This window comes from Microcaecilia unicolor, chromosome 3 (assembly GCF_901765095.1).
Source record: "Microcaecilia unicolor chromosome 3, aMicUni1.1, whole genome shotgun sequence".
NCBI lineage: Eukaryota > Metazoa > Chordata > Amphibia > Gymnophiona > Siphonopidae > Microcaecilia > Microcaecilia unicolor.
The window spans coordinates 361,950,313-362,094,491 of NC_044033.1; the positions used below are offsets into that span (position 1 = coordinate 361,950,313).

Genomic DNA, 144,179 nt, shown 5'->3' on the forward strand with positions numbered 1-144,179 from the left:
CCTTTTTGGAACTTCTGTGACATCAGTGTCCCTCTTTGGGGTTGTCATCGCTCTTTTGTCTGATCAGCAATGCACTTAACATGCAGTAAACGTCTGTACTGTGCAGTAGTTGCAAGGGAAGATACTGGAAACACTTAAGACTCTTAAGACAGCTACTGAGCAGGCTTTGCAGTTATCACATGTTAATTTTGACAAGTAACATGTTAAATGTAAAACTTTACAATACTTTAGAAAACAGGCCTGATTTTGATGCCATGAAACAATGAAATTCTCAGTCTACTAGTCTCATGGACTGACATTTAGTGCTATAGTTTCATTATTTTCACATTTCGAACAGGCTTTTAAAACAATGAGGGCAGAGAGAGGAGAGCAAGGTAAAGATCCAGGGATCCATTTTGAAAGAAAAGGTTAGGAACTCTCTTTTGAGTTCCGTCTGTGCCCATACAAATTTTCCATGTATTTTTTTTTTAGTTCAAGCAGTAACAAGTCATCTACTGATACTGCTTTAGGAAACTTTGTAGGGCCGCGATGTGGTGATGTGCATCTCTGTTTTCTACTCAGCTGTGCTAGCCAGCCACCCCGGTCTAAAGTTACAGGACAGTTTCTAACTTTGTGCCTGTCCTAAGGCATTAGAACATAGGCACATGATTTGTAATTTATGAGGACTTAGAGCTGTCACTTTCAAGGCAGGTGTTGAGAAACTGGCAAAGAGCCTGAGTAAAGAAAAAGACTCTGACCTCACCCTTAAGTACTGTAAAATGGAGGCTAACATGGTCACAGAACAGAAGGCATTGATATAAGGAGACTTTTAAAAATGAGATCATACATCATCCTACTGGAGCTCTGTATCATATTTTATTGTTCTAATCATCTAGAACCATTTTTTTGAGCAAGATAACCTAAAAATATAAGGGTTAATGTTCAGTCTGAATTAAGTGGGCGGGGGGGGGGGGGGGGCTTTTAATTAGTTAAATCATACTGACTGGGTCTAGCACTGATATTCTGAGGCACTTAACTGGAGAGTCAGGGCTGGCTTTACCTGTGGACCAGGTAAGGAACTGGCACAGAGTGCTAGTGAAAAAAGGCAGCAAAATCCCAGTCCAGTCTACCTTCAACTGGGATAGGTGCTGGACTGGGATTTTGGCACCCTAGGAGGAGAGGGAGACTTGAGAGAGAGGGGGAGATACTGGATCACAGGTGAAAAGGGGAGGGTCAAAGGGGATGGGATGTGATATGCCACCTTTCTATGGTTTTTGCAACTACATTCAAAGCAGTTTACATAGTATATACAGGTACTTATTTATACCTGGGATAATGGAGAGTTAAGTGACTTACCCAGTGTCACAAGGAGCTTGCAGTGGGAATTGAACCCAGTTCCTCCTAGTTCAAAGTCTGCTGCACTAACCACTAGGCTACTCCTCCTCTCCAAAGGAGAGAGAGTAACCAGATTTGGGGGGGGGGGGCACCAATGGAAAAGTTGGCTCAGGGTGCCACAGTTCTTTGAGCTGGCCTTGCGGAGAGTGCCACTGAATATCAGTAGTGACTGCCACAGCACTATCTAGTTAATGCAGGGGTGGATAACCTTTACACACAGAGGGCCATATAAATATCAGTACTAACCCTAGCAAGCCACACACAGAACATTAACAAATGTGCCATATAATTCACTGCCAACAAAATGTATTGAGATGAAAAAATGAACATAAATTATTACAAGATTAATGAAAGAACGCAGAACTGCTGTTTTAGAGTATAAGCACAAATCCGTAGGTTCGTGCCTAGCTTTCGGTGTGTGAGCACTTACAGTATATCAAAGGCTGCTGTAAATGCTCATGCCTAATTGTTGGCAGGAGCGTAATGGAGAGTTGCACAGGAATGGGGATCACAGGAATCCCGCAGGGATGGAGGAAGTTGCTACAGGATTTCAGTAGAAGTGTAGTCAAAATCTCTGGCGATACCAGGATAAGGCTTAGAATGCGCTGAGTGAGGCAATTGGAGCACCAGAATGAGGCTTGGAATGCACCGAGAGAGGCAACTGGAATGCCAGAATGAGGCTTGGAATGCCCAGAGATGCAGCCCGATCACCAGACTGAGGTTTGGAACACTATTTGGATGAACAGTGAATACTGCCCAAAATACTGCAGAAGGCTGTTGGCGTTGGGAGGAAACAGAGAGCTGCAATCAAGTAATAGCATTGACACCTGCAGATACAGATGGGGATGGAGGAGATTTGTTGTGGGGATGGCTTGGATCTTAGCAGATACAGGTGGGTGTGGGTTAGATTCCAATGATTAGGGGCAGGGATGGGTGAAATGTTGTCCCTGTGCAACTCTCTAGCATGTAACTTCTAGTATTCTATAACCTGTGCACCTAACTCCTAGATTCACCTCTGACCCATCCATGCTCCTCCCATGTCCACACCCCCTACAAGTTGCACACGATAGAATCGATGTGCAAAACTTCTAGAATAGCGACTAAGGGCATTTTGTGTGAAAATGCTAATTTGTGCCAATGAGCACCAATTAACACCAATTTTAGCCAATAATTATCTCCAATAAACAGTCAATTATTAAATTAAATTGTGCCCCTTTCTATAACTTCCATGTATACATTTGTGAATTAGGCATAAATTTCAGCATGTAAATTTATAGAATCTGGTGGCTACTGTAAACTTCTGTCTTTCCAAACAGTTTTTAACACTTGTCTCATTGTATCCTTTAACAATTCCACTGAAACAAAACTCTGGTTAATGAAGTTTGTGAGGGCCATTTTCCATGTATACTTCTCATGGTCTTGCAGGTCACATAAAATTTTCTTCAATTTGTTTTAAATTTACTACTTTGTAGCTTCATCGCATGCCCCGTAGTCCTAGTATTTTTGGAAAGAGTAAACAAATGATTCAGGTCTACCCGTTCCACTCCATTATTTTATAGACCTCTATCATACCTTCCCTTAGCCGTCTTTTCTCCGAGCTGAAGAGCCCTAGCCGCTTCAGCCTTTCCTTATAGGGAAATCATCCCATCCCCTTTATCATTTTCGTCGCCCTTCTCTGTACCTTTTCTAATTCTACTACATCTTTTTTGAGATGCGACAACCAGAATGGAACACAATATTCGAGGTGCGGTCGCACCATGGACCCATACAAAAGCATTATAATGTCCCCATTTTTGTTTTCCATTCCTTTCCTAATAATACCTAACATTCTATTTGCTTTCTTAGCCACCGCAGCACACTGAGCAGAGGGTTTCAACGTACCATCAACGACAACGCCTAGATCCCTTTCTTGGTCAGTGACCCCTAATGTGGAACCACATTCTCTGGCAACAAATTCCAGAGTTTAATTACATGTTGAGTGAATAAATATTTTCTCCGGTTTTAAATTTAGTACTTAGTAGCTTCATTGTGTGCCCCCTAGTCCTAGTATTTTTGGAAAGAATAAACAAGTGATTTACATGTACCCGTTCCACTCCACTCAGTATTTTATAGACTAGTGGCAACCTCTTCTAGCATTCTTAAACTACTTCATCAGTCTCTCCAGCATGTAACATAGTAACATAGTAGATGACGGCAGAAAAAGACCTGCATGGTCCATCCAGTCTGCCCATGACAAACTCATATGTGTATACCTTACCTTGAATTTGTACCTGTCCTTTTCAGGGCACAGACCATATAAGTCTGCCCAGCAGTATTTCCCGCCTCCCAACCACCAGTCCCACCTCCCATCACCGGCTCTGTTACAGACCGTATAAGTCTGCCCTCCCCTATCCTCGCCTCCCAACCACCACCCCCTCTTCCCCCCAACTGCTCCGCAACCCAATTTCAGCTAAGCTTCTGAGGATCCATTCCTTCTGCACAGGATTCCTCTATGCATATCCCACGCATGTTTGAACTCCGTTACCGTTTTCATCTCCACCACCTCCCGCGGGAGGGTATTCCAAGCGTCCACCACCCTCTCCGTGAAAAAATACTTCCTGACATCTTTCATGAGTCTGCCCCCCTTCAATCTCATTTCATGTCCTCTCGTTCTACCGCCTTCCCATCTCCGGAAAAGATTCGTTTGCAGATTAATACCTTTCAAATATTTGAACGTCTGTATCATATCACCCCTATTCCTCCTTTCCTCCAGGGTGTACATGTTCAGGTCAGCAAGCCTCTCTTCATACGTCTTGGAACGTAAATCCCATACCATCCTCGTAGCTTTTCTTTGCACCGCTTCCATTTTTTTAACATCCTTCGCAAGATACGGCCTCCAAAACTGAACACAATACTCCAGGTGGGGCCTCACCAACGTCTTATACAGGGGCATTAAAACCTCCTTTCTTCTGCTGGTCACTCCTCTCTCTATACAGCCTAGCAATCTTCTAGCTACTGCCACCGCCTTGTCGCACTGTTTCGTCGCCTTCAGGTCCTCAGATACTATCACCCCAAGATCCCTCTCCCCGTCCGTGCCTATCAGACTCTCCCCGCCTAACACATACGTCTCCCTTGGATTTCTACTCCCTAAGTGCATCACTTTGCATTTCTTCGCATTGAATTTTAATTGCCAAACGTTAGACCATTCTTCTAGCTTCTTCAGATCTTTTTTCATGTTTCCCACACCCTCCGGGGTGTCCACTCTGTTGGAAATCTTGGTGTCATCCGCAAAAAGGCAAACTTTACCTTGTAACCCTTCGGCAATGTCACTCACAAATATATTGAACAGAATCGGCCCCAGCACCGATCCCTGAGGCACTCCACTACTCATCTTTCCTTCCTCCGAGCGAACTCCATTCACCACCACCCTCTGGCGTCTGTCCGTCAACCAGTTCCTAATTCAGTTCACCACTTCGGGTCCTATTTTCAGGCCGTCTAGTTTATTTAAGAGCCTCCTGTGGGGAACCGTGTTGAACGCCTTGCTGAAATCTAAGTAGATGACGTCCATAGCACGTCCTTGATTTAATTCTCCCGTCACCCAGTCAAAGAATTCAATGAGATTCGTTTGGCACGATTTACCTTTGGTGAAACCATGTTGTCTCGGATCTTGCAACTTATTGGCTTCCAGGAAATTCACTATCCTTTCCTTCAGCATGGCTTCCATTACTTTTCCAATAACCGAAGTGAGGCTTACCGGCCTGTAGTTTCCAGCTTCTTCCCTATCCCCACTTTTGTGAAGAGGGACCACCTCCGCCGTTCTCCGATCCCTCGGAACCTCTCCCGTCTCCAAGGATTTATTAAACAAGTCTTTAAGAGGACCCGCCAGAACCTCTCTGAGCTCCCTCAGTATTCTGGGGTGGATCCCGTCCGGCCCCATGGCTTTGTCCACCTTTAGCTTTCCAAGTTGTTGATACACACTCTCTTCCGTGAACGGCGCTCTATCCACCTCATTTTCAGGTGTACTTTTGCCAGTCTCTCTCGGTCCTTCCCCAGGGTTTTCTTCAGTGAAAACAGAACAAAAGTATCTATTTAGCAAATTGGCTTTTTCTTCATCATTTTCTACATAGCGTTTTGTTGTATCTTTTAGTCTCACAATTCCCTTTATAGTCTTTCTCCTTTCACTAATATACCTGAAGAAGTTTTTGTCTCCCCTCCTTACATTTCTAGCCATGGCCATGTAGTCTCTCTGTGTTATAAAAATTTACAAGATTTGACCTATGTTAGTCTTCTAGGGTCTTAACATATTTGGGCCGAGGAGATAGATTGAAAGCACTGCTGGAGAATAGTTAATAGACTAATTTATTGGCCAGTCTCATGCAAATCCCAAGTAAAGGTACTGATGCACAGAACAACGTGGACTCCCTACAAATTGTATAGAGCAGTCCTGCAACCAACAGCTGCTTGTTGGCACTGCGGATTAGATAGGGGCTCACAGATCCATATGTTATTTGATGGCCCTAAAATCCATCCTTTTTGGCAGGCTGTTTGTAATACTATTAAAAATCTTTTTCCATATCTCCCCAGCGCTCTTTACTGGTTATTCTTTTCAGGTCCTCTGCATCTCTTCCCGAAAGGGCATCTGCTAGATATATTAATTGCAGCTGCACTGCAGTCTCTTATGAACAACTGGAACTCAGAAGGCAATAACAATGTGTGTGTGTGTGTGTGTGTGTGTGTGTGTGTGTGTGTGTGTTGGTGGGGGGGGGGGGGGGGTTGATGGAATAATTTTACACTTGATATATTGTTCTGAATGTGCCACAGGCAGCTTGTAAATTTCCCAGTCTGCTTACAATAGAAACCCTGTGGCAACCTTTTGTTTTGTTGGTGAACCGTAATGTGGCTTACTGCACTGATACTGCTGTGGTTTCCTGCTATTTTATGCTCACCTTAAGGAGTTCTTCTATTGGTTTTCTGTAGAAGGTCCATTTCAACCTTAACTTGCCTGAAACTTTTGTATGTTACCTTTAAAACCTATTTTTGCTGATTCCTCTGTATTTTCTTGGTTGTTTGTTTCACTGTTTTCTCTTGACTGTGATTAGTTTATGTTTTGTATTTTTCCTTTTGTATACTCAAACTTAATAGAGAAATCAATGTTTGTGGTGAAAAATTTGCAGCACATATTCCTTCTAAATGACACATTAGATGGAAAGTCTGCAATGCTGGGGCGGAAATTTTGCAGATAGTGTTTTATTGGGCTCTGCCCATTCTGCCTCGCCTCACCCTATGCTTGGAATAAACTTCCTGAGCCCTTACGCCAAGCCCCCTCCCTGCCCATCTTCAAATCCGTGCTCAAAGCCCACCACTTCAATGTTGCTTTCGGCACCTAACCTTTATACCTTTCAGGAAATCTAGACTGCCCCTATTTGACTGACTGTACATTTGTCCTTTAGATTGTAAGCTCCTTGAGCAGGGACTGTCCTTCTATGTTAAATTGTACAGCGCTGCGTAACCCTAGTAGCGCTTTAGAAATGTTAAGTAGTAGTATTAATCTGACAAGCTGTGACCATTATTTGACTGACAAGTAAATCCACAAATCTTAGAGTTTGCAGAATTTTAATCAGGAGTATGCAAGGAAAAAATGTTGTTTTGTTTAGTTTCCTGTGTTGTGTTTCATTTTGTTTGTATATATTTTTGTTTCTGGGCAATTTTGTGAACTGAAATGACTGCATCTGCTGCATCCCCCCCCCCCCCCCCCCCCCTACCAAAAATAACCAGCTAGTGGCAAACCTTTCGAACTCCTCCAATCATAACCCAAACTACCCACACTTCCTTAAGAGTATCACCCAACTCCCTCCCCTTCACACACCCAGTAACAGCATTAGGAATTGTATCACTTACTACCCCCCCCCCCCCCCCCCACCAAAGAGACAGCTGATACCCTCTGACACTTAGCTGAGAACTTGGTGGTATAGTATAAGGCAGGATCAATCCCCCTTTGTTCTCAGCCCCAGGAGCTGGCGCCTTGGAAGCAGAAAATACTAAAGCAAAGGTAAGTATAAATAGATTGGAGTACTAGAAGTTGGAGCAGTTGGCTTTGAAACACAACTTAATGTCACGTATGTAGGAATCTTTGTTGCATGTAAGTGCATCCCAATCCTGAGGGTCATGGCAGTTAAGAAGTGGGCTATTCACATCCATCAGGGAAGTAACTCAGCATAACGGTTTTCCTTTGCGGACCAGGCAAATGAAGCCCACCTGGATATTTTCTGTAACCACCTCTTGTGCGTGTGCCAGGAACCACAGGAAACACTTCAGAAGGAACCTCTCTAATGCAGAGCTGCCAAGTTGCCCAGCTCCTAAAAATAGACTTTTTGGCCAAATCCTGGTTTTGAACTCAACCCTAAAACAGTGTGGGATTTACAGTATAGTCCCATGAAATCCATGCTGCAGGTCCCATAATGCATCATTATAGGCTTGTCAGAAAGTTAGGATTGATAAACAGAGCCATCGAGAGACTGAGCCAGGCCCGGGGCAGGGCCGCCGCCGCCGGTTCTGAGTTATGCCCCCCCCCCCCCCCAGGATTGCCGCCGCTCCCCCGGCCAGGATCGCTTCCACCCCCTTCCTGACCGATCAACCAAACTGCAAGTACCTTGGCTGGTGGGGATCCCGAGGCCCCTCTAGCAGAAGTCTTCCTCCAGGTACCGCTGTTCTTTCCTTTGCTAGCTGTCGCATTGCCTGCCCCTGCGGCTGCTTTTCTTTCAGGTCCCGCATGCTCGGTTTCAAAACTGAGCATGCACAGCCTGAGGGCCCAGCAGCTGCTTGGCAGGCAATGTAAGGGGGGCCTGGCACCGGAGTTTTCTCTCTCCTGCTCTCCTGTTGGGACGAGAGCACCTGGGTCCCATCAGGAGCAGGAGAGAGAGAGAGAAACTCCAGTGCCAGCCCCCCCCCCCCCTTGGAGGACCGGGCCCGGGGAATTTTGTCCTTCCTGCCCCCCCCCCCCCTCCTCCCTCTCGGCGGCCCTATTGACAAAAAGGCTTCCTTCAGGACCTGGGTAACTTAGCAGTTCTGCTTAAACTGCTATGTATACTCAAATTTAGCCGAATCCCTCTATCAGTTTTTTACTACTACTACTATTTAGCAAGTATAGGAATATGGATGGATGCAGGTCCATATGCAGAGACTCACTGTAGGGCTTCATTTGCATAGTTCAATAGGGACTGAAAAGCAGGGCATATGTAGGAAACACAGTCACACACACCCAGATTCTGTATAGGTCACCCAAAGTTGAGTGTGCAAACTAATTAGCTAATTAGACAATAACAGTCAATTACTGACAATAACAATCAATTATTGATGTTAACAAGTACTTAATTGCAGGAATTATGCATGGATCTACCCTATTCTATAATATGCTCCAAAGAGGATGAGGCCATGGGAGGAGCATGGGCGGGTCAGGGGCATTCCCAGAAATTAGGCGTGATGTTATAGAATACCTGCATTTCCATGCTTAATTGCCATCAGCTGGGTGTGAACATTTGCACCAGCCTTTTGACAGGTGTAAATGCTTATGCCCAAAGTTAAGTACAAAAGGCCATATTCTATACATGGCGCCTGAAAAATTCACAAGGAACACATTTCCAACTAAGCGTATTCTATAGGCGATGCCTAGATTTAGTTGCAGTATATAGAATATGCTTATTTGATATCCCAGTGCCTAGAATTATGCACATCCATTTATACCAAGGAAAACATGGCATAAATACCAGCACGTAGATTTAGGCGCATAAGTACATATTCTAAAACAGCGCGTGTAAATACCCACAAAATGCCCATTTCCCCACCCATAACCACGCCCCTTTTTTGCTACGCACTTTAGAATTTAGGTGCTCTGCATTACAAAATACACTTAGCAAGTTGTGTGTGTAAAATCAAAATATTGCCAATTAGTGCTCATTATTACTTGGTAAGTGCTGTTATCAACGCTAATTAGCTTGTTAAGCCAATTAAGTTACGCACATTGTTATAAAATATTTTTGGATTTCAGCACGGAACACTAGGTGCGATATATGGAATCCAGAAAGAAATGTGGTCATTCCACGCAGAGCGACTTTTAAAGAATATTAGCTTAATGCACATCATTTTGGTGCCTATTTTTGGGTACCATCCTTACTTTTCACCAATGTGGATAGTTATAAAATTACTACAACACACAGGCATTAGCATTTTCTGTCCAATACCTACAGCGCTTCCTTTATTGGCATAAATCAATAGTCCTTCAAAATGCATTTCATTATCAAGGTTCATAAAGCCACTAAAGTTCCATTTCATATGCAGTGGCCAAACAGGTGTCTTTTTTCTGCTGTAACCCTGCTGCCAAGATTTTCTTAATTTTCATAATGTAGCCGGAGCATTTTTCTTTTTCTTTAGGAGACTATTTCCCATTCCTGGGCAGGTCTTGCCACCCAGCTGGGTGGTCAGAAAAGAATAAATTCAATACTTGTAAAGCTTTTGGTTTCGAATGTCTGTCATTACTGGGAGACAACCAGAGAATGAAATTGACTAAATCCTTTTTGAATTCCTCAGTGCAGCAGTTTTTCTTAAGATCTGTATTTCTTCTCCAGGCAAATGATCTTACTGCATGTGTCTTTTCTCACTACTGTAATTTTTCTTACCCTTCATCATTCATGAATTATGAGCTTCCTCCATCTGTGAGAGAAGGGCCATGCTTCAATGCTCAAGGAAAGCTGAACATATATTATGAAAATCAATTCCTAGAAGTTTTCTGAACACATTAATTATGAAAACCTTCAAAACCCTCAATTATTTGAGGGATATTTTAATTTTCAGTTTGATTCACCTTCCTCCACACTTGAGCTTCCCCCAGCCTACTTGTCCCATCATTTAAGGAATGAGTTGAGTTCTGAGGATCTTGTCAATATCCCTGATGAAGCTTGGAAGTGAAACAGAAGTCCTCTATGGAGTGAAAAGATTTATATGAAGAATTGATTTAAGATTAGTTATTTGTCATATACAGGAGATAAGGACCCCTTTTACTAAAGTGCGCTGAAATCTGAGCTTAACATGTGCTAACGTGGGAGGTTCCTGTGAGCTAAGCCTAAATTTAACATGCCACCTTTTGGGACTTTTTATTTATGTATGTATGTATTCATTTATTTATTTATTTATTTTATTTCAAGGTCATATGCTAATGTTCCCATTAAGCATGGATTATTTGCTGAAAGTTAACATGGGTTCACTTACCACCTGCTATTTAGAAGGCACTAAGGTGCCCTTTTACAAAGCCATGGGAGGGCTAATGAGTGGGTGCGTGCGCCAGATTGGCACTTCCACCAGGGTAGCACATGCGCCCAGTAGTAATTCTGAGTTTGACGCATGCCAAATCCTGCAGTAGAAAATATTTTCTATTTTCTACCACTCAGGGCGTTTCCAGCGGTAATCGTCAGTGCGCACATGGTTACCACTAGGTCAGTGGCTGGCGGTAAGGGCTCAGGCAGTAAGTAGGCACGCGCTAGTTTTAATTTTTTTGTGTACACCCGTTTCCTGGTCCCTTAAAAAAAATGACCTTTTCCCTCAGTAAAAAGCAACTAAATGCTTGCCCAAAAGATGCGCCCACACTACCGCAGGCCACTTTTTACCCGGCTTTGTAAAAGGACCCCTAAGTGCTCCAGCCCTATTTAAATTAAGAAGTTTTTTTTTAACTAATGATTGAGTTTATGCCAAACCAGTAGATCAAAGCTTGCTCATCTCTTTTTTCCTCCTATTTACATAAGGCTAAAATTGTGTACATTTATTTCCAGCAATTTATCTACGGGCCAGGTGAATAATTTCAATAAATATTCCTTACCGACCTCAACATGTTCCAATATTTTGTTAAATCTATGTTTATTTACATGCTCCTTGGAAATGTATTATTGCACAATGACATTTTATCCTTTTTTGTTCACTGCCCTGAGTTATAGGGAATGGTGAGTTATAAATGTAAATAAAATAAGCAAATAATTATGGCAAACAACTCTGTTCCCAGAAAATGACATTGGATCAGTCTCAGATGCTGAGCGCAAACAGGACCTGTGCTCTCTTGTTGCCTTCCGGCACTGGTATGGTGTTAATCTAAGTTTTTATATTTCACTGATGCATGTGTTCACTGTGTTCTGTTCTAAAATAATTATGTTTTAAAGACAATACTTACTCTTTACTATGAATGGAATTTTTAAAAGGACGTCCCACTCAGAATAAGGACATCCAAGTCAGTATGTCACTGGTTGTGCTAGTGTACCACAAGATTAATTTCCCCTTGTTCATGTCATGGTGACATCTTGCTTTGGGGGTGCACACTCTGGACTCTGTCCCACCTTCCTCTCTGATTGCGAGGGGTTCCATAATTGTGCCCCCTTCCCAAATAATGAGTAAGCAGTCAAGTGAGAGGTGCTGAGAAGAGCCAAAGGGAGCAAGAGCACTTTGTTATTTCGTTATCTACCTTGATAGGTTATAACTTAATGAATCTACTGGATCCAGGCCTCCAAAATTCAAGTAAGTACATTCATGTGTCCTTTTATGTTCCCTGTCTATCTGTCTGTCTGAATATATGTATTTCTGTATGTCTGTCAATAATGATTTATTCGCAGACTTATCTTCACTAGCACTTCTTGCTTGTGGTGGGTACTAGTTAAAGATCTGCAGGTCTCTCCCTGAATGAAGTCTTCTTCTCCTCAGGATGTAGGAGTCAGGTGCTGGAATCTACTTCCTGCTTTAATAAAACAACAAGAGAAACTATCTTCCTATTCTCTTGTTTGTGACCCTATTCTTAGTTTCTTCTTTTCTTAACTTTGTAGAGCTAGCTATTGAAAACAAAAAGATAATTATTCAACCTTGACTAAAACCTAGCTTTTCCTAAAATGACTGAAACTATTTTACTCTACAGCGTTTTCTTCATATCTCATTCTAGCCTTGCTACTCCTCTGTAGATGTTTCTATTAAATATTTATTTTTAATATTGCACAATTACAGCTCAATCATCAGCTTTTCTATAAAAGTGAGCCTTTTTGATTACTTGTACCAGCTTAGTACAAAACTAGAATGTGGTCATAGCCCTGTCTATTGTAAGAGGGAAACTGGAGCAAAAGGAGAAACCTGCCTAGGCCCACCCCCTTTCCCTCTTATTTCAAGGGGAAAGGTCAGTGAATACAATTCAGTGAAATGAAGAGTTCCCCCAGCAGAGGGCAGTGAGACTCACTTATGCCAGGAGGAGGGAGGGATGACAGAAGGGAGCAGAATAGCAGTGGCGTAGGAAGATGGGGGCCCGCCCCGGGTGCATGCCACTGGGGGGGGGTGTCGGCTCCGCGCTGGTGCACTGCCCTCTCTGCCCCGGAACAGGTTACTTCCTGTTCCGGGACAGAGAGAGCAGTGAACCAGCACGGAGCCAACACACCCCAGCAATGTGCAGTCGGGGCGGATCGGCCCTCCCGCCCGTCCCTCGCCGCAGGTATGCGCTCCAGGGGGGAGGTTTGCGCTCCGTGGGGTATGCGCTCCGGGGGGGGGGTGCGCTCCAGTGGGAGGAGGGTGCGCCGTGCTGCACCCGGGGAGGGGTGCGCAGCGGCGACCCGCCCCGGGTGTCAGCTCCCCTTGCTACGGCTCTGCAGAATAGTCCAGAAAAACCCTGGTGGTACTGCCCAGGGGGAGAGGCTTCCTAGGGAAGAGCAAGAGTGAGGAGAGAGGGATAAGCGAGTCCATGGATGTCCAGGAGTATTCCAAAACAGAGGAGGTTCAAGGCTAGTGAGGAAGGTGTACCAGATGCCTAAAGCACAGAGGAGGAGGAGATGGAAGTTCAATATATTTAACTTCCTATAAAGGTAGCATCACAAGTTTTAAGCAGTGCTTCAGAGATAGGAACTGAGTGAATAACCTTTGAAGAAATAAGTTACACCTTTGTTTTTTCAAGTTTTGTTTGCTGGCAGAGTGGGGTGGGTCCCAATACAACAAAAGCCTGATGGATTGGAAGTAGAGGGTTTGGGGTCTGCCAGTGTTTGAGCCCTATGCTTACTAGGAAAGAGGGCTCAAACTCCTTTTCTTATGAGTAATTTTGTTTGTTAAAATTAAGAAAAGACTGAGAAGGCTTGCTACCTAATGTCTTGTTTTTTGTTGTTGTTGTTGAAAGACTCTGAACTGTAGTAAAATACATTGGGGAAAACACAAGAAGAGTTTTCTTTTTGTTTCTACAAAACTGTTAAGTAGCCATGTTAGTCCACTCTTAAGGTTATCAATAGAAATCAAACAAAATAAAACATGGAAAAGAAAATAAGATGATACCTTTTTTATTGGACATAACTTAATACATTTCTTGATTAGCTTTTGAAGGTTGCCCTTCTTCGCCAGATCGGAAATAAGCAAATGTGCTAGCTAACAGTGTTTATAAGTGAAAACATTCAAGCATTACTATGACAGTCTGACAGGGTGGGAGTGGGTCGGAGGTATGCATGGGGACATCAAAGCATATCATTGATATTTTAACAGGATGGGTGTGGATAGGTGAGGGGTGGGGTGATCAACAGAGACATACAGCTTTATGGTTTATAATGGGCTAGAAACCCCAAATCCTTGTTAAGTCCTTTATTTTATTTTTGTTACATTTGTACCCCGCGCTTTCCCACTCATGGCAGGCTCAATGCGGCGGGCGATAGAGGGTTAAGTGACTTGCCCAGAGTCACAAGGAGCTGCCTGTGCCAGGAATCGAACTCAGTTCCTCAGTTCCCCAGGACCAAAGTCCACCACCCTAACCACTAGGCCACTCCTCCACTTTCTGTTGGGTGTTAAAATATTCAATCATTCTGACTTCAAAGGTCTTACGTTCTTGTTTGGTTTTAAAGTTACCTTTCAGTATTCTCACTGTGAAATCACTGGTACAGTGTCCTGGTTCTGTGAAGTGCAGTCCCACCGGGGTGGGGGCCCTACTGGCTGTATTGTTCATGTGATGTCTATGTAAATTGAATCTTGTCTTAAGCATCTGGCCTGTTTCTCCAATATAGCATCCTTCGTTACATTTTTTACACTGAATGATATATACCACAAACTGTTGAATGACTCTGCTTAAAAACCTGCCAGAAAACAGGAGTGGAAAGTTAGGCTAATCCTGGTGGGGAAAGAGAGAAGTGAATACAGGAACTTGAACTAATTTGCATATGGCTTTTTCCCCAATCTTTAATGAAGATATTGCTGTTTTCCTTCCTTTTCATGGGGGGGTGCCGCACGCTGGTAAGCGTCGTTCGTTTCCATGCTCCCTCTGCCCCGGAACAGGAAGTAACCTGTCAATTAGCACCAATTTATTGTTAGTGCCCAATTAATGTTGCTAATGGGCTCATTATGCAATTAAAATGTTTGCACAATTTGGGTATATTTTTGAGCGCTATATATAGAATTAGGGAGTATACGTTCAACTCTCCCTAAATCTTATCCGGATTTCATTCTCCTCGCAATAAATTTTTCTTGTGTTTTTCCACACTGTTTTTGTAGTGTGAGGTCATCTCAGCCAAGTTATTTTTAGGGCCAGCATTCTGAAAAACCTCATCAGGTTTAACGCATAATTACTGCATAATTTCATCATCTTTAGTGGTTATGGATTGATTGGTAAGGTTTCAAAGAGAGGTCAGTTTAGTTTTTTGGAACTTGCCTTTAAGAAAGCTAGCTAATAAGTGGCCAATCGTTTTTTTCCCGCATGCCCCATGTAAGCCGCATTGAGCCTGCCATGAGTGGGAAAGCGCGGGGTACACATGTAACAAAAATAAAAAAAATAAAATAATAACAAGCACCTAGGGATGTTAGATAATGAGAGGCTAGTTTGCCAAATATGGATTTGTAATCTGACCAAAGTTTACACAGGTCAACAAATGTCCTATAATTGTGAGTGGAAGCATATTGTGTCTCAAGATGTCTAATTTCTGATTCTAGATCTGTCAGGCGGGATTTGTTTTCCTTATGCCATTTGGCCATAAAACAAATGATAACACCCCTGATATAGGATTTGAAGGCATCCCATCATAATCCATATTTATCACTAACATGCTGTTTTAGCACAGGTCCCATTTTATACAATGAGAAGTAGATACCAACAACTGGGGTTAACAGTGAAATAGCATGTCTTAACAATAGCCCATGTTGATAACTTCCCCTTTTAATATCCATTGACAAAATCAGCTCACTTAATGGTCTGAGGTAGATATTAAGCAATCGATCCCAAGATACCCCGCAGGTTCTTAGTGACAGCACAAAGAAAGCAATTCTGTAAGTGAGCACCTCCTTTTAGGTGCTCTGATGTCATGCCATGAATGCCTATTATATAACCTCACCTGAGTGCCCAGATTCCATTGTGGAATACTAGCATAAGCCAGAATTGGTGTGCCTTATATTTAGGCTCCCGCATTATGGGGGTATTTTAGTAAGGCGCGCTAGCGTTTTTTGTGCACACTAAAAATAGGCGCACGCTAAAAACGCTAGTGCGTCTTAGTAAAAGACCCCCTTAGATCAGCTATAGACCTGGCGTAACTGGGCACCTAAATGCAACAAAGACACAACTAACTTACCATGTTCTGTAAGTTAGGCATGTAATTGGCAGCCCTGTCCATGTCCCACACAGGCTCTATCCACATAAATGCTCCCCTTGCATTTGCACGCTATAGCACTTGCATGCAACGCACTTAAGAGTTCTTTCACATGTATGTGCTATTTTTCTATATAATTACACATGCAAAAGCTTCTTATATCCGTGAGTGTTTAGTTATAGAATTGCCCGTACAAAGGCCAATATAGTGACTCAAGTGTCTATTCTGTACACTGTCGTGTCAAAGGCCTGGGTATAATTCCAGATCTAATCTTCAGCTCCTGGGGCTGCCAGCAGCTGAGCATGCAATAATGGTATTTTACCAGTTCCTGTGAGATGGGGGAAGACAGGTCCAACTGTTATACAGTATAACACCTAGTGACCAGATCCAGGCTATATCTATACTGAGGTCTAGAGGTATCCAGGACCTTTGGCCCCTGGCAAAGGATTGTTCTTTCAGTTGTAGGCCTAGCTGTGAGTGGAGAGCAGGTTAAAACTGGGAGAAAATCCTTGGTAGTTGTGAGTGAAAGTAGAGATCCCTTCTGACTGAGGGGTAGATGCATCAAGCAAACGTAAAAAAATCAGAAACGTTAAAACCTTTACCGAATTTCAAATAACGAAGCATGCTCCAAAAACACAGCCCCAAAAAGTTTGGTGCGGTATTGGAAAGAACGATGCACCAATCCCCGTCGGTAATCGGCTCGTAAAGCATGCGCAAAGCAGCCAAGCGTTATGCTGGCTGCTCTGCGCATGCCAGAAACGTTCAAAACACAGTCAAATCGCAAGCACATGGCTCCCAAATCAAAATAAAAATAAAAAAAGGATCGGGAGGGGGCAAGGGCGCTCATCAGGAGCGTCCTGTACGGACGGCCTTGCCCCCCGCTGCTCATTTAACGATGAAAAACGTTTAGTGCATCTGGGCCTGAATTGGCAGACCTAAGTAGCAGAAAGAAAAAATACCTGCTGGGCCAACAGCAAAACAACACACAAGAGCATTTCTAATCGACAAATAATTAAGAAAAGCACACACAGTTTGTGTGAAAGAGGCTGTTTTTGTTTTGTAATAATTGCATTTTGTAGATAGTCTTAAGTATTTAAAATCATGACATTTCTGGGATATAAACTTCAGTAAGTTTATGTGGAATGGATAGCTATGGGAACCTTTCTCCGTCAGCTCATGTTTCAGACCTATTGGTTCCTGTTGCTTGAAGAATTAACTGATATCCATCAAAATGCACTTACTGGAGGAGTGGCCTAGTGGTTAGTGCAAGGGTCTTGCAATCCAGAAGTGGTGGGGTTCAAATCCTGCTGCTGCTCCTTGTGATCTTGATCAAGTTACTTAACCTTTCATTGTCTCAGGTATAAACTTAGATTGTGAGCCCTCCTGGGACAAAAAAATATCCAGTGTACCTGAATCAAACTCACCTTGAGCTACTACTGAAAAAGGTGTGAGCATTTTGATGGATAGCACCAACTCTTACTTGTATGCAACACGTTTCTTTTTTTTTCATAAACTTTTTAAAATTTTGTAATAGAGAGAACAAGATAAAACAACACATTGAATAGCAATATTAACAAGATAGGGAGGAACAGCGTAAAAAAATGTAATCAATCACAAGAATGTAAAACACAATGGGGTCCTTTTATAAAGGCATGCTGAAAAATGGCTTGTGGTAGTGTAGGCACAGGTTTTGGGCACGCGCCGATCCATCTTTTAGTGTGATTGTAAAAACGGCCTCTTTTTTTTTTTTGCTGAAAATGGACATGCGGCAAAATGAAAATTGCCACGCGTCCATTTTGGGTCTGAGACCTTACCGCCAGCGATTGACCTGGCTGTAAAGACTCATGCGGTAACCAGGCGGTAATGACCTACGTGTGCCAAGTGCCACTTGGCGGGCGTCCGTTACACACGCCTGAAGATAAAAAATACTTTTCTGATGTGCATGTCAGACGCATGCCAAAAATGAAATTACCGCAAGAGCCACATGGTAGTCTGACGGTAACTCCATTTTGGCACGCGTTAGGTGCTCGGAGACACGCGGCTTAGTAAAAGAGCTCCAATATGAGTGTCTCTCTAAGAGTTACATATTATAATATCAAAAATTAACTGCTACTATTGCATAAAGATGCATACAATATAAGGAGAATATATATCGTACAGAAACATAAAGAAGGAAAAGCTGAAAGTAAGTCTTGGATCATCAGTGAGATTGTGAATAAGAGGATATAGGGGACCACGTCTTCTGAATGATCATATATCTATTGGTATATTTAGCTGCTTCGCATTCATACTTATGTATCATAAGAATGTTCATTCACCAAAAAGTGACATTTAAGAGATTTGCTGATTTCCAGTTAGATAGACTCATTTGAAGAGTTAAAGCAATCAATATGTTAGATAACCGTTGTTGCCAATTGTCTACTTTTTCAGAAAATGCCAGAAATTGAAAAATGATATCATTCGTAAGAGGGCAAGATATTGGCAGTATAGTTTGAATTATTTCTCAGAATGAGGACCAAAAATAGTGAGGACAAGGACATAAATAAAGCATGTGTAATATAGGTCTCCTAAGTGAGAATTACAGTGTCAACATAGGTTGTTTTCACGTAACACAGGACAATGTAATTTGCTAGCTGTCCAAATAGCTTCATGGCTCAAGAAATACATACATTGAGTCAAAGTAGTAGAAACAGTGGGACAATTAATATCAGTAAAGAATGATGACCATTCTTCTTCCAAACCTTGACAATGTATATCAGATTACCAAGCAAGTATAGTGCAGTTTTTAAACTTGTATATTCTAGCCTGTAATTCTTTGTAAAATAGGGAAGTAGTGTGTCTCTACACAATACCTAATCTACAAAGTGTTTCCATCTCAGAACATTTGGGGCAAACAGAAAGGGGCTGAAACTCTGCATGGCAAAGTTGTATCCAATGAAAAGGTTCCGATCCAGGAAACTTGAATCTGTTTGTGAGTTGGGAGAAAGGTAATAGAGTGCCATTTTCAGAGATTTGTCCTAAATTCCATATTCCTTTATTGCGCTAAATGGGCCAGGCAATAGTTTATTAATTAAAATTTTTGAATTACCATAGAGGAGCTTCTAAAGAAAGCCATCAATTTATTGATTGATTGATTGATTGACTGATTTGTTTGGGAAAGTTGAGTCAAGGATACATATAGCTTGAATAGTAAAATGAACGCTATCTAAGTTAGAGGGTAAAATAGATTTGAGGGCATATGGCACACATCTTAGAGGAATAGGGTATAGTATATCCTTTTTGATTTTTAACCATGCAAGATAATCATTGGACATACTGAGTGATCAAGCTACATAGCTCCATACCTAACAATTGTTACAACATGATATAGAAAAAAACCTGGGAAGCAAACCCCTCCATCAGCCTTTGAAGCTTTCAAAGTTTTCAGTGCTATGTGAGGTAACTTGGTACGCCATACATATTTAGAGAGTTTATGAACACGATCTTTATAAAAGGAGTGTGGTAGTAATTTCAGTAACTTACTTAAATAACAGTTTATGGTGGGCATGAGAGACATTTTGATTGCCTCAATGTGGCTCCACCATGACAGAGCCAGAGGTGACCACTGATTAATAAGTTTATCTGCATGTAAAATAATGGCTGACATATTTATTGTTATTAACCCCCAAATTCTACAAAAGTTGCTAAAAATTATGCTTGCAAATTTGAGTGAATGCCTAATTTGCGCATGCAATTTAATTGAATAACAAGCCAAGCAGCACCAATAATTGTGATTTTAGCAAGCAATTATTGGTGCTAATTGGATGTAATTAAAATGTATTTGTGTACATTTAGGCATGGGAACCACGTGTAAATTCTATGCGGAGGTCCAAAAAGTGGGCACACCCATGGGACGGTCATGGGTGGATCAGGAGCATTCCTTTAATTTATGCACATTGTTATAGAATAAAAGGGATCTGTGCCTAATTTAGGCAGGGGAATTTACAACAAGGTTTCATTGATATAAATGGTCATGTCCAAATGTAGTTGCGTTTCCCAGCACTAAGCACTATTCTATAAACGGCACCTATGTTAAACACCATTTGCATGAATAGTGTTAAGCGCTATTTTTTCAGCACCAATTTTTATGTCCTATTTATAGAATTTGTCCTTGCAAATGTTCTCTATTTTTATGAAAAAGAACTCCTAAGTATTTTAGTTCAGAAGGTGACCATTTGAAAATGAATTTGTCCAATGACAGACTGAGTTGTGATGTTATTAAGAGGCATGACCTCATACTTATCCCAACTGATACGATATTCTGCAAACATCAAAAAGCAAGATACTGTCAGTGCATTTTGTCTAGCAAAAAAGGTGCCGGTACTCAAATGCCAGGCCACCCTTCAGGGGTGGAGTGATCATTGAGGGACCCACCCTACAATAGCCAGGACCCCTGCAACCAGTCATAGAATCTATGACAAGGCAGAATTTGTATGTAGAACCTGAGCTCTTCCATTAAAATATGAGAACCATGGGTCAAGTTTAGCAGACAGTGGAAAAGGTGCCGGTACTCAGTACCCCCAAGTACCCCCTCAAAAAAAGCCCTGCTAACTGTAATAGTGCAGGTAAAGAAGTATTGGGTTGAGTAATGAAGATTAGAAGATCATCAGTATATTTTAAGGTTTTGTACTGATAAATAGCCAATGAGAAACCATGGACAGAAGATGAACTTATAATGACAATGAGAAGGGGTTCTAGCACTGTACTAACAAGTAGAGGGGGGAGAGGGGGCACCCCCGTCTTCTACCTCTATTAAGATTTATACCTTAATTACATAAGTATTGCCTCACTGGGAAAGACCAGGATTAACACTAAGATGTTTTGAGCTAGACCTGTTTTTAGAACGAATAAGGTACAAAAAGGTGTTTTGTTGCCATGAATAATTTTTGAGGTAATTTTTTTAAAGCAGGGATTTCTGCATAGAAAAAGTTTTTTTGTACCTGAAACAATGGAGGTTGAAGTGACTTGCCCAATGTAACAAAAAGTGGGATTTGTACCCTGGCTTTTCTGCTTCTCAGCCCATTGCTCTAATCAGTAAACTACCCCTTCACTCCTCAATAACTATGTATGTAATAGATTCGCTTGTACTGTGTCCATTGCATACATCTAAACTTATTTACTGTTTCATTTTCCAACTGTACACTTTAAGCACAATGCAGACAACAATAAAGAAGACATTCTAAAATTACAATTTACAAAAAGGTTATTGTGGGTACCCCGAAAACCAGAGTGATTGAGTATGTGTAGAGGATAATATCCTTCTACATTGTAATGAAGAAGGGGAAGGAGAAAAGATGACCGAGGTGGAACCAAGGAACTTAACAATTACCACCAGGGATATTGAAGCAAATTTTAATACAAAATATGAAACAACCTGTCATGGCTGTTGTTATTGTAAAATGTAATTTACTAAAAATCTACTGTGGTGGATAGCCTGAAAACCAGAGTGACTGACCGCCTTATTTTCGAAAGAGAAAGACGCCCATATTTCGACCCAAATCGGGAGATGGACGTCTTTCTCCCGTGGGCGCCCAAATCGGTATAATCAAAAGCCGATTTTGAGCGTCTTCAACTGCAATCTGTCACGGAAACAGCCAAAGTTGATGGGGCATGTCGGAGACGTGGTGAAGGCGGGACTGGGGCGTGTTTATCGGCCGAGAGATGGGCGTCCTCGGCCGATAATCGAAAAAAGAAAGGCGTTTTTAGCGCGAATTTGGGTCACTTTGTTTAGACCCTTTTTTTTCATGAACAAGTCCCAAAAAAGTGCCCTAAATGACCAGTTGACCACCGGAGGGAATCGGGGATGACCACCCCTGACTCCCCCAGTTGTCACTAACCCCCTCCCACCCAAAAAAAAAGAACTTTAAAAACTTTTTTCCAGCCTGTATGCCAGCCTCAAATGTCATACCCAGCTCCATCACAGCAGTATGCAGGTCCCTGGAGCAGTTGTTAGTGGGTGCAGTGGACTTCAGCCAGGTGGACCCAGGCTCATCCCCCCTACCTGTTACACTTGTGGTGGTAAATGGGAGCCCTCCAAACCGCCCCCAAAACCCACTGTACCCACATCTAGGTGCCCCCCCCCCTCAGCCATAAGTGCTATGGTAATGGTGTAGAGTTGTGGGGAGTGGGTTTTGGGGGGGATTTGTGGGGCTTAGCACCCAAGGGAAGGAAGCTATGAACTTCAGAGGTAGTTAACTTTTTTTTAATTGTTACAAGTGCCCCCTAGGGTGCCCGGTTGGTGTCCTGGCATGTGAGGGGGACCAGTGTACTATGAATCCTGGCCCCTACCACGACCCAATGCCTTGGATTTGTTCGTTTTTGAGCTGGGCACCTTTGGATTCCATTATCGCTGAAAAGCGATACCGCCCAGCTCAAATCCACACAAATCCAATGCATTTGGCTAGCACAACCTGTATTATCGGAAAAAAGATGGACACCCATTTTTTTCGAAAATATGGTTTGCTCCGCCCCTTCACGTACCCGTTCTCGGAGATAGATGCCCATGGAGATGGGCATTCGCGTTCAATTATGCCCCTCTGAGTATGTCCTGAGAACTGTGTTGAGAATACTGGTTTTGCTGCCCTTCTACATTGTACCATTTCGAGGACCTCTCTTACAGTTCTAAAGTCTAAATATCTCACTAAAGATTAATTTCACATTTAGGGCATCAACTGTGATTTTGCATCTGATTAATATGTGTGTCATTAAAATGAGACACTTCAAAGTGGAAGAGACCAAGATGTTGTCATGAGGACAGATGCACTAAGCAGAAGCTCTCAACCATTTGGATCTTTTTCTTGTCTAATGGGCAAAGGGAAAACTAGAATAAATGTTACTCTCTTGTTCAGAGACCCTACTACCCAGAGAAATTTACCTTTGAGGTTTGCTGACCAGACTACTTCTATTAGTGTTACTCTGGGGCAGGCCCTCACTTGTGAAGTGAGAGAGAGAGATCTATCACACCTTGAGCATGAAGCTTTCCTCAGCCCTGAAAGCCAAGCGCTGCCAAGGATGTTGAATCCACTGGTGAGCTTACCATCATTGCAGTAGACTATCATGGTACCTTCGGATTCAGGGGAGTTGACCTGGCAGCAATTTCAGTGCTGGGCAGGGCTGAAGCTGAGACGGTATCAGAAGAATGTCAACTGTCAGATCTGGGGGGAGGGGGATAGCAAGTATAAGTGCTATTATGAGTAGTGAGCGGGAAGAGAGAAATTTGGGGTCTGGTGCAGGGTGGCCCACTGGAACTTTCATGTGTGCCCAGAAAACATGACATTGGAATTAATATAACTAGCTTATCACTTTCCTGAAAAAAAGGGTGAAAATGGGGAATTATGAGGTGTCTATGAGGACACTTCAGGGATCTGTAGTGGCTTTGGATGCTCAGTCTCAGAAAATTGAGGTATTAGAGGAATTTCAACATTTCAACATCAAGTCTAGAAGTTCAAGTCTGTCTGGATACAGGACAGCGGGGTAATTCACAAGAGACTTGTATCATGTAAGAATAAACTAAGATGTTTAAACCTGCTGGTGCTCAACTTTCCATGATTACCAATGATGTCATCAAGGGAAGTATTCAAACAATATCTTTTAGAGATGCCTAAAATTCTATCTGAGACTGTTCCACCCTTTTAGAATGGGTTTAATTTGCTGATGAAGCAACATACAGCAGGAAATACAAAATGTTACTCCAGAAACTATTTGTGGATCAACATCAGACACAGGAATGGTTATGGAGAGAAGAATTGAAACCTAAGGATGAGTGATTGATAGTTGCAGCCCAGGACAGTAGATTACAGATGAGATAGTTTACAGCAAGCATTGAAAAAAACTGGTGCACCAGACATCTGTAGATTCTGTAAGAAAGAGCTAGAAACAGTTACTCATCTCATGGCTGCCTGCAAAGTGCTGATGGCAGAAAAAAGGCACAACAAGGTGGCACATCTCATTCATTGGATATCAGTGTACAGGAAAAGCAGTGGGATCATGACCTTAAGAGAACTGTGGAAAACTGAAAGGTTACGATCACCTGGGACATCCCCATCCAGACTGATAAAAAGCTGGATGCCAGCAAACCGAATATAGTGGTAAAAGAAAAAAAAACACCAGAACAGCATTGATTATAGAGGTGTCAGTCCCAAACGATTGCTCTGTGATTTGTGTGGAGGGAGGGAAGCTCCTCAAGTACCAAGAAATGTAGTCCAAGACCAAGAAAATGTGGCCAAAAGATACAGACATATTTCCCATTGAACTCCAGAAAGAAGCTCTCTTTGTCACAATGCAAGTACTACGGCAAGCGTTAGCAGTAACTTTGAGATTGTGAGATCATACTCCACATGCCCTGGCTTAGGAGTGAGGTTCACTCCTGTTATGGTATGTGCAAAACTAACCCATTTAGAGAAATTGTCCCCCAGAGACTGAACGATAATCTCTGGAATTGTCTCAAGTGACTACAGATTATTTGGGCCTCACAATAATGATCTAGAGAGCAGGTGTCACAGGTGCCACCCTCTTGGTCTCCTTTGCTTAAGAAACTGGTAAAAACTTTAAATTGAGGAATACAATGTGTATGGATCAGCCTTTGTATATATTTCCTGATTTTTGAAGGCAGAAGCAAGCAGCATAGGCTTATGCTGTTTCTGCAAGTAGGCAACAACAAAAATGGGGTGGAGAGGGCCCAATGTCAAGAGATCAGTCGCCACACGGAAGGGTAAGATGCTCCAAAAAAAACTTTTATTTGGACCCAACATGGTCCGTGTTTCGGCTATATCAGCCTTCTTCAGGGGTCAATCAATGGGTGTTTGGCGATATATCGATTGACGGAGCATTTAATGGTCAATTAACAAGAATCACAAAAGCCTTGACAAGCACTTCATATAACGCACTGCTAAAAAGTTTGAAGAAGGCTGATATAGCCGAAACACGGACTGTGTTGGGACCAAATAAAAGGTTTTTTTGGAGCATCTTACCCTTGCGTGTGACGACTGATCTCTTGACATTGGGCCCTCTCCACCCCTTTTTTTTGTGTCCGATTGCTGTGGAGAGTGTGAACCCTGCTCTGTTTCTCTGTTTCTGCAAGTAGGGCAAGAAGTTTTGTATTTAGATGCAAACCTCTTTCTTTAGTTTCCTTCTAAATGTTTGTGTAAACATGCTGGTGTGAGATATGTTTCTACAACTCTAAGCAGCTTAGAGACTTTCTTGATAAAATTACTGTAAGAAGTTAAATACGCTAGTTATGTTCACCTAGTAATCATGTCTCTTAGGTCCCCTGGCCATCTTTCCTTTTTGTGTGTGTTTATGTTTGATATTTCACTCTATTTTATTTAATTTTTCGACTTAGTCTCACTGCAACAATTGTGGTCTATTAGGTATACATCCAGACAAACTATTTTTTCTTAGTGTATTTTTGACCAGTTTTTCATTGTTTCTTAATTCAGCTGTAAATTTTATTCATATTAACCCAATATCTTTATTTTAGGTAGTAAGATCTTTGTGCAATATTCAGTTCAGTAGTTACTTGATTATCTCATCTGAACATTTGGCTGCGCTCACATGTCAGTGAGAGTTATTCTTCAAGAAATGCCTCATGGACAAACCAAATATTCTTAAAGTTACTTATATAGTCAGGAGTCACTTTTTAAAGCCCAGATCTGCTCTAGTGCAAGAGGATGATAAGAGACCATAACCTGCTTTAATAATATCATTTCTGCCACTTGGGAAACAATAAGGAATTCAAGTGTACGAACAGTGACAAAAAACGTGTGACTAAACTGTCCTTACTCAAAGCCTACAGATTGTAGGCCTTTTGATCCTGCTAAAAAAAAAAAAAAAACTGTAACAGAATTACCTCCTACTTTTTTCCAGTCACCAGTAATTTTCTACTTGAAGACATTTCCTGTTTCTTTGGACATGACAGATGTAAGTGTTAATCATCAGCCCTGACCATCTGCCCATCCCCCCAACTGGCCAGTCCTACTAAAAAGCTTGAAGGCATGGTGAGTTAAGTATAAGATTCTCAAGATTCCCCACAACATAGCAGCAATGCTTTGGAGAGTTTCTGCAGCTTGTTATGAGGGATGCCTTGCATGGCTCACAGAGGCTACATTTTCATTTAGTCTGAATGCTTGGCACACGCAGACCGTAAACAGAAGCCTTAGGTAGAAATAGATGGAATTATTGGTTTGCCCTCTGAGCGATGAAAGTGAACAACAATTAATGCTACCAATGCGACGAGTTACAGATAAAATGAATGTGAAGCAAAGCTGAAGCACTCTGCCATCAAATGGAGCAGCCCAGACTGGGTTATGGTGGAAATTTGAGAGCTATTCAAATTAGGTGGGTTCCCTTCCCAGTTCTGGACTTTCGTCTGCTGGCTATGTCTGACCATTGTTAGATAGATGATTTGAGCTGCTTAAAGGTTAATCTCATTAATGAAATTGCCTCACAGAAATGAAAGATCTAATGCAGCTCGGAATGGCATTCACCCATGCAGGATTACAATGTGAGTTCTGAAACACAATCCCACTTGGAATTTCAAATCCTGTTTGTATCTTCTAGCAAAGTGGGCTAAACCTAGCAAAAGGCTTGCTGAAATTTGGCCATCATAAACTGTTACTGAAGCAAGACAGTTGAGATCCATTTAGTTATTAAAATCAATTGCATAAGGTATATTAAACATTTATATAGTGCATAAGATATATGCAGCACTATACAAATACGCTTAAGAATCAGGGTTGGGTTTTTTTTTGTTTGTTTTGTTTTGTGGAGGTTACAAGCTAGACAAGACAGAAAAATGGAAGAAAAGATAACGGAGTACTCTGGGAGAATCAACAAAAAGATTTAGGGGGAAGTTATTAATGTGGGCTACCGTTAAGACGTGCTATTTTACAGTCAACCACAGTTATTACTAATTAGGTCTCAGTGTGTAAAGTGGGACCTGTGCTAAAACAGCATGAGTTAGTGGTAAAATAACACATCTTAACAGCAGCCCACATTGATAACTATCCAGTTATTTTCGAAAGAGAAGGCCGGCCATCTTCCGACACAAATTGGGAGATGGCTGGCCATCTCTCAAGTCCAGCGAAATCGGCATAATCGAAAGCCGATTTTGGCCGGCCTCAACTGCAGTCCGTCGCAGAGCTGGCCAAACTTCAAGGGGGCGTGTCGGCAGGGTGCAGAAGGCGGGACGGGGCGTACTTAAGAGATGGCCGGCTTCGCCCGATAATGGAAAAAAGAAAGCCGGCCCTGATGAGCATTTGGCCAACTTTACATGGTCCCTTTTTTTTCAGGACAAAGCCTAGAAAAGGTGCCCCAACTGACCAGATGACCACCGGAGGAAATCGGAGATGACCTCCCCTTACTCCCCCAGTGGTCACCAACCCCCTGCTACCTTAAAAAAAAACATTTTAAATATTTTTTGCCAGCCTCAAATGTCATACCCAGCTCCATGACAGCAGTATGCAGGTCCCTGCAGCAGTTTTAGTGGGTGCAGTGCACTTCAGTCAGGTGGACCCAGGCCCATCCCCCCCCTACCTGTTACACTTGTGGTGGTAAATGGGAGCCGTTCAAAACCCACCAGAAACCCACTGTCCCCACATGTAGGTGCCCCCTTCACCCCTTCGGGCTATGGTACTGGTGTACAGTTGTGGGGACTGGGTTTTGGGAGGGTTTGGGGGGGCTCAACATACAAGGTAAGGGAGCTATGCATCTGGGACCAATTTCTGAAGTCCACTGCAGTGCCCCCTAGGGTGCCCGGTTGGTGTCCTGGCATGTGAGGGGGACCAGTGCACTACGAATGCTGGCTCGTCCCACAACCAAATGGCTTGGATTTGGTCGTTTCTGAGATGGGCGTCCTCGGTTTCCATTATCGCCGAAAATCGGGGACGACCATCTCTAAGGACAACCTAAATTTCGTAATTTGGGCATCCCCGACCGTATTATCGAAACGAAAGATGGACGCCCATCTTGTTTCGATAATACAGGTTTCCCCGCCCCTTCGCCGGGATGTCTCAGGAAAACCTGGGCGCCCCTTTCGATTTGCCCCCCCACATCTTGTTGGTTCAGCCTGGACTTACAAGGAGACAGTGGCTCCTGCTTGGAGCACTCGATACCTTGATTTTGGTGTCGAGAATCATGCTTATGTTTCACTGATGCCATATTTGAGAATAACAGTGAAAATTTTGAGTTTGTTGAGTATGATAAAGGTATAATAAAGAAACAGGAAGTGGAGCTCGATCTCTGTGCATCTGCTTTTCAGATGTCCTAAATTCACCCACTTAAGCTTATATGGGCGTCAGCTGAATATTGTCGGCACCCAAATAAGCCCCAGCACCTCCCCAACGTGACCCCTGGCCTGCCCCTGACTGGTTTAGTGCCTCTCAGTATTGGTGGTTAGGCGGAGACAGGCGATTTAAGCAGGCCAGATCCTCTCCAGTCCATTTAAATCTTTCTGAATATCGGCCTCATTAAGTTTTGCCAGTTAATGAAAATCACCTCCTTAATTCCCCATTTAAAGTCCTAGCCAAAACAAACACTATTATGAAACCTATGCATGCCTTTGAGACACTGCAAAAGATGATTGAGAAAGTATTCCCAGGAGGTATTTATGTGAGGGGAGGAAAACAGCACCAATACATTAAGGGTCAATATTCAAAGTGATTTAAATAGCCAAAAATGGTTCTTGGCTATTTAAATCACTTATCAATGGCTAACCAGGATATTCAGCGGCAATTAACCAGATAGTGCCAACGAAAATACTTGGTTAGCACCCAAACCGAAACCAGCTATTTTGTGGGTGTTCCGGGGCCTATATACAGTACTTAACCAGCTAAGAAAACCACTTTAAAAAATAGCATAAAACACAGACCTATTCAGTTCTTATCCAGTTAAGTGATAAATATAGCACTTAACCAGCAAAGTTTCAGCCACCCATGTGTGTCTGAATATTCAATGCCCCAGCCCGGACATGGCTCAGCATCGAATATCTGAGCATAAAGCTATCAGTTGTCAGCAAAACGCTGACCTCCACTAGCTGAATATCTGCCCTTACATTTTGAAAAGTACAAATGCGTTCTTCTCCCAAGCCTTTAATTCATGTGGTGACTGACCATACACTCACTCCACACTTGGCCTACCCTATAACGTAGACCAGTTCCTCATAGCTTGTTTAACTGTACATAGAACTTGCCTTGAGTTAGCCACCCATCTATTTATCCCTATTGACTTTGTACTACCCAACTCATACCCTTCTTTATATCTGCACTTAGCTCCTGGCTACATAGTAAAATGTTTTGTTGTACTGTAGCAAACAAACAAAACAGAAAGGGTCCAAAGCACAACCCACAATCTGAAACACAAAAAGAAGTACAAAGAGCCTTCAAAAATGGGACGCATCCTTTTATTTCACAGCGTAGATAGTCCTTGTATGTCAAAAACTCAATCTCAGAACAAGACGGCAGCCTGAAGATATTGTGCATTAAAGTTGCTCCGGTCCTACCTTTACTCTTTGGTATCTTGATACTATCCTGTTCTTCCTTATGCCTAAAAGGAGAGGTAGGCAGCGCGTTTGCCCCACTGCGCCTGATTTATCAGTGGTGGGACCTATGAATCGCTTTGCTGTTCCAGGAATACTAACGGGACATGAATATTTGCCGCAGGAAGGAACAGTGAGTGGTGAGCTACTCCACCAGCTTGAAACTGAGACATCTTGGAGTCCTGAGAGTCAGATACTGCCGCTCATCATGCCGGCGGTCGTACAGAGACCAGGCCAGGGAATCCTATGTTCCGAAGAGGTGGTAATGCTTCCTGGTGCGGGATCAGGCTCTAGTGATGGTTTGCTGTGTACTGCCAGACAGATGGATGCAGCACGGCATGGACCTGGCATTTCTGGTGAGACCATCACAGTAAAGGAGATACAACTTTCTGGTGATTCTTTGACTGAATCCACTTCATTAAGTACGTCATTTGTTCCTACTAAGCCAACAACTATTACATTAGATACCATTTGGGAAGCCCTTTTAGGTTTGGAAACATCTTTTTCTCAAAAATTATTGTCAGTATTTCAGCAAATTCAAATTTCTTCAGAAAAAAATTCCTGTATTAGAGAATAAAATTTCAACAGTGGATACAAAGATTGAGACTAATGTTAAAGATATCCAATCTCTTCAACAAATTCGAGCTAATATAATTAAAGAAAATTTGTTGCTGCAGAACAAGATTGAAAGTTTAGAAAATCAACAGAGGTCTAAAACATTGTGGTTAATAAATTTTCCTAGACAGTCTTCAATTGCTCCTCTTACAACGTTTAAAAAGTATTTGTCTGAAATACTGACGATCCTGGAGCAAGCTTACCTTCCGGTTTCAAAAATTTATTACCTATTGCCTTATATCAAGAAGACCACTGATCAGCCTGTTGCTGAAGTATCTTTTGAGAGTTTGGGTACTTGAAGATGAAAATGTAGGTTTAAAACCAGCAACAGTACTTGTGACTTTTGTATTACAACTTGATAGAGACTGGATATTGAAACAATTTTTTTGTCATAGAGAAGAGCTTTTTTTTTGTACCTAGAACACCCCAAAATAGGCACCAACTTTTCCTTAAACCGCCCTCAAATTCTGCAACTGGGCGGACTCTTCTGACTGAATTTTCCATGTAAATGCATATTGAAATTGAATTCAGTGAAATATGTTTTTTTATGATCCAACACATTTGAGTTCATTTTTGGAATCCAAGACTGTTGTAACTCCACTTTTGCAGCCAAAAGTTGTAATTTCATCTACTCCGTAACTCTATTATATATATAAATCCTGTGTTACTCCCTTCTCTGCAGCACATTACCATAAGACTGTGCAAATATTGATTCCTTTCTCGACGAACTGGACCCATATGGAGATGAAATTCCAGCCGACCATTCATGGATAGACTTCACCCCCCTCACCATGAAAGAAGTCTCTGAGGCAATCACCAAACTTTCCAAATCTCAATGCCTTCTTGATCCATGTCCCACCTATTTAATGAAAGATGCCCCAGAACACTTTATCATAGATCTTACCTCCCACATAAACTTTCTGCTACAGCAAGGCTCATTCTCCACTGAACATGGCAAAATACTACTTACTCCAATACCGGAAATATTATTAATTGGATAAAAGGATTCATCACCTCAAGATCCTACCAAGTTAAATCACCAACTGATATCTCACCCCCTTGGTCACCAATCTGCGGTGTACCTCAGGGATCCCCCTTATCACCGATATTCTTCAATCTAATGATGATCCCACTAGCCAAAGCCCTATTCAGACATGGTCTAAACCCTTTTATTTATGCTGATGACGTTACAATATTCATCCCCTTTAAATCAAATCTAACAGAATATCTGACAGAATATCTATGGGCATGAACATTCTAACCACTTGGGCCAACGCCTTTAGGATGAAATTGAACAAAGAAAAACGCAATGCCTAATCCTCTCATCTCAGCATTCCGCACTCCCCCCATCCAATCTCACCACCTCCGGCACTACAATCCCCATTTCTGACAACCTGAAAATCCTTGGAGTGACACTAGACAACCACCTCTCCCTCGAGAACCACGCCACATCCACCACAAAGAAAATGTTTACAATGATGTGGATATTGAAACGCGTAAAACCATATCTACCCCTGAAAACATTCCAGAACTTGGTGCAATCCACGGTACTTACCCACATTGATTACTGTAACAGTATTTTCTTAGGCTGCAAAGCCAACATCCTGAAAAACCTTCAAACTGCCCAAAATAGAGCAGCAAGACTCATCTTTGGCAAATCACGCTTTGAGAGTGCAACTCCTCTTCGTGCAAAATTACACTGGCTCCCCATCAAAGAGCGCATCAACTTCAAAGCCCACACTTAAATCCACAAGATATTACATGGTGAATCTCCGGACTATATGACAAATCTGGTTGACATCCCAGCAAGAAACATGTCTGTATCTTCGCGACATTACCTCAACCTGCACTACCCCAACTGTAAAGGTCTCAAGTACAAAACTTATTTTGGATCCAATTTCTCCTTCCTGGGCAGCCAACTCTGGAATGCACTCCCTAGAACTATCCGAGCAATCCATGACCATCTACCATTCAGGAAAGCACTAAAAACCCACTTATTCAAGCAAGCCTACCCAAAAGACCCAGATTAACCTTATAAACCCATCTACCTAACACACACCGAAGAGACGACGACACTGACCATCCTTATCTCCCACCTAACCCCCTGTCCATCATCTATCTCTACCTACCCATTCATACTATCATTATGCTATACTTAGTTTCTTACCATATCTAAAAGTTCTGTTTTACCTACTACTGTGTAAGCCGCATTGAACCTGCTTTTAGTGGGAAAGTGCGGGATACAAGTGTAATAAATAAATAAATAAATAAATAAATTCTTTTCTCTAATTTTGATTAGTGATTTGTTTTTTTCCTAGGTATTGTGCCTTGTTCCCTGGTTAAATTATGGACTAAAGATTGGATAATATAATATTTTTCTTATTACATTTTGTAATTATAACTTTATTTCAATATTATTCATCTTTTTTGTATCAAGATTTCTTTGAATTATTTTGAAAAATTACTTAAAATAAAAAAAACTCATTTTCGCACATCAATGACCCGACATGTGCTGTATATTGGAGCACAGTGCCTGCATCAGGGGTCATTAGGAGTCAAATATCCAATGTGAACATGCCCTGCATGTTTAGGGCAAGTAGTAGGACCTTTTCAAAGCACTATTCTGACAAATCTCTCTCTCTCTCTCTCTCTCTCTCTCTCTCTCTCTGTCTCTCTCTCATAGAAGCTGTGAGGAATTCAGTGCCACACACTGAATAGTAATGTTGTTTATACTTTTATACTGGTAAAATCTTGATAGCTTCAAAGTGGTTTAAAAAGGGTTCATACAGCAAAGTACAGCGTATGTAGAAACAGTTCACAGAGGAGAATGCTGCAGACTAATTCTTACAGATCCAAAGGAAAGAGAAGGGGGGGAGGTAACCAGCCCAACATGCACAAAGAACCAGGCAAGCCAATAAAAAGAATCCCATAACACACAGGAATCTTGGACATGTGCTCAGGAAGAGCCTATTACATGGAACTACAGGTTTACAGGGTTTGTAGCCTTATCCATTTTAAAGATACAGGCACTGTAATCTGCTATAGACAATGCTCAACATATTCACATAAAGAACAAACAGTCTGACTCCATGCAAATGGGAGCAGAACACTGTCTATTATGGTACTATTCGTATTGCACTGACATTTTTCATGTTATATGATTGTTCTGCAGTGAGGTTAATTCTGATATTGTTTCATGTTAGACTTATTACTAGGTTTTAATTGCCATTTCCAAGTTTACCTCATTGATTGTATTTATATTTATATTTGGTCATTTTACTATTGTTGTGCTGTTAACAAAATTGTAAGTTTTATATTAAACTATACCTGTTGTGCATCGAGTTGGGTGAATTTCTTCATAAAGGCGGTTAATAAATCCCAATAATTAAATACATATTTTTAAAATAATATTTTACACTTACAGACTAGCAAAAATGCATGCTGTATGCTTCCATTGAGAAATGAGCTAAACAGTTTCCTTCTACAGAATTAGATAGGATAAAGTGTGTATGACAAAGGGCTTGAGTAATCTGTACCCGCTATTTGAGCAGGCAACTGAGTGAGGGTAGAATAATGTATATTCTTTTTGAGTATGTGCAGGGGAATTCTATACATGGTGCATAGAATTGCTCACTTCAGACAGGTGGATCCAGGCACATCCCCCTCCCTACCTGTTACACTTTTGGTGGTAAATGGGAGCCGTCCAAAACCCACCAGAACCCCACTGTACCCACATGTAGGTGCCCCCCTGCACCCCTTCGGGCTATGGTAGTGGTGTAGAGTTGTGGGGAGTGGGTTTTGGGGGGGATTTGGGGGGCTCAGCTCCCAAGGGATGGGAACTATGCACCTATTTTTATTTATTTATTTATTTTTTAGAAGTGCCCCCTAGGGCGCCCGGTTGGTGTCCTGGCATGTGAGGGGGGCCAGTGCACTACAAGTGCACTACAAATGCCTTGGATTTGGCCGGGATTGAGATGGCCGGTTTCGGTTTCCATTATCGCTGAAAATCGATCCCGGCCATCTCAAACCCAGCCAGCTCTGGCATTTGGCTGGGGCCAACCATATTAATGAAGAAAAAGATGGCTGGCCATCTATTTCGAATATACGGTTGGCTCCGCCCACTTGCAGAGCCGGCCCCGGAGATGGCCGGTGCCTTTCGATTATTACCCTCTATGTTGCTATGACTGGTTAAACTAATATTTTATAAAGAAAAGTTATTCCTACTTTTCTTTCTAGAATAGACTCCCAATCGGTGCCTTCTAGGTACCCTTTATAGAATTGCCCTCTGTGTGCTAATATTTAGGCCTGCTCTCAAGCAGGTATAAATTTCACTGTTTTCAATATAGGTGGATTTCTTCCTACCTATGCCTTGATATCAGATTGTGAGCATGTTCAATGTGCTTCTTCTGTCTCTATTCCAGATGTGCACAATGTCCTATAAGAGGAAGAATATCCTTAAAGAAACAATGAAGTTCATCTGTATTGAAATGAGGCTGATAATTTTCTGTACAGCTTGAAACATAGGCCTTCCTAAATGGTATTTATGTTACATATCTGATAAGGATGTTTATTAGCTCATATTTGGAACATTATCAGGCTTATTTTCGAAACAGAAGGGCACCCATCTCCCGACAGAAATCGGAAGATGGGCGTCCTTCTCTCAGGGTCGCCCAAATCGGCATAATCGAAAGCCGATTTTGGGCGCCTTCAACTACTTTCCGTTGCGGGGACGGCCAAAGTTCATGGGGGCATGTCAGCAGCGTAGCAAAAGTGGGATTTGGGCGTGCTCAAGAGATGGGCACCCTCGGCCAATAATGGAAAAAAGAAGGGCGTCCCTGACTAGCATTTGGCCGACTTTACTTGGTCCATTTTTTCTTGTGACCAAGCCTCAAACAGGTGCCCGAACTGACCAGATGACCACCGGAGGGAATCGGGGATGACCTCCCCTTACTCCCCCAGTGGTCACAAACCCCCTTCCACCCTAAAAAAAAAACTTACAAATTTTTTTTTGCCAGCCTCTATGCCAGCCTCAAATGTCATACCCAGCTCCCTGGCAGCTGAATTCAGGTCCCTGGAGCACTTTTAGTGGGTACTGCAGTGCACTTCAGACAGGCGACCCGGGCCCATACCCCCCTACCTGTTACATTTGTGGAGGAAACAGCAAGCCCTTCAAAACCCACCCGAAACCCACTGTACCCACATCTAGGTGCCCCCCTTCACCCCTTAGGGCTATGGTAGTGTTGTACAGTTGTGGGGAGTGGAGTTTGGGGAGCTCAGCACCCAAGGTAAGGGAGCTATGCACCTGGGAGCAATTTATGAAGTCCACTTCAGTGCCCCCTAGGGTGCCCGGTTGGTGTCCTGGCATGTCAGGGGGACTAGTGCACTACGAATGCTGGCTCCTCCCATGACCAAAGGGGCTTGAACTTGGTCGTTTCTGAGATGGTCGTCCTTGGTTTCAATTATCACCGAAAACCGGGGATGACCATCTCTAAGGACAACTTAAGGACGACCATCTCTAAGGTCGATCTAAATGTTGAGATTTGAGATGGACGGCCATCTTTTTTCGATAATATGGGTTTCCCCGCGCCTTCACGTAGCTGTCCTGCGAGGACGGCCCCAGGAAACCTTGGGTGCCCCGTTTGATTATGCCCCTCCACAATGCCTTAAAATTTTTGATGTGAACAAACTTGATTTAATGCACATTAACCTATGAATGAACACATATAAAATCGATTTGCATGTGTTAAAAAGTTCTAGTGTTTGTTAAAGAAAGTTTTCAACATATGTGCTGATAAAATGCCCAAACATTGAGGGTTGGGGGGGGGGGGGGGAAGCCAAATGAACCAAAAACCTTTGGTCTGTGTATATACCTAATATTTGACATATGAATCCTTTCCAATGAACATGTTAACAAGATCTATGCTAAAAATAAAATCAGTAACATGAGTGATTTTAATGAAGGAACAAATGCCTCCCTTTTATTGCTATGGAAACCAGAGCACAGTGGAACATGTAGTGGCTACTCACAAGTCCTGTCAGCTGTGCATAACCTGAGTTGTGGCCATCCCCAGGCATTCACTGAGATGTCCCTCAGCTGACATCATGATAGTCATTGACTATTCATAGAACATTTTCCATTTCGCCATGTTAGTATCCTGAAAGAAAACAGGAGAGCTCATAATTGTCACTGAGAATCGATAGCACTAAGGACAACGCCTACACATTTGATTAAGTATTGAAGAGGACAGATTTCAGCCTGGTTCTGTAAGAGGACAATCCTTCTGATTCTGCAGAGATTCACCTAAATCTGTCAAAGATCCACTATAGTCGTAATGTTCACATAAAATGTCTGCACATGCTATGGTTGGCATTTTTGTGGTTGGCATTCTTTCACAGTGTGTATTGAGTGCTTGAAGGACCATAATAAGTGAGCTTAAAAATGTCTTATCTACATTAGGGGGGTAACTTTATAAAGTTTATGCTGTGTGTAAACCCTGTTGTACATACAGAAAAAGAAATGTATTAAAATGTGTGATTGCACATATACATAAAAATTACCCTCACAGAAAAAGTGTACCTACTTTTATACAATCTGTGTGTTGACAATCCTGGGGATACCGTTTGGGTGTAAAGTCAGGATTTAAACTTCTGTGCTTAAGTGCAAGTTTATGAACATCTAAAACACAAATAGTGCTTTTTGGACTTTCCCTATTATAAAATCAGGCCCTACCCTGTTTACTAAGCCGCACAAGAGGTGTGTTAGCATTTTTAGCGTGCGCTAACTGCGTAGGCACCCACAATATTCTTATGGGTGCCTACACAGCATGTGCTAATTTTGTGCATGCACTAAAAATGCTAGCACACCATAGTAAGCAGGGTCCATAGAGATTTACATTCATGAAAATGAGTTAATATTTAAGACAAAGGGCCCCTTTTATAAGGCGCTAGTGTTTTTAGCTCATGCTAAAAATAAGTGTGTGGTAAATATTAGAGCTGCCTATATATTCCTTTGGGTGTCTCTAATGTTTAATGTGCACCATTCATTAGCGCACACTAAAAACACTAGCGGAGGAGTAGCCTAGTGGTTAGTGCAGTGGACCTTGATCCTGGGGAACTGAGTTCAATTCCCACTGCAGCTCCTTGTGACTCTGGGCAAGTCACTTAACCCTCCATTGCCCCTGGTACAAAATAAGTACCTGAATATACGTAAACCGCTTTGAATGTAGCTGCAAAAACCTCAGAAAGGCAGTATATCAAGTCCCCTTTCCCTTCCCTAAAAGACCCCCTAATTGCACTAAAGGTCCACCACCCCTCCCCCTTTTTGTCAATAATACAATACTTAGTACATCCACATGGAACTGCCATTATAGAACACTGCCCAACTACTTCCAGAGTTTTTCTACTGGGACCTTTTCTAGATTTAAAATATTTGGATTTTTTTTGGACCCTTTATAATCTACTAGTAAAAAAGCCCCGTTTCTGATGCAAATGAAACGGGGGCTAGCAATGTTTTCTTTTGTGTGCATGTGGGAGTGTGTGTGTACCTGCCCTCTGGCCTCTCTCCCCTCCCCCCTCTGAGTCCTTCACTGTTACAGAGCCAGTGATTTGATTTCGTGCTCTGCTGTTTTCCTTCACTGACTGTGTTACAGAGAGGGCGGGGCAGACACTCATAGGGAAACCGGATATCTCGCCCCCTTCACATTTCCCGCTGGAGGCTTCATAGAACGTTGGTGTTGCTTTTTATATAGAGAGATTTGACCACATGAGGTGCTTCAATTATCGAACACTAGCATAAGTTTACAGTTTTACACCTGACTTTAGGCAAGACTACTACGCCATGTCAAAGGCTAATGTAAGTGTCTGTGCCTATCAGTTGTCAGTTTGGCACGTAACACCTAGTATAACATGTGTGTGTAACACCTAGGCACACCACTGACCCACCCTTGCCCCTCCCACGGCCATAATCCCTAGAAGCTGCATGCACAGCTTTTCAAATAGCAACTAATGTCATTTGAACACATAACTGCCAAATGGTGCCAATTAATGTCAATTAATAACAATTTTAGCCAATAACTGGCTAATAACTCCAATTAACAGCCCACTATTAAATTAAGCTATATGTGTAACTGGCCTTGTCTATAAATTGGGCACCCAAATTTGTGTGCTAAGCGTAAAGTTGGGCACCCAAGTTTACAGAATTAATGGGCTTGGCCCTTAATCTTACAGGATTACTACCTAAAGGTCTTGGTATAGAAGAAACGGCATTGTGAATGACTAAGATCACTACTACATAGTAATATAGTAAGTGACAGCAAATAAAGACCTGAACAGTCCATCCAGTCTGCCCAGCAGTTCCATTGATTATCAATTCAAGATTAAATCAACAATGAACGTGATATTTTATACTTGTTCGTGGTCTTTCTTTGGTATTTCCTGGATATAGACCATAGAAGTCCGCTTGGCTCTGTCCTTATGTTCCAACTACTGGAGTTGCCGTCAAAGCTCACAACAGCCTATCAGAATCCATCTTGTCATTTGTGGGACACACTGTAAAAGTCTACCCGGCACTGTCCTCATGTTCCAAACTGTCATCATTAATGTTTTAACAACCACGAATCAGGAACTTATTTTAGGACATTCAAAACCCATTTTGCACAGTCCACTGAGATAGGAATCAGGACATCCAAGTCAGGACTCCACAATTCCACCAGTATTTTACAAAAGGCTCTGCCAAATTTGGAGCCTTTTGTAAATACATGTGAGAATGTTGACAAATACACATGTGTTTGCTGGAATGTAAAGGCAAACATCAATTTTGCAAACATGTACATGGAAAGAGCATCCTCAGTCAGCAGCTTCCATATATAATTGCTGGTACTTACAGGAGGAAGTGGTGATTTTGCAGTTTGTGAGTTGCATTTTAGAAAGGACGTTCAAATCGGAAATCAGACATCAAATTCAGGATGTCTGATTTCTGCGAGTATTTTAGAACAGGGTTGTTATGTTATGTTATCAAGGCTTTATCTCTCGCCAACTCTCTTAAAATAAGATAAGATTCAAGGTGAGTTACATCAGATCTATAAAGAAGCTGATGCAGATTATCAAGAATTATATATAAAGTAAAAGTGCATAGCAGAATAAAGTTCATAACTCCTGAGGCCTAACATACAAGTAAGTTGTCAAAGCTTTGCGAAATAAGAAATAACTTCTTATCGAGCATATCTCAAGAGGGAGATTATTCCAATAATGGACATCTGCAAAGAAAAAAATGATTGAGAAAAAAGTGCTTTAAACCATATGCCTTTAACTGATGGAAGAGCTAACATAAGTTAATTACATCTCCTAGAGGTTGTTCTGAATTTTAGCAAATTCACCAGCTGAGAACCACCCAAAAACAAAACACCAAATAAAACACCAACGTAGAGCCTATTCTAAAATACATGGGAAAATGAGCATCTATGACCAGCTTGTTTTCCCCATCCATAGATTTTTTTTTCTAAAATTGATGTTCTTGCTGATTTCTATTAGTTTGTCACTGTTGTTCAGTACCTTTTTTTCTGCAGTCGCCATTGTTGCTGTCACAAGCAGTACAAAGGGAACTAGCTTTAGCTCACACCTTTTTCAGTAGCAGTTCAAGGTGCAATACATTCAACTACTGTATGTATTTTCCTATCCCCAAAGGGCTTATTATCCAAGTGTGTGTACTTGAAATCAGGGAGGGTTAAGTGACTTGCCTAAGATTACACATACTGAATCAGTTGGATTTGAACCCTGGCTTTCCTGGTTCTGAGCCCACTGCTCTATAAGTATTACAATCCTTCTCCTCCCCTTAAAGCTCAGGGCATGACCTATGTGATTCCGTGACAGGTCAGCACATTTGCAGAATTAGTGCTGAAAGATGTGTAATACTTGTAATACTATGCTCCATACCCTGCATACTCTGCCTGCCGTTATCAGCAACAGAACTGTGAAGAGGAAGGACTCTTGTTATTCTATTGCTGGCCCATGGGTATAACTCTTGATCTACAGCAAAGCATAGGAAGATGTACCAGAATCAAGGAGAGTAGAAATGGCAATGCTGGCAGAGAAAGAAGATGACGTGGAGGGGCATAATCGAACGGGGCACCCAAGTTTTCATGAGGGCGTCCTCGCAGGATATCCCCATGAAGGGGCGAGGAAACCCATATTATCGAAACAAGATGGGCGTCCATCTTTCGATAATATGGTCGGGGACACCCAAATCTCAACATTTAGATCGACCTTAGAAATGGTCGATCTAAATGTTGAGATGGTTGACCTTAGAGATGGTCGTCCCCGGTTTTTGGCCATAATGGAATCGACCAAATGCAAGCCCTTTGGTCGTGGGAGGAGCCAGCATTCGTAGTGCACTGGTCCCCCTCATATGCCAGGACACCAACCGGGCACCCTAGGGGGCACTGCAGTGGACTTCACAAATTGCTCCCAGGTGCATAGCTCCCTTACCTTGGGTGCTGAGCCCCCCCCCAAACCCCTCCAAACCCCACTCCCCACAACTGTACAACACTACCATAGCCCTAAGGGGTGAAGGGGGGCACCTACATGTGGGTACAGTGGGTTTTTTGTGGGTTTTGAAGGGCTCACATTTACCACCACAAGTGTAACAGGTAGGGGGGATGGGCCCCCTAGAACAGCTGCTGATTACCATGGCATGCCAGCAAGACTGGGCTCTCTCACACAGCCTGCAGGGGCAGAAAAGGAGGGCTGGCCCTAGCTCAAACCTAACAGCCAATAGGGAAATGTCACAAGGAGTTACTCACAGGATACTGCAAACTATAGGGGGAAGGGAAGCCCCGGTACACAATGCTATCTATTACACAGACAATCCAATTGAATACAGGTAATACTCAGGGCCGCCGAGAGGGGGGGACAGGGGGGACAAAATTCCCAGGGCCAGGGCCTCCAAGGGGGCCCGGCGCCGCAGTCCCTCCTGCCACCGCCACCGGGCCCCTTCCACCCGAACCCCCACCAGCAGAAGTGCTGTCTTCTGACTCCGGCGTGCGCGACCCACACAGACGTGCTGCTCTCAGCTGATCTTCGCTGTACTCTGCAGGGCTTCTGTGCGTATGACGTCCTGAACTATTGGATGCAGATCTACGTTTTGAGATCTGCTGAGTAGTCCCCTGTCTACCTCCTGTTCCATCCACTCCGCACGTTCCAGCTTCTTCCTGCTTGTTCCTGTCCGCCTGCTCCAGCGTCCTGCTCGCTCCAGTCCATCTCCACCACCCTGTTCCAGTCCGTCAGATCCAGCTTCTTCCTGCTTGCTCCAGCTTGGTCCAGCCCACCTGATCCAGCTCGTCCAGCTTGTTCCACTCCATCTGACCCAGCATCCCCCTGCTCGTCCAAGTCCATCTGCACCACCCTGTTCCAGTCCGTCGGATCCAGCTTCTTTCTGCTTGTCCCAGCCACCTGCTCCAGCCGTTCCAGCCCGCCTAATCCAGCCTGCTCCAGCCCGCCTGATCCAGCTCCCCCTGCTCGTCCCAGTCCATCTGCTCCAGCCTCCGTCGGATCCAGCTCTTCCTGCTCGTCCCGTCCATCTGCTCCAGCCCCCGTCGGATCCAGCTCTTCTCGCTTATTCCAGCCACCTGCTCCTGCTGTTCCAGCCCGCCTAATCCAGCTTGTTCCTGTCCGCCTGATCCAGCTTCTCCCTGCTCGTTCCAGCCTCTCCAGCCGATCCAGCCCGCCTAATCCAGCTTGCTCCAGCCCGCCTGTTCTAGCTCCCCCTGCTCGTCCTAGCCCATCTGCTCCAGCCTCCGTCGGATCCAGCTCTTCTGGCTAGTCCATCTGCTCCAGCCTCCGTTGGATCCAGCTCTTCCTGCTCGTCCCAGTCCATCTGCTCCAACCTCCGTCGGATCCAGCTCATCCTGCTTGTTCCAGCCACCCGCTCCTGCCGTTCCAGCCACCTGCTCCTGCCGTCCCAGCCCGCCTAATCCAGCTTGCTCCAGTCAGCCTGATCCAGCTGTCCAGCCATCTGCTCCTGCTGCTCCAGCCCGCCTAAACCTGCTTGCTCCAGTCAGCCTGATCCAGCTTCCCCTGCTCGATCCAGTCCATCTGCACCAGCTTGCTCTAGCCCGCCTGATCCAGCTTCCAGTCCATCTGCACCAGCTTGCTCCACCCCACCAGCTTGTCCAACTTGCCTGCTCACCCACTCCCTACCTCTCTCACTACTATGGCCCCCTTTCACATTCTATTTCTCGCCCTATCCCTCCCCAATCTCTTCCCCCTCCCTCCGCTGTCTACCACACGAACTCACTACCCATCCCCCCCGTCCTGCCCACTACTGCTATACCCTACCTACCCCTATCCCCCACCACCTCACCATCCCTACTGTCCTCCTCCTCCTTCCTAGCTCTCAACCTCCAACACCTCCTTCCTGCCATGAACCCTTCCCCATTCCTCCTCAGCGCATCCCGCCTTCGGCGCCTTCGTCGCCCTACCTCCCCCACCCTTCTCCGCTCTCTCTTGCTCCTTCTCCTGCTATCCGCGGGAGATATCAATTCCAACCCAGGCCCACCACACATGTCCTCGTCCTCGTCTCATCTATGCAAACGTTCCCGCGATATCTCCAATCTCATCTCCATTCCCCTCCTCCCCCCTTCCTCCCTCCCCTTCTCGTGTGCCCTGTGGAATGCCCACTCAATCTGCAACAAACTTACCTTCACCCATGATCTCTTCATCTCCCATTCCCTCCATCTGCTCGCCCTAACCGAAACCTGGCTCACCCCCGACAACTCTGCCTCAGTCGCAGCCCTTTGCCACGGAGGCTACCTTTTCTCCCATTCGCCCCGCACAGCTAGCCGCGGCGGCGGCGTTGGCATACTATTTTCGCCCTCCTGCAGTTTTCAACCCCTCCTCCTACCACAGTCTCACTGCTTCTCATCCTTTGAAGTCCATTCCATTCGTCTATTCTACCCGCTGCCACTCTGTGTTGCAGTCATCTACCGTCCCCCTGATAAGTCCCTCCCTTCCTTCCTTACTGACTTCGATGCCTGGCTCTCCGTTTTCCTCGAGCCCTCATCCCCATCCCTCATTCTTGGTGACTTCAACATACACACTGATAACCCATCTGACTCATACGCTTCTCAATTCCTCACCCTAACCTCCTCCTTCAACCTCCAACTGAGCTCCACCACCCCTACTCACAAATCTGGTCACTGTCTTGATCTCGTCCTCTCTTCTACCTGCATGCCCTCTAATCTCTGCGTCTCCGCTCTTCCCATTTCTGACAATCACCTGATCACATTCACACTTCATCACCCTCCCCCTCAGTTCCGCCCAACCCTAACTACTACCGCCAGGAATCTCCAGGCAGTTGACCCTCCCACCTTATCCGCTAGTATCTCTGGCCTCCTCCCATCCATCACGTCCTCCGAGTCCGTCGACAAGGCTGTCTCCAACTACAATGCCACTCTCTCCTCCGCCCTTGACACCCTTGCACTGTCTGTTTCCCGTCCCACTAGGCGCACTAATCCCCAGCCCTGGCTTAACCCTTGCACCCATTACCTTCGCTCCTGCTCCCGATCGGCTGAACGCCTATGGAGGAAATCTCGCACCCATACTGACTTCATTCACTACAAATTCATGCTATCCTCCTTCCAGTCCTCCCTATTCCTCGCCAAACAGGACTACTACACTTACTTGACTAATTCCCTCAGCTCTAACCCTCGTCGTCTCTTCGCCACCCTCAACTCCCTCCTCAAAATGCCCTCCGCTCCCACCTCCCTTCACTCTCTCCTCAATCACTGGCTGACTACTTCCGCGACAAGGTCCAGAAGATCAACCTCGAATTCACCACTAAACCTTCTCCTCCCCTTCATCCTATCTCCCACTCCCTCAACCAATCAACCCAGGCCTCCTTCTCCTCTTTTCCTGATATCACCGAAGAGGAAACCGCCCATCTTCTCTCCTCCTCGAAATGCACCACCTGTTCCTCAGACCCCATCCCCACCAACTTACTTACCACCATCTCTCCCACTATCACCCCTCCCATCTGTCATATCCTCAACCTCTCTCTCTCCACCACAACTGTCCCTGACACCTTCAAGCATGCTGTTGTCACACCTCTCCTCAAAAAACCTTCACTTGACCCTACTTGTCCCTCCAACTACCGCCCCATCTCCCTCCTACCCTTCCTCTCCAAAATACTTGAACGCGGCGTTCACAGATGTTGCATTGATTTTCTCGCCTCTCATACCATCCTCGATCCACTTCAATCTGGCTTTCGCCCACTTCACTCAACAGAAACAGCATTATCCAAAGTCTGTAATGACCTGTTCCTCGCCAAATCCAAAGGTCATTACTCCATCCTCATTCTCGACCTATCCGCCGCTTTTGACACTGTCAATCACAACTTACTTCTTGACACACTGTCCTCTTTTGGGTTCCAGGGCTCTGTCCTCTCCTGGTTCTCCTTTTATCTCTCCCATCGTACCTTCAGAGTACACTCTCATGGTTCTTCCTCCACCCCTATCCCGCTCTCTGTTGGAGTCCCTCAGGGTTCTGTCCATGGACCCCTTCTTTTCTCTATCTACACCTCTTCCCTGGGCTCCCTGATCTCGTCTCATGGCTTCCAGTATCATCTCTATGCTGACGACACCCAGCTTTATCTCTCCACACCTGACATCACTGCGGAAACCCAGGCCAAAGTATCGGCCTGCTTATCCGACATTGCTGCATGGATGTCCAACCGCCACCTGAAACTGAACATGGCCAAGACCGAACTTCTTGTCTTCCCACCCAAACCCACTTCCCCTCTACCTCCACTCTCTATTTCGGTTGATAACACCCTCATCGTCCCCGTCTCATCTGCCCGCAACCTCGGTGTCATCTTCGACTCCTCCCTCTCCTTCTCTGCGCATATCCAACAGATAGCCAAGACCTGTCGCTTCTTCCTCTATAACATTAGCAAAATCCGCCCTTTCCTCTCTGAGCACACCACCCGAACTCTCATCCATGCTCTCATTACCTCTCGCCTTGACTACTGCAACCTACTCCTCACTGGTCTCCCACTTAGCCACCTATCCCCCCTTCAGTCCATTCAGAACTCTGCTGCACGTCTTATCTTCCACCTGAACCGATACACTCATATCACCCCTCTCCTCAAGTCACTTCATTGGCTTCCGATCAGGTACCGCATTCAATTCAAGCTTCTGCTACTAACCTACAAATGTACTCGATCTGCAGCCCCTCCTTACCTCTCAACCCTCATCTCCCCTTATGTTCCTACCCGTAACCTCCGCTCTCAAGACAAATCCCTCCTTTCAGTACCCTTCTCCACCACCGCCAACTCCAGGCTCCGCCCTTTCTGTCTCGCCTCACCCAACGCGTGGAACAAACTCCCCGAGGCCATACGCCAGGCCCCCTCCCTGCCCATCTTCAAATCTCTGCTTAAAGCCCACCTCTTCAACGTCGCCTTCGGCACCTAACCTCTACACCTCTACCCAGGAAATCTAGACTGCCCAACTTGACATTTCGTTCTTTAGATTGTAAGCTCATTTGAGCAGGGACAGTCCTTCTTTGTTTATTTTGTACAGCGCTGCGTAACCCTAGTAGCGCTCTAGAAATGTTAAGTAGTAGTAGTAGTAGTAGTAGTAGTAGTAGTACTTGCGACCTGGACTGGCCACTGTTGATGGGCCTTTGTCTGACTCAGCATGACTTTTCTTATGTCCTAATGTTCTTATGTTCCTTTTACACTTATTCATAGATAGAACCACAGTGCTAACCTCTCAGAACACTAACAAAGCTTCCTCGAAGGCTAGACCTCATCACATTGCATCTGCCACATATACCCATAAAACAACTATAAATTATAACAAAAAAATGTCAAAAAACGATGAAGATATCAACAAACTATTCTCCCTTTCTTTGTTCAGTGTGTGCATTTTTTTTCTATCTCTGGCCATTTTTTCTCTGTAAATATTTTCCTCCTTTGAAAACTGCAGGGAAACAGCACAACCTTCCCTCCCTCCCGCCCATTCTATAAATTTAATTACAAAATCTAAGCACCATTTGGCACAAAACTGATAGAACACTAGCACTTGCATGGGTGAATGTACATTTGCATGTGTGTTAGCTGTGTGCTCAGCGCTATTCTATGATTTAAACATACAATTCACTTACAGGCAGATGATCAAAAGCAAACGCCGGCGCTAGAGGCTGTTAGCGCCATACTAGTGCCGACATTTGCTACCGTTCCATGATCAGAGCCCTCGAACGCGTGAAACAACGCGCTTGAGGGCTCAGCGCAAGTAGCATGCAAATGCATGCTAAATAGGGCTCAACGCAAGTAGCTTGCAAATGCATGCTAATCAGTGCTTAACGCATTCATCCCCAATGATCAGCGTCCAGCACGCCAAAGATTGGGTCGCTGGCTGCGACAAACCCTACGCCAGCTCTGAGCTGGCGTTAGGGTTTGCAGATCATTCGGGAGGAATAGTGAGCCCTGTCCAGCATGCATTTGCATGCTGGCAGGCCCCCATTTCCCCTACAGCAAACCTGCCAGTGAGGGCGGTTAAGGACATCCAAAAATTGAACGTTTCCATGACGGGGCAGTTGAGGACGTCCAAATTTTGGACGTTTCTGCAACAGGCAGTTAAGGACGTCCAAAACTGGATGTTTCTATGAGAAAGACATCTTTTTCATAGAAACATCCAATTTTGGACGTCCTTAACTGCCCGTTGCAGAAACGTCTAAAATTTGGACATCCTCAACTGCCCCGTCACAGAAATGTCCAAATTTTGGGCGTCTTCCGATTTAAAGATGGGCGTCCTTCTCTTTTCATTGGTCTCCAGCCCAGACCTGTCAAACAAATGTGGGAGGATTGTGCTGAGCGCATGCTCAGGCACAATTCTCCCGCACTTCTACCCCATAATCAGAGATAATTGTGCTGCTTAAATTTGCATGCATTATCTCTGATCATAGGTCTAATAGCACCCTGCGCTGTTCCAGCGCTATTTTAGAGCGCTGTTTGGAACAGCGCGGGGCTTTTGATCATCTGCCTGTTAGAACATAAATGCAAGGGGATACACACATGAGTGGAGCATAGGCAAGGTATAGATGGAGCTCTCACTTATGCACTGAAGTGCCACATTTATGCCTGCTATTGATATGGCATAAGTGGGTTTGCCTAATTGTAGGCTTGTAGATGCTGATTTATGCTAGTACTCTATAGTTTAACCTTGGTGCTCAGATGCCATTATGGGAAAGGGGAATGGGACTTGATATGCTGCCTTTCTATGTTTTTTGCAACTTTATTCAAAGTGGTTTACGTGGAGGGGCATAATCGAATGGAAACGCCTATCTCCATAGGCGTTTATCTCCGAGAACAGGTCCGTGAAGGGGCGGGCCGAACCGTATTTTCAAAAAAATGGACGTTTTTGAGCTGGGCGTTTGTTTTTTTTAGCAATAATGGAAACTAAAAACGCCCAGCTCAAAAACGTCCTAATCCGAGCCATTTGGTCATGGGAGGAGCCACGATTCGTAGTACACTCGCCCCCCTGATATGCCAGGACACCAACTGGGCACCCTACGTCAGTGCGGTGGACTTCAGAAAAAGCTCCCACATGCATAGCTCCCTTACCAAGGGTGCTGAACACCGAACCCCCCTCCCCCAAAACCCACAAATGTACAACACTACCATAGCTCTTAGGGGTGAAGGGGGCACCTAAATGTGGGTACAGTGGGTTTTGGAGGCCTCCCATTTACCAGCACAAGTGTTACAGGTGGGGGGGGGGATGGACCTGGGGCCACCTGGCTGAAGTGCACTGCGGTACCCACTAAAAGTGCTCCAGGGACCTGCATACACGCAGGCCTCTAGGACTGGTTGCTGCTATATAACCTTGGCACACCAGTTGACACCTGAAGACTAATCTGTACGAAAACGTCCTTTATTGGAATAACAGCCTTTACTCATAGTTAACTGCAGATCAGAGGTTGTGCCCCACTGGCAACGAGTCTCCCTGGTACTGAGATGAGCAGTAGGTCAGAACTGGCAGAATGCTGTACAATGCCCTCATTCAGCCACATTCAAGAGAAGAACTAAGTTGTCTAACGTGACTAACACAGGAAAGGGAACTAAAACTGGCTTACAAAAATGGCCACTACCACATGGACTACAACAGGAAACACAACAGGGCACACTCTGACCTAGTAGGCAGGGGGAAAAGCACCATGGGAGAAGAGCCTACCAACTACCAACATTGTGAGACTGTAACACAAGCTAATGAAATCACAGAGCCCAATACCCTACACCCACCACAATGCAATGCTGATGTGACCCTGTACTGCACCCGAGAGCCACATCTGACCCAGGGAAAGGCTGTGACAGGATCAAACACATTCTGCTGTCATGGAGGTGGGTACGGCATTTGAGGCTGGCATACAGGCTGGGAAAAAAGTTTTTAAAGTGGGGGTATTTTTGGTGGGAGGGGAGTCCGGGGAGGTCATCCCCGATTCCCTCCAGTGGTCATCTAGGCAGTAGGGGCACTTTTTTGGGACTTGTTCGTGAAAAAAAAAGGGTCCAAAAAAGTGACCCAAAATCACGGTAAAAACGCCTTTTTTTTTTTTTCGATTATCAGCTAAAGACGCCCATCTCTCCTCGGCTGATAACCACGCCCCAGTTCCGCCTCCACCACGCCTCCGACATGCCCCCATCAACTTTATTCGTTTTCGCGATGGAGTGCAGTTGAAAACGCCCAAAATCGGCTTTCGATTATACCGATTTGGGCGCCTTTGCGAGACAAACGTCTATCTCCCAATTTAGGTCGCACTATTGGCGTTTTTCTCTTTCGAAAATAAGCTGGATAGTATATTCAGGTACTTCTTTGTACCTGAGGCAATGGAGGGTTAAGTGACTTGCCCAGAGTACCAAAGAACTACAGTGGGAATCAAACCTAGTTCCCCATGATCAAAGTCCGCTGCGCTAACCACTAGGCTACTCCTCCACTCTGCTCAATTATGGAATCTGTGCTCAGAACACTGCATCTAGGCCTCTAACTTTGGTGCCCAGTTATAGAATTACCCCCTTGATGATGTGTTCTTCTGCAGATTCTCACTGTCGATTTAATTATTTTATTTATTAAAAACATTTATAGAGTGGGAACTGCAATTCAAGTTTATATATCGAGTTTATGTTTCTCCTCATAGAGCTTATTGAGCAACTTTAAGGTGAAATGACCGCTATCCTAAGTGTGGAGTGATGGGTACGCCTCTGGGCCACATGTTTTAATCCAGACCTACTGGATTCAGCTGGACCCCATGTGTCCCAGTTCTGCCAGATTAACCGGATTCCATCCCACTCCCTACATTCTGATGTTTTTCTATTGTGAGGACTTCGCCCAACTGACTCTCGAGCCTTCTTGCAGTTCTCTATTTTGATGATGAAGAAGAATACTTTGAGTCTCTGGCTTTTGCCTGAGGCACTCACACTCTCTCTCACTAGTGGTCATCTATGAGCTTAGTGTTCTTGAACGTAAGAGTATATGTATCTCTCCTCACCTGCGGGGAACCGGTTCCTGCGGGACTGGTCTCCTTTTCGGGACACTAACCTCACTGGCTCGTAGCTGTATATTGAATGCCCAAGGAGTGCTCTGTATTGAAGGGAGGAGAGGGGGGGTGGGTTGGGAGAGTCGGGGTTCCGAGGGTGGGGGTCAGGCGTTCCTGTATTGTGTACTGTTTCAGCCTGTTTATTGTATGGTGGTTATTTTCCATATGCTAATAAATATGATTGATTTTTTAAAAAACATTTATAGAGTGCCTTCTTGATGTGCAATGCAGCCAAGTGAGAGTGCTACCCCTGAAAGGCCTGTGCTACATTGCAGTGGTCTCAGGCAAGAAAGAGGAGAATGGCAGAGTTACTTTACAGGCACAGCTACAGACTTTCAAAAAACCTTGGCACAGTACAGATCAGTTGCTCCCAGTAGTACTTGTTCTTTACTATCTATTACAAATACATCAAGGGGGCAAGTCAATAACTGGGCACCACAAATTAGGTACCTCAATGCCACCCGCTGAACACTAATTCTACAATGGCATTTAAATGCCAAGATTCCATTTTGGAAAACTAGCACAAGTCAGCATCAATGCGCCTACATCTTGGCATGCCCACTTATGCCATGTCAATAGCAGAAGTAAATGCGACACTTTAGTGCATAACTTCCAGTATTCTGTAAGTTAAGCATGCGGGAGCTTCACCTATGCTCCGCCCAACCTTCACCCCTGTGAATGCCCCCTTGCATTTACACAGTGGCGTACCAAGGGGGGGCGGGTGGTGTGGTCCGCCCCGGGTGCACACCGCTGGGGGGGTGCCGCACGCCTGTCCGCTACATTCGTTCTGTGCTCCCTCTGCCCCAGAACAGGTTACTTCCTGTTCCGGGGCAGAGGGAGCATGGAAACGAACGAAGCGGATAGGAGCGCGGCACCCACCCACCCCCAGCAGCGTGCACCCGCAGGGTTGTTCTTTCACCGGGGGGGGGGGGTGCTGCACCCAGGGCAGGCACTGCACCCGGGGGCGGGGTGCATCGGCGATCCGCCCCGGGTGTCAGCCCCCTTAGGAACGCCACTGCATTTACATGCAGTGCCAATTGTGTACTTCAATTACTGAATAGCGCTGAGCGATCTGCTAGCACTTAAGCACTGAAGTGTATATTCATATGTGTGTAAGTGCTAGTATTCTATATTTTAAATGTGCAAATGGTGTTTAAATTTTAGCACCGGTTATAGAAAGAGAGGGAAAATGTTTCATTGAGATTATACAAAACAGAGAGGGGGGGAAAAAAAACAGTTCTGTAATCTGGGACCATCAGTTTCTCTCTTTATGTGTTATGTTCTGTTCAGGTTTGAATAGTTGCAGTCTCCTGTCCCCATCCCACCCCCCTCCCCTCATAAACAGACTGGCCCCACTCTCCTCCTGCCCATCATACACCTTGTTTCCAAGTATGGTCACTATGAGGGAGCTGTCACCCAAAGCCTTTGCGGAAAATTAACGGCAGACAGAGAAGGGCAAAAAAGACAGGACAGATGGCTCTGTCACCACTACTGACCCAGTGCTCTGAAAGCAGTTCAGTGTCTGTGCAAATGCCACTTTGTTCCATGCACTTGTTCCCCTGTTAATCTGATTTACTTGTCAGCAGCTGCCTGTCATATATTCACATTAGATTTTTCTTCTTCTGTTTATTCACATTGCATGGCCCTAACAGGTTACTTTTGGGCTCATTTTCGAAAGAGAAGGACGCCCATCTTTCAACACAAATCGGGAGATGGGCATTCTTCTCCCAGGGTCGCCCAAATCGCCATAACTGAAAGCCGATTTTGGGCGCCCTCAACTGCTTTCCATCGCGGGGACGACCAAAGTTCCCAGGGGCGTGTTGGAAGCGTAGCAAAGGCGGGACAGGGGCGTGCTTAACACATGGGCGTCCTCGGCCGACAATGGAAAAAAGGACGTCCCTGACGAACACTTGGCCGACTTTACTTGGTCCTTTTTTTTTTTTACGACCAAGCCACAAAAATGTGCCCTAAATGACCAGATCACCACCGGAGGGAATTGGGGATGACCTCCCCCTACTCCCCCAGTGGTCACCAACCCCCTCCCACCCTAAAAAAAATTAATATTTTTTCCAGCCTCTATGCCAGCCTCAAATATCATACCCAGCTCCATGACAGCAGTATGCAGGTCCCTGTAGCAGTTTTAGTGGGTACTGCAGTGCACTTCAGGCAGGTGGACCCAGGCCCATCCCCCTACCTGTTACACTTGTGGTAGTAAATGTGAGCCCTCCAAAACCCACCAGAAACCCACTGTACCCACATGTAGGTGCCCCCTTCATCCCTAAGGGCTATGGTAGTGGTGTACAGTTGTGGGGAGTGGGTTGGGGGGGGGGTTAGGGGCTCAGCACACAAGGTAAGGGAGCTATGCACCTGGGAGCTTTTTCTGAAGTCCACTGCAGTGCCCCCTAGGATGCCCGGTTGGTGTCCTGGCATGTGAGGGGGACCAGTGCACTATGAATGCTGGCTCCTCCCATGACCAAAGGGCTTGCATTTGGTCATTTCTGAGATGGGCATCCTCTGTTTCCATTATCGCTGAAAATCGGGGATGACCATCTCTAGGGACGACCATCTCTAAGGTCGACCTAAATGTGGAGATTTTGGCATCCCCGACCATATTATCAAAACAAAAGATGGACGCCCATCTTGTTTCGATAATACGGGTTTCCCTGCCCCTTCGCAGGGTCGTCCTGCGAGGACGCCCTCAGGAAAACTTGGGCACCCCATTCGATTATGCCCCTCTTTGTAACCATTAGTAATTATAGACTGTCAATATTCTTATCTGGTCATTCCGTGAAATGGAAGCCCTGTGGATTGGGTTAAAAGATGCTGAAAGTAATTTTATAACAAAACCAAAATCCCTAATATCACAGGTAAATTCTGGACCAGGACCAGGGAGAGCAGTCCTGCATAAGTATTTCATGCAAGAAAATCCAAGGAGCTCTAGGCACCTAAGCATCAGGACACAGGGCTCATAAGATAAGTGATTCATAATTTTTTGTATTTTGTTACTTTCTACTTACTATCAGCTGCCCATTGTTGGTTTAAGCTTTGACTTGAGTTTGAGTAGCACAGAAATAGCACATTTTGCACTATGATCACTAAAGAGAGAGTAGCCCAATGAATGAAGTGCTATGTCACCTGTCAGTGGTTATAATACACTACTGAGTGTGGAAATCTATGAGGGCACTCTTCTCTACATACACAAAAAAGTGTATGAATAGTAGAAAGTGATTTTATAACAGATCACTTAGACTGGGAATAAGCAGGTACCTACATGTCTTTATAAAATTGCACTAGAAAAGCAGCGGAGGAGTGGCCTAGTGGTTAGAGCACAAGTCTTGAAATCCAGAGGTAAGAGGTTTAAATCCGACTACTGTAGCTTGTGCTCTTGGGCAAGTTACTTAACCCTCCGTTACCTCAGGTACAAAATTAGATTGTGAGCTCTCAAGGGACAGAGAAATATCCAGTATACCTGAATGTAACTCAGCTACTACTGAAAAAGGTGTGAGCAAAATCCAAATAAATGTAGGCTATAATGAACCCACATAAATTGTCCCCCAATGTGCAAAATCAAGACTCCACCCACAACCTGCCTCTAAATACCCCTACACTTGAGTCATGACAAAGAGGCATTTTAGGAGTATACACAGGCATAAAAACCTTTATAAAATTAGCCCCATATTGTACCCAATCATTTCCATGGGAGAAATGTTAAATTATACCTTTTTCCAAAACCTTCGGAACGTCAAATATTCTAAGCAAACAAACTTTAAATAATAATAAGAAGAAGATGAGCCAACACAAAAGAGCAGAACAGACACTGAACCTCCAATTTCAAGACTTATCTTTCACTAGTAAAAAAAGGCCCGTTTCTGTTAGAAATGAAACGGGCGCTAGCAAGGTTTTCCTTGGAGTGTATGTTTCAGAAAGAGCGTGTGTGAAAGATGGAGCATGCGTGTCAGAGAGAGAATGTAAGAGAGAGAAAGACAGAGTGTAAGTGTTTGTGCGAGAGAGAGAGTGTGTGAGAGACAGTGTTTGTGTTTCTGTGTGACACTGTGTGAGAGAGAGGGACAAAGACAGTGAGTGTGTGAGTGAGAGTGTATGTGGCAGACAGAGAATGAGTGACTGCGTGTGTGGTGTGAGGAACCCCCTCACCCCCTCCCTCTCCCCTGCCCCCTTGCAGCCAGGCATGTGCAGCGACCCTCCTCTCCCCGTGTTCCCCCTGCAGCCACCCATGTCCAGCATCCCCCTGCAGCCACCCGTGCCCATCAACCCTCCTCTCCCCCTGCTGCGTCCTTCCTGTCTCCCCTGCTCCCCCTGCAGCCACCCATGTGGTCTCAGGCCCCCCCCCCCCTCAGCATCCCTCCTGTCCCCCTGCAGGCACGCATATGCAGCGTCCCTCCTCTCTCCCCTGTCCCCCCTGCAGCCAGCCATGTCCAGCGACCCTTCTGTCCCCCTGCCCCCCCCCCCGAAGCTACCCATGTCCAGCGACCCTCCTCTCCTGTGCAGCCTCCCATGTCTGAGGACATTCCTCTCCTTTTTCCCTGTTCCTCCCCTGTGGCCAGCTATGTCCATTGACCCACCTGTCCCCCTTGATGACCACCAACCCTTCTGTCCCACTGCCCGCCCTGCAGTGTCCGTCCTGTATCCCCTGTCCCCCTTGCAGGCACCCATGTGGTGTGTGGAGCCCCATCTCTATTTCCCTGTTCCCTGCCCCCCCTGCAGCCACCCATGTGCAGCGACCCTCCCCTCCCCCTGCTTCCTTCCAGCCACCCATGTCCAGCGAGACCCCCCTCCCCCCCCAGCCGGCACAGCACCCAAAGAAAGCCCCTTGCCCCCCCCTCCTTCGTGCATCACCTGACCCCCCCACCGTAGCACATCACCAAGCCCCTCCCCCCTCATCAACCCCCTTGCCACCCGCAACCGCTAATACAAACTGTGTCCGGCGGCTGCTGCTTTTGCTATTCAGCAGCAGCAGCCCGTACATAAAGAAAACCAAAAAAAAAATCCTTCTAAAACGCACCTCCGTTGAGAAGCATCTCACATTGGCTGAAGTCTCAGCATGCGCTCCTCCTCTCCCCTCTGACGTCTCGGCGTTTCTCCGGGGTCTTCCGGCAGGGGCACTGACGTTGAGGGGAGAGGAGGAGCGGCTGCAGAGACGTCAGCCAATGTGAGATGGTTCTCCACGGAGGTGCGTTTTAGGAGGTTGTTTGTTTGTTTGTTTTCTTTATGTACGGGCTGCTGAATAGAAGCAGCAGCAGCCGCCGGACAGAGTTTGTATTAGCGGTCGCGGGTGGCGAGGCGGTCGATGTGGGGGGGAGGGGCTTGGTGAAGCGGCGGAGGAGGGGTTGGGTGATGCGGCGAGGAGGGAAGGGGGTAGGAGCTTTCTGATGCCCCGTTGCATGGGTTGTTGTAGCGATGCGGCGGGGGGGGCACTTAGAGGTGCACCGTCGAGGCTGTTTGTGTGTGTGTGTTTGTTTGTGTGTGTGTGTGTTTCTTTGTTTGTTTGTTTGTGTGTGTATGTGTGTTTCTTTGTTTGTGTGTGTGTTTGTTTATGTGTTTGTTTGTGTGTGTGTATGTTTGTGTTTGTTTGTGTGTGTGTGTTTGTGTGTGTTTGTGTGTGTGTTTGTGTTTGTGTGTGTGTTTGTGTGTGTTTGTGTTTCTGTGTGTGTGTTTGTGTGTATTTGTGTGTGTTTGTGTATTTGTTTGTGTGTGTGTTTTTGTGTGTTTGTGTTTGTGTGGTTTTGTGTGTGCGTTTGTGTGTGTGTTTGTGTGTTTGTGTATGTGCATTTGTGTGTGTGTTTGCATTTGTTTGTGTGTTTGTGTGTGTGTTTGTGTGTGTGTGTGCGTTTGTTTGTGTGTGTGTTTTTGTGTGTGTGTGTTTGCGTGTGTGTGTGTTTGTTTGTGTGTTTGTGTTTGTGTGTGTGTGTTTGCGTGTGTGTGTGTATGAGTGTGTGTGTGTTTGTGTTTGCGTTTGTGTGTGTTTATGTGTGTGTGCATTTGTGTGTGTGTTTATGTGTGTGTGTGTGTGTGTTTGCGTGTGTGTGCGTTTGTGTGTGTGTGTGTGTGTTTGTGTGTGTGTTTATGTGTGTGTGTGTGTTTGCGTGTGTGTGTGTTTGTGTGTGTGTTTATGTGTGCGTTTGCGTGTGTGTGTGTGTTTATGTGTGTGTGTGTGTTTTCGTGTGTGTGTGTATGTGTGTGTGTGTTTCTGTGTTTCTGTGTGTGTTTGCGTTTGTGTGTGTGTTTATGTGTGTTTATGTTTGTGTGTGTGTGTGTGTGTGTGTGTGTATCTGTGTTTGTTTGGGGGGGGGGGGTTGCGGGTGGCTTTTGTGGTCGTGTGGTTGTGGAGTTTGCCAGCAGTCTGTAGTGATTCCTAGGCAGGGGGAGGAGTACGGAAACACTTCCCCTGCCTGAGTCGTTCTTTGTTGAAGGTGGTTGCCAGTTGGTAGGGGTGCCTTTATGGATCCCTTTACTCTCTGTGTTCCGCCCTCGAGGGCGGGGCAGAGAGACATGGTGAGTTGGATGGGTTCACCACCATGAACTTACGAACTGTTTAGGGATTTTGCAGATGGCTTCAGCAGGTTGTCTTCAGAATGTTGAGGTAGCGTTTTATGTACAGATGGGGCGTGGCTGAGGGCGGGTCTATGAGTGAGGGTGACTGGTCCTAGCCTATGAAGACTACAGGATTTTTGTGCTTCTCTGCCTTGGAGTGAGCTTCTCTGCCTTGGAGTGAGCTTCAGAACGTTCAAGGTGGGATTTATTAATATCTTTCATATTAAAGCAGTCCCTATGATTTCCTTCGTCAAAGGCATAGCACATAAAAAGTAAGGGGCCCTTTTTTAAAAAAACAGCGTTAAAAATTAGCCTTAGTGCTCCTTTATGAGGATCCTTCCCACATGCTAAGACCATTTTTGCCACTGAGGTAAAATAGTCAAATATTCTTCTTTTTTTAAATTAATGGTCATGCACTAATTTTGACATTAGCACATGAACCTCTACTGCCACCCATTATGTAGGCGGTAAGGGCTCACGCGCTAAGCATGTGTTAATCGGTTAGTGTATGGCAATATGGCTGTGCTAACCAATTAAAGCAGAACACAGCCACTGTTTGTCACCAGACCCACCCCCAGTGCTGAAACATAATTTTTACTTTTGAGTGTATGGGTAGCGCACGCCAGTGGCATAGCTACATGGGGCCACGGGGGCCTGGGCCCCCGTAGATTTGGCCCTGGACCCCCTGCCGATGACCCTCTCGACCCCCCCTCCAGCCACCAACCCTCCCTCGCCACCGCTGTCGCCTACCTTTGCTGGCGAGGGACCCCAACCCCCGCCAGCCGAGGTCCTCTTCTTCTGGCGCAAGGCTTCGTTCTGTTTCTGTGAGTCTGACGTCCTGCACATACAACATGCAGGACGTCAGACTCACAGAAACGGAACGAAACCTTGCAGATCAGCCAGCAACACGGCCGCTGGCTGATCTGCAAGGCTTCGTTCTGTTTCTGTGAGGCTTCATTCTGTTTCTGTGAGTCTGACATCAACGTCAGACTCACAGAAACAGAACGAAGCCGTGCACCGGAAGGAGAGGACCTCGGCTGGCGGGGGTTGGGGTCCCCTGCCAGCAAAGGTAGCCGATGGCGGCAGCAGGGGAGGGTTGGCGGCAGGAGGGGGGGTCGAGAAGGTCGTCAGCAGGGGGGGTCAAAGTTGTTGTTGGTGGTGGTGGTGGCGGCAGCACCGGGGGGGGGGGGGCTAAAATGTGCCCCCTCACCTTGGGCTCTGGACCCCCCTCCCGCCCAAGTAGGCTATGCCCCTGGCGCACGCATGTCCCATAATTCCAGCGGTTCGTATCAGCGTGTCCTGCGGAAAAACCATTTTTTTGCTGTGGTAAGCACGCATTAGTGCTTTCTGTGGTAATGTGGTCAAGGGTGTGGCTTAGATTGGGCACAGACAGAGGATTGCTAGAAAAAGGGGAAATATTTTATTATGTGACACACTATGTGCCCCCTGTTTCTTCACAGGCTTTCATCCAGCACAAGTACAGTCTCTAAATTAGGGCTAGCTCCCATCCTAGCCCAACACATTCTCTATTTACATTGAAACAAGTACTTTCTGAATGTAACTCAAGGTGTCTCCTACCGTGCCAGTCTTCCCACACAACTCTGATACCAATGAAGCTTGAGCCACACCACTTCCCTGGCTGTTTCCTCAAGTACTACAGCTCAGCTTGCAGAGGAGTCCTCTCCTCTCTGGACTTTCCTCCTGGAAACCTCTGTATCAGTGCCTCCCTGAACTGTTCTGGCTCAGGGAATTTAACACCCTCCCCACTCCTCTGACTCAGGCTCAGCCTCAGCCTTCGCCTCAGCAGACTAGCGCCACCTACTGCAAGGTGGCTGAACTGTTAGTGAGGGAGTGCTCTTCCCTATATCATCACTCTCTCTCGCATACTCCTAAAACAGGTGTATTCCGGGTTTTAACTTTGTCATCTAAGCCCTTTTATCAACCCAAAATTACATTGCACTCTATGGAATCAAGTTGCTAGTTTTTTCCCTGTTGCCTTACATTCATTGGCAGAACAGCATTATTTATTCCTTGCCTAATTTAACAGATATATTATAATACCTTATTAATTTTAAAAAAAGGGAAGAAGGATGTGAAATGTATTTTGCTGAAGAAAATCTTCCAGGATAACCTATTTCTCTCATAGCTATTTAGGGGTCCTTTGTTTATGTGTTTGTTTGTTTGTTTGTGTGTATGTTTGTGTTTGTTTGTGTGTGTGTGTGTGTTTGTGTGTGTGTTTGTGTGTGTTTGTGTTTCTGTGTGTGTGTGTTTGTGTGTGTTTGTGTGTGTTTGTGTATTTGTTTGTGTGTTTGTGTGTGTGTTTTTGTGTGTTTTTGTGTGTTTCACGCTAATGAATTTGGCACAACTATGGAACGCATTGCCAAAAGTAGTAACAACCATGCTCGACCACCTGAATTTCAGGAAAGCACTAAAAACAAACCTGTTCAGTAAGGCTTACTCCACCGATCCAACATAAAAACTTGGCTACCTGCAACATTCATGTGTAGACACAAGTGTTATCAATATTGCCAGATTCTGTTACTTCAGGTCATGGGGAACTTGGAGACTTCATCAAATGCTGATTGCTTCACTCTCTGAAGCTATAAATTCACCGGCAGACATCTGAAGCACTGAAGCCTTAACTGATAGATGACATAGGACGCTAACATTGAATCCTGCTGCCTCTAACTCCCTTCTTTTTTAAAAACGTCTATCCTTTGTTGGATAAAAGCATGTGTTGTTACAACTCAGTTGCCTATGTTTAACCACTGATAGGGTTTGCTCATCCAGAAGAATTCAAATCCAGGACAAAAATAGGAGGCAGAATGATGGTCATGTGTTTGACCAGGAGCCAGGCGGCAGGCCAAAACACATTTGAGCTGGGTGGAATTTCTTGCCCCTGTGAAAATGCAGTGTTAATATCTTCCTCCTCCCCTCTCCCCTCTTTACAGACAAGTGGATCTGTAGTACAGTGAACTGTCACCCGAAACTAACGAGGAGGATGTGTCTCCCAGCAATCTGAGCTCCAGTCAAAAGTTCATGACTTGCCAGCCCCATGCCAACTTGGATGTAGATTTCTGGAATGGCTAGAAAAACATTTTAATGTAATTCACCTTGCCATGCTATTTCATTGATAACCTCTAAAAATGAGAAGAGTGTGGCCTTAAAATTCCTCGACATGCTGTGCATATGACTAATAATAATGAAACCTGACAGCTCGAGATTCTGTCAACTCCTCTCTCTCTCTCTCTCTCTCTCTCTCTCTCTCTCTCTCTCTCTGAAGTTTCCTTGGAATCTTTAACAAATGCAGTCCCTTTGCCCTGTAATTATTTACACATTAGCTGCTGTTTGGAAATGGGCATAAGGGAACAGCTACTGCCTGTGAATCACTGCAGTGAGATTGACTGCCTAGTCATCTTGAAACCTATTAACTATTTGATTTGTTCAATCAAATTTAAAGGCACTTAAGGTAAGTCTTGGCAAATCAGGTGGATTAGTTCAGGAATTAATTCTTCCTAAACCTGCTCAAGTACTATAATAGTTGTTGCAGCATTGTGCCCATCACTATATTTCTTATACTGTAAACAGACTCTGCACCACACAACTTTCACAAATTCTAAGGAACAAAACAGGATGCTCATTTCCTAAAAGATCTTTATGCAAAATTCTTGCATTTAAGAATGGTGTATCAAGAAATGCTACAAAAGTTAATACTTGTAGCAGATATTTACTTTATATACTTTATTTTTTTACAATTTTTCAAGACCCAGAACAACTACAACAACCCAATCTACTGTATAGTCAAAATGGTCAAACGCAATCACAATTCATATATAACTCTCAAAATCCCCATGACCCTCCAGCTCAGGGTTACCATATGGCTCCAGAAAAAGGAGGACGGATTGAGCCAGCCGGGTTTTACTTCCATTGCTTTCCATTGAAAGCAATGGGCAATTACTTCCATTGAAAGCAATTACTTCCATTGAAAGCAATGGAAGTAAAACCCGGCTGGCTCAATCCGTCCTCCTTTTTCTGGAGCCATATGGTAACCCTACGAGTCCAGCTCCTCTATTTATCTGTTCACATCCCTCTCTCTTCCCCTCCCTTCCCTCCCCACTTCCCATTTTGGTGCAGGGCACCTTATTAATTCCTCATCTCAATGATCCAATAAGTCTACTTTATCCAGACCCAACTCTGCCCTCCTTACTGGCCAACTCCTACTCCAGATTTAAGCCTTGCCTTAGCATTTGCTCCTTTGTTTTGCTGCGCCCAGGTCCTGAAGGGGGTCCAGGCTTATCTGAAACTTTCTAGCTAAATGGCAGCAAACTTAATCAAAAAATAAACATGTCATAGTCTTTGATATAGAATGTGCTGTGCTTGAATTCGGGTTTACCTCCAGGACTTTGTCTGTTCACATTGCACCACTGCAATAAGCAGTAGGAGCATATGCAAATCATCTTCAATAGTCCCTGGTAGAAGTTGTAGCAGAAATATTTTTGGATCCAGAAGCATCATGATTTCAGCAACCTTGCTAAAAAAAAAGCCCTCATGACACTTCCTCCAAAAAGGTGAAACTATTGGGCATCCCTATGAAATATGAAACAGCGTTTGAGACCTCTGAAAGGGCATGAGTTTATGATAATGCTGGGAAATGTCTTCCCTGAGAGTCCTGAACTGACAGAACATGAGCTCATACTGGAGACAGGTAGTCTCAGAGAACAGTGAGGCAGCAGTTAGGATTCAGAACACAGATAAAGGTAATTGAGCACCTGGAATCGTTAAGAGGTTTGCAGATGAATTAAATAAAACTGTTCATAAAGAGCAAGAAGAGAAGCAGAATGGACAGAAGGAACATAGAGAGATGGAGTACCTGGGCTTAGTTGTCAGACCTTTGAAGTTTGGTATGAGTTTGATGGAAGAAATGCTATTACAGATGTTAAAGTACAGTGATTGTAGTGTTTCTCCAGAAATAAAGGTTGTGAAGAAACAGTGTGTTTTAAGCCTGTAAAATGTATTGGGTATTTTCCTGTCTTAAATATGTCTAAAGAGTATTTCTCCTTTTTAGCTAGCAGATGGTGCAGCTTAAAGCTGTTACAGAGGACTGACTTCTCTTTCTTTTAGTTGGCACTAGTTTGTATTTGAAACTTGACTGTTCTGGGCTCTGATTAGCCTGGTGTTTGAAATTACCCAGCAGCTGCTGGCTGTTGCTTCAGTTTCAGCCTGGGAGAAGAGAGAGAGAGAGAGCTCTTTGTTGAAGCCCTGTAAAAAAAAAACCAGTTGTAATTGATAGGTGAACAGCTATATATGTTCTGATCTCTCCAGGTACTTTCTAGTAAGTATGCAAATGTTTACTTAGTTTTCTAATTGATCCATTTTTCAGTTACTTGTTTCTGTTTGCTATTTGTGCATTTTTTTTTTGTCCACTGTTAAAAGTTCTGAGAATAAACACATTTGTTTGTTTGTTCACTCTGCCTGGCTAGACTGATAAAGTGTTACGTTCCTCACCTGGTTCTAGGCCTGCGCGGCCGATTTGCCGGCGAGGCACGGTCCAGCAGAGATAGCCGGCTATTTTGGATGTGGTTTCTCTAGGATGGGTCTGTTTCTGTTTCCTATTTCTGGCAGCTGTCATCTTGGTTGGATCAAGGACAGCAGCCATCTTGGCTAGCTCAGGAGGGGGCAGCCATTTGTATACGCGAACAGGAAGGAAGCCCATATTTGGGCGTTGTGCTACTCTGCTGATGGGGGCAGCCATCTTGAATCAGCTACACATGCTTGAGCCTAATTCCTTCCCTACTTAAGGCACTGCCTCCAGCCCTTCGTTGCTTCAGCTTCTGCTGCATAGAGGTTGTGGTCCACATCCATGGTCCTTGTCGGTTATCCTGTTTCCAGTATTTTCGGTGTTCCAGACCTTGGCTTGTTTCCTGACCACGCGTTGTGTTGCTGCCTGCCTCTGACCCTGGACTGTGTTTTGACTATTCTCAGCACTACTGTTTCCCTGGCTCTTGGACTGTGTCTGTTGGCTACCTGTCTGGTCGGTGGTCCCGCAACCCCGCCGGTTCCGGAAGTCCTGCCAGCCGCTTGAACCCAGGGGCTCAACTCCTGGGGAATAGTGGCTAAGTGCAGGTGAAGCTAGGGGTTGTCTGGCTGCCTGACCGAGTGCGGTGCACTCCATCTTCGCCGTGCTCAGTCAGGGCACAAGGGCTCACATCCCCAGTCATAACATAAAGAACTGTGGTGGTTTGTGTGTTGGGTCTGTGAGTGCTTTCTGGGAACTGTGGGACCATTGGGAGTGTAGCTGCAGTAACCTAGAAATCATTGGGGATAATTGGAGAGCAGAAGACTCGCCCGGAGTTGGTTGTGACCCAGTTGGTGGGAGGAAGGTGCTAGTGTAGAGCATTCAGGCAGACCTGAGCTGTGCTGGGGATAGACCCTCTAAGTGGCTATGGGGTAACCCCAGACGAGTAGCTAGGCATTTTGTGACAAAGGTAAATAAAAGTGAAACAATAAAGAATATAAAGATTATTTTTATTGGAGTAACAATATATTTTTGACTAGCTTCTGGAGGCTAAAGAACCATTAAATTCAAAATTGTGTTTTCATATGATCAACTTGAACTGACAAAGTCTTTAACTAAATTGGTCTCCTCTGTATCACAAATAAACGCAGCTCCTAGTAAATCCAGTCTTTGCAGAAAATTTATACTCAGCTTATGAAGGCACACCAGCTGCTCCCCTTTAAGTCTGAATTCTTGCATTCCACTCAGGCTGTTGCAGCAAGCAGCCGCTCCTCACCAGTTCTTATCAAACAATTCTCTCAATGCTCCTAACATGGGGCCCCCTGTTTTGCCAGCATGCTTCATCAGAGGAGTTCTTCTTTCAATCTAAAGACATCAAGTACATCCAGGAAACATACCCTGAGAGCAACAAAGTTATGCTTGAAATTTCATAATCCACTAAAACCCCAGTGAGAGAGAACAAAAGTTTTGTTATGAGACGCGACATTCAGTATGAACAAGTTCATTCCACAAACTTAACAGCTTGAGTTCATAAATTGGACGCTATCAACAGCTCTTTCTGAACAACTCATTTACATCCTAATGCCCCTTCAGTGAAATATTTGGTGTGAAATATCAAATGAAATACAACAGTGTCTATCAAATTCAAACAATCTCTCTTACACCAGTTTCATAAAGTTATAATCCAAACACAAAATTTCATAATGGCACTCACTTATCAATGACACCAAAGGCATAATAGACCAATGGCAGACTGGGCTAGATTTAAACAGACAACAACATAAAATCAGAACGCTCCCTTTAAAGAAAGCTTTCCATTCTACAGAGGCATTCAATCCACCAGGTTCAACAATTTTAAACTCAAAAATCCATCTTGATTCTTTCTGTTGTAAAATTTTTGGATGTCTCCATCTCTAGAAGTACATTGAATCTCATCAATAATCATACACACCAAAACCGAAAAGGAGTGTTGCCTTTCCAAACAATCAAACAAACCAACCTCTTGTTAGGAAACTGCAAAGTACTTTAACGGTACTAAAATCCTGTGAAGTGCCAAGACACATGATAATGAGAAAGGGAAAAAACCTCTGTGCCCAAACAGCCACCCAATATATAGCTTAATAGGGTAAGAAGGAAAAACTGTGGGTAAATTTTCTTCATCGGCATAATAAACCCTTGTCTCAATTCTCAATAACCTTTAGGCTAAAACTTCACAGGATAAACGTCAGTGGATCCAAAAAAAAAAACAAGTTAGAAGTAAAAAAAATTAACTTAAACTTCCAAGGCATGTATAGAGACAAACGTGCAGAAGAAATCAGTCAATCACATCAACTGTAGCCAGAGTTTTGCCGTCAAAGCTGTCTCAAGGCATGTATGACATCTAAAAAAATGTCAGACCAAGGGTTCTTCCAGTTTTGCATAGATAACACAATGATGGTTCTCTATCATCCGAGTCTTAAACATATGCAATGTCTTGTCAATATAGATTGATGAGCAAATTAAAGTAAAATATATATATAACATTTCTGTAAGTACAAATAGTAGACTGTCTCAAATAAAACTTTTTCCCAGTCAACAGATTCATAAAATGATCCCATTCTTCAGGTCCCACATTTTCTTTGACCCAGATTGACCACTGAAGTAAGTGCCTGGAATTCAGAATGGCACAACATCTCTCTTTATGGCCATTTCACTAATGCTCAGCAATCCAGCAGTACTGCCGGGCTACTGCAGGAGCCCAGCGGTAGTGCCTGCCCCCGCCATGCACCAATTTCACGCTAAAAATGCTTTAATTTTTTTAGCACCAGTGTCTTACCTGGGAGTAACTGGACAGCCTGTGTACTGCCCGGTTACTGCTGGGTTAGTGCAGGAGCCCTTACTGCATCCTAAATAGGTGATGGTAAGGGTTCCCCAGGTAAATGTTCACATGGCAAGTGGCTCACTTACCACATGCACATGGCCATTTCCTTTATATACCTGCTGCAGTAAAAGGGAGTCTCAGCACACTGCAAACCCGCATGCCGACACCATCACAGGGGTACTTTTACCACAGCTATTAAAAGTAATATATTACCGATTACTTTTAAAAGTAGCAAGTAATTATAATGATTACTTTTATACAAATGGAATGAAATCATTCTAATCATTGCTTTTCCCATTAAAGAGTAATATAAGGTCTCATTACTTTATGTGGAGGGGCATTTTTGATATGATGTCTAAATCTGAATTTGGATGTTTTACACAAAACGTCCAAATTCTGAACAGGAAAGAAGGTCATTTTCAACAGAAAAAAAGTTTATCTTTTTCTTTCGAAAATGCTGTTTTGAAAAACATTTTGTGATTTGGACGTTTTGTTTTTCGGTCCACTTTCGAACAAAAAACATCCAAATGCAAAACACACAAAATCAAGCCATTAGGATACAGACCATAAGAAAAGTTTCAGTCACAGGAAAGCATTCATAGAGGATAATAAAGTTCAAACTGCAGACTGGTCTAGCAATGAACAATAGAATCCATTCGGAAGTTAAAACAGTTGCATATAGAAAGTGTGAACAGCCTCACAGTCCACCACAGAATCCATGTTGCAGTGAAACAATATACATGCCCTGAGTGTGTTAAAGGCTTTAGACAGAAGGCAGACCTCACAATACACAAGAAAATCCACAATAGAGTGAAACCATATACATGTTCTGAGTGTGGTAAAAGCTTTGGTTGGAAAGAAAGCCTCACACGGCATCAGAGAATCCACAAAGGGATGAAACCATTTACATGCACCGAGGAGGTAAAAGCTTCAGTTGCATTGGGACAGGTAATTAGAGAATGTACACTCTTGCAATGAAGTATGGAAAAATAGCACTCTGGTATTTAGATATATGTAATGAGACCTCCTTTTTATCTATAGATTTGAATTCAAAGCCCCAAACTACTGATAAACAATAGACACAAGGCTCAGATGTTATTAAAAAATAGAAAGCTTGGCATCAGGTAGAATAGTGAAAAAATGACATCCCAGGAAAGTAATAGGGCACCCTAGGGGGCACTGCAGTGGACTTCATAAAATGTTCCCAGGTACACATCTCACCATTGCTCCCTTACCTTGTCTGCTAAGCCCCCTCTAAACCCACCCAAAACCCACTACCCCCAACTGTACACCACTACCATAGCCCTTACGGGTGAAGGGGGCACCTATATGTGGGTATAGTGGGTTTCTGGTGAGTTTTGGAGAGTTCACAGTTTCCTCCACAAGTGTATCAGGTAGGGGGGAGGTAGAAGCCTGGGTCCACCTGTCTGCAGTGCACTGCACCCAACACTAGACTACTCCAGGGACCTGCATACTATTCTGATGAACCTGAGTATAACATCTGAGGGTGGCACAGAGGCTGGCAAGTAATGTTTTACATCACATTTTTGGGGGGTGCGAGGGGGTTAGTGAACACTGGTGGAATAAAGGGAGGTCATTTCTGATTCCCTCCAGTGGTCATCTGGTTATTTAGGGCACCTTTTGTGCCTTATTCGTTATAAAAACAGGTCTAGCTCAAAGCATCTAAGTTTTAGTCCTGGATGGTTTTGTTTTGTTCCATTATGACTGAAAAATGTCTAAGTCTTAGGAATGCCCAAGTTCCGCCCTAAGCAAGCCCCTGGCTCTCCCCCTTGAGATTTGGACGCACTCCTGGTGGACTTCAGAGAAAAACATCTAAAAATAGGTTTTGAAAATGCTGATTTGGACGTTTTTGAGAGAAAAACGTACAAATGCAGACATGCCACTTTTTGGACATTTTTCTCTTTTGAAAATGAGCCCAATAGTCACAGTAACTTAATATTACTTTATTAAACAAGTAACTAGTACCTGTAATATATTATTTTTCACAGTAACTTTACTTATCACTTTTATTAAACAAGTAAATAGTAAATAACGTTTGACCAACAGGTTTCCAGCATACTCAACACATTTTTTAAAATTCTTTGTCAGCTTTGCTCAGACGATTTTTTGATCAAGATTCATTTCATGCTCTCCTTCTTTTTTTTACTTCTAAACAAGACTACTGCAATATCATCTATTCCGGTCTTTTGCATATCAATTTGAAAAAAAAACTTCACTCTTTACAGAATACAGCAATTCGCCTTCACTGTCACATCTGTAAATCTGAGTGTCTCACTTCTTCTTAACAATTTCATTGGCCCCCCAGTTCTACAAAAGATATCATAAACTTTGTTTTTGACTTTACAAGCTCTCAGATTGGGAAGCCGCCCTTATCTGACTTCTCAAATTATTCCTTACACCCCTATCCATGTTCTATATTCTCTAAATGACTACCGTTCAGTTCTTCCTGGGCCTAGAGCTGCCCAGTTTGAAAGGGCCAGATGATGTGCTTTTCACTTTATGACCTCATTCACTTGGAGCAACCTTCCTATTGAGATTTCTAGTGATTTAAGATTTAAAAGCTTCAAGTCATCGATAAAGACCACTTCTTTTATCAGGCTTTTGATGCTTGTTGAGGGTTCTCACTGCAGTTACGGGCACTCTTCCCTATTTTCCCTGATGTTTTTGCCCCCCACTTACCTATTTTACATAACATAAAACTAGCTATACTGGGTCTTACCAATGGTCCATCTAGCCCAGTATCCTGTTTTCCAAACAGTGGCAGAAACTCAAATCATGGCAACATTCCATACTACAAATCGCAGGGCAAGCAGTTTCTTCCCATGTCTGTCTCAACAACAGACTATGGATGTTTCCTCCAGGAATTTGTCCAAACCTTTTTTTAAACCCAGATACGCTAATCACTGTTACCATATTTTCCAGCAAAGAGTTCCAGAGCTTAACTATTCATTGGGTGAAAAACTATTTCCTCCTATTTGTTTTCAAAGTATTTCCATGTATCTTCCTCGAGTGTCCCCTAGTCTTTGTACTTTTGGAACAAGTAAAAAATCGATTTACTTCTACTTGTTCTACACCACTCAGGATTTTGTAGTCCTCAATCATATTTCCCGTCATCCATCTCTTTTCCAAGTTGAAGAGCCCTAACCTCTTTAGCCTTTCCTCATACAAGAAGAGTTCCATCCCCTTTACCATTTTCGTCACTCTTCTTTGAACCTTTTCTATTTCCGCTATATCTTTTTTGAGATATGGCGACCAGAACTGAATGCAATATTCAAGGAGCAGATGCACCATGGAGCGATACAAAAGCATTATAGTATTTTTGGTCTTATTCACCATCCTTTTCCTAATGATTCCTAGCATACTATTTGATTTCTTGGCCACCGCTGCACACTGAGCAGAAGATTTCAGCATATTACCTACCAAGTTGGACTCTAGCATCAGATAACTATGATTCAGATTATTCTTTCCAATGTCTATAACTTTTCATTTGTCCACATTAAATTTCATCTGCCATTTGAATGCCCAGTCTTCCAATTTCCTAAGGTCTTCCTGCAATATTTCACAGTCCGCACGTGTTTTAACAACCTTGAATAGTTTTGTTTTGTTTGTTTTGTTTTGTTTTGGTTTTTTTGCAAATATTTTATTGATAATATAGCAAATTACAAACATAACGAAATAACATCAGATATCATCAACCAATATCTATTTTATGGTCCCCCTCCCTCCCTCAGTCACTTTGAATAGTTTTGGATCATCTGCAAATTTAATCACCTTACTCATCCTTCCAATTTCCATATCATTTATAAATATGTTAAAAAGCACCGGTCGCAGTACAGATCCCTGTGGCACTCCACTGTTCACCCTCCTCCATTGCGAGAAATGACCATTTAACTTTACTCTCTGTTTTCTGCCCAATAACCAGTTCCTAAACCACACCAGAACCTTGTCTCCTATCCCATGACTCTTTAATTTTCTCAGGAGTCTCTCATGAGGAAATTTATCAGAAGCTTTCTGAAAATCTAGACACACTACATCAACCGGCTCACCTTTATCCACAGTGTATGTGTCTGTGCCAGTCAGTTAGTGCAGTCAGATTGCTGCCTGCTAACCAATTAGCATGTAATTAGTATATGAGCCCTTACTGCCTATAAAATAGGTGGCAGTAAGGGCTCACATGCACATTTTTTGTAATGGCCACATGCTAATGGCCATTGTATAGAAAACTGGAAAATCAGCCATTTTCTGGCTGCAGCAAAAAGTGGCCTTAATACATAGAAAAGAACTCACATAAAGGTGCGCTAAGACCACAGTCACTCTTTGGCTTAACAAGGAATAAAACGGAGAAAAATGAGATGCTGTTGAATAATTTCCAATATGTTCTTCTGTAACTTACAGGCTATTTTTGGTGTTGATGTTCTTAAATATAGGGTGAACTGTATAAATGTAATCTCTCTCATGCTATAACATGGTGTGCCAAGTACATGCATAAGTGCTAGTTCTATAACTTTAGAGTATAATTTGCTTAGTGTGTAGTTGCAAGGGAGTATACACAGGGGGAGATGTATGGGTGGGCATGGGCATGTCCGACAATTATGTGTACTACTTACAGAACACTGTAAATTATGTGCTAAAATGCCACATTTATGCATACCCACTTGTGCCTCCTGTTGACATGGTATAAGTGGGCGAGCCTATATGTAAGTGCGTCAATGCTCAAGTCACTGTTCAGTAATCAGGTATACCTTGAAAAAGCCTTATCAAGCGAAACACGTGTTGGTATGCAGCCCCGGTATTTAGTCCGATAAGACATCAAGATGATTTAAAAGCTAAGTAAAGGTGACATCTTGTCTAAGTAGTAAATGATAGAAGAAACTGAAAATAAAAAAAAGTATTTAAAGAAAATATAGTACAAATACATATAGGTATTCTATACCAAAGACCGATGACGAGAAAGGTGGGAAATATTCACCATATGAGAACTGATAATGGTGTACCGCCAGTAAACGGAGTACCGCCTCTGATGGTCTGAAGATACCATACATGCGCGAATAATTATAACAGTAATCGAATATATAGCGCGTGAATGCCGATATACAGTAGTAATCTGGATGTCCAGATGCTGTTATAGAATTAGCGCTCAGTGTGCTGTATCTAGGCACCAAATTTATGGTGCACAGTTACAGGATTGCCCCCAATCTTTTACCTATTAAAAAATTTTTAGAATTGATTTGCCACATTCCCATCACAAGGACAAGGTGGGTTACATTTAAAATGCATTCACAATGCAACAAGAGATTAGCACAAGATCAAAATGTATATAAAATCCATAATTGTGATGTCAACTTTGCTGTTACCAGTCTTTAGATTCTGGTAGACCCTTGTTTTCTGCCTTGTGCTAAACTGTGAGGAAAGGATCATGTTTTCTTTTTAATAAAAGCATCTTCAGTGCAAGAAAGCTTGTATGCCATTAAGAAAGTATGTACATAAAAGATGTGTACTGTAATAATAAAAGCCTTTCAAAAATATTGCAAATTGCTTTTCTATTTTAACTCAGCATTGTCAGTGTAGTCGTACAGAAGGTCTCATACAATAACCCTGAATGGAAGCCGGTTCTAGCTTTATTATTAATTACGGAGTTTTCTTTATCGTTTGACCTTTTTTTTTCCTTTTTACATCTAAATACCTAGGATTCATGTGCTTGTTTATGAATGTCCTTTCTCCTTATTATTCTTCATACCTCGGAAGATATAATGCTGCATTTATTGTTGAACAGTCAGAATGTAGAAATATATTAATTTACAAGAAACAAAGAAATCCAGTTCCAAGTACCATATACATACAAGATCCCTGTGTGTGGTTGTGATGGGGGGAGGGAGGCGAGGGTTATGAGGGTATTTCTATAAAGTGATCCCTGTGTGTGGTTGTGATGGGGGGAGGGAGGGAGGGCTATGAGAGTATTTCTATAAAGTGGGCACTAACATTTACACATAAAGTACAAAGTAATGTAAATGATTAGAATAATATCCCAACCACCTCTAACATACTTAAGAAAGATTTTTCTTGAACCATCAGAGTGTTTTATCTCAATTCAAAACACTCGTAATTGGAAATGTTGTGACCCATATCTTCATCAGTCCAAAGAGTTTTTTTGAAAATTTTATTGGAAAAATGATTGTTTGTATTTATCAAATAAAGTGCAAAGAGGGGCATTTTTGATATGATATTTTAGTTACATTTTTACCCTGTGCTTTCCCACTCATGGCAGGCTCAATGCAGCAGGCAATGGAGGGTTAAGTGACTTGCCCAGAGTCACAAGGAGCTGCCTGTGGTGGGAATTGAGCTCAGTTCCTCAGAACCAAAGTCCACCACCCTAACCACTAGGCCACTCCTCCACACCACTGATAATGATATCTAAGTCCAGCTTTGGATGTTTTGCACAAAACAAGGACAAAACCCAATGTATCATACTCTCGTACCCCTCCCCCCCCCCCAACGCCCACTCCCTGAAACTACTCTTCTAGTTCAAGGCTATGTTCTACCAATTTCCAACAGTTTGCGTCTTTTAGGTGTGAATCTGGATGTGCACCTACAATTAGACAATCACGTGCAACTGGTCTGCAAACGAACGTTTAATGCTATGTGGAGACTCCAGCGTATTAGACATTTCCTTCCAAGCGAGCTGTTTCACACCCTTGTGCACTGGCTAGTACTGTCCCACCTTGATTACTGCAGTGCAAACTCTCTCTCCTAAAAAAGTTCCAGACAGTCCAGAACACAGCCGCGAGACTGATTTTGGGTGAGAATCGATTCACACATGCGCAGCCTCTGCGCTACAACCTTCACTGGCTACCTGTACAGGAACGTATCACCTTTAAAGTCTGTGCTTTAACCCATAAAATTATCTACGGGCTTGCCCCGGACTACATGCTTAACTTGATTGATCTTCCACTCAGGAATTCTGTGCCTGCTTCCCGGTCATATCTTCAAGTCCACTTCCCAAACTGCAAGGGCGTCAAATACAAGAAGATTTTTTTCCTCGTCTTTCCGCTATTGCTACCCAAAAATGTGGAATGCTCTGCCGAGACACCTCAAAATGCAAATGGACCACACCCTCTTCAAGAAATTACTGAAGACTTACTTCTTTGTTGCAACCTACTCCCCTTGTTCCCCTGCTGATTGATATTCCCCTTTACGTTCCCCTCCCTGCTTAGTTTTCTAATGCTAGTCAATGCTCCCCTTCAGTGCCATAGCGAGGGTGCCTGACACCCGTGGCGGGTCGCCGCTGCGTAACCCCCCCCCCCCCGGGTGCAAAGCATGGTGCACCCCCCCTCCAGAGCGCACCCCCCCAAAACGCACCCTCCCCCCTCCGAAACGCACCCTTACCTTGCAGCGGAGGGCAGGCGGGAGGGCCGATCCGCCCCCAGTGCACGTCACTGGGAGCGGAGTCGGCTCTGCTGCTTCCCTGCTTTCTCTGCCCCAGAACAGGAAGTAACCTGTTCCGGGGCAGAAAGAGCAGGGAACCAGCGAGCCAACACCCCCCCAGCGGCGTGCACCCGGGGCAGACCGCCCCACCGCCCCCCTTCCTACGCCACTGCTCCCCTTGTTTCACCTTTTTTCACTTTCTCTGTATCTTCATAATTTGTAATTCCTCCTAATTTTCTGTAAACCACATTGTGCCTGCATGTGTGGGAAAATGTGGGATATAATGAACCATAAATAAATAAATAAAAATCCCTTTCCTTATAATTGCTAGCATTCTGTTTGCTTTTTTGGCAGCTGCCACACACTGGGCAGATGATTTCTGCATATTGTCTATAATGATAACTAGATCTTTTTCTTGGGCGCTGATTCCCAAGGTGGTCAGACTATTCTTTCCAATGTCCATCACTTTGCATTTATCCACATTAAATTTAATCCACCATTTGGATACCCGATCTTCCAATTTCCTAAGGTCTTCCTGCAATTTTGGGGAATTGGAAGACTGGGCATCTTTGTATGCTATATGGGCACCAGGTCCAAGAATTCATGCTCCACAAGCCCTACCTAAGAAAAGTCAGCACTGCTAATATTCTGGAAATATTCTAGAACATCAGTACATCTCCAGCTGGGGGAGGGGGGGGGGGGAAGAACAAGCTGGATTGCTACAGATTCCTACACAGAACCTATTTGTCAGCAGAATCCCTCACCCCTCTTTCACAGGTAAAATGCAGACCATCACCACATAGAGAATACAAGTCTACAATTCAGAAACAAATCTGTAGAGAAAATGAAACAGAAAACCCAATAAACCAGACTATGGGGTTCATTTTCAAAAGAGAAAAACATCCAAAAAGTGGCATAAATCTGCATTTGGACGTTTTTCTCACAAAAATGTCCAAATTGGTATTTTCAAAACCAATTTTTAGAGGTTTTTCTATGAAGTCCATCAGAGGTGCATTCAAACCACAAGGGGGCTTGTCAAGGGCATCTTAAGGACTGGATCTGGGCGTTCCTAACACTTGGATGTTTTTCTGCCACAATGGAACAAAACAAAAACATCCAGGGCTACAAGTTGGACGTTTTGGTCTAGATCTGCTTTATTAACAAATAAGCCACAAAAAAGTGCCCTAAATGACTAGATGACCACTGGAGAGAATCAGGGATGACTTCCTCTTAGTCCCACAGTGGTCACTGACCCCCCTCTCATTCCCCAAAAATGTGATTAAAAATATTACTTACCAACCTCATTCTAGCCGCAGATGTTATGCTCAGGTCCATTAGAGCAGCATGCAGGTTCCTGGAGTAGTCTAGTGGTGGGTGCAGTGCAGTGCACTGCAGACAGGTGGACCCAGGTCCATACCTCCCCCTACCTGTTACATTTGCGGTGGAAACTGTGAACCCAATATACCCAATACAGGAGCTCCCTTCACCCAAAGGCCTATTGTAGTGGGGTACAGTTGGGGGAAGTGGGTTTTGGGGGGCTCTGCAGACAAGATAAGGGAGCAACGGTGAGATGTGTACCTGTGAGCATTTATTTGAAGTCCACTGTAGTGCCCCCTAGGGTGCCCCGTTGCTCTCCTGGGATGTCTGTGTGACCTGTCTACTAAGAATGCTGCTCCTCTTGCATCCCAATATCTTGATTTGTGCGTTTTTCACTTGGACCTTTTTTTTTTTTTTTTTAAATGTACCAAAAAGATAAACGCACAGAGCACAAAAACATTTAGTAAATAGCCATTTTTCTGTTTTGAAAATGGCTATATTTCGCACTTGAATTTTGGACGTTTTTAGCAAAACGTCCAATGTTGGACTTAGATTTCATATCGAAAATGCCCCTCTATGTGAACGGTGAAACACTGAAGAATCAGAAATGTATTTCCTCCTGTTGTGCACAAAATACAAAGAATATTTTAAAAACTGACCAATTCTTGTTGATTTTTATCTAAACATTTTATTTTTTTTTCCAGTTAGATTACTCCTGGTCTCTCTTTCCAACTTTCTCTTGGTGGTTTTCTCCTAAGTCCTTTTCCAGGATCTGATTTCTATTTTCTCTTTCTTCACTCTCCATTTTCTTCTCTTCCTCTCCTACATCTAACATAGTAACATAGTAGATGACGGCAGAAAAAGACCTGCACGGTCCATCCAGTCTACCCAACAAGATAACTTATATTTGCTGCTTTTTGTGTATACCCTACTTTGATTTGTACCTGTGCTCTTCAGGGCACAGACCGTATAAGTCTGCCCAGAACTATCCCCGCCTCCCAACCACCAGCCCCTCCTCCCAACCACCGGCTCTGGCACAGACCTTATAAGTCTGCCCAGCACTATCCTCACCTCCCAACCACCAGCCCTGCCTCCCAACCACCGGCTCTGGCACAGACCGTACAAGTCTTTCCAGCACTATCCCTGCCTCCCAACCACCAGCCCGCTGCCCACCACCGGCTCTGGCACAGACAGTATAAGTCTGCCCAACACTATCCCCGCCTCCCAACCACCAGCCCCGCCTCCCGATCTTGACTAAGCTCCTGAGGATCCATTCCTTCGGCACAGGATTCCTTTATGCTTATCCCACGCATGTTTGAATTCCGTTACCGTTTTCATTTCCACCACCTCCCGCGGGAGGGCATTCCAAGCATCCACTACTCTCTCCGTGAAAAAATACTTCCTGACATTTTTCTTGAGTCTGCCCCCCTTCAATCTCATTTCATGTCCTCTCGTTCTACCATCTTCCCATCTCTGGAAAAGGTTCATTTGCGGATTAATACCTTTCAAATATTTGAACGTCTGTATCATATCACCCCTGTTTCTACTTTCCTCCAGAGTATACATGTTTAGTTCAGCAAGTCTCTCCTCATACGTCTTGTAACGCAAATCCCATACCATTCTTGCAGCTTTTCTTTGCACTGCTTCAATTCTTTTTACATCCTTAACAAGCTACGGCCTCCAAAACTGAACACAATACTCCAGGTGGGGCCTCACCAACGACTTATACAGGGGCATCAACACCCCCTTTCTTCTGCTGGTCACACCTCTCTCTATACAGCCTAACAACCTTCTAGCTACGGCCACCGCCTTGTCACACTGTTTCGTCGCCTTCAAATCCTCAGATACTATCACCCCAAGATCCCTCTCTCCGCCCGTACCTATCAGACTCTCCCCGCCTAACACATACATCTCCCGTGGATTTCTATTCCCTAAGTGCATCACTTTGCATTTCTTGGCATTGAATTTTAATTGTCAAACCTTAGACCATTCTTCTAGCTTCCTCAGATCCTTTTTCATGTTTTCCACTCCCTCCCGGGTGTCCACTCTGTTACAGATCTTAGTATCATCCGCAAATAGGCAAACTTTACCTTCTAACCCTTCGGCAATGTCACTCACAAATATATTGAACAGAATCGGCCCCAGCACCGATCCCTGAGGCACTCCATTACTCACCTTTCCTTCCTCCGAGCGAATTCCATTCACCACCACCCTCTGGCGTCTGTCCGTCAACCAGTTCCTAATCCAGTTCACCACTTCAGGTCCTATCTTCAGCCCCTCCAGTTTATTTAAGAGCCTCCTGTGACATTGATTCTTCTGTTTCATCCTTTTTTTTTCTCCATTTATCTTTTTATACCTATAGCTAGATTAAATTCCCTTTCCTCTCAAACCACTAGTTTCCTTTTTAATTTTCGGTTACTTACCAGTTTTTAATTCCCTATTCTTATTTTGTCTGTTCTACAACTCTCTCCCAACCATCCAGGTCCTTCAAATGATCTCCCCTCCCCTCTAGCGTACCAAGGGCGGGGTGGTGAGGACGGTCAGCCCTGGGTGCAGACAGCAATAGGGTGCACGGAGTAGTAATGTGGCTGTTGGCTCCGCTGGTTCCCTACCCCCTCTGACATTACTTCCTGTTCTGGGGAAAGGGACTGGCAGAGCTGAGAGCTGCATGACTGCTCCGGCCACCCCCAGATGGTGAGGATGATGCGCTTCGGAGGGGCAGGTGGGCAATGCGCCAAGAGGGGGAGGGGGTGATGCACCGGGGGAGCATAGCAGTGACCCACCCCAGGTGGCAGCCAACCTAGGTACGCTACTGTCCCTCCCCATATTTCTACAATCAATCTCATAGCCCTACTCACACCCTTCACCCAGTCAACTAGTCACCATTTCCCTCCTAATCCCTACTCAATTTCTTAATCCCCAAGTCACCATCCTAAGCAATCATTGAGACTTTACTCACAATCTTACCTAAGCACTTAGTCCCCACTTACACTCCCAATACCCAACCAGCCTTAGAGTGCTTTTCTCTGGTCTCCCACTCAATCCTAGAGTTTCTACTTAAGTCTGAGTCCCTCCTCTCCCACATCCCAATGACCCAAGTATCTGTCCTCTTTCTTCTTTCTCCCCCTTCCCCAGCATCCATCACTCTTGCCACTCCCCCATAATGCCTTCTCCAGTATCCACCCATCTACTTCCTTCTCCAATAGTCATTTATCCTGCCTTTTCTCTTCTGCACCTTCTGTGCATACCCTTGTTTCTCACTCTCCCAGCTCCAGCATCTTCGGTCCTCCTCCCACATTTTCCCAGTCCCAGCATGCCTTCAGTTCCCCTTCCTATTTTCCCATCATTTTGAATAACACCCCTCCTCTGCATTCTCCCAGTGTTGGCATGCCTTCAGTCCGCTCCCCTTTCCTTGCAGCAACTTCAATCCTACCCATTACATTCTTTCAATCCCAGCATCACCTTTAATACCATTCCCTATATTCTCTTAATCCTCCTAGCATGCTTTCAGTCTGCAACACCCCCTTTCCCCTTCATCAACTTCAAAGAAAGTTGAGGCCATTTGGAGGAGTGGGGAACTAGCTCTTTGTGCTCCTGTTCTGTTGCCTGCTTTACCTCCAGCTCTCTCTGTGCCACGTGAGAACTGCAAAATATGAGAACGGGTCTCACACAGCCCAGGCAGAGCCAGAGGAAGAGCACGCAACAGAGGTGGGAGCATAAATATTTAACCATCTCTCTGACCTCACGTGCACCTTTCTTCAAATCAATCACCTTACTTTCTAATTCTTCCTACTTTCTTACTCATCTATATGTTTCAACTTTGCCTTACCCCTCACTACCAATTATAATGTTCTAGTACATATTGTAGTGTCATTGCAAGTAGTATACCATGCCATACTTTGTATTGTTGTTTGAATATTTTTACTGCTCCAATTGCCTCCTGCTCATGTTTGATCTATTCTTACTGTACACCATCTTGAGTGAATTCCTTCACAAAGGCGGTAAATAAATCCTAATAAATAAATAAATAAAGGACTAATCCCCACCAGTTATGGAGTGTGGACTGCGGAACAGTGCCTCTTAAGCTGGCCTTATCTGCAGGCTGTGCAGATGTTTCCTTCTCCGGGGACCCTTTTACTAAAGAATTGGTGAAAGGCAACGGGCTTGCCACGTGCCAATCCAGAACTACTGCTGGGTTACCGGAGCCCGGCGGTAGTTTCTATCCCCTAGCTGACACACTACATATTTTCTATTTTTGTAGCGTAGGTGCGGCAATAATTGGGCAGCACTGCACACTGCCCGGTTACCACTGGGTTAGCGCGAGAGCCCTTGCCATCATCTCAATGGGTGGCTGTAAGGTCTCCCTCAAAAATGGCCATACAGCAAGTGGTTCACTTGCCGCATGGCCATTTCTTTTTGAGAGAAAAAAAAATGACAGCCTTTTACCCGCTGCAGTAAAAGGGGGCCTCAGCATGCGTCAAAAACACAAGTTGACACTAGCAGGCCCCCCTTTTACCACAGCTTAGTAAAAAGGACCCCCAATACGGGCTTCATGCCCCCCTCCTTTACAAAGCCATGTGATAATGCTGACACAGCCCACTGTCGGCAGTACCGCACAGGCAGCCGCTAGTGCGGCTTTGTAAAAGGGAGGGGCCTGTCACTCCGGAGAACACATCTTCATTCTGACAAAAATCAACAGAGACAAAAAAAATTGCCAGTTTTTAGAATATTCTTTGTATTTTGTGCAGTACAGGAGGATTTTCCTGTTTCTTCAATGTTTCACTGTTCACATAGTCTGGTTTTGGGGTTTTCTGTTTCATTTTTGTCTGCAGATTTGTTTCTGAATTGTAGTCTTGTATTCTGTATGAGGTGCTGGCCTGCTTTTTACCTGTAAAGACATATAGGTACTGTGTAAGAATCTTCAAAAGCTAATCAAGAAATGTATTTATTTGTTTGTTTGTTACATTTGTACCCTACATTTTCCCACCTATTTGAAGGCTCAATGTGGCTTACATAGTACTGTCAAAGACGCTCACCAAGTTGGTTGATAACAAGTACAAGGTTATATAGTGATTGAATGAGGTAGTTGTAAGGGTCGAAAGAATGAAGATTGTATATTGTCCAGTACGATCATTGGTCATGCTGTGTTGCTGGATGAAGGGGTTTACGTTGGATCATTGGGGTAGGCCTTTTTGAAGAGGTTGGTTTTTAGTGATTTCCTGAAGTTCAGATGGCCATGGATTGTTTTCATAGCTTTAGGGAGTCCATTCCATAGTTGTGCGCTTATGTTGGAGAAGCCAGATGTGTAGGTTGTTTTGTATTTAAGTCCTTTGCAATTTGGGTAATGTAGGTTTAGGTAGGATCGTGATGGTCCGATACTGTTTCTTAATGGTAGATCTACAAGGTCTGTCATGTATCCTGGGACTACGCCATATATAATTTTGTGGACCAGAGTACAGATTTTGAAGATGATCCGTTCTTTGATTGGGAGCCAATGAAGCTTTTCTCGGAGGGGTTTGGCACTTTCGTATTACTTAACATTTCTAGAGCGCTATGTCCAATAAAAAAGGTATCATCTTATTTTCTTTTCCTTGTTTTATTTATATTGATTACCTTTAAAAGTGGACAAACACGGCTACCACACCTCTGTACTTAAGAATCTGTAGCAATCCAGCTTGTTGTCTCCCCCCCCCCCACCCCAAAGCTGCAGATGTACTGATGTTCTAGAATATTACCAGTCCTGACTTTTCATAGGTAGGGTTGGTGCAGTATGAATTACTGGACTTGGTATAGTATAAAAAGAAGCCCAGTCCGCCCATTTCCAAAAGCGCATTGAACCGCACCGCGCGGGAGGAGGAGAAAGCATCTGCATAGGAAGAAAACGAGAGTACCATTGTCCTAGTGGTGTAGCAGCAGCAGGGAATACGAGGGAAGAGCACAGGCGCTCACCTTCTCGAGACCCGGGACAGCGCGAGCCCCTTCTACGCCTCGAGGGCGCCGCAGCTGTCACCAGCCAGGGCAGCTGGAACCCCCGCAGCCGGCGCGAGGCGCCTGCATACGTAGGCAAACACACCCTCGCCACCACTGGGCAACGTCACGACGCCCGTGCGTGCCTTTTAAAAAACCTCTTGCAGGATACCCGGGAGCTTGTTGCGCTCCAAACACGTTTCTTGGACTTTTCGTTGACAGGGACTGGAGGACACAGTGCAAGCGAGTTCATGTTTTACTGCGAATCTGCGCCAATCATATCACATCACTAATTAGGAAATTTAAAAAGAAAGAAAGAAACAGCAAGTCTCGCCTATGGAAGTATGACTGCAATTTGCTGATCAACATTTGATAAACAAAAACAATAAGCTTAAGCTGGCTTCAGCCATGAGCTGTTTGGATGTTATGTACCAAGTGTATGGTCCTCCCCAATCTTATTTTGCAGCCGCTTATAGCCCATATCATCAGGTATGTTATTACACTTATTATAAGGGAGGTGACAAGCGGAAGAGCTCTAGTCTGTTGCAGTTGCTATAGCGGGATAACTCGTATCGGAGGTTAAATAATTAGATCTAAATGGAAAGCAAGATGGAAACAAAGCCTTCAGAAAAGATGCTGGACGTAGAACAATGTGTTTCTGTTATCCTGAGGTTTCTTCTGCTCGTCCTATTATGTGGCATGAAAAAGTGAAAATGTGTATTTCTGCAGAAATGGATATAGAAACATCTGCTGGGAAATAATGCAGCTTTTATTAGCCTAACAACTCATCTTTTTATACAATGTTTTAACGCGTTAAATGGGTGTGTCAAAAGAAACTTTAAAAATCTCTACCTAGTTTACAGATTTTCTTTTCTTTCCAGAAATTCACACCTTTAAGCGTTATCCGTAGTAGCTGAGCGACTGCAAATAGCTGAAGACTGTCGAGTTCCGGAATTTTCACAGCTTTTCTGTAACAATTATTAGTACGAGCTGTAATGGACTGGCTTCCAGCTTGCTGGCGTTAATGCATCGGAGTACTTTCCTGTTAATGCGTTACGATCGTAAACTTGGGTGCAAAAAGTGACTGTATTGTCAAGGAGGTTCTGCTCCTTCCTAGCTGCTGGCAAAAATTTTAAAAAATGGAAGTAGACTGCTATCTCTTAATATCAAACCGAGAGAATAAAAATCGTTTAGGCTAATGCGCATTTATTTTTAATTTTCAATGGAACTCCTTTAAAGGCTGCGTCACTAAAATAAAGAAATAAAAATTATTGATATGCAATTCAGGAGATACAATTATCTACAGGTTGCCACATGATTTGCTGATCTGATGTTTTACTGTTCACCCCAGCAGATGATTTTGGGTGCTTTTGCGAGTTAGGAAATTTTTTTAACGAAATCCACCATCAGCCAGTTTCCTATGCACCCCATAGGAGCAGGTTCTGTTGGTGCCTGAGCACCACCAATATTGAGAAAATTCCTTGTATGTGTTCAGGGAAAGGCTATTTCCATTGAACTTAGCACCCCCCCCCCAATAATTTTGAAAAATTGGTTCCTATGATGCACCTTATACAGAAGTATGACAGGAAAAGTGAAAATACTCTATTTCTCGTCTAAAGATGTTTATATAGATTATTATTATTAACATTTGTATGGCGCTACCAGAAACAGAGAGACAGTCCCTGCTCGATAGAGCTTACAATCTAAAACTACAGACAGAAAAGACAATTAAGGGCGAGGAAAGTACTGGGTAGAAGGATAAATAATAAGGATAAATAGGTTCCATAGCCAGATCGTGAGGTTTATAAATGCTGTTATCCTATGAGCTGTCATTGGCAACCGTTGAGTTTCTTCTAACCCCCCCCCCCCCCCCCTCTTTACGTGAACCCGATTCCTGACATATTTTTGTTTTGTGAGGCTCTCACTTTACCAGGGGCTGCACCTGTTCGTTCGCCTTAAGCACTTTAGCAAGAGGGTTAAACGAAATGCAAAGCCCCAGCAGAGAAATCAAAGCTGGATGTTAATTATAGGACGTAAAGAATATGTAGTTACAGATTATTACTCGCCTTTTTCAGCAATGGTCTTTTTCACAGGATTCAGCTGTTCAGATGATGGTGGAAAAAAAATGTAGTGTACAGCGAGAGAGTCTAAAACTCGTCGTAGTAATCGTGACAAGTTCTCACGGAGTTATTATTTCACAGCAAAAGGACCGAGACGGGGGTGATGATATGATAGCTCGAAGAGAGATGTTTTCTTTGTTTTTATGTGGTCTGTCGCTCTCTTTTGTGCTAACAATTCCGATTATGGCACTAATAATCAGAGAAAAGAGCACTGCAAACCTCGATGAGGTTAAGGATAATTAAAATATTCGGTCTCACCCCTCCCCCACCGCCGCAGTGGATCACCTTCTTCTGTGCCTGGGTGCTTCAGAAAATATATATTATAGAGAAAAGATGTTTTCTCGTCCTGTCCTTTTCCTCTTACACTTTTTCCCATACGTGCTTCGCTTTCTTTTCGTTGTCCGGATCGATTGCGTTTGCAAAATCTTGTAAACGTTTTATCCAAAACCGGTCAGTGATTCCTGATGAAAAACTGTTGGGCTGCAGTGGCAACAGGTACCGACTTAACAGCAACAAAACGAGCGCTTGCTCAAATGGAAAGCCCACCCGACAAATAAAAAGTGTTTTCATGGAAATGATCCGGAGTGGATTTTGTTGCTGCTTTCCTTACAGATCTTATACACAATTTGAAACCATGTTTATGCATGTAAAATCATATCACTAGTGAAATTCAAATGTAACGATTGGAAATGCATATTTTATGTACATCGGAGAAGTTTTCATATAATAGAGATGGCCCACAAAAGATCGCTTTTATTAATAAAATATTTACTTTTAGTAATTTCAAACGAATCGTTGGAGGAAGAAAGTTGCAGAATTCGAATAGAGTTCTCCTATTTTCCAAACATTTCCTTCATCAGAACGGTGGGGGGGGGGGGGGGGGGGGGAGGGGGAAGTTTCTGAAAAGCGTTCAAGAGATTTCTTTCTTCCCTAATCAATAGAAATCAAACAAAATAAAACATGGAAAAGAAAATAAGATGATACCTTTTTTATTGGACATAACAATACATTTCTTGATTAGCTTTGGAAGGTTGCCCTTCTTCGTCAGATCGGAAATAAGCAAATGTGCTAGCTGACAGTGTATATAAGTGAAAACATTCAAGCATTACTATGATAGTCTGACAGGGTGGGAGGATGGGGGTGGGTAGGAGGTATGCATGGGGACATATTCTAACAGGATAGGTGTGGATAGGTGAGGGGAGGTCAAGAAATGTATTAAGTTATGTCCAATAAAAAAGGTATCATCTTATTTTCTTTTCCATGTTTTATTTGGTTTGATTTCTATTGATAACCTTAAGAGTGGACTAACACGGCTACCACACTCCTTTTCTTCCCTAATGAAATTGCAAAATTTCATGGCAGAAAAAAAAAAACTTTCGTCTTTCTGGGGTGAGGGGAGAGGAGGGGTAACGACTTTGTTTCCTGAATACAGTGTGATGAGTGAATGGTGTGGGTTAGGTTGCTGGTTCTTGTCTTCCAAATTACTGCCGACCTACCCCCCTCCTTGTACCCAGCCTTAGCCTCTCAACTCGCAAAAGTTAAAACAAATTTCTAAGCATTCCCTGAATGGGGGATGGAACTGCTCAGTGCCAATGAGAGAGACTTACATATGCATTCTGAAATTCATCCTTTCCACTGTCAGTGCATCTTCTCTTGGTGTATGCCAGCATTTTGTGTACATTTAACTTATAATATGATGTCACAGTGCAATAGGACATCCAGGGCGGTATGTTATATTGACTGGTCGATATCCGATGCAAGTAAGCACACCAAATGAAAACTGCCTGCACTGAATCGAGTTTAACTTTTGTTTGTTTGTTTTGAAATGAACAAAAACCACACCTTGCTGCATCCGCAAATGTCCAGTCTTCACGCAGTGTTTATAGCCCTGAGATGATATTTTGGCATAAAAGGTTGGATGGCATTGAGTCTGGCAGTGTGGCCTGCATTGACAAATTTTTCTTTTCCTTTTTGCTCTGACAGAAACTAGCCTTTTACTCAAAAATGCAGGAAGCTCCCGAGAGTGGCAGCAGCGGCAGCAGCAATTTCTCCAGCCATACCCCTGCCAGCATTAAGGAGGAGGACTGCAGCCCGGAGAAGGAAAGACCCCCCGAAGCTGAGTACATCAATTCCAGGTGTGTCTTGTTCACCTATTTTCAAGGGGACATCAGCTCGGTGGTGGATGAGCACTTCAGCAGGGCTCTGAGCCAGTCCAGCAACTACTCAGCCAGCAGCGCCAGCGCCAAAGCCTTGAGGAGCACCAGCTCCTGGCGAGGTGAGTTACCCAAGAAAGAATACAAACTAAAAAAGACAACATCTTATGATTAAAGCCAGTTTTCTTGGAAGCAATCTATTTATTGTCTTCAAAAAGAAATGAAGGTGGCTGCTTGTATTGTAATGATGTGGTCTTCTGGGCTCTGTTTTTATAAGAGCTTTTTCTTATTCTGTGCCAGTGAGTCATAAAATAGCCTAATTCCCATGACTTTCTCCTACATTATTTGTGAAAGGAAGACTTTTAAGGCTAGGCTATACTCAGTGCATTTTATTTTCTAGCGAAAAAGGTGCCGGCGCTCAAATGCTAGGCCACTCTTCAAGGCTGGGGTGATCGCTGAGGGGCCCACCCCACAATAGCCAGGCCCCCCTGCAACCAGTCACAGAATCTATGACAAGGCAGAATTGGTGTGTACAGCCTGAGCTCTTTTATTAAAACTTGGGTTCCATGGGTCAAGTTTAGCAGACAATAGAAAAAGTGCAGGTACTCAGTACCCCCAAGTATCCCCTCAAAAAATAAAGCCCTGGCTATACTACACATGAGCTACGAGGACTAGAACTACTTGTAATTGACCTTTCTCAAAATATGGGTTTATACCGGTTCCACTTTATTACTTACTCACTTCTACTGTAAATCCGTTAGGCCAAATTTTTTAGATGGGATGCAAGGATTTTCAAAAAACTACCTTTCCTTAATGATCTTAAAAACCTATGGAGTGACACTTAAGGGAGAACAGAATGTCAAGATTTTGCTGCATGCACTGAGAATAGCTGGCTTTTATTAATAGTTGGTTAGAATTAGATTATTGTGTTAATTGATAAGTGAGTAACTTGATTTGATTTTCCAAGGAATTGTCTCATTTATTCTTTCCCAAGCAGCCTGCTATGTATTTTTTTTTTTCTTTCATTTTGTTGGAGGGGAAGCTTGGCCACAAAAAAGCTGTCAAGCCTAAGGTACAGTTCTGGGAATATTTGTAAATTATCCAACCGCTGTATCAGTTTACATGGATCTGAGAGCTGAATATTTGTGGATTGGACAGGGAGACCACTGCACACTCAGTCAGTATGGGAACAATGTGTATTTCTGAGCTTAACACTGCACACGGAAAACTGTCAGATTAGCAGTTAAGAAGTTTCAGGCAGCTGGTTAGCATGTGTGTGTGGAGGGGGCGAACAGGTTGGAGAGGGTTAAACAGTAAAATCAGAGCATCAGATCATGTGGCAACCTAGAGATAATTGTATCTCCTTAATAGCATATCAATAATTTTGTGTCTGTGGTAACTTTAGGGGTCCTTTTACAATGCCATGGTAGAGTTATCACAGCATTGTCATGTGCCAATCCAGCACTACTGCTAGCCTACCGCAGGAGGGGGCAGTAGTGCCATCCCCAGCACGTGACAGAAAATATATATATATATTTTTAGCACCGGGGGCTTATCCAGTGGTAATCGGGCTTAACCGGGCTCTCCCTGGAAATGGCTGCATGGCAAGTGTGCACTTAAAAATAAATCAGAGCTTAAGAAGGAAATAAATTCTATCAAACCAACAACACCCCCCCCCCCCCCCTTCTTATTTGGAGATACTGTTTAAGCTTGCTTAGGAACTGAATACAGTCTCACTATGCTTAAAATAACGGAGGAAAAAGCCTCAACAGACTCCGATTATTACAGTCACAAAACTGCCATTTATTTAGGAGTACTAGCTCTCATCATTGGCATAAAAAACCTCCACATGGAACGTTTCTGCTTATTGATTTATTAATTTCTAGTAAAAAAAAAAAGGCCCGTTTCTGACACAAATGAAATGGGCGCTAGCAAGGTTTTCCCCAGCTCCCCTGCAGCCACCCATGTCCAGCAACCCTCCTCTCCCCCTGCAGCCACCCATGTCCAGTGACCCTCCTCTCTCCCCTGCCCCCCTCAAGCCACCCATGTCCAGTGACCCCCTGCCCCCCCTGCAGCCACCCATGTCCAGCGACCCTCCTCTGGACATGGATCAGCTGTGAGGCATGTTTCCACTCCACCCCAGGTTCTGAAGTTGACATCATAATGGCTACGGTGATGTGAGCCTGATCTACGGAGCCTAGCAGACCAACTCGGAATGAGCCACGGTCCCAGGCAGCAAGTCAGAACGTTGGAGGTGAGAATTATTAGATAGGATGAGGACACTTATCTTACCGTACTGCTCTCTTTAGTCCCCACAGCCAACTAAGGCCCAAGTTTCGAACTCTTCTTCACAGTCCGTGATGGACAAAGTTAATATGTTACGGCTACGAGGGCAAACCGGATAGCCTTAACATATTAACTTTGTCCATCATGGACCGTGAAGAAGAGTTCAAAACTTGGGCCTTAGTTGGCCGTGGGGACTAAAGAGAGCAGTACGACAAGATAAGTGTCCTAATAATTAATAAATCAATAAGCAGAAATGTTACATATGGAGGTTTTTTATGCAAATGATGAGAGCTAGTACTCCTAAATAAATGACAGTTTTGTGACTGTAATAATCGGAGTTCGTTGAGGCTTTTCCTCCGTTATTTTAAGCATAGTGAGACTGCATTCAGTTCCTATGCAAACTTAAACAGTATCTCTAAATAAGAAGTGTGCACTTAAGCCATTTCCTTTTTTTTTCCTTTTTTTGCCTTTTACCCGCTGCAGTAAAAGGGGCCTCGGCATGTGGCAAATCCACTGTTCTGATGCTACCGCAGGGCCCCTTGTACCACAGTCTGGTAAGAGGGGTCCTTAATTTTTTAGCATCCATAATTCATCTTCAGAGCTTTATGTGGTAAAATTGTTTCCAGCACGTAGTAAATAATTTGGGTTTCTATCTAAGAATTCCAAATAAAGGAATCTTTCACATAGCATTCTAATATACTTGTATATTATTGACATTTGGGATGGGTTGCAATGGTTATATTTGTACAATTGAGAGGATATTGAGGTTTAATGCTGGTGTTTGACTTCACATTGTTTGTAGTCAGAGACTGGGATTTACTGGAGAATGCTGATTTTATTTTCCTTTTTTTTTTTCTTTCCCCAGAGGACTCATTTCCTATGAGTCAGAGGAGCTTCCCTCCTTCTTTTTGGAACAGCACTTACCAGCCCTCTACAGTCACAGCCTCCCTGGGTAGTAGTTTGAGCAGCTCTCTCGGTGCTCCGCACGCAGAACTCCCTTTTGCGGCAGATCCTTACTCCGCAGCGTCTCTACACAGCCACCTGACGCAGCCTCCTGAGCCCTGGCATCATACACACCACCATCACCATCACCCGTATTCCCTAGGGGGAGCCATCAGTACACAGAGCTCAGCCTACCCTCGGCCCGGCATGCATGAAGTGTACGGTGCACACTTTGATCCTCGTTACAGCTCCTTGCTTGTCCCCACTTCAGTTCGACCCCACCGGCTCACCCCAGCCGCTGTTCCCACCTCAGCCAACCCACAGTGTGACCTTGGGAAAAGTGAGGCAGTCAGCTCTGCATGGACAACAGCTGGGCCTTTTCCTGGACCTGCTGGGGACATGGGGCAAAGCCTAGGCCTCAGTGTGGATGCAGGTAAGGAGAGGGAAAGAATTCCATTTCAAGCTATTCCAGGAGTTCAAATCCCACACTTTGCAAATAAAATCCAAAACTCAATGACCCAATAATGCCCCCCCCCCCCACACACCTGGAATCTATATATTGCGCCAAAAGTTGCATGCCAGATTTTGGGAATGTGCCCAAGACGCCCACACAACTGAATTGATTAATGAGCCCTTAATTTGCAATAATTGGGTTTTATCTACCAATTTTTGCAGTTAATTGGCTTTGATTGGCAGCTGTGTGTGCATCGCGCTGTGCACTATTCTATAAAAATCCAGTTCCACGTAGAATTATAGCATTAGGTTGATCCATGCCTAAGTTAGGTGCCAACATTTACACCTGCTTTTAGCAGGCGTGAGTCCCACACCCAACAGTTAGGCACAGATCTGCGCCTAAGCACAATTCTATAAAGCATGCACACCCTTTATAGAATCGTTGTTAGCACCAGTTTTTGGGGTGTGTGGAATTTTGAGCACCATTTACTGAATTCTCTTCTAAATGCCTAATGAAGAATGCTATATGCATTTTCTTAACTACACAGTGGAAAGCTTATCTGTTTCAAAGGGCATTCTTAGACTTTGGAAAATCCTGGCATTAGGGAGGGTGGGTCTAATTAGTTTCAAAAGTATGAAGCAGTTTAAATTCTGTACTTGAAGCTCCTCCCCCCCCCCCCCCCCCCCCCCCCCCAGGGCAAGCTCCAACCTGCTGGTACACTAATGGCTTCATTTTAATATTAGCTAAAGGAATATCAATAACATAATCTGAGAGGTAGAATATCTAGGGATGGGCTGTTATTTGTGATGAAATGTCATTTGCCGATAATATTATTTATTTATTTATTAGGATTTATTTACCGCCTTTTTGAAGGAATTCACTCAAGGCGGTGTACAGTAAGAATAAATCAAACATGAACAATAGGCAATTACAGCAGTAAAAGTATTCAAATAGTAATACAACTTATACTTATTTATTTATTTATTACATTTGTACCCCGTGCTTTCCCACTCAAAGCAGGTTCAATGCGGCTTACACAGTAATTGGGATTACAAAGTATTAGTGGAGAGAAATAAATTGAGTATTATCGGAGTAATAAAAGAAATAAGAATGAAGAAATGCAGGGATGAGGGGAGTAGGAGAAGTATGAGTAAGGGTAAGTGAGCAATTGGAGGGGTAGATGAGGCGGAGGGGGTTGGGCAAGAGTGAAGGGAGTAGAGCATAGTATACTCCTTACAATGTCAACACAATACATAATAGATACATTGTAATTGACAGAGTAGGGTATAATCCATTATCGCAAAGTGATGCATGTGGGTAAGAGGAACCCGAATTATAGCTACGTCTTGCAAGGTTCCGCGTTAGGAGTTACGGATCAAGAAAGGGATCTGGGTGTCGTCGTCGATGATACGCTGAAACCTTCTGCTCAGTGTGCTGCTGCGGCTAGGAAAGCGAATAGAATGTTGGGTGTTATTAGGAAGGGTATGGAGTCCAGGTGTGCGGATGTTATAATGCCGTTGTATCGCTCCATGGTGCGACCGCACCTGGAGTATTGTGTTCAGTACTGGTCTCCGTATCTCAAAAAAGATATAGTAGAATTGGAAAAGGTACAGCGAAGGGCGACGAAAATGATAGTGGGGATGGGACGACTTTCCTATGAAGAGAGGCTGAGAAGGCTAGGGCTTTTCAGCTTGGAGAAGAGACAGCTGAGGGGAGATATGATAGAAGTGTATAAAATAATGAGTGGAATGGATCGGGTGGATGTGAAGCGACTGTTCACGCTATCCAAAAATACTAGGACTAGAGGGCATGAGTTGAAGCTACAGTGTGGTAAATTTAAAACGAATCGGAGAAAATTTTTCTTCACCCAACGTGTAATTAGACTCTGGAATTCGTTGCCGGAGAACGTGGTACGGGCGGTTAGCTTGACGGAGTTTAAAAAGGGGTTAGATAGATTCCTAAAGGACAAGTCCATAGACCGCTATTAAATGGACTTGGAAAAATTCCGCATTTTTAGGTATAACTTGTCTGGAATGTTTTTACGTTTGGGGAGCGTGCCAGGTGCCCTTGACCTGGATTGGCCACTGTCGGTGACAGGATGCTGGGCTAGATGGACCTTTGGTCTTTCCCAGTATGGCACTACTTATGTACTTATGTACTTATAAGCAAAGATGGAACATATTGATAGGTAAGAGAGTAAGAAACTACTACTCAATTCTATAACACTATCAGATGTATGCAGCGCTGTACACATTATATGCAGGTACTTTCTCTGTCCCCAGAGGGCTCACAATCTAAGTTTTTTTACCTGGGGCAATGGAGGGTTAAATGACTTGCCCAGGTCACAAGGAACTGCAGTGGGAATGAAGCCCAGGTTGCTAGGATCAAAGCCTGCTGTGCTAACCATTAGGCTACTCAAGCTGCACATGAGGTCAGAGAGAGGGTGTCGGGGGCATGGCAGGGGCGGGGGCGTGGGTGTTCTTCTCACAGACACATCCACATTTTGGACAAGAAGGACATCCTCGACTGCCGTCGCCTCCCCTCCTTAGGAAGGAAATCGTGTGCAAATCAGTGAGCAGTTCATTTGCATGCAATTTCCTTCATGCGTGCCCGTTCCTTTCCGGATCGGTAAGGGAAGGGCTTTTTCCATTCAGTTAGTGGGACCACTGCACTACGAATGCTGGCTCCTCCCATGACCAAATGGCTTGGATTTGATCGTTTCTGAGATGGGCGTCCTCAGTTTCCATTATCGCCAAAAACCCGGGATGACCATCTCTAAGGTCGACCTAAATTTTATGATTTGGGCGTGCTCAACCATATTATCGAAACGAAAGATGGACGTCCATCTTGTTTCGATAATACAGGTTGCCCCGCCCCTTTTCAGGGCCGTCCTTAGAGATGGGCACCCCCGTTTGATTATCCCCCTCTCTGTTACCTACGAACCTTAATGCAATATAACTCTGTATTTCTCATTCCGGAAATGGCGATCGCCATTACGGAACAATGTAAGCCACAATGAGCCGGCAAATAGGTGGGAAAATGTGGGATACAAATGCAACAAATAAATAAACATATAGATAGGTAACAGAGTAGGAGGAGTTAGAAAATAAGGTGACTCTTCCTAAAGAGTGTGCACTATGGAGGGAATTCAGTGAATAGCACTGAAACTTGGCTGCTGGAAGAATTCATCACTAAGCGCTATTCTGCAAAGGGCACGCACCTTACACAGATGAGCATTTAGGGCTAGATTCTATATATGGTGCCTAAAAATTCTGTGCGGGAAAAAAAATATGCCTAAGCATATTCTGTAAAGTAGGCCTAAATTTTATAGAATAGGCTTAAATTTCCACACGGTACATAGAATTACACCAAGCACCTCTCCATGCGACCAAATGTAGTCATTTACACCACAATTTACTTGGCATAAACCCTACCTAAGTTAGGTGCAGAGCAGGTGTATTCTATAACAACGTGAATAGATTTTAGAAACGCCCATGCCCCACTCGTGGCCACACCCCGTTTTCAACTCTGCAACTTAGAATTTAGGTGTACCACATTACAGAATATACTCAGTGAGTTGTGCGCGTAAATCCTAATGCCAATTAGTGCAGAGAATTGCTTGTTAACATCTAATTGATAACACTGATTAGCTAGTTAAGGGGACCTTTTAGTAAGGCATGTAGGCACCTACGTGCATCCAATGATTGTCAATTTGGAAACTACCGCCCCGGGCAGTAATTCCATTTTTTGTGGGCATCTGATAAGTGCAGCAGAAAATATATTTTTTTATTTTCTACCACGTGGTGCTAACCGGGAGGTAATTGGCAGTGTACGCATGCTGACGATTACCATCTGGTTAACGCATGAGCAGAGGCGTAGCCAGACTTTGGCAGGAGGGGGGTCCAGAGCCCGAGGTGAGGGGGCACATTTTAGCCCCCCCCCCCCCCGGCACCACCGACACACCCCCCCCCCCCCCCGCCATTGCCGAACTCCCCTGCTGCCACCACCACCACCAACAACTTTGACCCCCCCCCTGCCGACGACCCTCTCGACCCCCCCCACCCCCAACCCTCCCCCGCCATCGCCTACCTTTGCTGGCGGGGGACCCCAACCCCCACCAGCCGAGGTCCTCTTCTTCCTTTGTTCTGTTTCTGAGTCTGACGTCCTGTACGCTGTGCGTCAGACTCAGAAACAGAACGAAGGAAGAAGAGGACCTCGGCTGGCGGGGGTTGGGGTCCCCCACCAGCAAAGGTAGGCGACGGCAGGTTGGCAGCAGGAGGGGGGTTGAGAGGGTCGTCGGCAGGGGCGTCCAGGGCCAAATCTACGGGAGCCCAGGCCTCCATGGCCCCACATAGCTACGCCCCTGCGCATAAGACTTTACCACTAAGTCAATGGGTGGCGGTAAGGTCTCAAGCCCAAAATGGAGACGCACCAATTTTTATTTTGCCGCACGTCCATTTTTGGCCAAAAAATGGCTTTTTTTTTGCAGGCGCGCTGAAGAATGGACCCATGCGTGGGAATACACGTGCCTACAACAGCATGGGCCATTTTTTGGTGCACCTTAGTAAAACGACCCCTAAACAATTAAGTTACTAGCATTGTTATAAGAATAAGCTTCAATTTCCATACAGAAATTAAAGTGCCATATATAGAATCCTGGGGTTAGCGCAGATCCCATGCCTAACTTTTGGGGTGCCAGGCTTATGCCTGCTGAAACCTGGTGTAAATGCTGGCACCCAAGTTAGACACAGATAGGCAGTATTCTGTGATTCCATATGCAACTTTTCGGAACACCCATGGCCACATCCCCTTGTGAGATACATTACATAAGAGTTAGGTATCATGCCTTATAGAATAGCACACATCCAGATGCACACACAAATTGCTGACAATTACGGATGGTTCAGAGCTCATTATCTAGTTTATTTGTGCGTGCAACTTTGGGCACCATATTTAGAATCCAGGGGTATGTGCAAGGAAGGTGCACTATTTCTGATTAGTGCAAGCATTCAAAAACCATCATGCATCCACAAGAGTGAATTCTTGTTGCACAAAGTGCAACTTGTTTAAAAAGTGTGAGCACTCGTACCAACCTGCGTTTCGGGGAAAAAATGACACAAAAATGTTCTGGCTGCCTATCCCTAATAGATTTCCAGTTATGTTGAATTTGCATTTTAGATTTGGGGTTTTTAAGACAGGGAGCAGATTTAAAATAAATTGGGGAAAGTGCTTTTTAAACAAGATACAGTTAGCCGTGGAATTTATTGCTGGTGCATGTGGTTGTGACACCTAACGCAGCTGGCTTTTAAAGGGATTTGGGCAAGTTCCTGGAGGAAAAACCCATAAGCAATTACTAGCTGAGGAGAGGTGGGGAAAGTCATCACACATCCCTAAGAGTGAGCGACAAGGAACAGATCCGCTCTTTGAGATCTGCCAGGTACCTGCTAGTGGCCCAGACTGACCACTGTTGGAGACGGGATGCCAGGCTCCATGGACCCAGTATGACATGTTATATGTTCTCATGTTCTTAATATTTTTGTTTATTTGGGATTTGCCCATCAATAACAGAATGTAAATGAAAATGCAAACAATTGATGGGAGAGAATGATCCAGGTGCAAAACTTCCCTTTTTAGCCGATGTTAGCATTCAGTTTCTGTCATACAACAGTTTAAAACAATGCTTATCAAACACTCTTTGGCCACAACCCCATTATCACAGCCACAGGAAACATGCAAACCACCCCCCCCCCCCCCCCCCCAGAAGCATGGGCCAATGACATTTTGTTGTACAGCCCACCCAGGTCAGGGCACACAGCACTAACATCATGATCTCATAAGGGATCGTGACCCACAGTTTGAGAAGCCCTGGTCTAAAGTGTTGTATGATAAATGTGGGTATCAGATTTTCAAAGAGAGAGATAGAATGCTTGCCAAATGATGCTATTATCATTTTAAGGCTCAAATAGAATCACAGATATCCTGCTATTGGAGTGCAGTAATTCTTCCCTATTTATTTTGTCTGACTTCACCTCCCATGACACATGCTTCACGATCAGAGAATCAGAAGTTTTGAAATCTTTCATGTAACTACAGTGGTATGTAACATATACGTGGAGGGGCATTTTTGACCGGGGACACCCATCTCTAATGGTGCCCATCTCCGAGGACGGCGCCGCGAAGGGGCGGGGCCATCCGTATTTTCAAACGAGATGGGCGTCCATCTTTTCTTTCGTTAATACGGTTGGGGGCGGCCAAATTTCAACATTTAGGTCAACATTAAAGATGGTCGGCCTAAATGCTGAGATCGCCGGATTTAGAGATGGGCGCCCTCGGTTTTTGCTGATAATGGAAAACGATGGCACCCATCTCAAAAACGAATAAATCCAAGGCATTTGGTCATGGGAGGGGCCAGGATTTGTAGTGCACTGGCCCCCCCTCACATGCCAGGGCACCAACCGGGCACCCTAGGGGGCACTACAGTGGACTTTGCAAATTGGTCCCAGGTGCATAGCTCCCTTACCTTGGGTGCTGAGCCCCCTAATCCCCCTCCCCAGAACCCACTATCCACAACTATACACCACTACCATAGCCCTAAGGGGTGAAGGGGGGCACCTTCATGTGGGTTTTGGATGGGTTTTGGAGGGCTCCCATTTTCCACCACGTGTAACAGGTGGGGGGGGATGGGCCTGGGTCCGCCTGCCTGAAGTCCACTGCACCCTGAGTATGACATTTGAGGCTGGCAAAAAATGTTTTTAAAGTTGTTTTTTTTTAGGGTGGGAGGGGGTTGGTGACCACTGGGGGAGTCAGGGGAGATGATTCCCGATTCCCTCCAGTGGTCATCTGGTCAGTTCGGGCACTTTTTTGGGACTTGGACTTGAAAAAAAAGGGACCAAATAAAGTGGACCAGATTCTTGCCAGGGACGCCCTTCTTTTTTCCATTATCGTGCGAAGCCGGCCATCTCAAAGCACGCCCCTGTCCCGCCTTCGCTACCCTACCGAAACACCCTCTTGAAGTTTGGCTGGCTCCACGATGGAAAGCAGTTGGCGCCAGCCAAAATCAGCTTTCAATTATACCGATTTGGCCGGCTTTAGGAGATCGTCGGCCATCTCCCAATTTGTGTCAGAAGATGGCCAGCGATCTCCTTCAAAAATAAGCTGGATAGTAACATAGTAAATGACGGCAAATAAAAGACCTGTATGGTCCATCCAATCTGCCCAACAAGATAAACTGATTTTACATGGTATGTGATACTTTATACCTGAGTTTGATTTGTCCTTGCCATTCTCAGGGCACAGACCGTAGAAGTCTGCCCAGCACTGTTCTTGAAGCTAACGTCGAAACCCCTTAAAATTTACACTCCAGCCCATCCATATCTATTCAGTAATGATCAGGGCATTTGTGTCTTGAAACATTGTAATACTCAACGTTAGCTTTATACTTGATACAGCATAGGAATCTAATATTCTGTAGTAGTTCTAAATGTGATCCAATTTCAGTGCTGTGACCCTACAGATTCACAGTTACCACGTCCAGTTAAAAAAATATATTTTTTTATTTTTGTTACATTTGTACCCCGCGCTTTCCCACTCATGGCAGGCTCAAAGGTCTAAAACAAATTTGGTTCTCAACCTTTCTTCTTTTGTGACACACCTGATAGATGTGTGACTCATGGAACACTACAATCTGTGTCTGAACAAAATAGAGCCCAAACATTTTATTACAGTTAAAAATAGTACAAGAGTAGTCTAAAATATTTGTAACAACATTTTCTGCTTTTATATAAACTATTATTGAAATCAATGCTATATATTTTTTTTTCTCACAAAAGTTTTAATGTTCACTTCATCAGTGAGAAATCTGGAATTGATGCTTACACACCAGGGGCGTAGCTAAGTGGGGCCACGGGGGCATGGGCCCCTGTAGATTTGGCCCTGGCCCCCACCGCTGCCGCCAACCCCTTCGACCCCCCCTCCCGCCAACCCTCCCCCGCCACTGCCGTCAGGTACCTTTGCTGGCTGGGGTCCCCAACCCCCGCCAGCCGAAGTCCTCTTCTCCGGTGCAGCCGCGTTGCTGATCTGCAAGGGCAGGCTTCTGTTTCTGTGAACCTGCCCTTGCAGATCAGCATCGCAGCTGCACCGGAGAAGAGGACTTCAGCTGGTGGGGGTTGGGGACCCCCACCAGCAAAGATACTTCACGGCAGTGGCTGGGGAGGGTTGGTGGCAGCGGGAAGAGGGGGTCGATAGGGTTGGCGCCGGGGGTCAAAGGTGGTGGCGGTGGGGGGGGCCAAAAATGGCGGCAGGGGGGTCAGCGGCACCGGGGGGGGCTAAAATGTGCCCCCTCACCTCAGCCTCTGGACCCCTCTCCCGTCGAAGTCTGGCTATGCCCCTGTTACACACAGTTTTTCAATATTGGGATTAACTGGTGGATAAATTCACACTTAACTGTCAACATTAACCCCCCATCCCCCCATTTACTAAGCTGTATGCTATTGCTGACACAGTCCATTCACTTTGAATGGGCTGTGTTGGCAATGTCACACGGTAGCTGCTAGCGTGGCTTAGTAAACATGGGTGGAAAGGTTTTTTTTTAACCATTTCTGGGGTCATACAAAGCAGTGCTAAGATATTTCCATTTACATAGAAACATACAACATAGAAAATGACAGATCAAGACCAAATATTCCATCCAGTCTGCCCAGTGGCATAGCCACGTGGGGCCAAGGGGGCCTGCCCCCTCCAATTTCTCTCTGGGCCACTGGTTGTCTGGCAGGGGTCCCCAACCCCCGCCAGCTGAAGACTTCGTCCAGCGTTGGTCTGCGGCGGTGCCGTTGCATTGCCTGCCCTGTTCTCTCTTCCCCTCATGTCGGGCACGCTCCTTTTAGTGAAATTGAGCATGCCATACAAAAAAACCATATATTCAAATGCTGTTTGTCACCTTGGTGACAGCAACACAAAATCCCTCCAGTGCAAATTGTTTTGTGAAGTAACACATACCCTTACAAATAAACTACTCAGAACCTATGTGGAAAACCTTTCATATCGTTAACTTTCATACACGAACAACAAGAACTGTATGTTTGAGAATGCAGCACTGCTTATATATACAGAGCATAAATACACCTTCTACTGGAAATGCCACACAAGTCAGACTCTTATAGATCCCCATGCAAAAACTATATGTCAGCAGAATCCTGCATCCCAGTCATAGGTCACAAAGAACACAGACCAACCCTCACCCATTACAGAATAAAGGAACAAAAATTAGAAATGGAAATCCTGAGAAAACACTGTCTCTGTGACCGTACAACATAGGAGAAGTAAAAATAGAACTGTATTTCTTCCTGTACTGAGCATAATACAAAGATGTAAGAAATGCACATTCTCAAAACTGATATTTTTTCTAAACACTAAAAACTAAAAATAAAATACTTTTTTAAAAATCTTTTCACCACTGTTCTGTGGGCAATTGTTTTGCTAATGGATGGTCCCAGTCTCTTTCCACTCTCCTTTTGTAGGTCTTTTCTAAATCTTTTTCCAAAGTTCCCTACATATGTATCTGACCTTGATCTTTCTCTTTAATTTTTTTCTGTATATTTTTCTTCTGTGCCTTTCTTTCCACTCCTGGCTAGACTTAATCTCTTTTCACTCCTTGTCTCCACCCTCTAATCCTTTATATCCTTCACCTACCTAAATTTTCATCTCTCTATTCTCACGCCTTCCTGGTCAATCCATTTCTTCCTCTGTCTCTCACTCCTTCCCAATTCTTCTTTGTCTCCTCTGTCTTTCACTCACCTCCTGGAGTCTCATTTCTAACCTGCTGTCCTCAACCATCTCCCCTCTTCTCATATACATTCGTCTGTCTCTTGTCCCCTCACCAGCCTCAATTATTTTTCTGTCACTCATCTCTCCTCTCTGGCCTCCAACCCTTTGTTACCTGCTTAGCTTCCCTTGTCTCACTTCACCTCCTTATCTAGCTCCCCTATTTCCATCTTCTATCATCTCTTCACAAATTCATTCCTTTCCTCTCTCTTACTCTTTCCCTAGGGCTTCCATAGAGAACGTGATATCATTACAGTTTTGTTGTCTACATCATCCAGATAGTTCCATAAAGAGACTGTGGGCTGACAATGACTGGTTTATAACTTTATAGCACAAGAACATAGGAGCCAGCTCTGTGGGTGCTTGAGCACCCCCAATATTGAGAAAATTCATTGTATCTGTCCAGGGAGGGGTTATTTCCACTGGGCTTAGCACCCCAATAATTTTGAAAAGTTGGCTCCAATGCAAGAGGACATGTAGTTTCACACCATCTCTCTACCTTTTTATTTTTGTCTCAAATACCCTAGCCTGACTAAAACATTTTTATGCATACCCCCACCCAGTTGCCTTGCCCCCACTATGGCAAAATCCCTAAATCCCTGCTTAATTTCTGTCCCAACTCTCACCATCCCCATTTCTAATTCGGTCACAAAGTCTCAATCAATCCCCACCTAACTTGTGAGTTTCTGCTCTCCCTCATTCCCAAGTTCCAATTTCAATCCCCAAAGCTATTTTTCTTTTTTTTTTTCTTTTTTTTTTGGGGGGGGGGGGATAGAGAAAGGGGAACTTGCCAAGCCTGAGGAGCCACTACTGTAGCAATACCATTTCACCATACTCATACCTTCTCTCTCATGGTACTCAGGCTCACTCCCTCCCTCCCTCCCTCCTTCCCTCCCTCCTTCCCTCTCTCCTTCTTGCTCTCTCTCTCTCTTTCCCTCCCCTTTCCACATTCCTCATCCCATCAGTCCTCCTTTTAATGCTAATGACCAGGGCCAAAGGGGAAGAAGCAGGACCCCACCTTTTTAGGCTAGGCTGGCAGCGATGATCATGGACTGGGGAGAGGCCAGGATGCAGTATTTCCAACCTGGGTGGGTGACATCAGTGATTGTAGCAGAAGCATAGGTAGGTGGGTGTTGATATCCAGTTTGAAAGTGGGAGAAGCAATTCTGTAGCATTTTCAATTTGGGTTGCTGGCATGAATGATCATTAAGGGAGGAGAGAAGCAGAATTAGGAAGTGGTTACTGTCATTTCAAGTGTCATTTCACGTATTTGTGACCTGGATTGGCCACTGTTGGAAACAGGATGCTGGGCTTGATGGGTCTTTGGTCTTTCCCAGTATGGCAATACTTATGTACTTATGACTCTCTGCTTTGTGTTCTCCTCAGTGTATAGACACATATGGTTAAAGAAAGCATGGGTTTGCTGTCAGATTTTTAGTGACACACCTTCCAGCTCTTGGTTACACACTAGTGTGTTTGACATTCTGGTTGAGAACCACTGGTCAAAACAGTCATGTTTCTTTCCTTCCTGTATGCTTTTGAAGCTTACAGGAGATGTGGTTTATATCTATAAACAGATTTCAATTGATGGCAATATGCCAGTGGTTCCCAGTCCTGGTCCTGGGGGCACCCCAGCCAGTCACGTTTTCAGTATATCCACAATGAATATTCATGAGATACATTTGCATGCAGTGGAGGCAGTGCATGCAAATCTCTCTCCTGAATATTCATTGTGGGTATCCTGAAAACCCAATGGGACTAGGTGTGCCCTGAGGACTGGGCTGGGAATGGCTGCAATATGCCGTTTAGCACTATTTTAAGGTTCTTCCACATCAGGACAAATTTGTTAGAGAATACTCACCTCTGAAATAAAAACAGTAGATTTTGGCTTCACATAGATCCATCTGGCAGCTGCTTACTCATATAATTCATAAAGGGCTTTTTACCTGCGGTCTGTAAGACCTTTGGTAATGGCATTAAGCAAGTATATAACAAGCAACTTCATGCAAGATAGGATTCAGTGAGGAAGTTGTGAAAATGCATGTGGTAGGTAGTGCAAAATAGCAGTGGTGTGTATACAAGGTGCTAAAAGTAGCACTGTGGAGAAAGGAGACACCAATTAATGATATGCATTGCACTATTTTAAAAGTGTTAGTGGTATACTGGTAATGGTCTTAGAGTACAGATTTATGATCTGCAACCAATAACCAGCCTACAACATGCTCCAGATAGTCTTGTATAGCAATCTTCAAATTTTGCAAGCAACGTTTTCAACGTTGAAAACTCTTATTTTGTTTGAGACGTGATCATGGGTTTTTCCTTTTGTAAAAATGTCATTGTCCATAGGATGACCGCATGGACCCATTCTCAATTGCAAGCATGGAGGTGCGGTCTTGCCTTTCTCGGGAAATGTAATAGGGCAATCAGAACTACAAGTCTCTGTATTCATTAAGCTAAACTCAGGGCTATTGTACCTTGTCCTCCCTGGATATGGAGGTACATCGTTGTACTAATTAAAAACCCCGTTCTGCATTATCTTTCATTTTGCAGGTTAGATGTGAAGCTTCCAAATAAGGTGCATTTGCTAGAGTCACAGTTAATGCCCGCTTATAAAATAGACCATATTTTGCACTAAATGGATAAACAACAGCATTTATTTAATTGCAATCATGCTCTAGGCTGGTGCCATCACATTGTTAGGAGGCGTCAGATTGCTTTTAGGACAGAGAGTGAAGATAGCAATCTCTTGAAAACAAATTTTCTTCAAACTAGTGCAACGAAAATATAAAAGAACTGGAAAAGAAATCACACCTGTGGCATAGATAATGAGTTAATTATTTCTAGGGGGCATGGCTGGTATGAAAGTTTGAATCTGTTCCTTAAGATTCTTTTTTAATTTCTTTTGACTTAGACTCACAATAGGAGAAGTCACTTACATTAACCGAGAGCTTTAATATATCACAGTTAGAGACCTATGCAATAAAAGTTGCACAAACCAAATTTTAGCACGAGGGGCCCTTTTACTAAGGCACGTACAAGTCTGCCCCATTTTTTATGTGTATTCAAAGCATGCGGTAGAAATTTTCTACTATGTGGCGCCTACCCGGTGTTACTCGGGAGTGTACTCCAGGGGCGTAGCTATGTGGGGCCATGGAGGCCTGGGCCCCCATGGATTTGGCCCTGGACCCCCCTGCCGATGACCCTCTCGACCCCCCCTCCTGCCACCAACCCGCTGTCAACCCACCATCTGCTACCTTTGCTGGCGGAGGACCTCGGCTGGCGGGGGTTGGGGTCCCCCGCTAGCAAAGGTAGGCGACAACGGGGGAGGGTTGGCAGTGGGAGGGGGGTTGAGAGGGTCGTCGGCAGGGGGGTCAAAGTTGTTGTTGGTGGTAGTGGTGGTGGCGGCGGGGGGGGTCAGCAATGGCGGGGGGGGCTAAAATGTGCCCCCTCACCTTGGGCTCTCTACCTCCCTCCCGCCGAAGTCTGGCTATGCCCCTGGTGTACTCATGCTGACGATTACCGCCTGGTTAACGCATGAGACCTTACTGCTATGTCAATGGGTGGCGGTAAGGTCTCATGCTGAAAATGGATGCGCACTGGTTAAATTTTGCCACACATCCATTTTTGGCCACAAAAAAAAACAGCCTTGTTTGCAGGCGTGCTGAAAAATGGACCTGCGATCATAGAAAACATGCGCCTACACCAGCACAGGCCATTTTTCAGCATGCCTTAGTAAAAGGTCCCTGAATGAATATCTTGAAAAAAGATTTGATGTGCTCATGGTAAAAACTGTCTAAAGTAGCATTTCCAGGTCTTCGTGCACTGAAGCCTGAAGATTCATTGGCTAAAGATTGTGAGCATGTTACTTGCTGCAGGCAAGAGAAATAGCATCAGCCCTAAACTGAGCATGCTCAGCTGTCATTCCTCTTCACTCTTCCTACTGGCTTCCAAGGGATATACAAGTAAACCTGACATGTAATTGACTAGTTAATAGGGCCCCCACCAAATATAGAAAAAAAATGTCACAGGTCAGAATGACAGAGGAGGCACACTAACACACACGTTTGAGAAATGCAAAGCTAAATCTGCCTTTACACAAGATATATGTATTTTTAAGCAGGAGAGTAGCCAGCTTTCAATTTTTGGGAGACCCAGGGATGGTCTGGGGAACAAATGTATTTCCTCTCTTCTCTGCTTCCCCCCCCCCCCCCCCCAACTACCCCAGTGCTGCCTCAGCAGCGAAGAAGTTGGCAGCCTCCTTTCCAGCTGCTAACATCACCACTCCTCACACATGCTCTGCTTGCGCATGAACTGAGCATGTACAGCATGGGCAGCTGGAAAGGAGGCTGCTGACTTCGCTGCTGAGGCAGCACTGGCGCAGCTCAGATAGTGGATCTCATTGGTTGGTGTTGATTGTGCATCCTCGCCAGCCATTCAACAGATACTCCAGTTGTGGAGAAGGCTTGAGTCAAAAGTGGGGAGCCCATGTCCCCAAGGTGTCCTATGGCTATGCCACTGCTTCCCAGCAACATATGATCAGATTGCAAAGATCCTTGCTGTCAGTGACATTGCTGCTGTGGCATCCCAAGCCAGAATCGCATTCCCTGTTTAATTTGCTATGTAGTTAATGGGAAACTTTTTTTTTCCATTTTGGGGGCCTTGTCAGAAACAGTGCAGACTCTGAAGAGTGCACAGTATTTTTGATACAGAACAAAAAAAAATGTGGATGGAGGGTGGGTTTCCTGTCATTTCAAATGAATGCAGTCAAACAAAAGAGTGGAAGACAGCATAAGAAAGCAGCAGGATTGCCAATGGCTCAATTTATTCTTCGAATCCGATATGTAGAGTACGCTGACAAAATATATCTACAGTTTATTCTTCAAATACAATATTCAGGATGCGCTGTCAAGTAATACCCAACATGGGCCATGTTTCAGTGTGCAAGCCTTCATCAGGGGTCCACATAAATAAATATGACAAAATATAAAATGACACATGATAACATAAAATATTATAAACAAATATACCACACCATAGCGGATGGGTGACACGGTAAGTGGAAAAGTAATTTTAAAGTGTCAAACCAATACGTAGTGAAAATATGAAATTATAAAAGCGCAAAAGTGTCTGGAGAAAGGGAATATCAAAATGAACAGAGCATTAATAAAGTCATAAAAAAGTAATTATATACAGACACTTTTGCATGTTTATAGTTTCATATTTTCACTACATATTGGTTTGACACATTAACTTTACTTTTCCACTTCTACTTACCATATCTCACCCATCCACTATGATGTAGCATATTTGTTTATAATATTTTATATTATCATGTATAATTTTATATTTTGTCATATTTATTTATGAGGACCCCTGATGAAGGCCTGCACGCTGAAACATGGCACGTGTTTGGTATTACCTGTCAGCGTATATTGTATTTGAAGAATAAACTGTGGATATATTTTGTCAGTGTACTCTACATATTAGTTTTGAAGAATAAATTGAGCCATTGGCTATCCTGGTTCTTTCTTATGGTGTCTTTGATTCTTTTGTTTGACTGCTGACTGTTTGTGAAAGATTTGTTTTCTTGTTTTTGCTTTTTTTTTTATTTCAAATGAATGCAATCCCTTGTTTTTACAGTCATTTGGGAACTAGTGTTTTGCCTTCAGTGCAGCTGTTCCTTGCTTCTCCCCAGAAGCTGCCACCCTGGGTGTCTGCCTAGTTTGGTTAAGCCAGCCCTAGGTTTGACATAAAGATGATGCTCTCATAAAGAACAATTTGCTTGATAAAAAACACACACAAAAAAAAGACCCCTTCCTCAGAATGAGCACAATTAGCAAAACAGATGCCAAGATACCCAGATCCAGGCTGGAGATTATTTTGGCCAGACCTGGTTTTGAACTTTCATCCCAAAGCAGTGTGGGATTTGTAGTGTTTGATCCTGCCTATTGAAATCAGTGCTGTAAGTCCCATAATGCTCCAGGATGGGGTGGTCAAAAATCCAGGACTGTCCCCAAACCTCCAGCCTGGAACTGGGTAACTTGGCATCTCTGTAAGTGAATCATGATGTTCTGGACCCAGGAGGGGAATGTTAGCTTCAGAAAGCTGGTAAAGAAATGTATTAAAAGTCACTGTCTTTTATAGGTATTTTAAAATATGTAACCTTTTTTTCCCCATGCTTTCAAGTGAACTAATGTTATAGCTGTGCTTCTTTATTCCCTGCTTGAGAACCAGGGCTGCATGTATGTATGTCATTTTAGTGTTATTTTTCCATTTAAAAATTATAACAAGAGTTTAAAAATAATTTATATAACCAGCTTAATAGCAAGACTATCTGTATTGGAGAAAGCACCTTGGGGCTTTTGTATATTTGGTCTAGATATACTAAAATGGACTAGAGAAGGACAGGGTCCTTTCTCCACCCAATCAGTGCTTAAAATGAAACCTCTGGTAAATAAATCCTGCTAATGAGTGTTCCCTGTGCTACAGCAGTAGCACCTTTTAATAAATCTAGCAACTAGTTTCTGTATTAGAAACAAAATAGTATCTTATCCTTTTAGAAATAGGTGACACAATTGGATCTCCTGATGCTGGCCCCATAAATAACAGGACACCAGACCCAGCTGTATCAAAATAGCACTTAAACAGAGGTGCCTGCATTTAATTTACAGGTCAGCTTGTAAATAGCAGGTGTGACTATTTTAAGTGTGAGGTGGGTTCAGACGGCCTTGTGCTTGCATCGGTCCCTCCCTTTTTCTGGATTTTATTTGTCTTCTTTCTGGGTTTTTTTTAAATTGTATTTCTTAATTCCCTTATCTTTGAAAGAAAATAGTTATCAATTATTCTATTACAGTAACAGTTCGTTGCTTTGAATGATCTGTGCCGAAGTAGCTTTACCTTAGTGATATTCATTTCCAATTCTTAAGGGCTGCAGAAGGCTTGGATGTTAAGAATATCCAGGATCAGCATGCACATTCATTGGCGGTATACTGAAAACTCAATCTGTTTGGGGAGTTTTATGCCTTGCTGATTGTCTAAAATAAATAAAAATGAACTAAGCTTGCCTACATAGGAGATGAATTATATGGATAGATTTCTGTGCCTAAATTGCAGAACAATGCTGAGCCTTCTGCTAGAATTTATGTATGCATAACTGCTACCCTGTTATAGAATGAGGAGGTATATGTATAATGCTAGATATTTGAAATAATTTAAGTGCCTTTTCAATATTGGGAGTAGATATTTTATACAGTAGTGGTTCAAGGTGAGTTACATTCAGGTGCAGTAGGTGTTACCTTCTCTCTATTGGGCTTACAACTTAGCATTAAGAAATGGGCTTAGCACGTTGTAACACAGGACTTTCCCATTCACTTACTTCCGGATTCTATATAGTGTGCCTAGAGATCCACGCCAAAATCCAGGCATATTCTATAACAATGCGCATAACTCAGAAGCTTAGCCGAGATTGCGTGGCAGAGCCGGTGGGAGGAGGCGGGGCTGGTGGTTGGGAGGCGGGGCTAGTGTTGGGCGGACTTCTACGGTCTGTGCCCTGAAAATGGCAGATACAAATCAAGGTAAGGTATAAACAAAAAGTAGCACATATGAGTTTATCTTGTTGGGCAGACTGGATGGACCCTACAGGTCTTTTTCTGTTGTCATCTACTATGTTACTATGTAGGTATATCATTCATCTCCTACATTTTAAAGACAATCCTGGTTCCATATGTATAGGCAGCCTTGTTTCTAAACTGGGACTACTATTTAGTTTTAACTTTTAATTTGCTCTGGATTTAATTCATCCTTCAAGTTTCTCTGCATTAATTGCTTTTCTGTATCTTGCAAGCAAGCTGTGTTTGTTTACTTGGCCCTGTCCTTTAAACATTTTATGCCTTTTCTCTTTTTTCCTGTTTTTTTTTTTTCATTCCCAGGTTTGCAACCTCAGGATAAAGGCAAGGATCTATACTGGTTTTAGACCTGTCCTTCATCGTCTTCCTCCTCTTTCCCCCACCCCTCCACGGGCTGCCCTTGTAGACTTCTCTCTCTCTGTCTCTCTCTACCTTGTAAAATTGGTGACATTCAGACTCAGAGCTGAAATCGAGTTGGGTTTGTAATAGCTTCTGATCTTGGTTTTCAGCTCGTCGTTATTCCTTCTGTGGTGGACCCATCCTGAGCTGACCTGGTAACAAAAAAAATGGTCTCAAGCCCCTTTACCTCTTTCAGACCAGAAACAGCAAGGGCCAAAATCAATGTCACGAGGGGCAAGGGACAACTAAGAAAAGCAAGTGAGACTTCGAACTACTGGTATTTTAAGAAGAGAAAAACTTTTATTTTTCATTTGAGCTGACATCGAACAACAGTGTTGATTATTCTTTATTTTTTATTATTTGTGTTGTTGTTATTCTTATTTAAATGAAATTTCTGAGATCGTCTAATAAAATCACATGTCAGAGGGCGCAGGAAATACAGCTGTTTCCGGACGTGAAAAAGCCTTCTCAGGAAAAACAAACAAAAGATGTTTTTTTTTTCTGGTGTTGTGAATATTATGCCTATTTGATGATGATGATTTCGTGCAAGCAGTGTGGTGGCGCCTACCCTTTTCAACTTTACAACTGGATTTGTATGCTTTTCTTTCAAAGACTTCTTTAAAAAAAAAAAATCTTTGGACTATTAAAAGTTGAAAACTACAAGCATTGTTTTTGCCTTGTTATGAGCAGCAAATGGCTATCTGAGGCCACCTGCCCTGGGCTCCCAGAAATGCAGCTGTTACAAGGACAACTGTTCAGCTCCAAGGTGGCACTTCTTATTTGTGGATTTTTTTTTTTTTTTTGTTAAACTAAGGAACATTTTATGATGAAAGAAGAAACCCTTCAGCAAACCGAGAACCTTCATGAGGGACAACTGCACAGCAGCAGAGCGAAAGGGAATCCCCATGGCGTAACTGTATGGACAACTGAGCTGGCTTGTCTGCACGTTGATCTTTCGCCTGTCCATCCCTTACACTACTTCTTTCAGGAAAATAATAAGAGACTTGTATAATTGTAGGGAAAAAAAATCTGCATTAAACGTCTTATTTTTATTCGCCTTGTGTTTTCTTCAAATTTGAATTTACAACCGAATATTGCAAAGAATTGCTGTGGCTAGACAACAAGGGAAATAGATCATGTGTAGCAAAATATTTAGGGGGATCTTTAGAGTAGAACATGTTATCTGCAACAAGGCCGAAAGGAACAAGGGGGTCTTTTACTAAAGATTAGCTCAAGTTAACTGCAGCAGGGCCAAAAGGAGTAAAATAGGCCCTGCTGCAGATAACTCAAGCTAATCTTACCTTGCCCATCTTACCTATCCACAAATAAATGACCACCTCTTTACTTACTATATTACAGCTGCACCTATTCTATATCACTTTGTTAACCTGATTTACTATGTACGCCGCGTTGAACCTGCTAATGAGTGGGAAAGTGCGGGGTATAAATGTTACAAATAAATAAATAAAAGACCCCCATTAGGGGTCCTGTGGTGCATAACATGCGTTAACCTTTGTTAAAACAGCCCCTTAATGTAGAGGTGCAATATGAATGTATAAGAATATGTAATGAAAACGAGTGAAATTATTATGGTCAGGCAGGGTTTTGCCATTATTTTATAGGCACATAGTTTTTCTAAATGCAAACTTGCTAAACTTGTAATAGTGGTAGATAGGTGGAACGAATAATGTCGATTCTAAAATGCTTTAACTTTCCCCTGACAAGACCATGAGCAGTTTTCTATTTGCATCAGGCTTGAATGTTGGAAGAACCTAAGTGCGGTGATAAATACTGAAGAGAATAAATACAGCTTGTTTTATCTAATTGGAATATATTGTTTCGAAGTAGAATAGTGCTATTAGTGCACCTGGTCAGGCAGGGTGTTGGGGTCTCTGTCTACAGTGAGGTTCAAGTCTGTTATTTCTATTTGGACGCGCAACTCGGAACAGGTACGATGGTGTCTTGTGCTCTATAACATGAACATCGCTATAGCGCCCCCTATTGGAGATGCAAGAATACTCATTCATTTCCCTAGCAGGGTGCTTGGGTTATGCTACTACCTACAAATACTGCCGTGTACTAAAGCAGATAACTTTAATGCTAATACCTCGTCGATATTGATGAACTGATCTCTCTCTTAAATTATCTGAAGCATTTGTATGCCTTGGAAAGATTAATTGGAACTTAGAAAAAACGAATTTAATTGTGTCTTTTTTTTTTTCTAGCTGGCAATTATCTTTGAACGGACTAATAAAGTGCTACTATGTAAAGTTAGTTCTGCTCCTAGGAGAAGAAGCCTCGATCGAGCTTCCTCCGGTCTTGGGATTTCTTCTACCTCCTATTTTGTTCACTATGTTTTAAAATATCTCAGTCTCGCGGGCAATAAACCCCGAGTCTGATCTCCTGTTTCTTCTTGGGTCAGGAGCCTGCTCCCCTCCCCTCCCCGCTTTCCTTTGAAGTTCTATTTAAGATCTTCGCCAAGTCCTGGATTTGTCTTAAGCCTGGTCTAGGTCAGAAAGCTTGCAAAATATTTGATGGTTTCGAACTGGGGGTCTCCTTACTTCTCTTGGATCTTGGGGCTGGCCGGCTTGCCTGTCTTTCTGGGTAAGTGGAGTCATTCCCTACCCTGCCCCTTTCTGGCAGGCTGATAAACCAGGGGCACCTGAAAAGCAGGGGGATGCAACCCAAGAGCCTTTACCTGGGGGGTTTGAAGCTGCTGTCACTGATAGGGTCAGGGAGCAGCTGGCCAATGCAAATACAAACAAATCTTTCATGCGATCAAATGTCCCGGCTGAGGGCGCTTTGGTTTCCCCTTGCTCTCGGGACACAATTTGGAGAGGGACAGGGAGAAGGGCTGCTGCTGGTACTAGTGGTGACATTATCATTCTTACAGTTGCTGTTTATGTGTAATTGAATCTTGCTATTTGCACAAGCAGAGAAGTTAGACAAACACATTTCAAAAATATCCCCTAGTCCTGCTCTCACTTGTCAGCCACCAGAAGGCAAGAAATGCTAAGAACAATGTAGCATTTCTTCAAGCTAAAGCCCTGCTGTAAACAGGAGTCTCTCGCATGCACAAAAGATTCTTCTTTCGGGGCTGACTTTTGACAGACCTACACAGGCTGGCTCCCAGCCTGCTGGATTAGGGCAGGACACTTGATAGCCGCTCTTTCCCTGGCTGAAATATTTGTGAAGTTAACGCATAATCTGAAAGCGGAGGCTAATAAATTATAGGGTGCTAATTGGGACCGGAGTGGAGCTGTCAATCAAGTTATCCCAAACACACAGAGCCCCCTCATAACCTAAAAAGGCAAGAGAGAGTCTAGGAAGAGCTTCCAGTTGTCACCAGCCACCACCGCGGTGCGTGGCGAGCTGTGCAAGGGAAGGGGCCAAGTACCGAGCTACTTTCTGTAGCAGAAAATGTACAGGCTTAAGCCCAATGTGTTGCCCGCGCAGTCCTTCTAGCGAGGCATCCTGTAAACTAATTGCATGACCTCCGCCCTCCCCTCCCCCCCCCAGCACACACACTCTCACTCTAATATTTTGTGAGGTCATAGTGGAGAAGTAGCCTAATGGTTAGTGCAATGAACTTTGATGCTGCTAATGTGGGTTCGATTCCCACTCTGGCAAATCACTTACCCCTCCATTGCTACAGTTACAAAAAAAAAGAAAAAACAGATTGTGAGCCCCCTAGAAATGACTAACCCTAAAGTAGGTTATTAAAGCCATGTTGTTTGATATATATCAAGAAAATAAAAGCCTATAGTGCAGTTTTTTTCTGATGCCAAGTTTTAAATCTTAAGATGTCTAGCTCTTTACTCCGGATTTCATGTACTCATAAATGTCCTTAGCAATGAAACAAGATTTTTGTTATTTTTTTTTAAGCACTCAATTTTTCCATAGCTAAGGCGACTGCTACATAAGTACATAAGTATTGCCATACTGGGAAAGACCAAAGGTCCATCGAGCCCAGCATCCTGTTTCCAACAGTGGCCAATCCAGGTCACAAATACCGGGCAAGATCCCGAAAATGTACAAAACATTTTATACTGCTTATCCCAGAAATAGTGTATTTTCCCCAAGTCCATTTAATAACTTGGGACTTTTCCTTTAGGAAGCCGCCCAAACCTTTTTTTAAACTCCGCTAAGCTAACCGCCTTTACCACATTCTCTGGCAATGAATTCCAGAGTTTAATTACACGTTGAGTGAAGACAAAGTTTCTCCAATTTGTTTTAAATTTGCTACAGTTCTGTTTATCGGCGGACACTTATCCGAGGGTATCTGCTTCTCCTGAGAACTCCAGCAGCCGCTGCATTGTCTGTAATTCTTAATATTTCACATAAAACAGCCTGTTTGGAGGATTCAACCATATTTGCAAATAAGGGAAAGGGGATTGGGACTTGATATACCACCTTTCTGAGGTTTTTGCAACTACATTCAAAGCAGTTTATATATATTCAGCAGGGGCATAGCTGCGGGTGGGCCTGGATGGGCCCAGGCCCACCCAGAAGCAGATCCTTACCCACTCCCACCCCTGCCGCCGCAGCGCTTCATTTAATGCTGTCGGCGCTGCTGTTGCAGTCTCCCACCCCCGCGGCAGCGCTTACACTTTGCTATGGCGTTGCCTGACAGCAACACTACAGATGCGGCACCGACGTCCGACGTGCTCCAGGGCCTTCCCTCTGCCGTGCTGATGTAACTTCCTGTTTACGGAGGCGGGACGCAGAAGGCCCCGGAGCAGGACATCGGACGTCGGTGCCTTATCTGTAGCGTTGATGTCACGCAGCGCCATAGCAAAGTATAAGCGCCGCCGCGGGGTGGGAGACTGTGCAACAGCAGCGCCGACAGCATTAAATGAAGCGCTGCGGCAGGGGTGGGAGAGGGTGAGGAGGAAGTCAGTGGGATACTGCAACTTAGAATTTACATGCATCACGCTACAATTCTAATTAATGCCAATTAGTGGCAATAATTACTTGTTAAGTAACAATTACCAATGCTAAATGGCTTGTTAACTAATTAAGTTGCATGCACAAATCCAGAATATGATCAGATTTTTACGTGCAACTTAAGTCATGCTATGTAGAACCTGGGGGTTGGTGTTTCATAGTATAAACTGTTGAATGTGTACCAAATTGGGGCAGACTGAGCTGATTAACTGAGATAAGTTCTCCTTACTATTATATATTTTCAGGCATGTATATGACCTTTGTTTAAAAGCATCTTTTCTATTTTATTTATGAAATTGTTTGATAGTGAACTCTCGTTTTGAAAGTAATGTTGCAGAACTTATATTTATAAAATAAGCTTAAAATAGCACTTTTTGATTCACGTTTTTTATACACCATGGGAAGAAGATTGATGATGTTAATAGAACTAGTATGATTAACAGATATATGTGGCACATTCATAAATTGTTGCTCATTGCACCACGGATTTGGTTCTTACAACCAAACATCTTCTCCCCTCACACACAATTATTATACCGAATCCTGTAATTTAATTTTATTTGTCAGGCTTAGCTTTTGGGGGGATTTTGTATTGTGTGCTGTTCCCTTTGGGGTTCTATCTATCTGAATAGTAACACTGGGGCAGATAGCACTGTTCTTGTTTAGTACAGTTTTGAAAGTGTAGTTAAGTGTTTGCATTATCTCTCAGTTTTGCAGTTAACAGTACAGTAATATAATGTTAATACAGTGAGTACTCCTCAGCCCTTCCCCACAGTACTGTAACATCACCTACATTTAAGAACCTTTTGCATTCCTAAATTTATAGAATACTGCCATCCACACAGGTAAGTGTACACTAACCCACGGATTCTATATATGGCAACTAAAGTTGCCGCAGTCCAATGAAGTAGGGAAGGGAAATAGGTCAACCAAGAACAAGTAGGACTCTAGAGGTAAGTAGGTAAAAAGTTTCTAGTGCCAAAAAACCAGCAGAAAAAAACATCAAGATTTGCTGCTAAAAGCGCGATACCTTGTAGATTTTTTTTCTTTTGAAGCTACAAGCATTTTCATACGATCTAGGAAGTCTTTGATTAGACCATCCAGCGTTGGATACAAAAATGTTTTGGTAACGTCCAAGACGAGACAGTGATTCAAAAAATTATTTACACTGCTCAAGACTCCTGAGGCAGGCCTGTGGGCGAAACACAGCACTGTGTTGAGTCTACAGTAAAGTTTATTCTACTTTATATTACTTTAGTCTCGGCGTCCTGAAGTCATTGGTCCACTTCCCACTTTGTTTTTCTGTATCTGTACCCCGTGGGATTTTGTGTTCATCCACTCTGTGGAGAGCCTTCCTCGATGCTAATGTAAGTCTTAACCCACATTAGCTGTATTATAATATATGTTAAAATTGATGATGACAGATAAAGACCTGTATAGTCCATCCAATCTGCCCAACAAAGTGTTTACATATGGGGAAAGGGAATGGGACTTGATATATTTCCTTTCTGTGGTTTTTGCAACTATATTCAAAGTGGTTTATATATTACATACAGGTACTTATTTGTGCCTGGGGCAATGGAGGGTTAGGTGACTTGTCCAGAGTCACAGGGAGCTGGAGTGGGAATTGAACCCAGTTCTCCACAATCAAAGGCTACTGTACTAAGCACTAGGCTACTCCTCCCCTGTGATACTTTATATGTATACCTGGCCTTGATTTGTCCTTGCCATTTTCAGGGCTTCTAACACAGATTAATAAACAAGCCCCTTAATGCATGTTAATGTTCTACTATATTGCCCCTATGATCTAGAATTGGTGTATTGTGTTAGGTAGAGGATTTTGCAAAAGGCTTTTCAGAAGTTGGGGCATGCAACTGAAAAGGAATGCTCGCTCTGCAAATGCTTTAGATGCAAAAGATCGCTGTGGAACACGCAAGCAATGCACATGTCCCACATGGCTGGCAGTTTTCAAGCTATTGACACTAGCATTTTTCACACTAGTCAGTAAATTATGTCAATTATTTTTTTACCAAATCAATACTCGGGTCTCATGACATAGCGCCCTACAGGGAAGCAGGTAAGTATTCTCTACCCCTAGAAAAAATAAGACTTATAACGGAACCATTTTTTGATATACTTACGATGTAAGTTTCAGTCCTGTATCAGTAACGTGTCTCTTGATAAGATTACATAAAAGAGAGGTATAGTTAAGCACATTGTTAAAGCACAACTATCATCCTTTAAGGAAGTGGTTTTATTTATAAATAAGTGCTATGTGAAACAAAAATAGCAGACTAAGGAATGAATAGCTGTATGGGGGGGGGGGGGGGGGTTCTTCAGTTACCCTAAACAATAATGTGTTGCAGTGCTTCAATAATTATAAAGAACGATAAGAAATTCAAAAATCTAATAATCAATAGACAACAGGTGATGTCCATTAAGGTAAATGATTTAATCTGTCTCATTGAAATTGATGAGAATGAAAATCTCCAGTGACTAACATATAAAGATTCACAGATAAAAAATGTAAAGATTCACAAAAAAAAAGTATATATATACAGATAAAAAATAAAAATAATAATAATGTACAGATGAAAGATAATGCAAAAGGAACACATACCTACTAAAGGGCAAAAGGATATGTGTCCCTTTTGTATTATATTCCATGCTCGTCAATTTGAATGAGACAGATCACATCATTTACCTTAACGGATGTCACCTCTTGTCTATTGATTATTAGATTTTTGAGTTTCTTATTGTTCTTTATAATTATTGAAGCACTGCAACACATTATTGTTTAGGATAACTGAAGAAAATAAACCCATACAGCTTTTTTTTGTTGTTGTTTCACATTATATTTGTAAGCTCTCCTGTTTGTAAACAAGTGTTATTACATTGCTTGCATAAATTACAGACCAAAGCTCAAAAGCAGAGTTTGGCAACAGAGCAGAAATAATAATTTAAAAGTAAGTATCAAGTCTTGTGCTGAAGAAAATCATCTGGAAATAACTGGCAGATTGAAGGAAGCTAAGTGTTTTTTGAACTTTATCTGGACTAGGAATCATTTCTACAGTGCTGTTAAATGGATGTACCGCCATGCGAGTGCATATTTACAATCAAATCCAAAATCAGGATCACATGAGAGTGGATCTGCACAGTGGCGTAGCGAGGGCGGGGCGGTGGGGGAGGACCGCCCCCGAGTGCACACCAATGGGGGATGTCCTCTCTGCTCTGGCCTGCCTATGCCCAATGCCTTCCTGCTTCCTGTACCTCCGCAGCGCTGCTTGTTCTCTGTCTCCTTCCAGCCTGGGCTGGCCAGTGGCTCCGCCTCTGCTCTCTACGTCACCGTCGAGTCACAACGATGCCTCCTCCTCCCCCTGCGGCACCCTGTGTGCGTGTGCACGCGCCAGTGCACGCCTTGCGTTTGCGGCCTGGTAGTGAGTAGCAGCTAGTAAGCTGCTTGTGACGCGTCTCCGACTCCAAGACTTCAGTTCCGGCCAGCTGTCTCCTCACTGAGGCTCCCAGCTGACCTCAGACAGTCCTGACTCACTGGCTGCCCTAAGCTTGCTTCCGCCCTTGCCCTGGCCTTAGTTTCCTACACACAGTGGCTAGTGTACTGCACTCTTCCTGGCTCTTCCACCCCTGCTGTCGGGACTCGGCAGAGCAGAAGAGAAGAAGAAGAATCTTCTCAACTCTCAATCAAGTTCATTAAGGTAATGGCCCTGTGGCACGGTATTTTTAGGGTACTATTTATAATTTATTTATTTCTGCTGCTGCAGTCAGTGCTGCTGCTAGAACTTAGTTTTTGATTAGATGAAAAAAGAGCACTAGAGCAGCAAGCTGCAGTCGGAGGCTGGGGGTGGTGTTTTTGATGGGGTCATAATGTGAAAGGGACAGGTCAGGACGGGGGGGGAAAGAAGTTCAGAACACTACTCTGTGGATGGATGGAGCATGGAGGGGACAGACAGAGGGGCGGACAGCGCTGGAAATGAGAAGAAGGGGCAGACCAGACACTGGATGGAAAGGGGCAAAGAAAGGAAGCAGATGCTGGATGGAAAGGGGCAGAGAGAGAGAGGGCGTAGTATGGGTATACACGGAAGGAAGGGAGGGAGGGAACGGGCAGACACATATGCGGCTGGATGGAAAGGGGCAGAGAGAGGGGGCAGACTGTAGATGGAAAGGCAGCCAATGGATGAAAAGCTATATTTATTAGCCCATGGGGGGGTGTTAAAAAAAGATCGGCCCCGGGTGTCAAGTATGCTAGCTACGCCACTGGATCTGCAGGTAATGGAGTAGCCAGTGCCTTGCAGAAACTGATCGTCAGACACTAATTAAGGTCTCTTTCTAAGTATACAGAGGAATAAAGATCACACATAATATCAGGAAAGCAAGTGTTGATCCGCTGGTTGTGTACCATCATCTCCACCTTCAGTCAGAGCTCAGGGAATGTTATTGGGGAATGTAGAGTTAACTGCAAAACCGAGAGATAATGCAAACGCTTAACATTACAGTAACATAGTGTTAATACGGTGAGCACTCCTCACCCCTTCTTCCCCACTTTACTGTAACATCACATACATTTGAGAACCTTTTGCATTCCTAAATTTATAGAATACTGCCATCACACAGGTAAGTGTACACTAACCCCCGGATTCTACATTGGTGACTAAAGTTCTGTGGAAAAACCAGCGTGCATTGACGATTTGCACACGCAACTTAATTGATTAATGAGCCAATCAGACCCAATAATTGACTGCTAACAACCAATTATTGGCATTAATTGGCCTTAATTGAGAAGTACATGTGGATCGTATTCTATAACACTCTGCATGTATACTCTATAGTGTGTAAACAAGGGGGCATGGCCAGGGGTGTTCCTAGAATTTACGCACAATGTTATAGAACAGACCCCATCAGTGTTTAAATTAGGCAACTGGCATTTACATTTCAGCAGGTGTAATTGCTGATGCCTTAAATTAGTCACCATTTATATCAGGGGCGAAGCCAGACTTCGGCAGAAGGGGGGTCCAAAGCCCGAGGTGAGGGGGCACATTTTAGCCCCCCTGGCGCCACCGACCTCCCCCCCCCCCCCGCCGCCAACCCTCCCCTGCTGCTGACGTTCACTACCTTTGCTGGCGGGGGACCCCAACCCCCGCCAGCCGAGGTCCTCTTCTTCCGGCGCAAGGCTTCGTTCTTAATATCCTAGGGATCCGCCCTAGGATATTGAGGGAGCTCAGAGAGGTTCTGGCGGGTCCTCTTAAAGATTTGTTTAATAAATCCTTGGAGACGGGAGAGGTTCCGTGGGATTGGAGAACGGTGGATGTGGTCCCTCTTCACAAAAGTGGTGATAGGGAAGAAGCTGGAAACTACAGGCCGGAAAGCCTCACTTTGGTTATTGGAAAAGTAATGGAAGCCATGCTGAAGGAAAGGATAGTAAATTTCCTGAAAGCCAATAAGTTGCAAGATCCGAGACAACATGGTTTTACCAAAGGGAAATCGTGCCAAACGAACCTCATTGAATTCTTTGATTGGGTGACAGGAGAATTGAATCAGGGACGAGCTATAGACATAATCTACTTAGATTTCAGCAAAGCTTTTGACATGGTTCCCCACAGGAGGCTCTTAAATAAACTGGATGGGCTGAAGATAGGACCCGAAGTGGTGAACTGGATTAGGAACTGGTTGACGGACAGACGCCGGAGGGTGGTGGTGAATGGAATTCGCTCGGAGGAGCAAAAGGTGAGTAGTGGAGTGCCTTAAGGATCGGTGCTGGGGCCGATTCTGTTCAATATATTTGTGAGTGACATTGCCGAAGAGTTAGAAGGTAAAGTTTGCCTATTTGCAGATGATACTAAGATCTGTAACAGAGTGGACACCCGGGAGGGAGTGGAAAACATGAAAAAGGACCTACGGAAGCTAGAAGAATGGTCTAAGGTTTGGCAATTAAAATTCAATGCAAAGAAATGCAAAGTGATCCACTTAGGGAGTAGAAATCCACGGGAGACGTATGTGTTAGGCGGGGAGAGTCTGCTAGGTACGGATGGGGAGAGGGATCTTGGGGTGATAGTATCTGAGGATTTGAAGGCGACGAAACAGTGTGACAAGGCGGTGGCCGTAGCTAGAAGGTTGTTAGGCTGTATAGAGAGAGGTGTGACCAGCAGAAGAAAGGGGGTGTTGATGCCCCTGTATAAGTCGTTGGTGAGGCCCCACCTGGAGTATTGTGTTCAGTTCTGGAGGCCGTATCTTGTTAAGGATGTAAAAAGAATTGAAGAGGGGCAAAGAAAAGCTACGAGAATGGTATGGGATTTACGTTACAAGACGTATGAGGAGAGACTTGCAGACCTGAACATGTATACTCTGGAGGAAAAGAGAAACAGGGTGATATGATACAGACGTTCAAATATTTGAAAGGTATTAATCTGCAAACGAACCTTTTCCGGAGATGCAAAGGCGGTAGAACGAGAGGACATGAAATGAGATTGAAGGGGGGCAGACTCAAGAAAAATGTCAGGAAGTATTTTTTCACGGAGAGAGTAGTGGATGCTTGGAATGCCCTCCCACGGGAGGTGGTGGAAATAAAAACGGTAACGGAATTCAAACATGCGTGGGATAAACATAAAGGAATCCTGCTCAGAAGGAATGGATCCTAAGGAGCTTAGACGAGATTGGGTGGCAAAGCCGGTGGTGGGAGACGGAGATGGTGCTGGGCAGACTTATACGGTCTGTGCCAGAGCCGATGATGGGAGGCGGGGCTGGTGGTTGGGAGGCGGGGATAGTGCTGGGCAGACTTATACAGTCTGTGCCCGGAAAAGGACAGGTACAAATCAAGGTAAGGTATACACAAAAAGTAGCACATGTGAGTTTATCTTGTTGGGCAGACTGGATGGACCGCACAGGTCTTTTTCTGCCGTCATCTACTATGTTACTATGTTTCTGTGAGTCTGATGTCCTGCAAGTACAATGTGCAGGACGTCAGACTCACAGAAACAGAACGAAGCCTTGCGCTGGAAGAGGACCTTGGCTGGCAAGGGTTGGGGTTTCCCGCCAGCAAAGGTAGCTGACGGCGGCGGCAGGGGAGGGTTGGCGGCAGGAGGGGGGTCGAGAGGGTCATCAGCAGGGGGATCCAGGGACAAATCTACAGGGGCCCAGGACCCTGTGGCCCCACATAGCTACGCCGCTGATTTATATGCTTAGCGCTATTCTATGAAGGGCGTGGATCCTTTATAGAATAACAACCAGCACTTAAATTTTTCAGTATCGATTTTTCAGCACCATTTATAGAATGTAGACCTTTTTCATAAATATCAGTAGCACGCATAAGCACTGTTCTGTAATTATGCACTTAAAGTTACCACATAAAATAGAGATAGAAGGCTCCAATATAACTGCTGCAAGAATGATGCAAGGTTTGGTCAACTAAGGCAGGGGATCTTCCATTTCTAGGACCTGGGAACTATCAGAATGATGGTATGCAATGCTTTCATCATCCCTGAACTTCTGTAAGGCATTGGTTACCAAAACGTCTTAGAATGAATTGACAGAACAAACATCATTGTTCTTGAAAATCCTCAGGCACTGGAGTTTCTATTTTTGATCACCTCTGCTGGGTTTGACATATCATCAGAATCCCCAGCTTTAGGCTTCCCAAACAAATTTTCTATTACCAATACATGACAAGGGAGAGAGAACAGAGTAGAGAACGATGCAGGGTATAAAGTTTGTCCCGGTCCCCGCCCTTTCCCCATGAGTTCTGTCCTCATCCCCGTGAACTCTAACTCTGTCCCTGTCCCCACCCCATCCCATTTGCTCTGTCCCCTTTCCCGTCCAAGCAAGCTCTGTCTGATCTCATCCGTACAAGCCTTGAACAGTTATGATTTTATATTTAAATCATTGTATTAAAGTATAAAAAGAAACGATATTCTGTACAACTGTCATTTTATAAATCACAAACAGTACAGAACAAGGATCAACAAAATCCCTGTCTCCCCTCACAAATATCCCCTTCATTATCAGGGAAACTGTACAAGCCACAAGCATTACTACACAATGCTACATAGAAAATTCATGCTAACAGAATACTTCAGTCACAAACACAGAACACAAACGCCAAATACATAATAGCTGACCAAAAATGATAAACATTAATTAAAGTATAAATATGCAATAAGACAGTCTAAACGACTTTATTATAAGACTAAAATAGGCCCTAATTTTAAAGACTTGAAGAAACTATTATTTTGTCAACAAATTAACAGATACTAATTCACTTAACTCTATTCATAATGATATCCCATCTGCTGCCAGCCTTGCTTCATACCCCGCCTAGGTGTATTCTCAAAATACGCCCAAATTTTATAGAATAGGCTTAAATTTCCATTCCGGTCCACGTGACTAAATTTAGTCATGGTTAATTATGCCAAGTAAAACCTACCAGCCCATTTTCGAAAGAGAAGGGCACCCATCTTTTGACACAAATCGGGAGATGGGCGCCCTTCTCTCAGGGGTGCCAGAATCGGTATAATCGAAAGCCAATTTTGGGTGTCCCCAACTGCTTTCCGTCACCGGAATGGCCGAAGTTCCCGGGGGCATGTCGGAAGGGTAGCGAAGGCGGGACAGGGGCGGGCCGGGTCAGTGGTCACTAACCCCCTCCCACCCTCAAAAAAACAACTTTCAAAACTTTTTTTTGCCAGCCTCTATGCCAGCCTCAAATGTCATACTCAGGTCCATGCCAGCAGTATACAGGTCCCTGGAGCAGTTTTAGTGGGTGCAGTGGACTTCAGGCAGGCGGACCCAGGCCCACCCCCCCCCCCCCACCTGTTCCACTTGTGGTGGAAAATGGGAGCCCTTCAAAACCCACCTGAAACCCACTGTACCCACATCTAGGTGCCCCCCTTCACCCCTTAGGGCTATGGTAGTGGTGTATAGTTGTGGGGAGTGGGTTTTGGAGGGTTTTGGGGGGTTTTGGGGGGCTCAGCACCCAAGGTAAGGGACCTATGTACCTGGGAACAATTTGCGAAGTCCACTGTAGTGCCCCCTAGGGTGCCCGGTTGGTGTCCTGGCATGTGAGGGGGACCAGTGCACTACAAATCCTGGCCCCTCCCATGACCAAATGCCTTGGATTTATTCATTTTTGAGATGGGCACCATCAGTTTCCATTATTGGGAAAAACCGAGGGCGCCCATCTCTAAATCCGGCGAGCTCAGCATTTAGGTCGGGATTTGGGCGCCCCCAACTGTATTATCGAAACGAAAGATGGACGCCCATCTCTTTTTGAAAATACAGATGGCCCCGCCCCTTCACGATGCTGTCCTCGAAGATGGGCGCCCTTAGAGATGGGCGTCCCCGATCAAAAATGCCCCTCCTGGTGTAAATTCCAACACCTTAATTAGGCATGGAGCGGGTGTGTTCTATAACAACGTGCATAGATTTTAGAAACATCCATGACCCAGTGTCGTTATGCTCATATTAGCCCTCTGCTCAAGTCACTTCACTGGCTTCCTATCCGTTTCCGCATACAGTTCAAACTCCTCTTATTGACCTATAAGTGCATTCACTCTGCAGCTCCTCAGTACCTCTCCACTCTCATCGCTCCCTACACTCCTCCCCGGGAACACCGTTCACTGGGTAAATCTCTCTTATCTGCACCCTTCTCCTCCACTGCCCTTTTCTGTACCTTTTCTAGTTCTACTATATTTTTTCCAAGTGGAATTTTCAGGTGCCTTATACAGAATCTAGCCCTAAGCGTTAAGTTGGGCATGCAAATTTATAGAATCTGGGGGGGGGGGGGGGGGGGTATGATTAACAGAAGTTCCCCATGATGAAGCCGATCAATAGGTGAAACGTGGATCATGTTAGATTTTGCTGGCACTGACTCAATCGTGCCATTAATTCTTTTGGAAGATTTGCTGTAAGCCACATTTTTGTGATTCGAAACAGACATCTGAATATAATGAATATAAATACAGTGGGTATGGACACAGTGAACATATGAACAATTTACACAGCTGGGATTTGAGAGAAGTACATTTTATGTATTTATATTCTAGTTATGGGAACCATGTTTCAGTACTGAGGATTATTCTGCAGAACATGATGGCATAAATGTGCAATAACAGAAATACAGTTTCCTGAATTTTGATTATCAATAGAAATCAAACAAAATAAAACATGGAAAAGAAACTAAGATGATACCTTTTTTATTGGACATAACTTAATACATTTCTTGATTAGCTTTCGAAGGTTGCCCTTCTTCATCAGATCGGAAATAAGCAAATGTGCTAGCTGACAGTGTATATAAGTGAAAACATTCAAGCATTACTATGACAGTCTGACAGGGTGGGAGGATGGGGGTGGGTAGGAGGTCTGCATGGGGACATCAAAGCATATCATTGATATTCTAACAGGATGGGTGTGGATAGGTGAGGGGTGGGGTGATCAACAGAGAAATACAGCTTTATGGTTTATAATGGGCTAGGAACCCCAGATCCTTGTTAAGTCCTTTCTGTTGGGTGTTAAAATATTCAATCATTCTGACTTCAAAGGTCTTACGTTCTTGTATGGTTTTAAAGTTACCTTTCAGGATTCTCACTGTGAAGTCACTGGTACAGTGTCCTGGTTCTGTAAAATTCTGACCAACAGGGGTGGGAGCCCTACTGGCACCAGTATTGTTCATGTGATGTCTATGTAAATTGAATCTTGTCTTAAGCATCTGGCCTGTTTCTCCAATATAGCATCCTTGTTACATTTTTTACACTGAATGATATATACCACATTGGAAGATGAGCAAGTGAAAGATTCCTTGGTCCATTTATTTTTAGGACCAAGCCTCCAAAATGTGCCCCAACTGAGCAGATGACCACTGGAGGAAATTGGGGATGACCTCCCCTTACTCCCCCAGTGGTCACCAACCCCCTCCCACCCCAAAAAAATTAAAAATCATTTTTTTGCCAGCCTCAATGCCAGCCTGAAATGGCATACCCAGCTCCATGACAGCAGTATGCAGGTCCCTGGAGCAGTTTTTAGTGGGTGCAGTGCACTTCAGGCAGGTGGACCCAGGCCCACCCCCCCCCTACCTGTTACACTTGTGGTTATAAATGGGAGCCCTCCAACCCTGCCCCCCAAAACCCACTGTACCCACATGTAGGTGCCCCCTTCACCCCTTAGGGCTATGGTAGTGTCGTAGAGTTGTGGGTAGTGGGTTTTGGGGGGGATTTGGGGAGCTCAGCACACAAGGTAAGAAAGGTAAACACCTGGGAGCAATTTTTGAAGTCCACTGCAGTGCTCCCTAGGGTGCCCAGTTGGTGTCCTAGCATTTGAGGGGGACCAGTACACTACAAATGCTGGCTCCTCCCATGACCAAATGCCTTGGATTTGGCCGGGTTTGAGGTGGCCGCCATTAGTTTCCATTATCGGCAAAAACCAATGGCGGCAATCTCTAACGCCAGCCATCTCTAACGCCGACCCAAATGTTGAGATTTGGCCGGTGCCAACCGTATTATCGAAAAGAAAGATGACCGGCCATCTTGTTTTGATTATACGGTCAGGTATGCCTCTTTCCGGGGCCAGCCTTAGAGATGGCCGGCCCCGTTCGATTATGCCCCTCCACATGACGATATGACTGTAAACTGAGACACTGATTTTCACCAGGGTTTTCCTATATTCATTCAGTATTACTGATTGGTCTTTGTTTTTAATGTAATTTTATTCTCCATGTTTTTTTTGGAAACCACACACAATATTGTGATTAGTGATATATAAAAGACTAAGGGAGTCTTTTACTAAGGTGCGCTAGCATTTAGCACCAGCTGATTTTTAGCATGAGCTAAAAATGCTAGCACACCTTAGTGAAAGACCCCCTTAATTAAATACATTAAAATTAAAAATTGCATGCTAATTATAATAGCTTTCTTTTCCTATTGCACAGCTAAAGGACCAGATTCTATATATGGCACCTGAAAAATTGGCATCAAAAACATTTCTGCCTAGATGTATTCTATAAACCACACCTAAATCTGGGTGCAGGTTATAGAATATATACCTATAGGGTTTATAGAATATGCTTAGAGGACATGCCTGTGCCTAGTTCTAGGTACGTCCATTTACACCAAGTAAAACTTGGTATCTACTACTAGTACTACTATTTATCACTTCTATAGCGCTACAAGGCATATGCAGCGCTTTACACCATACATAAAAAGACAGTCCCTGCTCAAAGAGCCCACAATCTAAATAGGACAGGCAAACAGACAGAACAACTAAGAGGTAAGGGAATTAAAGAGGTGAGGATAAAAGGGTACAGGGCAAGTGAGTAGTGGTTAGGAGTCAAAAGCAGCGTTAAAGAGGTGGGCTTTTAGCCTGGATTTGAAAACGGCCAAAGATGGGGCTAGACGTACAGGCTCGGGAAGTCTATTCCAGGCGTGAGGTGCAGCGAAATAAAAAGAACAGAGTCTGGAATTAGCAGTAGAGGAGAAGGGGACAGACAAGAGAGATTTATCCACAGAACGGAGTACCCGAGGGGGGGGCGTAGGGAGAGACAAGAGTGGAGAGGTACTGGGGAGCGGTAGAGTGAACGCACTTATAGGTCAGTCAATACCAGCACCTATGACAATGTAACCTAGGGGTTAAAATAATCTTAACTGGGCTCCTCCAGAGGGAAAAGAAAAAAGAGTTCTATAGTGACATCACTCTGGAACAACAGCTGAGCAAGCTGAGACCTGGTTGCCTTGGCGACAGCTTGCTGGTCAGTTGAAAGTTGGGCAGAAACAGATGAAGAGAGTATATGTATTTTTGAGTGTGAGAGTGGCCAGAAGGAGTTGGGACTGCGGTGAGAGTGGATGTGTGTTGGTGAGGCTGGTGCTGCTTGAGGTGGAGGAAGGGATGTACTGTATATGTGAAAATAGGATTGAAATAGGGAGTGAATACTTGGGAGGGAGTATCCAGAGAAGGAATAGAAGAGGGGAAGGAGTGAATGTGTTGCTGTTTTAGGAATAAAGGTTTTTTTTCCCCAGGTAGTTCATGGAATGAATAGGGGTTGGGACTGTATTAATAGTTAATTGGGCTTAGAAGGGTGTGTAGTCTAACACCGCCAAATTTGTGTATTAAAATTTTAGTTGGTTTTGGGTAAGGAAGGGATTATATGGTATTAATAGAAGTTAGGAAGTAACTGTAAGGATAGAATTTAGTGTGAAAGTGTTTTGGGTGTTTGGGTTCCTGTACTTCTCGAAGCACTCCTTCCTTAGAACACGGTACACAAAAACAGTATAAGCTCTAAAAGGAAGGGTGTTTTGGTTATTTGAAGTGTGAGCTAGTTTTGGGCCACAGTGTTGATAATTTAAATCCTTTTGGTCACCAAAGTGAGGGAAATTTAATTCAGAAAGGAAGATAGGGTCTTGCTTCCTTTTATGTTGATTAAGAAAGGTGTAGGGGGAAGACAGTCCGGAGGAGAACTCCTGCAGCGGTGCATCCGGAAGGAGCATTTGGGCCCCACGCAAGAAAGACCAAGCGAAAACGGCATTGAAGTGAAACTTCAGCTAAGTTGTAACTATACAGGTCAAGACAAAAGAAAAAAAGGAAATACATACTTACCTGAGCTGGAGTTGGGTCCACTGAAGTTCTGAGGGAAAATAAAAAGAGTACACAAAGTATCAATTCATTTTCACTAGAGCAACCTTGAAAGTTGAGACTGTAGTGAAATATTGGGAATAGATAAAGTCTGATACTTATCTGATATTAATTGTGGAAACTGTTGCCAGAAAAGTGAATCTGTGGACAAAAAAAAGTTAATTAAAAAGTATAAAGGTTGTGCTTATTTTAGAATGATATGAAATTATAATATTGGGAAACCAGAAACACTGATTAATACAAATGTTATAATTGAATTACAATTGAGTGTAAAAGTTGAAAGAAATATACATTTTTATAATTTACATTCTTGAACTAAATAAACATTATTAAGTTTGGTTTTTAAGTTTGGTGTCCTCTGAATTCAGAATCTATCCTAACTTAGTTTTTTTCCTCTTCCACTCTGGGAGTGGAAGACGTAGTTAGTGTATTTTGCTGCTCCTCCCCCTGTTCCCGGAGTTAACCCAGGGTAACGGCCGACTACTGATTGTAAGTACTCTGGGTCTCCTGCTGTACTACACATAGCCAGAACGGAATAGAGGGAGGAAGTCATAATAGTCTCAGAGCAGGTATATTCTATAACCTACACCTAGTTTTCTGGAATACCCAGAACCTGCCCATTCCATGCCCGCAGCCACGCCCCTTTGCAGCAGCATGCAATGGAATTTACATGCACCGCTTTGCAGAATACACTTAGGGGTCCTTTTACTAAGCCACGGTAAAAAGTGGCCTGTGGTAGTGTGGGTGCGTGTTTTTGTTGCGCTGGGCCAGTTTTTACCGTGCCTGCAAAAAAGGGCTTTTTTTAAAGAGACATGAAAAGGGTATGCAGTAAAACTGAAACCAGTGCGCGCCTAAAACTGACCTGAGCTCTTAATGCCACCCATTGATCTAGCGGTAAGGGCTCATGCGCTACATGCTCAGTAACCAGTCGGCACACACCAAGTACTGATTACCACCAGAAACACCATGCATGGGGGGGGGGGGGGAAATAAATACATGAATCATACAGGCATTACGGGCACACAGCAACTCTGAAATTACCAGCAGGGGGCACATAGCCTGGTGGTAGTCTCATTTTGGTGCGCGTTGCACGCGTATAGAACCTAACGTACCTTTGTAAAAGGGTCCCTTACTGAGTTGTGCACATAAATTCTAATTAATGCCAATTAGTATTGATAATTGCTTGTTAAGCACTGTTATCAATGTTGATTGGCTTGTTAAGATAATTAAATTATGCACACAAATCCAGAATATGACCAGATTTGGCACACAATTTCAGTCACACTATATAGAATCTGGGGGAAAATATCTGTGTAAAAGCGTCAGCTAATTTTGTAATACCTCCACCATGGTACATGTATTAGCTGACTTGCTCTGATGAGCCTGCCATTGTATTGTGCCTCTGCTGTTTAAACTGACAAAGCAGATGTCCATTCTGTCATGGTAGAGAGAAAAGCAGGAAGCAGGTGAGCCCATAATAAGAAGGGAGACCACCCCCAACCAATTTTGCATTTCTCAAGGGTGTTTCCTCCTTTTAGCTACTGTTCTTTTGATTACGAAAGTCTTAATTTCTAGCAATATTGGTCATAATTCTAGTTTCTATTCATATAAAATACCAGCATTTCTAACCAATTCTATCTCTCCCCCCTCCCCCACAACACACACCCCTAACTTCCCATTCTCCCTTTAGTTACAGAACACCTCTTTGGAAGTAACTGCACACATCTCTTACAGAATCTCATCTCTAACCTTTCACATAGTTAAGAGTTCTAGACTTTAGACTTTGAAATTCTACTTAGCGACATGCAGCCCTTGATACTGAAGCGAGTAAGATGAGCATGGTTGACACTCAAAGAATCCAGAGCATTCGTCGAACAGCCTGCAGACAAGTTTTTAGGGCTGGTGTCACTGTCTCCGTGTGATTCCTCTTCGCTTCTCTAGCTGCGAGAGCTTCATTCCGATAGGTTTGACTGCTTTCTTCCTCTTAGCTGCTTACTAAAGTTAGCACCAGATAATTTTAGGCTCTCCTTTGTTTCTGTAGTGGCTCTTGAAGAAATGCCACTGGCATCTATGCAGAGAAGAAGGGCTGTGTAATTCTAAATAGGAAGGTATAACAAGGCAGATAGATATTAAAAACTGCACTCAGAAAATATTAACACTTATTAAACTAGACTGATCCAAAATTCATAATCTGTGATCCAGAATCGACCAACACCAGTCTTTGTGATTTCTGACTCCTTCAGTTTTCTATAATTAGGGAAGGGGAGAAGGAGGTCTAGCACTCTGATTGCAATTTAAAGTGTCATATCCTAGATCAAACTGGTATATTGTGCATAATACATACAATCTATACACATAATATATTTTAAGAGTTTTATAATCTTCAACAACTAATGACATCCTTTTAGATTTACTAGAATAGAAATGCCTTTAATCAACTATTACATTTCACTGTCGAAATTGCTTTTGCTACTCATTTGGCCAGCAAGCACAAGATTTGGGATCCTATAAGACAGCAACCACTACACAGTTACACAGTCATCAACTAAAAATATCAGTCAATACAGAGATAGAGCTGCATGAGCGCATACAGCTCAGAAGGCAACTGAGCTTGATGGGCGAGCACTTTTTCTCAGTTAAGTGACCTTCGTGGGAATTTATTAGGTCAGAAACCGCATAGCACATGGGACTGCACTTCAATGCCATCTTGGTGGTATTTCTTGTCGCTTGTACTATAGAATACTGTTTGCTACAAGACCGTTGATGGCTTTTTTTAAAAATAAGACAAGGAGAACACCCTTATTGTGGTAGCCAGGAATGGGCCTGCAAAAATTGTTAATGCGCATGCTATCTTTGTTTTTAATGACCTGGTCTCAAAGATAATGAGATGCAGAACATGCACATATTAAAAGCAATGCAGAAAAGAAATTACAAACTATTACATATGGAGTGAGGGGAAGAGCTGTATCCTAAGATCCCTTGTGTTAAGTGGCCCAAAGTGTGAGGGCTGATTAACTTGAAGGATTCCAACCCCCCTCTCCAACACCAAAAGATAGGGCTTCAGCCCTGATCTCCCTTCACCCCTGATAAATGAAGATAAGGCTGCTGCCCTCTTGAAATTACCTCACCCCTGTGCACAATCAAGGTAAGGGGCTCTGGCAGCACAATGCCCCCCCCCCCCCCAACATCTAGGTATTTCAGCACTCTCCCCTACCCCTCAAAATCAAAATCCAGAACAATTAATCATGCCTCTTATGGTCCAAAAACAACCCCATTCTGACTGATAAAAAGCTGGATGCCAGAAAACCGGACACAGTAGTAAAAGAGAAAAACACCAGAACAGCATTGATTATAGAGGTGTCAGTCCCAAGCGATTACTCAGTATTTCACATAGAGAGAGAAAAGATCCTCAAGTACCAAGAAACGTATACAAAAATATTTCCCATTGTTTTTTTGTGTCACAGTCTTGATCAACAAGAACTTCCAAGTACATCTGGATAAGTTACCTATACATGCTACACCTTATGAACTCCAGAAAGAAGTTCAGTAAATTTGAGAGACTGAGATCATACTCCACATACCCTAGCTTAATAGTGGAGATCATTCCTGTCAATGGTATGCGCAAAACTAACCATTTGAAGAAATTGCCCTCCGAAAACCTTCACAAAAAAAGGACAGGTGGTTATTTGCTGGCACCACTGTTGATCTCAAAATGGTGCCACCTACTGGCACTTCACAGTGTTTTATGCCTAGAATGAGAGGCAAATGACTATTCTGAAGGGAAAGGGGAACTCAAGTCTACTTAATTAACTATATATATTTATATCTTCAATTCATTTTTCACCAATCCAACCAAATGAATTATACGGAATAATACAGTCATGGAGGGAAGAATGAGGCAGCCAGAGCCCTTATTCCACCAGGAAGTAGAGAAGAGATTAAAGAGGTAGAGACCACGGGCCCAATATTCAAAAGGATTTAACTTGGCAGAAGAAGTTCCTGCCCGGTTAAACACTACTGAGCTGGCCATCTGGCAATATTCAATGGCACTTAAGCCCAGACACTGTCTGTTTAGTGACAACTTAGAAAATGAGCTAGAAACTCTATTTAAGATGCTCAATAAATAGTTTTAACTATTTTATCCTGCAGCGTCACTCACCTGATGAATCACACTAAAATAGCAAGTGGAGAAAAAAAAAAGTCCTCAGACTATCAACTCTAACTCAAAACTGCATACATCATGAGTAGAGCACATCAGCATTATAGGTCAGGAAAAAAAAAACTCCACTTACCCCAACTGGTCATTAAAAAGGAAAGTGAAAGATGCCGTATTAGTAAACAGGAACAAAATCCATATGTGTATGCACCCGGATCAAAACACCAATCGAAACTTCACTTCAGGCTTCACCTTCATAAATAATAATCCATTAGGGCACAACTTCAATTCAGATACCCGACAGAGAATCTCCGTTTTGCCTTAGCTGCTACAGGAGAATCGCTCCTGTTATTTGGCCACTACAATTTTCAACAATGGTGATTTTGTTCTTGTTTACTAATACTGCAGTGTTCACTCTCCTTTCTGATGAACAACTGGGGTAACTGGAGTTTTCTTTTTCTGACTTAATGTCAGAGTTCAGGAAAGGTGAGCCCCTTGGGCCGCAGCCATGTTGGTGCTACTTGGTCAACCCAAAGGTTATCCGGGCCCCAACTGGCACAAGACAAGTCACCCGGGCTAGACACAGGACAAAGGCATGGTAGGCAACCAGATTCTAGACTGACAGAAGCAGAAGACAAGGGTGGAACTTGAAGGCGGGGCTGGTGGAACTGGAAGACAGGACTGGAACTGAAAGACAAGACTGGAACTGAAAGGCAGGAATGGAGTTAGAAGGCAGGGCTGGAGCTTGAAGGCAGGGCTGGAACTTGAAGACAGGATTGGAACTGGAAGAACTAGAGCTTGGAAACAGGGCTGGAACTGAACGACAGGACTGGAATTGGAAGGCTGGACTGGAGTTTGAAGGCAGGGCTGGAACTCAAGGACAGGGCTGGAGCCTGAAATCAGAGCTGGAGCTTGAAAACAAGACTTGAGCTGAAAGACAGGACTGGAGCTAGAAGGCGGGACTGGAGCTTGAAGGCAGGACTGGAGCTTGAAGGCAGGACTCAAGCTTGAAGGCAGGACTAGAACTGGAAGATAGGATACAAGGCAGGAGCAGGACTGGACACAAGGCAAGAACAAGCTGAAGCAAGGTTTGAGCCAACAGGAACAAACAGATGCAAGACTGGGGACAAGGCACCATTTCTGGGTTTGTTTGTTTTTTAAGTGACTATCAAGTCACAATTATCCTTTACAGATAACCTCACAACGTGAGGTAAAATCTTAATCTTGGGAAGTAACTCTTTGGAAGGCACTGACTGTAGATACCTTGAAGTGTCCCTTCATGATAGTTCCTGATTTAAAACACATTACAGGCATAATATTATTGCTATATGCTCGATTTTAAAGATAAATGACATATTACTAACAATAGTTCCGCAATTTAGACATGTAATTACTTTATAGATCTGAACTGAGGTGAACAGTGCTTATACCAGGGATCATAATTATGAAAACATAAAAAAGGAAATAATGCTGATATAATTTCTACTATAGCGTGGTACATTTTGCTTAGTTCAAATACAAATATTGTTTACTGATTTGTTTTGCTAGTTAGTCAGATTATTGCACTGTAGAGCAATGAGCAGTATTTAGAGAGGAAATACCTGTATCATAGAATTCAGCTCACCGCATATATGTAATAATAAAGAGCAGGTCAAAAGTACACAACTATCTGCTAGGCTATGATTTATAGTTTAAACAACAATATGAATGTCTTCATGTGGCACCGGATCATTGGAAAGGCGTCTAGTTGCTATCCACCAAGACCAATATGACATTTTTTTAAGAAATAAAGAACAATGCTGAACAATTTGAAATCCCTTTATTATTCCTTATCTGGTCTTACACATGCAGACAAACATTCATTATACTCATAAATCTTAAATGGTGGCAGCCCCCTGAGATCAACCCCCATGAACTCTACAGTTGAGAGAGCCATCGGCCTGAGGTTCTCAGGGATTCCACCTTATTAGACAGTCTAAATCAGTGCCAGGGAGGATTATGCCTTGTGGGGTCTGCATTCCAGTCACATCCCCATACTTAAAGTATCATCTCATCCTGATCCTCCAGCCCAATAAGTTAAGTTTTAGGGTCAATAAGGCATGCAATGCGGCTGTCATGGCCATGTTTCAGTTTAATTTGTTCGCTATACCCAGAAAACAAGATACCAGACAGCAATTAATTAATAGCTAATTTCAGCATTTGTTCGGAGCCCATTATTGTACTTTTTGACTACAATTTTATGTGCCAGCCAGATATGGCCTGAAGTTTCTAAGTCTCCAAAGATATCATCATATGGTTTGGCCTTCTTTTCTATTCCAGTATTTACCAGATTAGCTACCCAGCTACATTGCACTTTCTTCATTGGGTTCACCTTTTGTGAGTGGTGCCACATTGGCTACAAATTTTCTGCACTGTATGGTACACACGAAAGATAGGAGAGAAGAGAAAGATAGAGAAGAGAGAATAAGACACAGAGAAAGGAAATAAGGGGAGGAAAGAGAGTGAAAATGCTGAGGGAAGAGCAAGAGAGAACGAAAAGTGGCACAAAGCAGGAATGTAAGAAAAAGATATGAAAGATGAGAAAATACAGAGGAGCAAAGCATTCATGTACCCCCCTCCCCCCATATCAAAAGAAAGAAAAGATGACAGAGAAATGGTATACAAATGAGAAAAACAAAGAAGAAAATAGAAATCAAGAAAAAGAGAGAAACAAAGCACATACAGGCCTTCTTCATTTTACACATTCACATTTGATATGTTCATAAACCGGCACTTAAACATTTATTTTGCATAAACATCTAAATCGCTGATTGAAAAATACTTGTGAGCAGTGAACTTGTCAAATGAAGAAACCCTACTCTATGTTTTCTATCCTTTAATCAGTTCTTAATCCACAATAGGATACTACCTCCTATCCCATGACTCTCCAATTTCCTCTGGAGTCTTTCATGAGGTACTTTGTCAAACGCCTTCAAAGAAATCTAATAGATTTGTGAGGCAAGATTTCCCTTCACTAAATCTGTGTTGGCTTTGTCTCATTAATCCATGCTTTTGAATAAGCTCTGTAATTTTGTTCTTTATAATAGTCTCTACCATTTTGCCCGGTACCGACATCAGGTCTATAATTTCCCGGATCACCTCTGGAACATTTTTTTTTAATCGGCATTACATTGGCCACCCTCCAATCTTCTGTTACCATACTCGATTTTAAAGATAAATTACATATTACTAACAAGAGTTCCGTAAGTTCATTTATCAATTCTATCAGTACTCTGGGATGCATACCATCCGGTCCAGGAGATTTGCTACTCTTCAGTTTGTCAAATTGCCCCATGACATCCTCCAGGTTTATAGATATTTAATTCAGTTTCTCCAACTCTTCAGCTTTACCATTTCTGGCACTGGTACCTCTCCCAAATCTTCCTCGATGAAGACTGATGCAAAGATTTTCTTTTAGCTCTAATAGCTTCCTTCAGCTCACTTTTTAACCATGCCGGCTGTCGTTTGGTCTTCCTTCCTCCCTTTTCAATAGATGGAATATATTTGGCCTGGGCTTCCAGTATGGTATTTTTGAACAGCATCCGTGCCCGATGTAAATTTTTGACCTTTGCAGACGCTCCTCTAAGTTTTTTTTTTCACCATTCTTCTCATTTTATCATAGTCTCCTTTTTGAAAGTTAAATGCTAACGGAATTCCTGTGTGTATTTACTCCAAAGAAATTCTTCTTAACATTGTTTACTAGATTGCCTTGTTCACGATCAAGTCATACTTTACTACAACGGTCTTTTTAAAGACCATCACAATCAATCATCGCTACTCCTGGACTTTCACGTTTTCAAATCAAGTATACAGACTCCTGATGTAGGCCTTCTGGCTGAAACACAATGTTGTGACGAGTCATTTTGTTTTTCAATAAATTTTGTTTTGCTTCATCACTTCTGTGGTCCTGCTTTGGGAATCCTGGTTCTCATTCCCACTTTCCTCTTCATTTGAGTTTTTCTGTGGTATTCCTTGAGTTCTCCAAGCATGTGGATTCTCTTTGTATTTACTCCAAAGCCAATATCAAATCTGATCATATTATGATCACTGTTATCAAGTGGCCTCAGCAACATTACCTCCTGCACCAGATCATGCGCTCCACTAAGGACTAGGTCTAGAATTTTTCCTTCTCATGTCGGCTGCTGTACCAGCTGCTCCATGAAGCAGTCCTTGATTTTGTCAAGGAATTTTACCTCCCTAGCATGCCCTAATGTTACATTTACCCAGTCAATATCAGGGTAATTGAAATAAACTCTTATTATTGTGTTGCCCAGTTTGTTAGCCTCCCTAATTTCTGATAACATTTCTACATCTGTTTGTTCATCATGACCAGATGGGCAGTAGTACACTCCTATCACTATCCTTTTCCTCTTAGCACATGGAATTTCAATCCATAGGGGTTCCAAGATGTGTTTTGTTTCCTGCAGAATTTTCAATCTATTTGATTCAAGGCTCTCCTTAACATACAATGCTACTCCTCCATCAATTCGATCCACCCTATCACTACAATATAATTTGTACCCCAGTATGACAGTGTTCCACTGGTTATCCTCCTTCCACCAGGTCTCAGAGATGCCTATTATATCTAATTTGGGTGACAGGAGAATTGAATCAGGGACGGGCTATAGACGTAATCTACTTAGATTTCAGCAAAGCTTTTGACACGGTTCCCCACAGGAGGCTTTTAAATAAACTGGATGGGCTGAAGATAGGACCCGAAGTGCTGAACTAGATTAGGAACTGGTTGACGGACAGATGCCAGTAGGTGGTGGTTAATGGAATTCGCTCGGAGGAGGGAAATGAGTAGAGGAATGCCTCAAGGATTGGTGCTGTGGCTGATTCTGTTCAATATATTTATGTGTGACATTGCCGAAGGGTTAGAAGGTAAAGTTTGCCTATTTGCGGATGATACTAAGATCTGTAACAGAGTGGACACTCCGGAGGGAGTGGAAAACATGAAATAGGATTTGAGGAAGCTAGAAGAATGGTCTAAGGTTTGGCAATTAAAATTCAATGCGAAGAAATGCAAAGTGAGGCACTTAGGGAATAGAAATCCACGGGAGACATATGTGTTAGGCGGTGAGAGTCTGATAGGTACGGACGGGGAGAGGGAACTTGGGGTGATAGTATCTGAGGATTTGAAGGCGACGAAACAGTGTGACAAGGCAGTGGCCGTAGCTAGAAGGTTGTTAGGCTGTATAGAGAGAGGTGTGACCAGCAGAAGAAAGGGGGTGTTGATGCCCCTATATAAGTCATTGGTGAGGCCCCACCTAGAGTATTGTGTTCAGTTTTGGAGGCCGTATCTTGCTAAGGATGTAAAAAGAATTGAAGCGGTGCAAAGAAAAGCTACGAGAATGGTATGGGATTTGCGTTACAAGACATATGAGGAGAGACTTGCTGACCTGAACATGTATACTCTGGAGGAAAGGAGAAACAGGGGTGATATGATACAGACGTTCAAATATTTGAAAGGTATTAATCCGCAAACAAACCTTTTCCAGAGATGCGAAGGCGGTAGAACGAGAGGACATGAAATGAGATTGAAGGGGGGCACTCTCAAGAAAAATGTCAGGAAGTATTTTTTCACGGAAAGAGTAGTGGATGCTTGGAATGCCCTCCCGCGGGAGGTGGTGGGGATGAAAACAGTAACTGAATTCAAACATGCGTGGGATAAACATAAAGGAATCCTGTTCAGAAGGAATGGATCCTCAGGAACTTAGCCGAGATTGGGTGGCAAGAGCCGGTACTGGGAGGCTGGGATAGTGCTGGGCAGATTTATATGGCCTATGCCAGAGTCGGTGGTGGGAGGCGGGGCTGGTGGTTGGGGGGCAGGGATAGTGCTGGGCAGACTTATATGGTCTGTGGCTCTGTGCCCTGAAAAAGACAGGTACAAATCAAGGTAAGGTATTCACAAAAAGTGGCACATATGAGTTATCTTGTTGGGCAGACTGGATGGACCGTGCAGGTCTTTTTCTGCCGTCATCTACTATGTTACTCACGTTACTATGTAATTTTTCATTTAGTGCAATATATTCTAACTCTCCCATCTTATTTCTTAGGCTTCTGGCATTCGCATATAGACATTTCAAACTATATTTGTTGTTCCTATTTACATCTTGCTCAATACTTGACAGTGTTTATTTGCAATCCTTTAACTGGTTTGCATTCAAGGACACCTGATCTACTATGGTCTCTTTTGCAACCTCATTATTGGGATACCCTATCTTCCCTGTTTTGCTGATATCTTTGAAAGATACCTTATTCCGAACCATGCATTTTTGAACGACTGTCAGCCTTCCCCCAGGTTCTAGTTTAAAAGCTGCTCTATCTCCTTTTTAAATGTCGATGCCAGCAGCCTGATCCCACCCTGATTAAGGTGACGCCCATCCTTCCGGAACAGGTTGCTCCTTCCACAGAATGTTGCCCAGTTCCCTACAAATCTAAAACCCTCCTCCCTGCACCATTGCCTCATCCATGCATTGAGCCTCCGGAGCTCTGCCTGTCTCTTGGGCCCTGCGCGTGGAACAGGTAGCACTTTGGAAAATGCTACCCTAGAGGTTCTGAATTTGAGCTTTCTACCTAAGAGCCTAAATTTGGCTTCCAGAACCTCTCTCCCACATTTTCCCTATGTCACTGGTACCCACATGTATTAAGACATCCAGGTGACGCTTGAGGTCTGCCACCTTCACACCAAGCAGGCAAGTGACCAGGTGATCCTCACGTCCACCAGCCACCCAGCTATCTATATGCCTAATAATCAATTCACCAACTACAGCAGCCATCCTAACCCTTCCCACCTGGGCAGTAGTTCCTGGAGACACATCCTCAGTGCGAGAGGATATTGCACCCCCTGGTGTGCTGGTCCTGTCTATAGAATTACTTCCAGCTGTACCAGGGTGATGCTCTCCTTTTAGAAGGCCTCCCTTCTCCAAGACAGCACAGGGGCTACCAGATTGGAGGTGGGACTCCTCTACAATGTCACTGTAGGCCTCCTCTATTTTCCTCTCTGTCTCCCTCAGCTCCTCCAAGTCTGCTACTCTGGCCTCAAGAGAACGTACTCATTCTCTGAGAGCTAGGAGCTCTTTGCATCGAGCACAAACATATGGCATCTCACCAAATGGGTGATAACCATACATGTGACACCCAATGCAAAAGACTGGATATCACCCCTCTCGCTTCTGGACTACTGTCTGCATCTTAGTATTATAGAGCTGTTTAATTAAAAGTTCTTAAGGTACTAGGGAATATCAGATGAATATAAAGAGCCTTAAGATTGGTGTAATTTATTTAGGGTTTGCCTCTTAGAAACTAATTCAATGTAATTAAAATTCTAATGAAAACTCCCCTCTTGTTGTACTAATTAGAATAATAGACTATAAATGAAGAGTTGAGCCAGGGGTGGGTGGGAATGAGTACTGAACTAGGCCCTTCTGTGCCTTCTAGAAACTATCTGTTAATGCTGTGGCAGGAACTTCATTTTAAAACAATGGGGAAAAGGGTATCGAGACTAGCTAATAAGGTTTACTTGCTTTTTTTTATTTTTAAATTTTAACTGTGTTTATCAATATCCTACAATTCCTCTTTTAAACCCTAATCTTTAAGCTGTGGCAGAAAGTTTTAAAACTATGGGGAAAAGGCAGTTAATTAGGTTTTAAAACTATGGGGAAAAGACAATTAATTAGGTCAGAAAACTAACATTTACTCCCCTTCATATGACCTTCAAATGGCTAAGGTGGTAGAAAGCCTCTTTTTATTTTTTTTTAGACTAAAGTTTTATTTATCTTCATGGTTTTTAAAAAGCATTGGCTTAAACTTTTGTGCTTGCTGCATTTAGAGCTGTGTCTTTTAGGAAGGGAAGTTGGGCTCAACACAGTAAACAACCTGTCTTAAGACAAATAAATTTTTATAATGTGATTGACTTTGTTCTCTTTCACAAATAACTGAAATAATACAGTATATGGTAATACAAGTAGGAAATCATTATCTTATAAAGGAAGATTAAGAAGAACTTAAAATCTTATCCCCATAACTATAGAATCTCGGATTCAGACTTTTTGGGAATTTGTTGTTACTAAATGTCTTTGTTTTAATGCACTTTCGGTGTGCAGTAAGTTACAGCTAATTAGAGATTTAATTAGTGCTTCACAAATAGGAATAGTATTCATAGCAGAAACCTGGAGTCCTGATTATGCTTCCCCCTATAGTACAAATATTTGTCCACCAGGTTATAGAGTAATACATTCTCATAGTCAGGGTAGGAAAGTAGGGGGTTTAACGCTCATCCACAGAGATGTCTATTGCTTTAAACTATTGGAAAGATCTTTTGAAGATAATTTAGAGTTTGTGGTTTGCCAATTTTCTGATAATGATAATGATGAGATTTGTTGGCATTTTTACTTTTATATAGGCCTCCTAGAAATTGGAAATATGTACAATTTAGCTTAGTTGAAGCAATTAATCATTATTGTATGTTTTTTGATTGTTTTAGGTTATCTGAACACCTAGAAGATGTTTCTAATCTCTCTGTTTTTCAATTTCATAAAATTCTTGAGTTCTTTAAATCTAATGTTAGGTCTTATTTGTTCACTCATAGCAAAGGTCATACATTGTATTTCATTGTAGCTACAAGATATAATCTAGAACCTTTGGTAGATACTATAACTTGGGAACCAATGATCTAGACAGATCACTTTCTTTTGCATTTGTATTTAAAGATTCTCAAAGTGCAATTTCATGACATTAATCCCAAACAGAAATACTTAGGATGAAAATATCCATGTAGTTAGTGATTGTTGCTGGTCTTCCTTTACACTCAATCCAATCCACAGCCTCAAATTTCTACATAATGCACATAGATTCGATCATGTCACTCCACTACTGGTCACTGAACATTGGCTTCCGTTATCTGCATGTATCAAATTCAAAATTCTCACTTTAGTATACAAGACTAAGTTATACTCTGCTCCATCTGTTCAACTTCTTTATCCCATATACCCCTTTGTGTTTCCTTCATTTGAAGACTTTTGGTGCTTTTCAGTACAACAGGTTTCAGCACCCAAATGAGGAGGGGATCACCATTGCCTGTTAAGACAGTGGGAACAGCGATGGATATATTGTTTGCAGTCCCATGAGCCAAATGACTTGAATACTACAGTGGAATGGACAGCCTTTTTGTGAACTGTTTTGTCAATATTTTTCCCTTTTGGCTCCACGTAGTTTGATCTTGACTGAGCTGATTGGCGCATAACATATCAGCGTCCTATTTAAACAGTGGCACCATTTAGAGAATTTTCACGCTGTTAAGTTGGTCGGAAAAATTTGATGAGTAAGGAACGTATGTTGTTTTAATACCCTGTTCGCCATTCCACTATGCCATTGTGTTCTGTTTGCCGGAGGTTTTTTTAACATGGAATCTGCTTATTTTTAGAATGCTTGTGACACCTCCCTTGAGAAAGCCGGTGGGTGAAACAGGTCCCCATCGGGAATTATGATATCGGGTGTTAAGCAGTTTGACCAGCTCAGAAACTAAAGCTAAATTAATTTAAACTTGTTTCTGGCATTTACATGCTGATTTTTGAATAAAGATTCTTTAAAATATTAAAAATAAAAAAAGCAGGAAAAAGTAAAAAATGTTTTTGAGGAGGTTCTTGGCTGATGATGAGTAATAGCCTGGAGAGTGCTTTGAAGACAGAGGTGGGAACCTCCATAGCACCCAGGCAGTTTGAGGTCTTTTCCTCCTTTTTTTTTTTTTTTTTTTTTTTTTATATAATTTTTATTTAATCATCAAAAATAACATGAAATGTTATTTACAGAAAGAGAAGGAAAATTAAAATAATAGTATCAATTATACATAGGTAAATTTACATCTTGTAGACCACAACTTAAGGACAAGATACAAGGTAAAAATTTCTGAGTAAACTCATAGGGAAAAAAAAGCAAACCAAAGGGCAGAGGCATATGGAACACCCGCAGCCGGAGAACTCAGCACTTTCACTCTCTATTGGTCATCCTGGGTTAATCTTTCACTACTTTCTTTGGCTGATAATAATTCTCTCAATTTCTTGGGTTCCATAAATATATAGTTAACAGAATCCAGGGATATTATACAGCGACATGGAAATATTAACTTAAACGAGCCCCCTTTTGCAAGGGTTCTGGCTTTTAAATTCAAAAACTCCCGCCGACGGGCTTGAGTCTCCCTGGTTAAATCAGGGAATATACGCACAGTTTCCCCAAGAAATTTATCATTCAAATGACGAAAATATAATTTAAAGGTATTCATCTTATCCATTTCAAGTGCAAAGGAAACTATAAGAGTAGTTCTCTCTGTTACCAATTCTATAGAGTTTTCCAAAAACTCTGTTAGGTTCATCTCAGGTTGTTGTGGTGAAGGATTCAAAGGATTAGACTTTCTTCCAGTTATGTATTGAAGCCGAACAATAGGAGGGAATCCCTCAGGTGGAAATCCAAGTATTTCTGTGTAATATTTACGCAGCATCTCCATAGCTGGAATTAGGGGCGACTTGGGAAAATTAATAAACCGCAAGTTACTCTTTCTCCCTTGATTTTCGAGAGATTCTAGTTTCCTCACCAGAACCTCTCTATCTTTAACCACTGTCCCTGCAAAATTCTGAAGAGCAGAGAGTTCAATATTTAAAGATTCCATTTGACCTTCTTGGATTTGTATTTTCTCTGCAAGCTGTTTTTGAACTTGTTTCACATTGTCAAATTCTTGAGTAAAAGAATTAGTTACCTGGGAGAGTAGGGAATTCATACCCTGGATAACATCCCATATAGAGTCTAACGTTACCACTTCAGGTCTCTTCACCTCCCGAAATACCGGTGCAACTCCCGTTGGAGTGGGGGTAGACGTGGACAAAACCCCCCCAATCGGGGAAAGACCACCAACTAGGCCTCCTGAAGGCGGTAGAATCTTCTCCACTCTGGGCGTTCTATCCGTCTTCTCCGTCGGGGTCATAATGCTTCCGGGTCGTGGAGGAATGGTATTCCCTGGCGGACTCAAAGAGATCGCCTCCGCGCTGTTTTCCGCCGATGTCATCACGGAAAGCTCCGAAGCGGGCCCCCGCATAGCCAGCGGTTGAATCCCGAACTGCTCTAAGATTGCTTGGCGAGGAGGGGGAACACTCCCAGGTACGGAGGCCAATCCCTTGGGTTTTCCCTTCCGTTTCCCCATGACCAGCACAGGGTACGGGTCCAACTGCTCGTTACACAGTCTAGTGAGTCGGGAGCTCAAACACGCACGTCTGCTCTATTCGGCCATCTTGTCCCTTTCTCCTTTTTGTGATTTTAATGATAATCCCAGAGCAGTAAGGGAACAATTTCTACAGTGTATTGTTAGATGACATTTAGGGCCTTATTCTATCAAGGTTATACGTCTAAATTTGTGCTCCTAATTTATGAACATAATTTATGCTCCTAAATTACAAGCATAATCTATCTTGGCGCAAAGAGTATGCTCGTAATTTAGAAGCATAAAAATTAATTTAAAAAAAATTTAAGAGCATAATTTATGCTCATAAATTTAGGAGCATAAATTTTAGGAGTGTAAATTTAGGATCATAACCTTTATAGGAAAAGGCCTTTAATGTGGCCAAGTGCAAAGGTTTTATACACTGTGAAGAATAAACCAAATGATAGCTACATGATGCTAGGTTCCACATTAGGAGTCACCATTGAGGAAAAGGCATTAGGTGTGAAATCTTCTGTTCAGTGTGGAGTGGTAACCAAAAAATCAAATAGAATATTAGGAATTATCAGTAAAGGAATAGAGAATAAAACAAAAAATATCATAATGCCTCTGTTTCGCTCATTGGTAGGACCACACCTTACGTATTGTGTGCAGTTCTGGTTCCTGCATCTCAAAAAGATATAGTAGAACTAGAAAAGGTACAGAAAAGGGCAACCAAAATGATTAAGGGAATGGAACAATTCTCATATGAGGAAATGCTAAGGTGATTAGGGCTCTTCAGTTGGGAGAAGAGAGATCTAAGGGGAGATATGATAGAGAGCTACAAAATCCTGAGTGGAATGGAAAATCGGTGATATACTTTTTCAAAACATATAAAGACTACAGAACACTCCGTGAAGTTACATAGTAGTTCATTTAAAATAAAAAGGAGAAAATATTTTTTTCACTCAACGTATAGTTAAGCTCTGGAACTTGTTGCTGGAGCAAGTAGTAGAAGCAGTTAATGAAGCTAGGTTGCAAAATGGTATGGACAAATTCCTGAAGGTAAAGTCTATAAAAAATTATTAAGTTAGATCTGAGACAGCCACTCCTTATCCCTGTGGGGTAAGTACCATGGAATCTTGCTAATTTTTGGGACTCTACTAGGTACTTGTGACCTGGATTGGCCCCTGTTGGCAACAGGCTGCAGGGCTAGATGGACCTTTGATCTGAACAAGTAGGACAGCTCTTATGTTCTTCCTAACTAAAGTACATCTTCTAAGAGGAAAGAGGCTCTCTAGATACCAGAGGTACTGAACCTGTAGAGACAAGGGGTGAGGTGCACCTAACAGAGCCTTTATAGCTGATGAATCTGCTGAAGGAGAAGATGGAATGGGAAATCAGTCCTCTACCACAATTCCTGCCAAAGGGGAAGGGAGAAAGAGTAACAAGATGAAGCTTGAAAAACCCAGACAGGACCAGAGCAGGATCCTAGAAGAAACAACAGGAAACAGCACCCAGTAGCTGTGTGCTCATTGAGGAGGGACCACCTACAAGGACTCTGTACCAGAAGGATCTTAGAGCCCTACTGCCTAACAGACTTACAGAGCAGCTATATTCTGGAGGAAGGGTCCAGAGACAGTAAAGCTGTAAAGAACTTTTACTATGACATTCTACCTGGCTTGTGAAGGAACTTTTACTTTTTTCATTCATTAAAATGGCAAAGGCAGCAAGACTGTTGGGGGGTGGGGGGGAAGCTCAGGCTCTACCAGGCAAAGAGTCATGCATGCAGAATGGAGATAAGCAAACTCCATGGAAATGGAAAACATCACCCCCCCCCCCCCCCTCCTTTACCATAGGCCCTCTCAAAGATTTGAAATTTCCTCTGTGGCTCTTCTTTCAAAACATTGCGGACCTCCACTTCAAAGGAAGAAAAATTCATTTGCTACCTACCTCAGGATTATTGTGGAAATATTTAGTAATTCAATTTGTAAGCTTTCAATAATCAGTTTAGCCTTTCGTGTATTAAATGTTTACTTAATTCAGCTCGTAATGCAAAGATTTGAAGCTTAAAATTTAAATAGGGATGCTACTAGAATGCTGTTTCCAGTAGACTCTTAAGAAAATTAAAATAAAACTTCTAAGTAAAACCTGGTATTTGATTGCCAGACACCTGCTAACTAACTTGCCTATGTTTAGAATACAGAACGAATGTTTGCATGCATTTCCTGTAGGAGTGTTTGCAGCTAATGAGATGATGTCTACTTAAATGTGGACATGAAGTCATCAGGGTATTTTTGCTTGATATATGGTCATGCCCATGGTACTAATTTTTCACCTAACGAATCCCAAGATATGAACAATAATATCTCTTCTGAAGGCCAGTCACTTAACCCTCCATTGCCCCATGTAAGCCGCATTGAGCCTGCCATGAGTGGGAAAGCGCGGGATACAAATGTAACAAAAAAATAAATAAAATAAAAATGTGCTGCATTTGATATTTTGGGGAATTTGGCTAAGGGATTAGAAAAAGTGAAGGGGGTGAAGACAAAAGTTGATTTAAAAAATGGAGAAAATAGATTCATATAATAGCATTCATGGGGAGAAGGGCAGAGGACACTAGGATAGTGACAGGAAAACAAAGTAAAAAATGGTCAGAGAGAGAAGAGAGAATGAAAGGCTTGGAAAATGGAGAGTCTGAGCTATGGAAAACTGGATAGAAATGGTTGGGTGATACACATCACAAATGGATTGTAATGTTTATGTTTTTCTAATGGAGGGCAGCAGTTGTACTGCGGGGGGTTGAATGCTTGTGTACATTTTTACTAATATGTCATTTTTCCTTTGGTTTATGTTTGATAATGTAAAATGTTCTGTATCATGCTTTTGAACATGATAAAAAATTCACATAAGCAAATACAAATCAAAGAAAAAAGAAACTGAATATAGATAAAGGCTGGAGAGAAGGCATGTATGCAATGAGAGTAAGCAAGAGAAGAATTAGAGACATAGAGGGGCCCTTTTTCAAAGGCGTGTAAGGGCCTATGCGTGTCCAGTGTGCGCCAACTTGGCATTACCAGGCGGTAATTCTGAATTTGGCACATGCCGAAAACATGCAGTAGAAAATATTTTCTATTTTCTACCACGTGGCGCTTACCCAGCAGTAACAGGCAGTGGGTGTGTGCTGTATGCCTACCGCCCAGGTAGCACGTGAGACCTTACCGCTAAGTCATTGTGTGGCCGTAAGGTCTCAGGCTAAAATTGGACGCGCACTGGCTTTTATTTGCCACATGTCCATTTCCGGCCCCTTAAAAAAGGGCTCTTTTTCCAGGATGCAGTAAAAACTGGCTTGGCGTGCGCCCAAAAGACACACTTGCACTGCTGCAGGCCACTTTTTGCCGCTGCTTAGTAAAAGGACCCCTGAATGGGTGCATCATACAATCAGCATAATAAAAAATGTAACCTTGAATGGACATGAATGAGCAGGACATTTTTCACTTAGCCTCAGACCAGTGGCATAGCTACGTGGGGCCACGGGGGGCCTGGGCCCCTGTAGATTTGGCCCTGGACCCCCTGCCAATGACCCTCTCGACCCCCACCCCCCGCCGTCGCCGTCGCCTACCTTTGCTGGCGGGGGACCCCAACCCCCACCAGCCGAGGTCCTCTTCTTCCGGCGCAAGGCTTCGTTCTGTTTCTGAGTCTGACGTCTGCACGTTGTACATGCAGGACATCAGACTCAGAAACAGAACAAAGCCGGAAGAATGAACAAGTATACTGCTCTCGCTGTACATATCACCATACAATTAGGCAGACAGCTTAACAGAAAATTCAAAGAAAGATCCAGTGTCTCAACTCTTCACTTACAAAACATTTAGGGGTCTTTTACTAAATGGTGGTAAGCCCAATGCGGCCTTACCACTTGCTAAACTGGAAGTACCACTGGGCTACCGTAACAGCCGGGCGGTAGTTCCCACTCCAAGCATGACCATTTCTTTTTAAAAAATCAGCTTTTTTTCCCCAAGTCTCCATTGAAACCTGCAATAGACATGTTGAAGAAGTATTTTGGAGAAATTCTTGGAGTTCCGGTAGAGAGTCATCCACCAATTACCAGAGCCGAATATATTTCTGGAATTAGATCTCAATCTCAAGGTTCTCAACCTGGACTTAACCTCACTGAATTTCTGGAAAGTTCTTTAGATGTGGTAACTCAACGTATTACTCTCCTAGTGAGTTTCGCATTGGAACTGGATAGAAATAATATTTTTCGCCTGTATTTTAACCATATGAAGGCATTATTCTTAGGAGCCAGGATACAAGTTTTTCCAGATTTGAATAAGGAAACACAGAAAAGAAGGCGAGAGTTCCTGGCGCTTAAACCACGAATTCTCGCACTAGGTGGTTCTTTTAAGCTGAAATATCTTTGTAGATGTTTTGTGTTTCTTAATGATGTTAATTTTGTATTCCTGGACCCTGAGAAAATGCTGAAATGGTTAATTGCCAAAGAAGGGAGTGGTGGTGATGGAGCTACCTGAATACTCACACAGTTTATGCTAGTAATATCAGCTAGTTGACTTATGTGCTTTTCCTCTCAATTTATTTGAAAATAATTCCTGATAATTCCTTATAATTTATTCCTAGTATCTTGTCCTAATATTGTGGTCAAAGTAACAAGAAGTATAATCTTGATATTGTTTTGGAGAAATCCTGTATCCTGAATAATTTAATTCTCACATCATGTACATGTATAACATGCTTTATATTATTTTTGAAAATTATTTTTTTTAAAAATCAGCCTTTTACCCACTGCAGTAAAAGGTGGCCTCTGTGAGCATCAAAAACACAACACTGATGCCAGCACAGGCCCTCTTTTGCTGCAGCTTAGTAAAAGGACCCCTTAGTTACAGGATAATAAAGAGCTGGAATTAAAGATAGCTTTATAGAGCCTAAGACTAAACACCTGAGATGAGTCTTTTTCTTTAAGCTTGATTGATTGAAATACGGTGTGAAAAGGAGATGCACTCGTAGGGTCCCAGCGAGATGCCTGCTGCAGAG

General features: G+C 43.5%; 1 protein-coding gene and 1 long non-coding RNA gene across 4 annotated transcripts; one reads left to right on the plus strand and one right to left on the minus strand.

Moving 5' to 3' along the window:
* Positions 1-36,097: 36,097 nt before the first annotated feature.
* LOC115465283 lies at positions 36,098-57,926 on the minus strand. The gene is made up of 2 exons (XR_003941384.1): positions 57,856-57,926; positions 36,098-36,305 (listed from the first exon to the last, which is right to left on the minus strand). It is a non-coding gene; the product is annotated as an uncharacterized LOC115465283 (long non-coding RNA).
* A 21,650-nt stretch (positions 57,927-79,576) lies between these two features.
* VGLL2 (vestigial like family member 2) lies at positions 79,577-106,229 on the plus strand. 3 transcript variants are annotated; one of them, XM_030195525.1, is made up of 4 exons: positions 79,577-79,868; positions 83,483-83,774; positions 86,804-87,313; positions 105,082-106,229. In XM_030195525.1, the coding sequence occupies exons 1-4, from the start codon at positions 79,788-79,790 to the stop codon at positions 105,123-105,125; spliced, it is 927 nt and encodes a 308-aa protein (XP_030051385.1). In that variant the 5' UTR covers positions 79,577-79,787; the 3' UTR covers positions 105,126-106,229. The 3 variants fall into 3 exon arrangements, with proteins under 3 accessions (XP_030051385.1, XP_030051386.1, XP_030051387.1); XM_030195526.1 differs by having other exon boundaries at positions 105,288-106,229; XM_030195527.1 differs by lacking the exon at positions 105,082-106,229 and adding an exon at positions 101,820-101,869.
* The last annotated feature ends 37,950 nt before the right edge of the window (positions 106,230-144,179 follow it).

What these genes read in the sequence shown, in the direction of transcription:
- VGLL2 (XM_030195525.1), top strand. Translation starts at nt 79,788, where the DNA reads ATGAGCTGTTTGGATGTTATGTACCAAGTGTATGGTCCTCCCCAATCT. An exon ending in CTTATAGCCCATATCATCAG is followed by an intron (nt 79,869 to 83,482) that starts GTATGTTATTAC and finishes TTGCTCTGACAG; the next exon opens with AAACTAGCCTTTTACTCAAA. An exon ending in AGGCCTCAGTGTGGATGCAG is followed by an intron (nt 87,314 to 105,081) that starts GTAAGGAGAGGG and finishes TTTCATTCCCAG; the next exon opens with GTTTGCAACCTCAGGATAAA.